The 141,923-nt window shown below is 46.2% G+C and overlaps 5 protein-coding genes across 5 annotated transcripts; 3 read left to right on the plus strand and 2 right to left on the minus strand.

Annotated features, from left to right (window-relative positions):
* The first annotated feature begins 2,695 nt into the window (after positions 1 to 2,695).
* Positions 2,696 to 13,447, plus strand: SLC20A1 (solute carrier family 20 member 1). The gene is made up of 11 exons (XM_048512837.1): positions 2,696 to 2,836; positions 3,953 to 4,559; positions 4,680 to 4,820; positions 4,964 to 5,049; positions 5,961 to 6,057; positions 8,177 to 8,296; positions 9,227 to 9,481; positions 9,616 to 10,162; positions 10,410 to 10,595; positions 11,618 to 11,702; positions 12,888 to 13,447. The coding sequence occupies exons 2-11, from the start codon at positions 4,205 to 4,207 to the stop codon at positions 13,047 to 13,049; spliced, it is 2,034 nt and encodes a 677-aa protein (XP_048368794.1). The 5' UTR covers positions 2,696 to 2,836; positions 3,953 to 4,204; the 3' UTR covers positions 13,050 to 13,447.
* A 23,531-nt stretch (positions 13,448 to 36,978) lies between these two features.
* LOC125441689 (cytosolic purine 5'-nucleotidase-like) lies at positions 36,979 to 70,823 on the plus strand. Its single transcript, XM_048512482.1, is given in 19 exon segments — positions 36,979 to 37,345; positions 37,347 to 37,528; positions 44,229 to 44,302; positions 47,541 to 47,658; positions 48,848 to 48,943; positions 57,204 to 57,295; positions 58,592 to 58,649; positions 59,410 to 59,503; positions 61,547 to 61,600; positions 63,157 to 63,240; positions 64,072 to 64,113; positions 64,591 to 64,698; positions 66,246 to 66,312; positions 66,478 to 66,648; positions 66,830 to 66,881; positions 67,946 to 68,006; positions 68,113 to 68,289; positions 68,571 to 68,672; positions 69,228 to 70,823. Coding segments are annotated over 19 exon segments (1,800 nt in total). The 5' UTR covers positions 36,979 to 37,231; the 3' UTR covers positions 69,282 to 70,823.
* On the minus strand, positions 70,815 to 83,077 carry CKAP2L (cytoskeleton associated protein 2 like). Its single transcript, XM_048512481.1, has 9 exons — positions 82,970 to 83,077; positions 80,752 to 80,818; positions 79,882 to 79,939; positions 78,549 to 79,684; positions 76,997 to 77,204; positions 75,457 to 75,612; positions 74,275 to 74,338; positions 72,814 to 72,940; positions 70,815 to 71,241 (listed from the first exon to the last, which is right to left on the minus strand). The coding sequence occupies exons 1-9, from the start codon at positions 83,010 to 83,012 to the stop codon at positions 71,016 to 71,018; spliced, it is 2,085 nt and encodes a 694-aa protein (XP_048368438.1). The 5' UTR covers positions 83,013 to 83,077; the 3' UTR covers positions 70,815 to 71,015.
* Positions 83,078 to 85,851: 2,774 nt separating this feature from the next.
* Positions 85,852 to 93,907, minus strand: LOC125441435 (interleukin-1 beta-like). The gene is made up of 7 exons (XM_048511998.1): positions 93,802 to 93,907; positions 90,838 to 90,897; positions 90,195 to 90,246; positions 88,846 to 89,053; positions 88,224 to 88,394; positions 87,928 to 88,067; positions 85,852 to 86,528 (listed from the first exon to the last, which is right to left on the minus strand). The coding sequence occupies exons 2-7, from the start codon at positions 90,882 to 90,884 to the stop codon at positions 86,325 to 86,327; spliced, it is 822 nt and encodes a 273-aa protein (XP_048367955.1). The 5' UTR covers positions 90,885 to 90,897; positions 93,802 to 93,907; the 3' UTR covers positions 85,852 to 86,324.
* An 880-nt stretch (positions 93,908 to 94,787) lies between these two features.
* Positions 94,788 to 113,095, plus strand: LOC125442145 (interleukin-36 receptor antagonist protein-like). The gene is made up of 9 exons (XM_048513311.1): positions 94,788 to 94,820; positions 101,876 to 102,040; positions 104,676 to 104,787; positions 106,253 to 106,307; positions 108,068 to 108,116; positions 108,730 to 108,886; positions 109,536 to 109,664; positions 110,365 to 110,489; positions 111,944 to 113,095. Exons 3-9 carry the CDS (start codon positions 104,730 to 104,732, stop codon positions 112,151 to 112,153), a joined length of 783 nt encoding a protein of 260 aa, XP_048369268.1. The 5' UTR covers positions 94,788 to 94,820; positions 101,876 to 102,040; positions 104,676 to 104,729; the 3' UTR covers positions 112,154 to 113,095.
* The last annotated feature ends 28,828 nt before the right edge of the window (positions 113,096 to 141,923 follow it).

Raw genomic sequence — 141,923 nt, forward strand, 5'->3', positions numbered from 1 at the left:
AGACAAGTGGAACGTTCCCTACATCAAGTATACATGTTTCCATCAAATATGGCCCAAGGGCAAAGAGAGTAGACAACAGCACAGAATAGCAGCTGGAAATGCACTGCTAATTGCTACTGCTGGTCTTGCTGTGGCCCTTACATGTGGCCCACACTATAGTAGCAACAAGGAACCTCCTTGGCATTGTACCTGCAGGAGGGCTGCCTGGAAAGAGCCGAGAGACAGCATTGAGTAAACGCCAGTGGGTGCAATTGGTAGCAGCCAGAATATGACAAACTCGAGTGGGGAAATGCAGAAGTAGCAGCAGCTGGGTACTCTTCCAGTTCCCATGCCATGACCCCCGGTGTTGCTCAGAATTACAAGAGATATTGTGGACAACACTAATCCAATCCCTTACACAGAACTGAAATAGAGTTTAGTTTGTTGGAGGTGCTTCTAGGATCAGGCTCGATTCAGCATGAGATGTATTGTCAAAGGCTTTCACGGCCGGAATCACTGGGGTGCTGTGTGGTTTCCAGGCTGTATGGCCGTACTCTAGCAGCATTCTCTCCTGACGTTTTGCCTGCATCTGTGGCTGGCATCTTCAGAGGATCTGAAGAGGATCTTCTGAAGATGCCAGCCACAGATGCAGGCAAAACATCAGGAGAGAATAATGCTAGAACACGGCCATACAGCCCGGAAACCACACAGCACCCCAATAGCATGAGATGTCAATCAGATACAATTGTGTTCAGACACAAGAACCACAGTGTTCCACAGACTTCTATAGAAATGTGCAAAACATCACCCAAGGGGGAAAAAATTGCCTTCTCTCTCTTGGAGATGCCTGTACTTTACAGCAAGGTGCCAGGAGCAGAAACTTTGCTTGTAGGAGATAGGAAGAGGAAACATATCAGTCCCAGCTATAACGACAAATGCCAGAATGAAGGGAAATGAATGCTGCCCACACAAGGGCACTCTTGGCTTCAAAAAACAGTTGACAATATTTGCCCATACTCTAACACGCTGTCAATATTTGTTGGGTGAATTGACCAGAATCCAAACTTAAGTAACCAGTGAATCACCGTCGCATTAGCGACACAATCTCTGTTTTCCGGCAAGGAGGAAAAGATACCTGCATTCTTCTCTTTTTCCACATGGGGGCTAATAATCTTGCTTATGGAATTTTTGATAGCACAAAAGCTGGTTTTGAAGCCAGGGTGGGAAGTCTGATCACCTGAAGTTTGGCACAGAGGCCTGGAAAAATCAGGCAGGGGAAAGCTGGCAGAGTTCTGAAGCAGTAGAACAGACTACAGCTCTGTACACAATTAATATACTGTAACAATCATAAACAGATTTACTCAGAATCTTGCAGAGGACTATTCAACAGGGTCTGCTTCCAGGAAAGTGTTCTCGAGTGATCCTGAAATATCCTACAGGGTTCAAAGATCTGAAAGATGTTCCTCCCTCTTCATCTCTGTTTTTAACATCCAACCTGGTGAAGATTCCTGGAGACTTTGAGACTTTGTGCATTGCTTTGTATCATTTTGGGTAGTCTTAAAACAAACAGTGTTATTTGGCTTTTGTTTTCATACTTCACTTTGGGTCACCATAGCTACCTAAAACTTCTTCAGACAGTGGGTGGAAAATTAAAATTTCTGGTGCTCTTTACAAAATCTCCTTAAAAGCAGCAAAACAGGGAGAATGGTCGCTTCTGTTTGCTCCAAGCAATTCTACTCTGGTAAGGGGCCATTAGAGTCCAGCCTACCACGAAAGTCCTGCTCGGGTTTTCCATAGTGGTTCCTGTTGCAAGTGTGTCACAACTCAGTCATAAAAACGTTGTTTGTATGTAAACAAATTGCTGAAGTCAGTTTATGACCTGATCTACTGACTAGCTATTGGTCAGTGAAATAGCCATTGCTTACATGTTTGTGAGCACGTACATCGGAAGTCATAAAGTTAACTGTCATTTTGTTTGAGCCCATGAGAGAGATAGGACTTGTAAGACAGCAGATAGGTAGCAAGATGTAACCAAATATATAGGCCCTTTCCGCACATGCAGAATAATGGACTTTCAATCCACTTTCACAATTGTAAGTGGATTTTGCTATTCTGCACAGTAAAATCCAGCTGCAAAGTGCATTGAAAGTGGATTGAAAGTGCATTACACTGCATGTGCCATAGTGATATAGATGTGTAACCAGGAAATAAAGGATTCCTTCATTTATCTCCGCGTAACCCTCTCTTATAGCTAATAAACTTATAAAAGCAACTGAGAATCTGTCTCTTCTAATATATACGTCCTGCAATTCCCTAGTCGAGACAGCCCCTTCCGCACACACAAAATAATGCATTTTCAAACCACTTCCACAATTGTTTGCAAGTGGATTTTGCTATTCCGCACAGCTTCAAAGAGAACTGAAAGCAGTCTGAAAGTGCATTATTCTGCATGTGCGGAATGAGTCTCAGCCACAGAAACTACGACCCTTGTTGCCCTTCCTCAGTCAGAAGCGAGGCCAAACAGCCATATAGCCGCAGCATCGCGTGGACTCTTCCACCTCGATCCGGAATAGGGCGCCCGCCTTGGCTCGTTTCCCAGAAAAAGGCTGGCAAAAGCAGGGCGGCGCCACGCCCACTTCAGCTCCGGCTTGCCCATACGTCAGGAGGGGGCGCCGCTGGTGACGTCGCGTCACTCGCATAGCACGTGGTGCCTGCCGGTTATAAATAGGTGCCAGGCGCGCGCGGCCCCTCAGAGACAGGCGTTGTGGCGGAGGAGATTCGTGGTGGGCTGGGGCTTTTTTTTTTCTTCTTCTAAGCGTCGCCTTCCGTTTCCAACGCGAGCCGCCGGGCCCTATCGGTGAGTGTGGCGTGCGGGGAGCCGGGCGGTCTGGTCCCTTTTGTCCCGCGCTAGAGCGGCGGGGGCATTTGGCGGCAAGGCGGGCGACCGTTGGGAACCGCGCGCGCCCAGGGAAGGGGCGGGGCCCTCCCTCGTTTCGGCTCCTCAGTGCCGCTATTCATTCGGCATTTTCCTCCCTTCCTTCGCTCTTTCGAGCGCCTCCTGCTTGCCTGCCTGCCTGCCTCGTGGCGGCCTGAGGCATTCTCCTTGCCGGCCCGGTCACCCCAAGGGCTCGGGGGCGTCAGGAAAGGCCGTTGGTATTCGCACTGTCCCGGCGTTCCCCGCGGTGTGGTCTCCTGCTTTGCCCTGTCTGTCCCTCGTGGCGGCGGGAGGTCCTGGGCGGGCTTTTTTTTCTTCTCAGCGCCATGTGGTCTGGCGGCGCCTCCCGCCTAGATCTCGGGCCTTACTGACTTAGAAGCCGGCACGGGTTGCGAGTAGACTGGAGCATCTCGCCCAGGCGCGGAACTGGCGGAATGATCCAGCAATATATGATCCAGCCTTCTATACAGCCAGCCGTGGGGGTAGGGGAGCGGGTCATGGTTGCCCTTGGAGGGACTCTTTTTCTTAGGGCATCTGCTGTGGACAAGAGCTGCGAAACCTCGTGTGTCGCTGGCTGCACATTGAGAAAGACACGGAGCAGGCTTTATGTAGGCTTTTTCTACGCTGTGGTAGGCACCCACCAGACCCTCAGATTATTCGGTAGGGAGGGGAGCCAGGAAAATGTTTCTCGTGATGCCCGAGTGCTGAGACAAAAGTCCTTGGTCCCTCGTGCTTCTGAACTTGGATTTGTTGGTTCTGCACCAGCGGGGACAGGAAACCAGATCGGCATCTTTTAAGAGGAGAAAGCCGAAAGATTTAATTCTTTGCCTGCCCCCTTTTCTGTGGTTGCCCTTGTGAAGTCTGCCAGCATGGGAACGCCTACCTGAGTTCAGGAGACGATCGACTGTTCTAAGTTTTTTTTTAAAAAAAGAGTCGTTCTTAAAACGGCTGTTATGTAGTTCCATGCTTTGATATGTGATATTGGCAGAAGGGGACTTCCCAGGGTTTGGACTGAATTTCGGTTACTTTTGTTTCCAGGATGAAGAGCCTGTGTTTGCTCCTGAGTTCAGCAAAATGGAGTTTGGATCTGCATTTGTAACTCTACAGAACCAAAGAAACTTAAGCAAAGAGACTGCCATACATATTGTATAGCAATAACTTTCAGACTGTAAACATCCTAGACCACAGTATTTAATTTTGTAACGTTATTTATTATAGTTACTTTCATACCTCACTTTTTTGTTTACATATCAAACTAACTAATAGTTAGAGACCACCAAAATTAGCATCATGGCTACAGTGGAAACAACAACAGTTATGGAGTTTATAACAAGTGCAGTAGGAAATAAGGCCTCTGGCCCTTTGGTGGGCTTCCTTTGGATGCTGATATTGGGATTCCTCATTGCTTTTATTCTGGCATTCTCTGTGGGGGCCAATGATGTAGCAAATTCATTTGGAACAGCAGTGGGCTCTGGGGTAGTGACTCTACGGCAAGCTTGTATTCTGGCATCTATCTTTGAGACTGTGGGCTCTGTTCTTCTGGGAGCCAAAGTGAGTGAGACCATCCGGAAAGGGCTAATCGATGTTGAAATGTACAACACTACTCAAGAGCTATTGATGGCTGGCTCCATCAGTGCCATGTTTGGTGAGTAAAGGGTCACATGAGTGGCTCACTACTGTTGTTGTAAACAACATTTCTTTGTTGAGATTGTTGTAACTTCAGAGAATGATTATTGACTAAATCATTTCGATTTTACTGTTTTAGGTTCAGCTGTTTGGCAATTAGCGGCTTCATTTTTTAAACTTCCAATTTCTGGTACCCATTGTATTGTTGGGGCAACGATTGGCTTCTCACTGGTTGCCAAAGGACAAGAAGGAGTTAAATGGTCAGAACTGCTTAAAGTAGGTAAGCAAGAACTTTGTCAATCTGCTGTTTCATTGAAGCGTAGGTTCGTAAACCATAAAGTGTACAGGTTGATGGAGGAAGGAATGTGATGTTAACTCTGTAGTGTAAACAAATCTTAAATAAATGAATTTTTCTTTTTCTAGTGTTGTCTTGGTTCATATCTCCTCTTCTGTCTGGCATCATGTCTGCTGTCCTTTTCTTCCTTGTCCGTTTGTTCATTCTTAATAAGGTAAGCATTGTTTAAACCAAATATAATATATACATAGAATATGTGGGGGATGAACTACTGCTGTTATACTTAATTAACCTTGACAATTAAGAAATGCTTGCTAAATCAGAATTGATCGTAACAGGCTTCTGATAGTGGATTGCAATCTGTACTGGTTAAAAGACAAGCTGCCTACATGTTGGTTTGGATTGCGAGTGCCTGTTTTACTTTCACTAGGCATCAATGCTCATAGAAGTCTCTCTCCCTTTGAAAAGCTTGAAGGAGCAGCTCCATAATTCAGGGGAAGCAACCTTTGTAATTGGCTAAGAGTCCTCCAATGGGTTCTGACTGGTATAACCTCAATGATTGCTAGATCTTACAGGAGAAGACTGTTCTCTCATTGATCTCTATAGTAGTTGTTGATAGGGTGAAGGTGGTCCTTCAGGTACTTTGGTCCAAGATGTTGAGAGATCAGCATCTTGAATTGGCCCTATGAATAATTGCAAGCCAACGTAGCTAAAATTAAACCTGCTTTCTACAGGCTTCAATGTGGTGGGTAGAGAGTCCTATTTAGGAACCTTGTTTCCACAACTTGATTAAACGTCAGAAATTGGATAAGACTGTGTAACTGCCAGCAAAAAAAAAATGAATATGGTGCAGTGGGTTTTATATCAGACAAATAGACCATTAGTTTAATTTTTTTCCTTGAGGCTATGATGTAGCTCTATTTTGGTATGAATTCCTTCATACTTATGAGGTATGCCTCATGATGCATGGCCAAATGATATCCCAGGGTCCAGACAGAACAGCAACAAGGTTGTATACAATATAAATTACTCATAATGTTGAGAGATCAGGTATGCATTTGGTTCAGGTTATTTATTTATTTGTTGTGCTTCAGCAAAGTTCATGTTGCAAAACATTTTTTGTAGACTGATCCTGTTCCAAATGGATTGCGAGCATTGCCCGTTTTCTATGCCTGCACAATTGGAATCAACCTCTTTTCAATTATGTACAGTGGTGCACCTTGTAAGTACATACTAAAATGCTTATGCTTTACTTTTTATATTTATTTATTAAATTCTCAATCAAACACAGAATTTTACCCCTTTTGCTTTACAGGACTGAATTCTTCTAGAAGGCAGCTGGCCTGGGCCAGTTACAGAAGGCTGCAGGCTAGTGTGTGCTGAGTTCAAACCTAGATAGCTATCCCACTCAAGAGGCCTGCTTGTTCTCTAAATTACTACAGACCTTTCTTCTTAGTCTTCACAGGAACTACAGATACTTTCAGCCTAGCTGCCACTGTCAGAAATCCCCTAACCTGCCTACCTAATGACCTTACTTCTCACTACCTCTTTTCTACCTGTTGCCAAAACCTGGGGTTAACCTATCTGTTGCTGAAGTTTAAGATTCCTTGTGCTCTGCAAATCAAGTTCAGACCAATAGCAGGGCAGAAGACTTCGTGGTAGGTTTCTCACTGGCCTTCAGATGCCTTGATCTGCTTTAATTTCCAAAGAACATTACTACTTACCCCATTCCTTATAAGAAGAACTGTCAACAAGTGCTTTGAAGAGGAACTCTTTCTTCTGTGTTGAAGCCTTCTGGGAATCTCCTAATTGAAATGTTAAACTGTTGGTAAGGGTAGGAGGAAAGGCTGTCTTTTTATTTAATTTTAAGACAGTAACTTTTTGGTATAAAAAGAGTATTTTAATGATTTGTTAAGAGACCTATTGGAAGGCAAGTTAGCAGAAGTATTGCAATACAGGTTACATAGGAAAGATCTAAAGTTCACCTGTAGGTCACACATTTGTGCCCTCATCTACTGAAAGTGGGACATATAATCACCCTACCATGGTTGGCATTCTGAAAGGAACAGCTCTTCTAGAATTCAACACAACAAGGGGCCAGACCCTCTAAGCAGCCAGGAATTTAGGAGATGAGTTTTATTCCAAAAAGTGTTATATGTCAAACTAAAAAAAGACTATGGAGACAGCTGTATTGCCATAAACCGTCTGTACACATTTCACTATTAAAGAACTGAGTTGTGGGAATTTTCAGCAAAAAGAATTCTGATCCCCTGATGAAGCGATAATAGTAATGTGTGTAAAGGCTATCCATGACAATAGTGCTGTCCACAGTCGCCTTGCATCTTTTCCCTTTTTTGGTTTGCTGACACATTTGGTGTAGTGCTGGTTTTTTAAAAAATGGTATCTCAAATACCATCCTATCCTCTATTAGGAAGATGATGAACATAAATTTAGGGTGGTTCAGTAAGGATAGCCATAGTTTGATGGACCCTGACTTCGTTTCAGGTAGCCTGTTACTATTAAAAGCATATCCAGCTCTTCCCTTACCCCAAAGGTTTGACAAAAATGAGTGATTGGGTAATGCATATTAATGGACTGTAGTGGTAAATTGTACACTTGTTTTAGGGAGTGTGTCACTGGTGGGGGTTATGTAGAAACTAATTACATCCAAAGCAGCATCCACTGTCACTTTCTAGAACCTTCGACTATAATAAGTAGATGCTCATTTTTATTTTCTTCTGTACATGAAATCATTTGAGAAATCTTAGCAGTCCTCCTTGGCAGCTACTTTATTTTTGTTCTGGGAGTGGTGGTATGTGGGTGATAAGAAGCTGCCTGAAAACTTCTGCAGCAGTCTGATGCAGTTAAGCTTCTAGCTGTGCCAGTTAAAAAATCAAAAGGACAGATGTTTAGAATAATCTAGCACTGTTCATGTAAGCAGAAGTTATGTTTCCTGTCCAGTTTCTGAAGGTGATTCTCCAAAGTGGGTATTTTTGAATGTTGGTCCTATCCTCTTAGCTGTTTTTAAGCGGGTGGGATCCAAGGAGTACTTGCTACCTGCTTGTCAGTGCAGAAAGCTGTGGCAAATTTGTCCAAATGCAGTAATATATTGAGAGCTTCAGGGCATGTGAAAGTGATTTAAAGTTGTATGGGAGAAAATGTAAAAACAGGCTTTAACTACTGCTTACATTCACATTTATTTGCTTTGAATTGAAAGTAGACATGACAGTTCCTGGCATGCCATGAAAGTTTATACATTGAATCTGTTCATTTGGAAAGCTGTTGCAAATTATACTTGGAAGGGGCTTGAGGTTTTCAAGATGCATTGTTTTATTTCCTAGTGCTGGGCTTTGACAAAATTCCCCTCTGGGGCATCATCCTCATTTCATCAGGGAGTGCTGTTCTATGTGCTCTCATCGTGTGGTTCTTTGTTTGTCCGAGAATGAAGAAGAAAATTGAAAGTAAGTAATTCCAAGTTCATGAATATAAAGCAGTCTTTTGGGTATCATACTTAACTGGTGTTGGCTGACTTTTATATGTTCAAGTAATTAATAATCTAATTTCTGATTCAAGCTCCCTAGAAAGATCATAGAGGTGTACTTGTGATGGTCCAGATGTGTACCTAGTTATCTCATGCATTACGTAATTGAGAGCAAAGAGTCACTTGACTGACAAATACTGCAGCTTTAATTGCTGTGTATAATAAAATCAAAAGGAACATACATGGCCACCTTTTGTCAAATGGGAATTAAGGCGTATTTGGGAAACTTGTCATCTGCCGTCTAGTGCCTGTGCACTGCAGTGTCAGAATTAGTTGTTTGTAGAGTGCATCAGAGTTGCCATATAAACAGCCAGTATCTGCAGAGCAGCGAGTTGGATACTGCTAGTGGTTTTTAACACTGTATAGTTCTGGCACTCTTAGGCTTGTGCATTTGTAGCCCTTGCAAATTTGTTTCCTGATCTTTTGGACATGAATCATTAGAAATGACTGTGGCTCTGCAGTGCCCTTCCTGTTCTTTCCTTAAAGCTTGTCACTCTTTTTCTGGCAGTATTTCAAGGTGCTGCTTTAGAAATGCAAATCATCAACTAGAGTTCATCATTGGGTCCATGTTGTACCCTATTGCTTTTATCCCTTGTGTTACATTCATGGTGTTGATTATAACTAAATACAATGAAATATTGCCCATCCTACAGGAAACTGAGGCAAGGTCTTTTGCACCACTCTGGGCACATAGATTTCGTCTGTGCAGCAGGGGAGGTGTACAGATTCCCACTTCTCACACACAGGAAGCACAAGTTGCTCTTCGGTTATAGCACAGAAAGCTTCCTAGAGACTGCAAGAGACAAATGTTTTCTCAGTTAATGATGACCTATGGCATTTTTTTCTGCAGAAGAGATCAAAGGAAGTCCTTCTGAAAGCCCCTTAATGAAGAAGAATAGTCTGAAAGAACAGGATGAAATTAAAGCAACCATGGATAATCGAATTGATACTGAAGATAGAACCCCTGCAACTGACGTCTCTGCTTTGCCACGTAGAGTAGCTGCGGAGGAAAGGATGGTCTCGTTCAATCTGGGAGACTTAGAGGAAGTTCCAGAGCGTGAGAAGCTCCCCAGGGTGGAGATGAAGGAAACAAGCATTGATAGTGGTGAGTTGGGGAGAAGGCTGCAGCAATTTTCATCATGTCTGTCTGACTGTAGGGCATATTGTGCCTTAATTGTTCTTCTGTAAGGCACATTCTAGTACTCAGTTACCTTAATTAAAATATCTTTGTGCTTTTAGGAGCTGTGCAGCTTCCCAATGGGCACCTTGTTCAATTCAACCAAGCTGTCAGCAATCAAATAACCTCGACTGGGCATTATCACACAGTGCATAAAGATTCAGGCCTCTACAAGGAGCTGCTTCATAAGCTTCACCTGGCTAAAGTGGGTGATTGCATGGGAGACTCTGGAGACAAGCCTCTGCGACGCAACAATAGCTACACTTCTTATACAATGGCAATCTGTGGCATGCCCCTGGATTCATTCCGTCCTAAAGAAGCTGAGCCGAAAGGGGAGGAGATGGAGAAGTTAACATGGCCTGGGGCAGACTCCAAGAAGAGGATCCGAATGGACAGTTACACCAGCTACTGTAACGCTGTTGCAGATGCCCACCCAACTGACGTGGATTTGACAAAGGCAGAGATGGGTATTGGTGACAGAAAAGGGAGCAGCAGTTCTCTGGATGAGTGGTATGACCAAGACAAGCCAGAAGTGTCCCTTCTGTTCCAGTTCCTGCAGATCCTGACAGCTTGTTTTGGCTCCTTTGCACATGGAGGAAATGATGTCAGGTTAGTTGCTGGTGGGCATTGTTTTCTGTTTCAGTAACTGTATGGAATGTCAGCCTGCCTGCAAGTATAGTTCTGGTGATTTGGAGCGTAGCCTTACTAGGTCTGATATCTTCTGGCATAATTTGTACCTGTTTAATTAGCGACACCCAAAATATAACAAGTCCAAGTCTTAATAGGAAAATATTTGTCTCTCCATTTATGTTTTCATTCTATCAGCTGACTGGAATGTGTGTTTTCTCTTTGACAGCAATGCTATTGGCCCATTGGTTGCTTTATATCTTGTTTACCAAACTGGAGATGTGGCTTCGAAGGTGGCAACTCCAATTTGGCTGTTACTCTATGGAGGTGTTGGGATCTGTACTGGCTTATGGATCTGGGGGAGAAGAGTCATTCAGACCATGGGGAAGGATCTGACTCCTATAACACCATCTAGGTAAGCTAGGAAGTGTTTCATGTACAGCTACTTTACAGGAAAACATGTTGTAGAGCATGTACCGACTTCGTTACTTTTTGAGGTTGGCTTGTATTGAGATGTGTTTCAACTGACCAAAATCGGCAGAAGAGATCAGAACTGGAATGTTGGTTTGCATTGAGAATGTGTTCTGTCTTAAAATTTTTGCATTTGTTCGTATTCTGTCAGTTAACTAAATAAACAACAACTATGAATGCTGTCAAATCTAGTTTGAAGGAGTCAGTGGAACTATCTGTGCTATAGGACATGCATTTTATACCTGAATAACTTGAAGTAAAAGCTTACGTAGTCTTAGGGATATTTGCTTTTCAGTTTCTTTTTAAATCTATCCCATTGTGGGCTGGATTTTCCTTTCTCATATTCTTTGTTTTTTCTCCTCCAACCTTGTATTGATACTTTCTGAGGTTTTTCTAGCTTTGCCATAACTTGTTTCCTGGGCTCCTTACGTAGATGTTTTCAGCATTAACTTTGAATGGTGTCTGATAATTCCTGTTCTTGGAAAGCAACTTGAAAATGTGTACATAGAGTGATGGTGTGTTTATAGGGGGGAACAGTGGCTCTAGTGGAAAACTGGTCCATCCATAACCATTGCCTCTAAAATGCTTTTTAGCCTCCTTATATGTTGCCAACACCATTCAGATCTATCTAGATACTGCAGTTGGCATTAAATGATCAACTTGCAGTTTTTATAACCTGAGTGCCAAAGATAAGTTTGCTTGGCATTAAAAGATTCATCTATCCAGTATTGTATTCCCCTTATTAGTAGTAAATGGGTTATTTTCTGTAAGGTAGAACCTATGGAGAGTTTGACTTTGAAAAGCAGATTTATGTCTACAGGAAGTTTCTGGGTTCCAGTTATGTTACCTTCAGGGTACTAGACTATAAAAGTCTAAACGAGTTAATTAGGAGTCTTGGAGCGCTTTGCATGCCATACTCTGGTGTTGAATGTCAAAGGTGTCTAAACAGCTTTTTTTCCCTAACAGTGGCTTCAGCATTGAATTGGCATCTGCTTTGACTGTGGTCATTGCCTCCAACATTGGCTTGCCTATCAGCACAACTCATTGCAAAGTAAGTGAAAGCACTTGTGTGTAAAACTAATGTTTAGTTGTCAGATATCATAGTAGGTGATAGGTGAGCCTTCTTGCTCTTGTCAAATCATGGACCTGTCAAGAAGAGGCTTTATTACTGGGATGTGAGACATGTCTAATTTTCTATCTTGATGTTTTTCCAAGAGGGGCATCTAGGGGGCTATGTTGTTCATGGCCACCCATTGAGATAGTTAAGGTGGGTGGCTTCTTTAGCTGCGCAGGAATTTTGGCTGTGTTGCTACTTAGGTAGCAGAACTCTTGGTAGGGAGACCTTGAAGAGTTTTGATGCTGCAACCGCCAGTGTCTCCTTTGAACCATCCATGATATAAAAATCAGGATGTAAATATATGAATATCAAGGGAAAAGCAGAATAACTGGGTGATTAACCTTGGGAGGTGAAGGAGAGTAAACAATTAGCCCATGTCTTTACACCTAATGAGCATGGTGGGGGTTGTCTTTAGATATAAAGTGGAGTTCCCAACCCTTTTGAGCCTGAAGGCAGCTTTGGAATTCTGACAAAGCACAACCATAAAATGGCTCTTGCAACTTACCTACAGAAACAGTTGTGGCAGCTGCTAACAAAACAAGTTTTTTAAAAGTTGAGGCAACAAGATTATGAGTGTATGTTCCACAAGTTGGGGAGAAGAGGAAATAGGGCAATAGTTGGAAAGGAAGGCTAGGTAGTGACTTTTGAGAATCTGAGAAATTAGTGTTTGAGTAGAGAAGGGAAGGAGTGAGAGGAGAATGATAAACTGATTAAGTGAAGGGGGATAGCTGATAAGAATGGTGAGATTTAAATTCAAGAGGGTACACAGCTGAACTGGGGGGTGAGGGCTATAGCATAATTATTGCAGGTGATGGAGGTGTTATAGAATGCAACCGTGAGGGAAAATGTACCGTTCAAAGCATCAGGAAGCATTATCTGTGAAGATAATGAAGACCAGGCAGGTGAGATGAGCAATCAGCACTCAGAGGTAATGGAGAGGTGCTGTTGATATCTAGAATTTCTCAGTAATTGAACAGTTTAGTAGATAATCAAGGTGTCAGTTATAATGAGCAAAGTTGCCACTCTGGCCCCTGTAGATATTTTGCTATTTGAAAACACTTGTATAACATGGCTGGAGACTGGCACCTGCTAAGACTTTTGCTTTGTTGCTTGTTGTAGGTGGGATCTGTGGTTTCCGTGGGCTGGCTACGCTCCAAGAAGGCTGTGGACTGGCGTCTGTTCCGCAATATCTTTATGGCCTGGTTTGTCACAGTCCCCATTTCTGGCCTCATCAGTGCTGCCATCATGGCACTGTTCAAATATCCCATCCTAGGAGCATGAAACAGATGTGCTGAAAAACACGTAGCTTGCTGCACAAGCTCCTGTCTGCATATCCTTGCCAAATGCTGAAACAGTGTTAGAGTGACTACCAAGTGCAAGAGGGCAGGGTATCTTTTGTGCTGTACCTGCTTTACATGTGCTATCTTGTCTTGGAACAAGCTATGTCAAATAGCTGTCACAAGTCCTACTTCTCTTGGGCTATGAATTGTGTGTATACATTTCTGTATTCTTTTGTATTGAGCTTTAACTTCATTTGATTAATGTTGTCAGACGTATCATTCTCAGATTTATTCTTTGAACTGAATTTCAAATCTGTCAAGCACAATGATGAGGGAGGAGTAGCCTAGCAGAAATGTGTGTGAGGGGCCACTTTTATAAATAAAGCCTTTTTAAATAAACCTGAGGTGAGTTTTTGTGAAGCACTGATTGATGTTCCAGTTGAATCCATGCTCCTCTTATTCCTGAAAGGAGTAGAAACTGATACATGCCAACCCTAATAGGGATCAGGTGGAGACGTTTCCACAGTTTCCTGATAAAATCTTATGCAAGCAGAAACAATTTGAGTCTCAAGGTAAGGTAATTGTTCTTGGTTGGCTGCGACAGTGCCTTTTGAGCTAAATTTGATGTAGTACCACTGTCCATATTGGCTGCAGAATTCAGGTTTGATCATTCCATGTACAATCTTGCTAAAGCAAACTGCACTGAGTGATAGCTGTGTGATAGTTCTGATACTTCTATCCTTGACTAGTTGAGGGAAGGTTAGAGGAAGGATAGAATAGATAGATCAGGGGTGTCAAGCATGTGACCTGGGGGGTATGATTTGGCTCTTGATTGGGCTGATCAGGTCCAGGTCTGTAGTAATTTAGAGAATAAGCACATCTACTCCCCAGCAGGCTTGTTAAACCAGAATTGGGGGGGGGGGTGCCTCATTTGGCTTATGGATCTGATAAACCCTCTCAAGGCAGCCACCCCACTTCACTGTGGGCTCATGAGTCCATGCATGCCCCCAGCCTAGGCAGCTACACACGCCAGGTTTCCTGGCCCAAACAAGTCACATTGATATAATATCTGGCCCTTGTAACAAATGGGTTACACCCCTGAGCTAGAATGTTGGATGCTTTTTAAAGAAGCTAGTTTAATATGTGGTATAGGAGGGGTTTTTTTGAAAAAAAAACTGGCTGCTGCTGAAGCCCACATTTTAGAAGCAGTGGCATATTGCTGTGGATTTATATACATTTGAAATTGGCAATTTTGAATATTGCCTGCGGTGTGAATGGCAAAGTGTGCCTGTGTCAAATGTAGCTAGAATGGTAATATGATACCTAGGCCAAGAATTGTTTTCAGCAGCTCTGGAAGATAGCTGAAGTGTGCATGACAAACAATTCTCTGGTTGCATAAGAGCAGAGCCTATTCAAATGGCCCATTTGATAGAATGAAACAGCCGATGCAAATCTAATATTAGCAATTTCTTAGTGGATGCAGCTTTGCTGACATGAGGATGAAATGAACAGTGTTCCAACTGAGGACAACAGTGGCAGCTTGGGCACACTTGTTTTGCTTTGCAAAGCTGGGTGGCGAAAGTGAAGGGTATGGATGAGAAGAGACACGTAAATAATGGTAAAGTAGGACAACAGGCTACAGAAGTAGTAGTGGAGGACAGATAGGCTCCATGGTGCCTCATTGAGGTACTTTGTGTCTTCTGACAAAAGAGTGCCTACCTATTTACATTTCAGAAAGACATTAGCAGGGTAGGGGATTCTGGTAAATATCTGATACCAGATTTCCTAGTAGAAACTGATGTAAAAGTACTGCTTGACGTTGAAGAAGAAACACCAATAAGATCTGCAGTATGTTAAAAGACTAATACACTTTGGAAATGAGCAATACTCTCAAGTCTAAGGCAAGAACTTGTAATTAGTATGCAGGGCTTCTGTAGTTTTCCTCAAAAGCATGTAGCTCTATTTTGTTGTGCCTGTGGACAGAAGCATTCCCTGGACAAGTTCACTACAACCACCCCACCCCCAAGCCCAGATAGGAAATCTGATGCACACTTTAGAAGGATTTGTACCAGCTGTCTGTTCTAAGGACAGCTGTCTGATCCTAGTCCACAGCAACCTTGGTGCATGAGGCTGGTGACCTTGTCCCTCCAACTAGTCTGCCCAAGAGCATTTATGCAGTAGTTTCTCCTCAGCATAACTGCTTTTCAACTGAAGATGTATCTGGAAGACTAGAAAAACTTGGGCGCATAAGCCTCTGTGTCATACAGAACTTAAAGGATGCCATTTGTTAAATAGAAGCTTTTACTCCATTAGCATGTCTTTCCCTTGTTATGCAGTTGGAAGTAATTAATAATAGTGGAAATAATTTTTCTGGAAGAAAATGCCTACCAGGTTTCTTGGATGCAGGACTTTGTTACTTGCTACTTAAAACATAATACAACAACTTCCGAGATGTCTGTTACAAACGGAGGGGAAAGTGTGTGGAAACTGATAGCTGCTTTGTTTGCGTTGTATGTACCATACTTCATCATTTTGCAATGACTCTATTGTTGCAGGACCTCAGAGGTATTCCTCTGCTTTGTCACTTCCTCCTGTCAGATAATATTCTGTCTTAAGCAAAGCTGGAAAGGAGCATCTCCGTCAGTGTCTTCAATACTGACTTTGGTTCCTTCTTTGCTAAAGATGTTACATCCTGTTAGGATGTGGTCCTTTTTGACATCACTAAGAGGTTGGCTTGGATTTCCTACGCACGTTATGAAGGAGAACAACTTTAAATTCTAAGTTCAACTTTATCCAAAACAGTCTTTTCCAAACAGCTGAAACAAGTATCGGAGAAGGACAGACACATCTATCATTTATACAGCACTGGCATGTGTAAATCCTGATGATACTGTATCAGACAAATAGTTGATCACATGACCATCTGCTTCCTCCTTTAGGCATTCTTGTAATTTAAGATGAGTAACTGTGGCTTCTCTTCTGACCCTCATCACTTTCAGACACACTCACCACTATTCTGGTGTTTTAGTTCAGATTTCTGGATTTGGCACAGAAATTTTCTTGGTCCGATAGTTCTAATTCCTCTTGTTGATTTGTGTGCGTGTGTGTCTTTATTGCAAAGCAGCATGTATGACAGTACAGCTGCTGTTATTTCAATCATCATGGTTGCCAGCCTCTGATACCCTGATATGCCTTGTAAGGAACCTTTCTGGCTGTTGCCTTGACCTTGAAAACGTGTGCTTAGCCACCTAGATCATGTTTCTAGGTTACTCCTGGAAGGAAGATACATGCCACAGTGGGAATTCTATTTAACAAGATGGTGTCCTCCCAGATCACAAGTGGTGAAGTCTATGCAAGATTTTGTTCTGTTCTTTCACATGTGTGCTGTATGGTGTAAGTGTTAATCAGTTTTGACATAGACCCTGGCTGTGGGGGTCTATGCCAGGGATAGGACTTAACCTACAGTCAGAGCTCAAACAGACTGCACACTTTTCCATGAAAAGATTATAGCATGGTCAGTTGTGGTACGACAGAAGAGAAAATGTGCTTCCACAGTAGAAAAATAGTTCTGAATGACTGAGCATTATAATACATTTTTAAGTGCAGCCTTTGTCAAAAGCATTAGTTAGCCATCTTGCTGTGGCTCCACAGTTCAATAATGGATTTAGGCAGAATAACTGGAGAACGTTGGGCGGTCAATCTGACCACTAGGCATCGTTGCCTGGGCAACCCTGCTGGCTATAGAGGAAAGCACTGGCCATGTGCTGCTCTGCGACACCGCCACTAGCAGAGACCAGGTTCCAATCCTCAGCCCTGGGCCATTGACAGCAGCAAGCTGAGACCAGCCATGGGCCTGTGGCATGGGCAGAGCTGGCCAAGGTGGTTCCCAACCCAACTGAAGCCCCACTGCTAGTCCCAGAGGAGTTGGCTTCATCCTTGGTGTCGGACACAGAGACAGAGCAGCTGGACGAGCTATGAGAGGCAGTGCATCGTTGCAGGTCCCAGCTCAGGTGGCAAGGGCCACAGCTGCCTTGAGAGGGAGCAGCTCACCACCTGGCCCGTCCCCACTGGCCACAAGCACAAGACCGCCAGCATAATCTACTAGCCTGGCTAAGAAATGCCAGAGGGAGCAGAGAGTGGCCGGAGTGCAGACCATGAAGCCAGTCAAGGTGTTCTCCTAGCATTCAGCACTTCTTGGCATGTTTCCCCTTCCAGGCCACAGAATTCATTAGGAGGCTCCGGGGGTACATAGACCACCAGTGATGTGTGCAGAAGGTCCCAGGTACAGTCCTGAAGGCCTAATTAATCCTGGATAGGACTGCTAGGAAAGGCTTGAGATCTTTAGGAAGTGCCAGTTAAAGTGGGCCAGCCTGGGCCATGGATGGATCAATGGCAGTTGTGTATGCTGGCACTCCGAGGCTCCAAAAAGAATCCAGCTAGCCGGCTCGTACTGCTGAGAGGACTCAACCACTGCTATACAATCTATCTAGCTTAACCCACAAAGAGCTTGGTTTAAAGACTGAGCCCGGACCGATAAATGGAATATGAAATGGAGGTATAGTCCTATTTCTCCAAGAGCTCTAAGTATGCTAGGAGCTGATGGAGACGTTTCATATAGCTCAGATGGCTGCCTGGCAAAGAGTTTAGCTCCTCAGAAGTCCTGTTGCCTGTTAAAGAAACAGAATTTCTAGTAGGGTGGTAGGCAGTAGTTGAAACCTCATGGGCTAATTTTGTGGACGCCCCAAAGACCAGCCTCCGTCCCCATCAGTCTTCAGTGGAGCTCTATGGGCAAGCAGTTGTGTTTCTAAGCCATTCTCCTGTTTCTGCCCAGTTTCCTGCTCCCTCCACTTCATTGTTTATCCTACCCGATCCATACTGTCTTCCATGCCTTAATTCTTTTAGCTGAAAATGGTGGGAACATAAATACAACAGTCAAAATAAATCTCTCCAGAACTCCCTTAATCTTCTGTGATTTCCAGGTTTGAGCAAATATGCTGGCATGAAGCGCTCCCCCTAGGTGCCTCCTCAGCAGGGCGAGCTGGGAACTGCTAAATGCTCCCCAGAGTTTTCTATCCCCTCTGATCCCTTCTAGTAACCTTGTGAATGAGCGCTGTAATTGCATAGTGGAAATGATGCAGCCATCAAAAGCTGGCTTGTTTCGCAGTACAACCTGGTGTCTTCAGCGAGCTTAATGTGTGTGCCAACCTGCAACCTATAATTATGTCATTATTCTAATTCCTCTTCCGCCCATGTCAGGCTATTTGGAGATTTGAGCTGGTGGGCGGCATCAGGAGTTCTGAAGTGCTAAGTATTCGGCAGGCTGCCATTGCCTCGAGAATTTCCTGCCCCAGATCCAGGCAAGCCTTGTTTCCCAGCGGCTGCTCCAAACTTATCCAGACAAGTTCCTCTGGCATTTTGTCCCATGGAGCAGGATATTTCTGCTCTGTAGATAAGACCTCTTGGGAGGGATGCAAAAGGTTTTTTTCCTTCTTCAGTGGGGGAGTGCAGATGTTGGCAGTTGAGTAGGAGGACCATGAGAACTACTCCTCTGGATTATGCGGAGAGGTCAGTTCAGTCCACCATTCTCCAACAGCAGCCAACCAGAAGCTGCCTGGGGGTAATGACTTCCCTCTCTTGCTTGATCCAGCATCTAGTCGGCAAACATGTGCTGCCCCTGCACACAGAGAGCCTCGTTAGCTTTCTGCCTAATCGTTTCTCTTCCAAAAATTTGACTAAGCCTGTTCTAAAATAATCTAATTAGAGGCTATTGTCTTGTAGCAGTGAATTGCGCACGGTAGCCATGTGAAGCACTATTCTATGCCATTGATCAGGTGAACATTGATTCATAGGTTGGCTTGCAGCAATTAAAATATAACACAAAATTGCTGCGTGTGTGTAGAGGAGAAGCATTCTTAAGCAAGGCTGGGCCCCAGTCATGTTAGATGCTCTCTGCGCCTTGCTACCTTGCTGATGGTCTCAGCTATGACAGCTGATAGCTGCGGAGAAAGGGATTCTCGGCTGGAGCTGGGCTCTGCCATAATTTCCCTTTGTGACTACAACCAATCAAATTCATTAGGTGATGTTGCATTCTTGTCCCACAAGAGAAGGAGAAAATTTCCCTCTCTCCAAAAAAACTATCCATGTTTCCCCCTTTGTCATTTCTGCCACCATCCCTGAACTAAGTATTAACAAACTGGGGGGCTGGGACTGGGTAGGGCCACTTGATGTTTTGGGGGTAGGTTTTCTGGGTGGACTCAAAGAAATTTTGAAAGAGGGGTTTGTGTGTGTCTGCATGTGCAAATGCATGAGGAAAAAGGGAGCAAGCATATTTGTCTTTCAGAGCAGAATGGACTGACAGGGCTACAGCAGCAAGAGCCAGGGAAACATCAGTAATATGCCTGGTTACTGCTCCTCTTGCTCAAATTTTTGTTCCAGAACTAGCTCTTTTCTGGGTACTTCCTTAGGCAGCTGCAACTGGTGATGGCTGGAAATCTCCCTCTGGACCTGGCCAGGCAGTAGTGAGGACCTCTCATTGCTTTGTTGCAAAACTGAGACACACTTGGATTAATGCTGCGGGATGGTCAGAAAGCGTTTGTGCCTGAAGCTTGCTTGAAGAACCAGACCTGCTGCTTGTCCATACATAGTACCCCGTGAAGTGCCTATAAGCCTCCTAAGTAAGAGGAGTCTTGAGATATGGCTGGGTGCCACTCTGGAGCAGTGCAGTGAGTCAGCATTGCAGCATGTGGGTATATCGTCGGGCAGTGCCAGGTTCCATTTGGCTGTCACTTTCTATATAGCCTGCCTGGGGCTTCTCTGGCCGGCTTTTTCTGAGTCACTCCAAGGTCGTTGGCAGCTGCTTCACTCGCATGGATGTCACAGACTCATTTTCTTTTATATGCCAGAGCAATCCACTTAATAACTAACTCCCCACACTTGCATGCCAGATCGATACGGTACCCTTAAGCATCTGACTATAAATATACAGGACATCTCCCCGGTCTGTTCTGAACAGGAGTGTTTATTCTCAAGGTGAGTTTAAATACAGTGGGAGCCCAGGCAATCTGATTTTTCTGCTTGTATTATGGTGCAGAGGGGAAGGTGTCTGTACACATTAACAGGGCAAACAGCATTTCCAGAGGCAGTCTGCAATAATACTTGGGGCGGATGGACAGGGTCCCTTAATAAAAATCTAGCGTCACTGTGGTTTCTTCACTTATGTAGTGGCACGAGGGGGCTCGTGATGACTTGAGGTTCCCCATCCTAGTTACGAAGCTTGTTATGATTTGCTTTGAGGGAGTGTGAGAAAGAATTGGGTATCACCTTGTGGCTGAAGCAGTGATAGATCAGTCCTCTCTCCCTGCTGTCTGAGGCAGGCAGGCCTGGCAGGGCTCTCCGGTGTCCTGAGAAATCCTTTCATCTCGCTCTGAATGAGCACAGGTTGTCCGAGGGAGCAGGGGGTTGAAGCTGCAGTATTACAGGCAGGTTCTTTCAGGACTGCAGCCTTAAACAGCCAGAGAAAACTGGTCTTCTTGCCTTCTCTCCTGATCTGTAGGCTTAGTTTTTTTTGAATACCTTTTGACAGAGTTAGTTTTCAAGCTGGTTTGTAAATATAAACAATACAATGAAAACCTGTTGAAAACAAAACTTAGCATTGTTCAATTGGCAACTAGCAACATGAACAAATGCAGCATGGCAAAAAACAACACCCACACCCACGCCATGCTCTGTGTCTAGAATTGCTTTTCTTTATCTGTCCATTTGGGTGTGTGCGTGTGAGAGAAAGTAACTGACTCCTGGACAAGCTTTCAATGAAGGATTGAAAGAACTCCTTGAACTGCAGTTAGGACATAATTGGCAAAAATACCTTCTCTTTCCTAGTAAGAGGAGAAATGACCCCGTTCCCATCTGTGCCTCTGTAACAGGGTGAAAGGGCAAAATCAGCTCAAGTGATTTACCCCTCATTACAGACGTTTTTTTAAAAAAATTCAGGAGATTCAGGAGTCTGAGAAGAGGATAGTAAACAGAATAAGCTGTGGACCTATCCTTGAGAGAAGACTGCAGTCGCAAATGTCACTCTAAACCTTAGCTGAGGGTGTTGTTGATGATACATTCGTAGTTTAAGGAAACAGAACTCAGACAATTCTTGAGGAAAGGTCCACTGGCTGTTGTGGGCTTTCTGGGCTGTGTGGCTGTGGTCTGGTCATTTCTGGAGCACAAACGACCAGACCATGGCTACACAGCCTGGAAAACCCACAACAGCCAGTGGGCCTTTCCTCGAGAATTTTCTGAGTTCTGTTTCCTTAAACTACAGATGTGTCATCAACACAGCACTTTGATACCAGCAATTGTTTTGTGGGCTGAAGCTGTTTATTTTGGTATCTTTTTACTGAAGTATTGCTTACGATAAGAATTAACAATTCAGTTTTTATACCGCTAAGCCATGTTGCAGTTTATATATTGTGAATTGGTGCATTTCTGCACCTCCACTTATCTATGATTGTTGCTTGTCCTCGAGGAGGAGCTGTGCTAGAGCAGGTAATAGTTCTGCTGGCATGCTTTGCTGGGGGTCAGCTATTTGGGTAGGCAGCAAAGACCAGGAAGGCCTGAGAGCGGAAGAAAATGAATCTCACCCAACTTGCCTAGCTTAAGTGAGATGACTGAATGCCAAGAACAAGTTTAGGGACCTGATCTATGTGTCCTCTGGACTCAGCCCCTTCAGGCTGGATTTTAATCAGAAAATCAATAATCTGTGTGATTGGTTTATTTTGCATAACGCCCTAGCTTTCTACTTCATTTCTGTGCATTCTAGAATTTATAGGGTAAGGGGGTTTGTGTGTGTGTGTGTGTGTGTGTGTGTGTGTGTGTGTGTGTGTGTGTGTGTGTGTGTGTGTGTTTGTTTTAAGGCCAGGGGCACCACTGCAACATGGCTTAGTGGTATAAAAACTGTATTGTTAACTCTTACCATAAGCAATACTTAAGTAAGAGATACCAAAATAAACAGCTTCAGCCCACAAAATAATTGCTGTTATCAAAGAGCTGAGTTGATGACACATCCGTAGTTTAAGGAAACAGAACTCAGAAAATTCTCGAGGAAAGGCCCACTGGCTGTTGTGGGTTTTCCAGGCTGTGTAGCCATGGTCTGGTAGTTTGTGCTCCAGAAATGACCAGACCACAGCCACGCAGCCCAGAAAACCCACAACAGCGAGTTGATTCCAGTTGTTAAAGCCTTTGGCAATACATTGACCAGCACACTAGTTGCTGCTCTGGTTTCAGAGAAAGAGCTTGTGAAACCAGCCCTCAGCTAAGGTTTAGACATTTGTGACTGCCGTGGGCAGGTGAGAAACGAATAGATAGCATGAGAAAGAATGCTTTATTAAACGTTGTGCCTCCCTCCCCCAATTAGTTTTTTCTTATAAAATTAAAATTACACTCATAGGAGTCTAAGTTTGTTCCAGATGGTAGCCTACGACTGTGAAGTCTCAAAGCAGGAACATCTTTATGCCTTCTTTGGGGGGAACATTTCATGCCCCCCAGGCAGAATGCATAGTTGAGTGGAAACAACGAAGTCAGCCGAAATACACACTTCTGCAGGGTTGTTAATGTTTTCCCTTTTAATATCACATTTCACAGTGTTTGATATATGCAAAAAAATCTATAAACCAGGAAAACAAGTTTTTGAGGTTCAGCTGTGCAAAGAAAAAGTCTCCAAATATACATCCAAGTTTTGATGATTCCAAGAAGATCGGCACGCATGGAAAGCACAACCTTGCAAGCGAGGTCCATCTGTTTCAATAATTAGTGCAAGACTCACAGGTTACTGGATGGAGCTCAAAGTAAATTAACAGCCAAAACAAGCCAGGATTTCATAACTGGTGACTGCATGTTGAATTTGGCATTCTCCTGTCTGGACAAGCGATGTCATTTGTCAGCCTGATCAGATTAAATACACCTGGATTATAGAAAAATTGTTACAGCCCAAACCAGTGAACACCTCCTCAGTATCAGTAAGGAGACGACCACCAGCTCTGCTCACCTCTGCAGGTTACGTCAAGGGTGAACGTATTGAAACAATTCCATTGTGAGGGACTTTGTTCATCTACCACAGTATAGGAAACAGATAACACGTGGAAATTGCCTATTAGTAGCAAGTTTGTAGACAATGATAAATATCCTTTTTATCATTAAATTTTATCATTCATTTTAATCATCAAATCAAGTATATAATTATCCTTCCCTCCCACTTTACCATTTTCTTTCAATATTACTACTGTTATTTTTAGACATTTTTTTTTAGCGTGCAAAGTGCTTCCTGTCTGATTAACATGAGATTCTAGAGTATTTCCATGAAGCTCCAGGAATGTTATCTCCCCTTTACTGGGAAATTGAGGCCTGGGTGTGGGTCATGAGGTTTCCTGAAGCTGTGACCTGACAAGCACGTGCCGGGGCTGCATGTTGTGTTCCCAGCTTGCAGTCTTGTTTTGGAGGATTGGAAAAGACCACATGCTCCTTGTAGCAGGCGATAGGAAAGCTCTCCGATCTATGGAGTCCATGGCCCATTTTTGCAGCATGAGGTTTGCCAGTTCTTAGTTGAATGGCAAATATTTCTTCTATGTGCCACTGTGAAAAAGGAGGTGGGATTCAGCCAGTTCGCACCACTTCAGCAGAACCGGTTGTTAAAATGGTGCTTGTAAACAACCAGTTGTTAAATTATTTGAATCCCACCACTGCTCGAAGCACAATTCTTTACCTTCCCCGTCTATTTGCCAGCCATTTGCTTTCCTTAAGTATGCTCAGCAATCTTGCTCAGCAGTTCACTGCTTGCTTGGGATCAGTGAGGGTTGGGGGGTGGTTTAGCAAAGAATGTGAATGTGCAGGGGGGGAAAAACCTTTTTACACCTACCTCAGCCCTTCTTTCGTGGGAAAAGAAGAGCAGGTGCCCCTCCCCTCTGCCACCTCTGAGCAGCTGTAGGTGGCCTGGTTCAGGGCGTCTGCGAAAGATGAAAGGCAGAAACAAGATCTGTTGATGTAACACTTATCAGAGGAGAGCAGGCAGGACGCTCTCATGGGACTTCTCACACTAGCCAGGCGACACCTCCTTTGCTGCTGCTATCTTTCTTACCAAGTGCTCTGGAGCTGAAGGGATTACTTAGGGCTGAGAGCAGGGAGTGGGGAAGGTCTTCCAGGGGTCCATCATTTCTGCAGCGTGTTTATTAAACATCTTGTTTTAAGGATTTAACCAGATACAGATGCAGAATGTAAAGCTTTACCTCTGCTTTCCCCAAGAGCTCCAGATTTACTTTCCAGGGGGATACTTCTGCCAAATTGCTAAGATTCCCTCCCACGCAGATATCCCATTGAGATCCACTCACTGGACCCTTCTGATAACATCTCTAGAGACTGAGTCACAGGGACGGAGGAGGGGAGGCAGTTTCTGAGAACCTTGCTCTTTCCCTGGAGTTTGTTTATTTGTAGCATTTCCTATCTTGCTTTGCTCCCCAATGGGAGTCCAGAGTAACTTACAAAAATTCTCTTTGAATTAAAATAAAACACAGTATGAATAAATAAGCAGGGGAAAAAACCCAAAATACACAAAAATGACAGGCTTGTCTGGTATACACTGAGCTAGTCTGTTGAGGCCCCAGGTTGACCCATGAAGGACTCTTTGGCTCTTGTGCATCAATTTTTGTCCACCGGTTCTATTCCTGGCCCAGGATGTGGCCAGTCAGATGTGGCTTCTGTGATTGGTTCATGGTGCAGTTGGCCTTTGTAGGCGATAGCCAATGGGTGGGACTTGAGGCTGCATGATAAGTGTCGTGCTCTGTGCCATCTGGATCTGGGTGATCTATGCAGAAGGGATAACTGGGTTGCAACAAGGCATCTTGGACAAAGCCCTTCTGTTTCTAGTTTTGTGGCGGAGCCTTTGGCGCATCAGCATCTTCTCCAGCAAACGGGAATGACTGGTTGTTGTGGGTTTTCTGGACTGTGTGGCCGTGGTCTGGTAGGCCTTGTTCCTAATGTTTCGCCTGCAGTAGGAACAAGACCTACCAGACCACGGCCACACAGCCCAGAAAACCCACAATGACCAGTTGAATCCGGCCATGAAAGCCTTCAACAATGAAATGAGGATGAGTTTAGGAAAGAGGGGAAGGTGGGTGGGTGCTATGGTGTCTCAGGGTGCTTATGAAATACGGATTATAGAGATGGTTTGAATGGAAGCCACGGGGAGTAAGAAAGGCACAGACATCAGTGGGCTTGGAAGGAGAGGGCTCTGTTTAGGATTGCACAAGCAGTCTCCTGCACTACTTGACATGGTGATTTGGGAGCATATAGGAGTTTGCTTCCAGAAGCTCAGCTACTAAAGCAGACTTCAGCAAGTAAAGCTGCAGGAAACTTGTGTAACTAAGAGGCCATGGGACAATATTGCATAAGGCGGCACCAAGAGGATTTGCTGCGTGCGCAGTGCCACCTCTGGCTAACGGCTTGCATGTGGGCCTCTGCCCAGGGGCCAAACGGCCTTTGTGACCCTGCTGCTACTACTGTGCCTGTTGCCTCATCAGATATGATGGTTGGTTGCTCTGTGCTGCAATGTGGGCGCTTGGCTGCGTTCCTGCTGCCGCTTGGTTAGGGCAACCTCTGGAGAGTCAAGGCCTTCATGAAGGGAGAGCATGGCTGGAGAACTGCCAGGGTGTTGCAAGACAGCTGCTGGTTATACAGCTGCTGATGAAAAAGAACCATGTAGAAGGGATAACTGGGTTGCAATAAGGCCTCTTGGCCCAAGCCCTTCTGTTCCTCGTTTTGTGGAAGGGCCCTTGCGCAAGGACGTGGGAGGGAGGGAGGGTGCAGGGGGACTGCATGAGTCACCACTGGGTGTTTTAGTGCAAAAAGAATGGGGCATGTGCTCCTTTTTAAAACAAATGTGACGTTTTAAGATGTTGGTTTCTTATTTCTTCATGTCGTCGTATCTTAATTAGGAACCTTATATTTTAACCAAGAATACAATTGGCAAGCTAAAGAAGTCCCCAGGTCAAGTCTCCTTTGGGTATGAGCTCAGTGGGTGGTATTAGTCACACCCCTCTTTCTCAGGGCCAGTTTACAAGTTACTAAGTCCTCGTGTCTCCGTGTGGCTGCTGCGAGGACTCCCATCCAGAAGTGCCCAGGGACTTTCCTGCTGGAAATATAGTTCCCAGACATGTGTGTCCAACTTGGGTCAGGACCAAAGTATGTGTCTTAAGTGCACTCAGCCCCATTTTCTAACTTGAAATTGCTCTGAATTTGAATTTTGCAGTGTAGTTAGCACTATGTACAGGTTTCCTCAATGGCAAATGGTGGTTTCCAGGGGTTATTTTGCTTTGGAAAAACAGTGCTAGAAGGGGAGGTAGCCCCACTGGTGGGGTTCAGCAGGTTCGCACCAGCAGGACCAGTTGTTAAAATGGTGTTGGTAAACAGCCAATTGTTAAATTATTTGAATCCCACCACTGGCCGCAGCCCCCTTGTCTGCACACAGCAGTCCCGATCTTAATCAGGCCCAGACACACCTGAAAATTAAGTTCCCAGAACACATCTGTTGAAAGACTTTGTGAGGGTCATATAGCCACATGAATAGATTGCAAGTGAAGCCTCAACCGCGCTGTATCTGCAAAACTGCCTTGCCGGATTGTTGTTAAGAATTGCCAACAAAATGTCTGTGAAGGGCTTTGAATGTGCTAAAGTGATATGTAAGCGGTTCCCTTCACTCTATTGCTAGGGTGCAAAAGTAAAAAGGGTCAAGTCCTACATTTTAGTTTCCATTATGCAGCCCGACTCCTTTGCGAGTGAGACATGGGACTGAAACAGGCATGATGCAGATAATTCAGTTTTTTAACATTCTTAAGAACTGCGTGGGGGAGGGAGGGGTCTTAACTTTTGATCAGTACAAGCGAAAGGACCTCTCCTTACCTCCCCAAAGCTGCCATTAGCTCAGCAGGGGAGAAATACAAGTATGACAAGACCACGTTATCTGTTTGTTTTCACATAGCTAGATAATGTACTTGCAGTGTACTTTAACAATTGTTTGCAAGTGGATTTTCCTGTTAGGAAAATTCACTTGCGGGTGATTGATACTGTGCACGATCCCTCTTACGCGAAAGCAGCTCCTCTGTGGACCAATAGTGATTTGTGTGATTTAGATCAAGAAAACTGTGTGTAGAACATGTTACATTTATGTCATATCCAGCCCTCGTAACAAATGAGCGTGATGCCCCAGGGCTATGTATCCCTCCCCCACAAAAAAAGAAGTCGTTCTGCTCCACTCAACCGTGCCTTTGGAGTCCAAATCTGAGACAGAGGAGTCTTGCAGTCTTTCGTGTGTGAGAGAGGCCGCTGTTGGTCTCAGTTGCTTGTTTTGACCTGGTTAAAGTATTCTCTGACTGAGGAGTCTCTCATGAAGTATATTTTTTGGTGTCATGAGGGATATTTCATGGCTTGCAGTTTGCACTGGGATTTGTCCTAATTCTTCAGTCTTACTTTTGGATTTCATTTGGAAAGTTTCGTTGATCTTTTGATATTGTTCTGTTTTCCGTATTCTGGTTACATAAACCAATTAAGCTTTTAATTTCTGTCAGCCCCCCTTGTAACTGTCAATTAGCATCCAGCCTGGATAAAATTGCCCTGCAGGGCTTTGCGAGAGAGGAGATCGGTATCATCCGGCCGTGCCTAATGAGGCCACCCTAATGGGCTCCAGCAAGGGTGTAATCCAGAGCCTGGGAAGCAAATGAGGCCCTTTGAAGGACTGAGGTGGGGGCTGTCAGCTCCCCCAATATCTTTGCCTGCCCAGGATTCAGAAGCAAGCATCAAAGACGAGAGAGATCTTGATATGCACCATCAATGGCCGAAAGAAACATGACAAAAGCATGTCTGGACTATCTGAAAGGCAATTGTTTGGCCTCATCCTCGGGGGATGTCAAGGAGCAAAAAAGTTTGCCATTGCAGCAGAGCAGAATTGGGTAGGTAAGAACGGTAACCTCATGCGTCACATCGCTCAGGGTCAAAGGCAATTGGCCTCTTTCCCGGAAGGGTCCTCAGCCAACGGAACTAGACATGCCTCCAGCTTCTTTCCTTGGAGGAGGACATTGCCTTGAAACCCCTTCCAAGTTTTCTTCTGGGCCGGTGCCAGATATTTTGGGGGACCCTGTGCAAGAGCAGCAGCCTCCAGACCATGCTGTTCATTCACTCCACCCTGCTTGGAGCAGTGGCAGAAAGTAGGATAGGGATAAAGTGAATGCTGAAGCGAATGAGTAGAGCCCCAATGGCTGTGGATGGAACGGCTGATTGCCTGCAAGGATGTCTTGTTTGCCTGCAAGGTGTCCGTATGGGAGAGGAGCAACCAAGAACTAGGAGTTTAGTTGGAGGTGGGAAAAAATGGGCAGGTGGTTCTTTCTCTGAGAGTCCAGACAGCAGGACTAGTGGGTGTGCTGTCTTCTCCCAGGTGTGACCTTCCTTTCACTAGGCACTACTGGCATAAATTGTGAGGCCCCAGTGCTCTCTGTTCCAGAGGAATGCTGCAGAAGCATCCCACTGCTAAAGGAATCACATAGTGTTGAGTTCAGGCTTGGTTAGGAGAGCCTCTCGTGTCCTTGGGGAAGGAGGGGTGTGAGTCAGTTCCTAGCAATAGTACATTAACTCAAATGATCCTTCGTCCACCTCCCACCGGCCTCCCAAATCCTTTTCTGTGCAAGTTTCAGAATTCTTGAGTCACATGAATGATTTGGATGATTTTTTTCTAAAAAAAATATCCCAGAAAGACCGAGCAGGTTGTGGAGAGCTAATGAAGTGCTGAATAAGTTTCAGTGCCTAAATATAAAGAATGAGCCAGAAACAGTATAGACAAATGAAGAAACATTATTCTGTCTGGCTCAAAAGGACAGCAATAAAACCATCAGCTTTAGTAGAAATTATTAAAAGCACTATATCCAATAGCCCAGATATTAACAATGGAAACAATAATGCAATACATGAGCAACACTAACAGAAAAAGGACCCAAAAATATGCAGTTTCCATTGCTTATGCAAATTCCCAAATTTTCCATTGTTGATATTTCCATCCAATTTCAATTGTTGATATTTGGGCTATTGGATATAGAGCTTTTAATCATTTCTATTTAAAAATTATGGTTTTATTGTTGTTCTTTTGAGCCAGACAGAGTAATTTTTCCTCATATAAGCCTCAGTGCCCCCAGACACATTTCGATATGCAGCTTTTCACTCTGATAAATTCCAGAGGGCTGGCTTTGTTGGCTTATTACTGCCAGAACAGTAAAGAATCGTATGGCATATTGATGACAAATTGGACAGAAGCCATGGTGAGCCTGAGGCCAATTTGTTAGATATACAAATCACAATCTTCCATTGGCAGATAGGTGCGCCCATACATGGGGGCAGGGCATTTTTGTGGCGGTACTCGCCTGAACTGAGTACTGGCAACTTTTTCAGGGCTCCTAAATCTTGTGCAGAGGATTGGTGGAAATCTATGCAAACTCATATATCAGTACAGGTGTAAAGTACTATTTTATTCCTCCCCGCAAAAGAAACTCACTGCATGGAGCCCCAGAAAAATGTCAAAGCCAAAAGATCATGAAATTTTACAGTGCTGAAGGTGATTGACAGCTGGCTAATAGTCACCTGATCTGAGGCAGGATGGATTAAACCAAAACGGGTCACTGGCCTGACAAGTTGTTCCAAACGACTCTCAATAAAAATCGTGTGCCGTTCAGTTGCAATTGATTTGTGGTGACTCCAGGACCATAGGATTTTCAAGGCAAGAGTTGGGCAGAGCTGTTTTGTGATGACCTTCTTCTGCGTTGCAGCCCCAATCTTCCTTGTTGATCTCCTGTCCAAGTACTAGCTGTGCTTGACCCTGCTTAGCTTTCCAGGTTCTGACCAGATTGAACTAGTCAGGACTACTCGTTGGAATCAAGTCTCAAGGGAGGGGAGAATTGCAGATGTTTTCCAGTATCCTTTTAGACAGATCCCCTTATGAAGGGCAGAGAGCTCCCTCTGCTGGACAATCTCTTCAATGACCTCATTCTGCAGGTAACAAAATCCATGACATACCTTTTATTAGGTATTCTAGTTAAGTATTTATTAGGTATCCTGGCCTTATTCTGCAGATGCCTGATACTAGGGTTGCTATGTGCAAGAGGAGAATTTCTCCTGTAGTCTTTTGCATGTGCAGTTGGCAAGTCATGATAGATCAAGTGGGACCACTCAACCCTTTTTCAAAGAGCCTCTTTGTCCCGTAGCACCAAGGGCATAAACTGGGGGGGGGGGGGGCAGGCAGGGCCCCTGTGGGATTTCCAAACAGGATCAATGCCCCCCCTCCCAGTATCAAAGCTGATCAGACTCATGTTCAGTCAGTCCTGTTTGTCTTAGTAGCAACTTAACGCAATCCTAAGAGAGACAGGGATGGCTTTGTTTGTTTGATTTTGTAAAGATAAGAGGAGAAGGGGACCTGCAGTGTCTGTGATAAAACCATAGAGAGAAAAAGAGCATGGAAGTGGGAAGGGAAAGATCAATCCATTTAGCAATCAGGAGTCTCAGTGGTTGGACTAAAGGCATTTCCTGCACCCTGGAACACAAACTCTGGTACAGGTGCAGCTAGATTCGAATCCAGTAGCTCCTTATAGACTAGCAAGGTGTTGAGGTATAAGCTTTTAAGAGTCAAACCTCCTTTCCTTGGTATCTTGACAAAGGGAGCTTTCTCCTCTTGCAGAGTTCTCTTGCTTTGACTGAGATTCAGACTATTATGAGTGAAAAAGTTATATTTTTAAATGTATTGTTGAAGGCTCTCATGGTTGCAATCAACTGATCGTTGTGGGTTTTCCAGACTACATTTTTAAGACTACATGATTAATTGTTGAGGGCATATTATTTTTGGAATATAAATAATTTCATATAGGAATAATTCAATATGGACTACTAACCTGGCCGAGGTTCAACCTCTTCCCCCTCCCCCAGGAAACTTAGAGGCCTGTACCCCTGCTCAGTACTACCCATTTCTGCAATTAGCTGCATCAGAGCAAGTCCTTCTGGGCACTGCAGTAGATGGGAGGCATCAGGTATTTCTGCTCCAGGCTCAGATTTCCTAACCAAAGGCCCAGAATCTGACACTGGGGCAGGTTTCTTTGATAGTCCATGGGTCAACCAGGTTTTGTAATCATGCTTTCAGACTGTTCTCATAGCTTCCACAACTGCCCAGGGGAAACAAGCAACTAAAGAGAGCCAGCGTGGTGTAGCAGTTAAGAGCAGGTGCACTCTAATCTGGAGAACCGTGTTTGATTCCCCGCTCTGCCACTTGAGCTGTGGAGGCTTATTCAGGGAACCAGATTAGCTGGTGCACTCCCACACCTGCCAGCTGGGTGACCTTAAGCTAGTCACAGTTCTTGGAAGCTCTCTCAGCCCCACTCACCTCACAGGGTGTTTGTTGTGGGGGTGGGGGAAGGGAAAGGAGATTGTAAGCCCCTTTGAGTCTCCTTGCAGGAGAGAAAGGAGGGATATAAATCCAAACTACTCCTCCTCCTCCTCCTCCTCCCCCTCCTCTTCTTCTTCTTCTTCTTCTTCCTCCTCCTCCTCCTCCTCCTCCTCCTCCTCCTCCTCCTCCTCCTCCTCCTCCCACCTTTGCTCTATCCATCTCCCCAGCAGCTCTGCTGATGTTTGACACAATTCCGCCTTCAACATTTCTCCTCTGTCTCCCTATCTGGGTAAAGAGGGTGAGCTCTCCACCTGCTGGCCAGCCTCAGCCCTGCACATTGATCCTAATGGGTCCCACATTTCGCTTTTTTCTCGGCCAATGAAGGACCAACCTGCGTTATGGAGTCTCAGCGATATGGAGTGAGTTATGGTGGCAATGTGAGGGAAGGACACCTGAGCAGGACAGGTATGACTATAAAAGGTGGGAGTATTAGAGAGATGATGCTGGGGATTGGTGGGGCTGGGGAGAGTTGCTGCTACATTCGTTTGACAGTCCAGGAACATTTGGAAGCTGCTTCCTGAGCATATGCTGATCTTTAGGTCCTTGGGAGAAAATACAGAGGGGTAGAAATGAAGCAAAACAAAACAAAGCATTGAGCCCAAAGGCGCTTCTGGAATTTTGGGAACAGGCAAAATAGCTGCCATTCGGTGCTGGGGTTGCTGACAAAATTTGGAAAGCTGCTAGCCAACGACGGAGGCAGCTATTTCCAAAGGGATATTCCCTTCAGACACCAAGGTGACACCTCCTGGGTTCTTATGAATCCCCTCCTGCTTCAGTCAGGTAAAATAAAACCAGGATTGAGGCGCTGAAAGGGCATCTCCACATTCAGAGGAGAACTCTGAACACCAGTGCCAGGAGCAGGCAGCATCCGGGGAAGGCTTCGGCCTCTATGTCCTATTTGGTGACCCTCCAGGGCAACTGGTTGACCATTATGTGATGCATAATTCTGGGCCAGATTTATTACTGGAGAATCCTAACAATCCTTCTGAAATCTCATGGTGGGAAAGCACATGCTTGGCGTGCAGGAAGTGTCCCATTCAATCCTCAGCATCTCCAGTGGAAAGGATAAGGGTAGTAGGTGAAGAGAAGATCTCTGCTTGAGGCCCTGGAGAGCTGCATTAATCTGGATAGACAATATTGTCTTCAATGGACCAGTGGTCTCATTCCGCATCAGGCAACTTCCTGTGTTCATGTGATCATGTTCTCTCAGGTTAAGCTTGATGCTGAGGAAGGCAGGGACAGGAACAACTACAGAGCTCCTGAGTTGGGCTCCAACAGGTGTCTTCTGGATCTCCATCTTTCCTGGGCCTCTCTGAAGCCACTAAGGGGATGTGACCACTGAACACAGCCTGGCATTTGCTGGCACCATGGCCAGTTCCCTCAGCAACCTGGCCCAGAAATGTTTTATGCAACAAAACGTTAGAACTCCCAGAACCACGGAGTGGGTTAGGAGAAGGAGATAGGGAGGGGGCAGGAAAGAAAGGAAGGGACAGCAGAGTTGCCAACTCTAGGCTCAGAAATACCTGAGATCTGAGGATGGATCCTGGGAGGGTGGACTTTGGGGAGGGGAAGGACCGCAGCAAGGCACAATGCCATACCACCTTCCTTCCAAAGCAGCCATTTTCTCCAGGAGAAATGGAATGTTTTAAATAAATAATGCATTAAAATAACACACAATCTATGTCGTCTGGAGATCAGCTGGAATTCTGGGGGCTCTCCAGCTCCCACCTGGGATTTGGCAACTTTAGGTGTGAGTGAGTTTTAAATCTCTAGCCATTTCTGCGCCCCTTTCATGCTGTGCTGGCCCTTTGTCAGCACCTGACCTCAGCCCTGTTCAACTCCTGGAAAGGATCTGGTTGAACATTTCCTACACTCTTGCTTCACTCGGAGCCAGTCCACTTGCTTAGCTTCTGATCCTGCTTGACGTCTGGTCATGCCAAGGCAGGGCTGATGGTGTTAAATGGGGCAGCCCTTCCCCCAGGAGTCATCCACACGAGCCTTTCCAATCCCCCCCACTCCCCAAGAGCTGTGTGTCCCACCTCCACGCTCTTTCACCCCCCCAATTCTTCACTTTCTAGCTGGTGCTGACTCATTATTTGCTGTCCAAACAGCAGTGATAAGAGCCCTGTCTGTGCGAGGTCAGTCAGGTGGGCAGAGGGCCAAGGGAACATTGGCCCTTGGAAAACCTGCTGAGTTTGTAGAGGCTGCCTGCATCTCAAAGAAGGGAAAGGCCAGCTACACTACAGCTACATTAAGGAGAATGGCATTAAGTAGTTGTTGAACATTTCTCTCTAACTGCCCAGCTCCTTGAGATGCAATTAAATTTTAAATGTGAATAAGGATGTCAATAACGACGACCATAAAGTTTGCATCATGCAGAACTCAGAAACTCTGTTAAGAGCATGGCTTCAGTCCCTTGTGTGCTGCTGGGGTTACCAACCTCCACCCGGGCCTTGGAATTATAACTGATCTCTAGACTAAAGAGATAGCTTTCCTGGAGGAAATGACAAGCTTTGGAGGTGGACTCTGTGGTATACCACCGAATTAGGAGAAAATGGAAATCCTGGAGTGTTATCATATGCTGGCTGAGCTCCCTCCTCAAACTCTATTCCTCCCAGTCAGTGCCCCCAAATGTCCAGGAATTTCTCGACCAGAATTGGCAATCCTGTGCAGGTAGGGCTGGATTATCCCAACCATATCTACAGATACAGCCACTGTAAGGTTTGCACTGTTGGCTACTAAATTTATAACATCACCTACATCAGTGATGGCGAACCTTTTCGAGACCGAGTGCCCAAATTTCAACCCAAAACCCACTTATTAATCACAAAGCGCCAACACGGCAATTTAACCTGAATACTGAGGTTTTAGTTTAGAAAAAACAGTTGGCTCCAAGGCGCGCGTTACTCGGGAGTAAGCTTGGTGGTAGTAGGTGGCTTTGTCACAGTGGCTCTGAGCCTAGAGTTGAAGCAACCGTGCAACGCTTCCAATGGGTGAATCACGACCTCAGAAGGGTTTAGAAGCAAGCCCCACTGCCAGCAACTGAGCTTACTCCCTGGTAAAGGATTGTGCTTTAGTTCTTCCCATGAAAATCAGTGGGGTTTAACAGCACTTAACAGGGTTACCTACACGGCGTGCCCAATGGCCCAGGCCAGCCTAGATGTGTGTGTGTGTGGGGGGGGTGATTTTCCGGCCCCCCACATGACGAACTCTGTGCACACGTGCCCACAGAGAGGGCTCTGAGTGCCACCTCCGGCACCTGTGCCATAGATTCGCCACCACTGACCTACATCATAGCTGAAAAAAGAGAAGCATATCTGGAAACCTGAAAGAGATGAAATCTAACATCATCATAGGCTAGCTGTTGCTTTTAAATAAATAGAATCTGCCTTAAAGCCACTGCACTGGGCTGCCATTTTCACTGGACCAATCGCCAAAATTCTTTCCTGGATAACCTCACCCATCAAGGTATATATGCACTACTTCGGAGTGTGGTGGAGTCTCCTTTTTTCAAGGTTTTTAAAGAGTGGCTGGATGGCCATCTCTCAGGAGTGCTATGATTGTGTGTTTCTGCCTTGCAAGGACTTGATGGCCCTTGGAGTCTCTTCCAATTCTATGATTCTGCCCTCACTTATCTTAACCTCACTTGCCACGTGATTTCCTGCTTTCCCAGCATGGAGAGATGGTTTGGAAGCCCCTGACAATCTATTTAGGTTTTCATCTTTCCCCAAACCAGGCAACTTCACCGCTTGCCCCTCTTTCCATCCCCTTTATGCACATTAAAGAGCACAGTTCCCTCTCAGTTCCGTTCTGGTGCAGCCGGAGTGTCTGACTCCACTCCTCCCCTTAGCCTCCTGGTTATTCAACCAGCTACCAATCCGTAAGAGGATTGGTTCTCTCCTCTGATCCTGTGACTGCTAAGTTTTTCTTAGGAATGTTGGGTGAGGATCTTTGTTGAAAGCGTTTTGGAAGTCTGAAGGGAACGACCCATTTGTTGACATTTCTCCAAGAATTCTGAAAGAGCAAGATTTTGCCACAGCCGCGCGGTTTTATCCTAAGCAGAGTTCTGTCTCCTATTATTGTAGTTTTAAGAATGCTTTGCACTGGTTTATTTACCTGCCCCTTCCTTACTAAAAGATTCTAGTCAGGAGGCCTGTTTTCGTGACAAACTGCAGATTGCTAGGGCTGCTGGGCTCTGGGACTGTGCAGGCTGTATGAGGCAAAAGTCAGAGAAAGAGATGAATGCTGGGAACTGGAGTTAACTAACACTGGAACACAGCTGTGCGAAGAGTGTGCCCCTCTGGGAATCTGAGGCAGGATGTTGTCTGTTCTCAGAAGGCTGCTTCCTTCACAACATACCCTACATTTTTGTACAGGAATGGATAGACCTCCCAAGGCGAGTCTGTCTTGGCCAAAGGGAACCAAACTTTGTAGCGTTCCTTGCATGTTGCTCAGGAAGGCAGGGACACATGAGAATATTTTCACGAGCGTAGAACAACAATTTCACACAGGACTTTTAGAGGACTCGAGTATATATAGTCTGAACTGAATGACTTGCAAATGTGTAATGCACCAGCCCTTTAACTACATTTATTTCAGTTTAAAAAACAACTTTCTCCCAGTTGGGAACCTGAAGCAATTTACAATATCATTCTCTACTTCATTCCTCACAACAACCCTGCGAGGAAGGCCAGGTTGTGAGAGATTGGCATGGGGCTCCCAGATCTTAGTGACACTCCAACCAAGCTGTCTGTCATCTGTCTTCTGAACATAGTTCTTCAGACATTTTCAGGAGCTAAAGAAGAAATCTTCCTGCAGTCAAGACCAAGGGAGCCTCTGATCTCTGGCAAGCAACACTTTGCTGCTCAACAGCCTGAAGCAGATGTGGATTCCGCACAGCATGTTTATAAGGAGTTGCAATCGTTATAAATGAACTCGTTTCTCTTCTTGATAATTGGAAAACGAATTCATTGATGACGATTGCAACTCGTTATAAGCATGCCGTGCGGAAAGCACAAGAGCCAATTGGCCATGCTGGAAGGGGTTGATGGTCCATGAACATCTGGAGAGCCACAGGTTGCAGATCCCTGCACAAGGGAGTTGATGCATGCATGGGTGTCAAACTCGCGGCCCTCCAGATGTTACGGACTACAGTTCCCATCATCCCCTGCCTGCACGATGCTGGCAGGGGATAATGGGAACTGTAGTCCATAACATCTGGAGGGCCGAGAGTTTGACACCTGTGCAGGGGGTTTTCTTCCCCAGCCTCTTTGCTGTTGGTCTCGGGGGAAATGAACGAGGTGGGGTGCGACCACCAGCCGCTGGCGTCCACCCCGGAGTCCTCCTCCCGCGCGACAGTCGGGCTTCGAGCGCCACCCCCGCCCCAAATCCCCGGGTCGGCGAGGCTCCGCCCGCTCCGCCCCCGCGCGCCTGCTCCAAGCTGCCGCGTCTCCCCCGAGCCGGGTCAGGCCGAGCGAGGAGGCAGCAGAGCCAGGCTGGGCAGGCGGGCAGGCAGGCGGGGGCGGCTGGAGCTGCCCTTGCAGCGAGGAGGCCGGCAGGAGGAGCGAAGCCCCGGGCCCTGCAAGGGACTCCTCTGGAGTCTGCACTGGAGGAGGAGGAGGAGGCGGCGGCGGCGGCGGCGGGCGGGGGCAGCCCTGCAAGTTGGCTGCAGCTCCGCAATGGGCCGGGCCGCCGGAGGAGGCGGAGGAGGCGGGAAGCCTACCGAGGGGCTGGGGGCAGGGGAGGGGACCGTCGGCTGGGCAGGGCTGATAGCCTATCGCTCGCGCAGCCAGCCCGGGCCGCCTCTTCTTCGCAGCCAGCCCCGGCCGCCCTCCACTCCGCAGCGCCAGCCGCGAGATGGGCAGCATCGCCAAGGAGCCCGTGCCCGCCACCATGGAGCCCGGCGCGCCGCAGGAGCCCAAGGACGGGGGGCACGCCGAGCACCGGGCAGCGGTCAAGCGGGACTACCATCACCGGTAAGGGCCAGGGGGGCACGGGGCAGAAGCCAGCTGCCGGACGCTGGGCCGCCGCCGCCGCCGCCGTAGGTCTTGGGAGTCTCTCAGGCCACCCCTGGACGGCGAAGTTAGGACGCCACCTCTGGGGCGCTGGGAGGAGAACCGTCTCATTGCTATTCAGCTCGCATCCAGCGGTTCAGGTGGAGGGGGGTCCTGAAGGCCTGGGGTTAGCGCAGGAAGGGCACCTGCAACCCTCACTCCTGGCCAAGCCTGCCCATCCAGTCGCACTTTACCCCACGGCCCCAGCCATAGGATGGGAAGCACCAAAGACCCAACCGTTCTCCCCCCCACATCCTTCCTGCAGCTGGGATCTCTGGACAGAGGTTATCTCCTGGCACTGGCAGAGGGAGAAGCCTCCAGCAAACAAGGCTGTTTAGAGGGGGGGGGGGGAGCAGGCAGTTGAAGGAGGGGAAAGTTGAAGGGATGCAGATGAGCAGCTGGAGCTAGCAACTGAATGGACCCTTGGACCCTTGACCTCCCTCCCCAAGGCTGCTGCTGCTGCTGCTTATGAGTGCCCGGCAATGGAGAGGCTGGACTTAGCTAAGTGCTCCTAGCAGGGTGCTGGTGGGCTGACTCTGATCTTGAAATATGGGTGCAGAGAAGAGCCAACAGGCTACAACTCTGTAGCTGTCCCAAAGTGCTCACACTGGCCTATTGGTCAGCCCCAGCCGGCTGGCCCTCCAACTCACAGCAGCAGCCCCGGCCCCTGTGGGATGCGTCTGTGTTGGGCTCATCACCTGAGAACTCCTTCCCTGGATGCCATCCTCATCTCCTGGTGTTGCAATGTCACCAGCAACCAAGACGCTGCGGGCCTGCTGCTGCTCCTCCCTCCTTGAATGCTGCTGGGGTGCAGGAGGTCTCTTGCTTGGTCCCAGCAGGGAGCCGTGTTCATTTCTTCTGCTTGAAGGCCCATTTCCATATCAAAAGCCGGTTTTCTGCTCTAATAACTGGCCTTGGCTCTTTCATGTTGGCGTCTCCTTTGCTGGCTTCAATGGAAAGCGCCTCTTCTGTTCCTTCGCTGCCTCTTAAGGGTTGCAGTTTGCCTTGGGACAGTCTCGGGCGCTGAGGCTGAGGCCCGTGTATAGACTCAAGAGAAGGGCACAAAGAAAGTGGCTGGGAGTTTCTGAGAAAACCACCTGGTAACAGTGTGTAGCTGGTTGAGAATAGCCCACTGGGGATCATGAGCCATCAGTCATGACTAGCCAAGTATTCCAGGGTAGCCAGAAAACAGAAGGGGAGTTTGCAAAGCCCAGGTCAAAGGGCAGAGTCAGCCTCTACAGGCCCCCTTCCCTCAGTGTTCTGTTTTGCTGCTTTATTTCTCTGCTTTTCCTGCAAGCCAACCTGGGTATTCAGAGCTGGTGCCGAGTGGGCTACCTAGAACTGTCTGATCAAGGTCTGCCTAGACCAGTGGTAGCGAACCTGTGGCATGCATGCCAAAGGTGGCACTCAGAGCCCTCTTTGTGGGCATGCGCACTGTCGTCCCAGTTTGGGCACTCGGCAGTGGCATAGCGCCAAGGGGGCAAGGAGTGCACAATGCACTGGGTGCATGCCCCTGTGGCAAGAATGTTCCGGGGCGTTCTGGGGGCACTCCGGGGCAGGACGGGAGCGGACGGTGGCATGGCAGGGGCACAGGGAGCATGCGTGTCCCGGACGCAGCTTCCCCTTGCTCCGCCCCTGGCATTCGGTCTCTAAAAGGTTCGCCATCACTGGCCTAGACAATGGCTAGTAAAATGTCTGGCATATCCCATGGCTAGCATACTCACAGTTCAGCAGTCTTTTCTGGTATATTCGATGAATGTGGAGTTGGTTCCTCTTTTCAGGTTGGAACTGCACCTGAGAACTGCAAATCAGACAGTAGGAACTGGGGACCCACTTCATCTCATTCACACCCTGAGAGGATTGGCTTCATATCTGAGTGGGGAACCCCAGGAGAACCTCGTAGCTTAGCAGATGCTGCTTTCCTCAGATACCACTTGAACCCTGTTGAATGGCCTGCTTGGGGCTTTTCACATTTATCTGGCTGGCTGCATCCTTGGATGCTTGATATATTCACGATAATCGGTCAGAAGAACACATTTGCCCATTCATCCTTGCAGATTTCACTTCTTAATGCTGCATTGGTATGTTGCATTGCACAGGATTGCGGCACAATGTGATCCGTATAGAGCCGTGGTGGCGAACCTTTGGCACTCCAGATGTTATGGACTACAATTCCCATCAATTGGCCATGCTGGCAGGGGCTGATGGGAATTGTAGTCCATAACATCTGGAGTGCCAAAGGTTCGCCACCACTGGTATAGAGACACCTCTCCATGGCTGTGGGTTTTTGCTGTGTCCTCCTCCAGCCAGCTTTTAAGTTCAGCACTTTTTGTCAAATGTTATATAATTTGCAGAGTTCTTTTGCGAGCCTCTGGTACCACTCACAGAGGGCCACAACTGCCCACCCATGCTTTTAAGGAATCATCCATAAACAATAAGATTTTGCTTGACCAACGCCTACCTTTCCCAAAGACTTTCTAGAATCACAGCTGCTGAGATCTGGATTATCTGCCAATTCTGGCCAAAAGCTCCTCTGGAAACCCTGAGAATTACAACCTTTCCAAATGTGCCTGGGCTCAAGGAGAATTGCGGAGAGGCCAGAGAGTTGCATCTACTTTGCTGGATATTAATGTCATATTTTGTGTGCTGCTCGGCCAAGATGGCATAGGAGTATGGGGCTGGCACTGAAGAGTTTGGCTTGGCGAGGTCATTGGGTAGCTCAGTTCCTCAGTTTTCAAACAACTGACATTTTTTTCCCTGTCTAATAATTTTTATCCTGCCCTTTCTCCTCAAGAAAGCTCAGGGCAGCATTTGCGGTTCTCGTTTCTTCCATTGTATCCTCACAGCCATTCTGTGAAGCAGGTTAGGCTGAGAAATTATAACTTTTTTTTCTCCCCTGCATTATCATTCTTTTGGCTACTTGAGTGGCAACATGTTAGAGCAGGGACTGTCTTGTTGGCCATGGAGCTCTGCACAGTCTAGGGAACCAGTGAACTGGAAAGGTCCAGTTGATGCTGATCCAACAGGATAATCTCTTTCAGGGAATTTCTGCAGAAGTTGGAACACGAATACATGGAAAGCAAATTCCAGAGTTTTGGAGGCTGAGCAGAATATGGATCCACTGACAAGAACAAAACTATTTGTACTCGCCTGATGTAAAAGAACAACTTGTCTGGCTTCCAGCCAAGGGCCTCCTCCCCTGAGCTCAGCCAACCAGGTGGCTTCTGGAAAAACCCCATTCCTGCCCCCTGTTCTCATTGGATGGGAGGGAGGGGATTCCTGAGTGCAGAAAGCCACTGCCCTGCAGAGAGACCAATCAGAGGCTTTGTAAGGGGAGGTGGGTGGCGTTTCATTAGCGGAGTTTGTGAAGGTGGCTGTGAGGCAGTTGTCAAATGCTGATAGCAGAGATAACAAAATCTTTGCCCCATCCAGAAAATTGCAGGGGATGATGAAATAACCTGGTGTGTTGTCTGAGATCAGCATTTCCACACCTTTAGTCATCTCTGTGAGCCCCTTCCACTTCCCAGGTTTCCTTTGAGGTAGTAACCAGTGTGTCTTGACCAGGAGAGTTTTGGGACACAGCTGGATCTCAGGACCAGCAAGGGGACATCTGGCAGCCTTTGGCTGGGGCTGCACAGTAGAAGGGAGCTGGGTACAATCCATCTAGGAACCTGCAGGGCCTCTAAAACAGCAACTGGAAGCTCTGACAAGCAAATGAGATGGCAAGATTTTCTTTAAAAAATAAAATAAAATCCAGACCTCGTGCTCACCACGAAAAACTCAAAAGAGCCTGAATGGCTTTTGTCTGAGGAGGAAGAAAAGCAGATGGTGCCGTATCTGAGACAGACTTTTAAAAACTGTTCTGGTACTCAGAGACCAAAATGGCAGATGACATCCAAAGCACAGCTGAGCAAAAAGCAATTTCAGATATGCTTACGCCACGCTGAATGCAGAGGACTGCACGAGATGATCTTGGGTATACTGGTGTGTCCCTGACAATGTCATATCAATGGAGCAATGCAATGTGAGCAGTTATTAGAAAAAAGGGGATGGGGAAAATGATTTGTTTGCTACAAGGAGATCATTCTTCCCTCCTCTGTTTTATACTTACAACAAACCTGTGAGGTAGGTAAGGCTTATCGTGAGTGAAGCAAGCTTCACAGCAGAATAGGGACTTGAAGCTAGCTAGAGTTGACCTTAGCCGTAGTATTACACAGCTTTATTAAACAAGGGTCTGTTGGGCAGAATTTGAAGTTTGATGCAAGCTTTGAAGTAGTCAGTGGGAAGGAACTGATTCTGTAATGAAGTAATCGAAGGCCTTCTTTGAGCCACACACATACACAAAGAAGAAGAAGAAGAAGAGTTGGATTTATATCCCCCCTTTCTCTTCTGTAGGAGACTCAAAGGGGCTTACAAACTCCTTTCCCTTCCCCCCTCACAACAAACACCCTGTGAGGTGGGTGGGGCTGAGAGAGCTCCAAAGAACTGTGACTAGCCCAAGGTCACCCAGCTGTCGTGTGTTGGAGTGTACAGGCTAATCTGAATTCCCCAGATAAGCCTCCACAGCTCAGGTGGCAGAGCGGAGAATCAAATCCAGTTCCTCCAGATTAGAGTACATCTGCTCTTAACCACTACGCCACTGACACAATCCCCCCCTACTATCCTCTTCTCATTCACCTCTTGAAGGGTCAACAACTTGATGTTTCTAGATAGGAAGTTGAGAACCGGCATGATAAACGTCAAGGATCCAAACCAAAGCCATGTCATTGTTTTAATTAAGGCCAGCCAAATGACACAAGAGTGCATCCATCAGGCCAAAATCTTAAGGCCATTCATCTGCAAACTGTGTAGAGTCAAGATTCCTTTAGAAAGACAGGAAGCTTTTGGAGGCAGATTCACTCAGGGGTTGGTTTTCTGGCTATATCCAGTGTGAGGTTTCTTTAGAGAAGAGGAATATGGCAGGAAGCAGAAGAGAACTGAACTAAGACATTGTAAAGCCACCTTATCATAGCATGAGCATGCCAGGAGATGGACTGCATGTTCTCCGTCTCTAATCTGAGGTTCTGAAGGAACATGTACACTCGATGGCTGCCCCACAATAGTGCTGGATTCATCTCGGCTTTTCTGTAGATGGAACTTCTTCTGCCCATGGAGGTCAACTTCCACATTTACTCCTCCCTGTTGCTCCAAATGACCCCAAGAAGGTGGTTCCTGGGAAACAAGGGGGCCCTAGGACTGACATTGGTGGGTGTGTACATGGACCTTTAAGGAGGCTGAGAAAGTCATCTGTAGATTCCATCTGTAGAAATGCTCACTCAAGCCGTAGGATGCTTTGATTGCTTCTGCGTAGTGAACTGCCCCTCTGCGATGACAGTTTGGGAAGACGGGGTTCTTCACCAATGCAGACCCTCCTCTCTCCTCCCTCTGTCTGGGGCCAGAGTTGCTAGGTTAGCAGGGAGGCTTCACAAAATGTTCTCTAGCAATGACAGGCAGTAGTTTGGATCCGGAGTACTCCCTGAGCAGGGAAAACTGTCCGAGTTTGCCAGATATGTGCAGTTCCTGTGGTTCTTGTGACTGAAAGAGGCCTGCAGGGGTTCCCAAACTGCTTCCAGATGTGTTGTGCTTGGCCTCTGGCCTCTGAATGTGTGTATGTGGCACTACTTTGGGGGGAGCTTGCTTTGCATGCTTTTGGCTCCCCTTGACAAGGTCTCCTGGTTCCTCTTGAACTCCAGGGCAGCATTCCTACAGACCCCACAGGGGAACAGGTGTGGAATCACTGGAACGAAAGACCCATTGCCTCAATTTCTTTGCAGAGGAGACCGTGAGGGACGGAGGGGTGGAGGAGAAGAGAGGAGGGGATAGAATATGGTTTGTGTCTTTCTGCAAGCGTAGGTTGGGCAATTGCAGGCTCCCAATCGTGATTCGTGGTATCGTAAAACATAATTAGAAAATACTTCAGATACTTGTGGCAGAATTGTCTGTGGTAACCCGGCATGCTCCAGCATGCTAGAGCCAGCGGGTGTTGGAAGAAGAGCGGAGTTCGTCTGCTGTTATGGTTTGTGTGTGGGTGGCAGAGTATCAGTGGCTGGTTGGCGTATCAGGACTGACTTTTTAAGCTCAGTCTTCCGGATCTTCTCCTCCAAGAACTTGTTGGCAGATGTTGCATTCACTCGGTTGAGGGAACTGGGCGACAGAAGTGCTTCATTTCGTAGTTCATAAATCCCTGGTAATGGGAAACCTGTTGACATAGCCTGCCCTGGAGCAATGATAATATTACACAGCCTCTCTGTTCACCCCTCCTCTGTCCAGCATCCGGCAAGCCAAGTCCCTCTAAACATCTGAAAGACACTGATGCTCCAGCTTGGAGCACCAGAAGCATTGTGTGTGTGTGTATGTGTGTGTGTGTGTGTGTGTATGTGTGTGTGAGGAAGAAAATGAGGCACAGAAAAGAGGCAAGGGAGAAGGTCCTCCTTCGGAAAGATCATGAAACTGGGGCTGCACTGATGCCAAAGGAGAGTGGCGTCACTGGTGTTGAGCCCCTAATGAGGGAGGCGAGTGGCTGTAGGACAGGACCAGAGTGCCCCTTTCGCACGCTTACCTCATCGTGTCCTCTGCTTTTCAGGATCTTTGTGAACCGAAGCCTGGCATTGGAGAAGATCAAGTGCTTCGGCTTTGATATGGACTATACACTAGCAAGTAAGTAAATGGCAGAAACCTCAACGTCTCCGACAGCAGCATGAAGGGAAAGGGGGGATTTTCTACGGCAGGCTGACCTCTGTTCCTTGTTGGAGAGCAGTTTTATCACATGGGCAGTTCCCCTTCAGAGACCGTTGGACCCTTGCTCTGATTCTGTAATTAAACTTGAAGCAACCAGACGTCGATCTTGCGACATAATGTGGCCCATCTGATCTGTGTGAGGCAAATTTGAGAACCAACTAGACCGAGAGTCAAGGAAATCCAGCGTCTGTTTCCCATAGTAGTGACCAGTTTCTAAAAGGCCCACAGATAGGGCACCGAAGCCAAAGTGACTCTTTTTTCATGTTCCTCAGAAACTGGTGTTCAGAGATAGGTTGCTTCTGAATGTGGGAGTTCCATTTAGCTCTCATCACTGTCAGCCATGAATTTGCCTGATCTCTTTCTAAAACCATCTGAGGTTGTGGCTGTCGCCATATTCTGTGGGAGTAAATTCCACAGACAGGTTTGAGGGAGCCAGTCATGCTTCATTCCATAATCTTCCTGCTGCCACCAGAAAGGCCCCGTAATTTTCTCCCACACACAACCTGTGTTAGTGAGGACCCAAAAAGCAGGGCTGACCTCTTCAGGCGATGCTGGAGAAGATTTTCTTTCAGACATTCTGGGATATTCACAGGGAAGGCAATGATAATTAGGATGCATTGGGTTTTCTAGTTCCTCCCTGCCTTCTCTCTCTCTCTCTCTCTCTCTCTCTCTCTCTCTCTCTCTCACACACACACACACACACACACACACACACACACACACGCACGCACGCACGCACGTGACAGCAGGCATCTCCCCCCATCCCCCAAAAGACAGCAGACAATCTCCCCCGCAGGGAAGTTGCACGGGCATGAAAGGAAAACAGCAGGTAGGCAAAATGGCGGATCGGACTGGCGCAAACAGAAAACCATGCGAAAACCACAGTACAAAGCAAACAGCTGTGCCGCAACCAGTAAGTGAACAAAAGGCCACAGTCTGCTATGTTCATTGAATAAAATGGTTAGTCGTATTTATTAATAAAAGTGTTGATAATTAGGTTGACTTAGAAGATGGATTCTTCTTGGATAGGTACTGTTACTGAGTTGTCAAGCGCTTAAAATTTTTTTCCCCCTCCTTTATATTTCTTTATTGTTTATATTTATCTCGCACTCTCAGGGCGACTCACAACAAACATATAATACAATAATGAAAACTGTTAAAACAACAGTCAATTCTGTTACATTTAAACCATTAATTACTATATGCTTAGTTTTGCCCTAACGTAGATGGCTCAGGCTAGCTTGATCTTGTTAGAATTCGGAAGCTAAGCAGGGTCAGCCTTGGTTAGTACTTGGATGGGAGACCACCAAGGAAGTCCAGGATTGCCACGCGGAGGCAGACAATGGCAACATGCTCATCTCATGCCTGCAAGATCCTATGGGGTGGCCATAAGTCTGCTGTGATTTGATAGCACTTCCTGCTCCTGGAGGCCTAGTTTTGTATTTGGTATTATTTGATTAGCAATACTTGTTTACAGAGGTGTAGCTTCATAAAATGGCACCTGCAGCTTACCCTCGGTTCTGCACCTCCCTTCCCAGCTGCTTCCCCATGTCCACTGCTTGCTTGTTGGTTTATATGTACAAATTCCTTTGTGAGAAACCCTGTCTTAATTGTTAAGATTTTTGTGGCTGTGGTTTCTTTTCTGAGAAACAAATATGCTTTTAATTTTTTTAAGAGGTCAAAAAGCAACACTTTTGAGCTGGGAACAAATGGCAATGAATGCAGTTGCATCAGAATTGTACTTAGGCAAGAGGTACACAACAGTATTCTGGATTACACTCATTTGAAGAAGCCTTTATTGCCATAAACCTATTACTAAAATACAATCCATAAAATACAATTCTGGATTTGTTGATGTTTCTAAGAACTTTTCAAACACATCCCCCCAGCAATCTAGTTCTGAAGGTTATCAGAGCACCCCTAACTATGGCCAGGTCAATATTTAACAGACTGTTAGATTCTGTTGGTCTCCTCATAATCCTTCATGGTGCGGAAAGCTAACAGTGATTAACTTTATTGTCAGTGGACTTCAAAGGTAAAGTTTCCCCTTCAGTCGTATCCAACCCTGGGGTACCACTGCAAGCAGTGATTTTATAGGCAAGCCATTTTTGTGGGGTAGTTTGCCATTGCTTTGCCCGGCTATTCTTTACCCCCTAGCTATGTGCTAGGTACTCATTTACCGACCAAGAATGGATGGATGGCTGAGTTGACCATGAGCCAGCTGCCAGGATATCTGACCCTCAGGGGACTCGAACTCCTGACCGTGTGAGTGAGAGTGAGAGAGCGTTGTCAGTGGACTTAGAAAGCTATAACTGTGCTTAGAATGTCACAGTTGTCGTTCACTTATATTACAGCTATGATGATTTAAAAAGGAGTGAAATGCACTGAATTCAGTGTAATGGGCTAGAATTTCCTGGGAGCTCTGAATTTGAATCTTCATTCAGCCATGAAGCTCACTAGATGTATTTGAACCAGTCATTTTCTTAGACCAGCCTACCTTATAGGGTTGGTGTGAGGACAGAATGTGTGAGAGAGCCACATATACTTCCCTGAGCTCTTCAGAAGAAGGTGAGAGTCTAAATGAAGCAACAGAGCATGTAAACAGAGTTTTAAAAATAAAGAAGTAACAGATATAGAAACTATTACTAGGAATGACATGTGGCATAAAACATTTGTCCTTATTAAAGCAGCGAGAAAGGGTTAGATAAGTGGAGGCTGGGTCTGTTGTGATGGAACCTTCCTGTTCAAGAGCAGTATATCCCTGAGCACTACATACTGACGACAATGAAATGTTAAGACTTCCTCTTTATGCTTTACTTTTGATTACATTTTCTCCCAGAGGCATCTGGACTTCATATGCAAAATGTGACTGTCAATGTTTTAATTTTGCCTAAAAGGTTTGATTTGTATTCTTCTTCTGAATTTTGTGTTTGAATTTTGGGGGGCTGTTTCATAGTGACAAAAAAGAGATTAATCTCATGTGAGGGATGAACAGTCTCATGGGAACCCCAAGAAGGCAATACTGCAATATTTGACAGCCAGCACAAGACTAGCTGCACTTCCTCTGTGCCTGGACAGCAGTGTTCACATGACTGAGAGAAACTGGATGCCCCTGAATAGAAGGCCCATCTAATGGCCTCGTTCTTTGCCTTTACAGTGTACAAGTCCCCAGACTATGAAGAACTGGCTTTTCAACTCCTGCTGGAGCAATTGGTTTCCATTGGATACCCCCATGAGATCCTAGAGTACAAATACGATCCCACTTTCCCTACCAGGTAAGGGAGATCCAGAGGCGAAACTAGGGAAAATGTAGTCCAGTTCAAAATCTGAGTTTTCCAGCCTCCCCCTTGTCCCCCCACCCCCGTATGGGTGGCCACCCTTCCCCACCACGACCAAACAACATTTTTTTTGCACCAGGTCATCTCAAAGTCACCATCACAGGGGAAGGAGGAGGGGGTGATCTTCCGCCCCCTACGTGACTAAATGGCCACAGCCCGGGGACATTTGACCCCACATGTTCCCCTGGGCCAGGGGTCTGCAACCTGTGGCTCCGGAGCCGCATGCGGCTCTTTCAGCCTTATACTGCAGCTCCACCTGGCCTGGAGGTTGGAGGGTAGCGTAGGCATGTCCCTCCATCCCACCAGAGCAGCGCTGGAAGGAAAGGTGAGTGGAGGGGCCGAACCGGAGGCGGCTCCGTGTGTGAGGGCGCCGCTTTTTGTGTCCCCTCCACTCACCTCTCCTTCCAGTGCTGCTCTGGAGGGCTGGAGGGACAAGCCCACGCTGCCCTCTGACCCCTAGAGGTCAGAGGGTAGCATGGGCGTGTCCCTCCAGAGCAGCCGCCATCCCCCCTCTATTATCCCCACAGCTGCCATCCCCCTGTGCCCCACGGAGCAGGCGGCTGCCTGCTCAGTCGGGCAGAGTGGGTTGGAATGGCTGCCTCTCCAGCTCGGTAGACCTTCAGGGCCATGGAAAACAGGTCTGAATGGCTCTTTGGGTGGTAAAGGTTGCCGACCCCTGCCCTGGACAGTACCCTGAGACCCAAATGAGACAGCAGTAACATTTCCAGGGCTGTCTATCAAAAAAGCATCCACAGGTAGTCCGGGACATTTCAATGTCCCAGGAACAAGCCAAGTTGAGCATTCCCTACGGCTCTGTGAGCCAACACTGCAGGGGCCACTCAGCTCAGACTCAGTCAGCCACGCCAGTGATGGGTGTTGGCTGACCCATTCCTCCAGTGACAGTGTGGGAGGAGGCAATGGGTGAGCTGACACCTATCATGCATGCTGTTGAAGATCTTCCTGCACTGCTGGTGGAGCTTGGCTGTGCTTCTTCCCGGCTGCTACGCTCCTCCAGTGATCCGCCAGTAACTTGCCCATTGGGTTAAATGGCCCTTCCATTTCCACAGACATCCATGGCCTGCCGCCTGAAGAGACTGCTTGCTGACCCTTCTCTTTCCTTCCTCAGGGGCCTGGTATTTGATGCCTTGTATGGGAATTTGCTGAAGGTGGATTCCCATGGAAACCTCTTAGTGTGTGCACATGGCTTCCGCTTCCTCAAAGGGTGAGTGCTCCTTGTAACTGCAAGCAGAATGTTTTTATTCATTCCCCTACCATTCTCCAAGCATGTGCTTTTGAGGTTCCCACAGAATAAGGGTAAAGTTTCCCCTGCAGTCGTGTCCGACCCTGGGGTACCACTGCGAGCAGTGATTTTATAGGCAAGCCGTTTTTGTGGGGTAGTTTGCCATTGCTTTGCCCGGCTATTCTTTACCCCCTAGCTATGAGCTAGGTACTCATTTACCGACCAAGAAATGGATGGATGGCTGAGTTGACCATGAGCCAGCTGCCAGAATATCTGACCCTCAGGGGGCTCGAACTCCTGACCGTGTGAGTGGCAATGCAAGCACTTAACCACTACACCACGTGGCTCCTTCCCACGGAATGCTGAAGATCAATAGTAGAAGCTGTTTCTTTGTGCAGTTGTTTCTCTGGCTAAGCCAGCCTGGCATTGCTGCTTCTTATACATCCCTGAGATCTCTGCTATTGGGAGCTATCAGAAGTCATTGGGGAGTAGGGGTTACCACCTGGGTAGGCCCTGAAGAGCTAGAATTAAAACTGATCCACAGGCAACAAAAATCAGTTCTCAAGAAAATGGCTTCTTTGGAAGGTGGACTCTATGGTATTATACCCAGCTGAGGTCCCTCCCCCTCCTCAAATCCTGCCCTCCCAAGCTCCACCCCAACATCTCCAGATACTTCCTAATACAGAGTTGGCACACATGCTGTGGAGGCATATCTGTTGTGGCTGCTAGCTGGACAGTCTGTTGCTGAACTGTTGCATCTTTGGGGCAACTGCTCTTGGGCCCAGAGAAAGGACATCTTAAGGGAACAGTGGCAGGTGGTGGGAGATTGACCACTCCCATTTGGGTCTTGCCTGTCTTTCCTTGGGCTTGTCATAATTCCCTCTGAACTCTCTCAGCCCCACCTACCTCACAAGGTGTCTGTTGTGGGGAGAGAAAAGGGAAGGAGTTTTGTAAGCTGCTTTGAGATTCCTCATGATTGAAAAAAGCGGGGTATAAATCCAAACTCTTCTTCTGCTCTTCTTCAGTGTTATTCTGCTCTTCCTCTGAGGAGCTGAGGGTAGCATACTCTCTTCCATTCTGTCTTTACAACGACTCTACGCAGTAGGTCTGTCTGAGAGAGAGCAATTGGGCCAAAGTCATCCAGCGAGAACTGCAGCTGCTCAGGGAATCGAGTCAAGAACTCCCAGGGCTTTGTTTAACACTCTAACCCAGTGGTGGCGAACCTATGGCACTCCAGATATTCATGGACTACAATTCCCATCAGCCCCTGCCAGGCTGATGGGAATTGTAGTCCATGAACATCTGGAGTGCCATAGATTCGCCACCATGGCTCTAACCACTACCTAAGAACATAAGAACATAAGAACTAGCCTGCTGGATCAGACCAGAGTCCATCTAGTCCAGCATTCTGCTACTTGCAGTGGCCCACCAGGTGCCTTTGGGAGCTCACATGCAGGAGGTGAAAGCAATGGCCTGCTGCTGCTGCTGCTGCTCCTGAGCACCTGGTCTGCTAAGGCATTTGCAATCTGAGATCAAGGAGGATCAAGACAGGCAGCTATACTTGAATTCTCATAAATCTGTCCAAGCCCCTTTTAAAGCTATCCAGGTTAGTGGCCATCACCTCCTGTAGCATATTCCAAACACCAATCACACTATGGAAGAAGTGTTTCCTTTAGTCCTAATTCTTCCCCCCAGCATTTTCAATGAATGCCCCCTGGTTCTAGGTAGGTATTAGGAGAAAGAGAGAAAAATTTCTCTCACAACATTTTCTACCATATGCATATAATTTTATAGACTTCAATCATATCCCCCCTCAGAATGCCTCCTCTCTCCAAACTAAAGAGTCCTAAACGCTGCAGTTCTCCTCACAAGGAAGGTGCTCTGTCCTTCACTCATCCCTGTTCTCTCTGCACTTTTTCTATCTCTTCGATATCCTTTTTGAGATGTGGCGACCAGAACTGAACACAGTACTCCAAGTGCTGCTCTAATTCACTGTTTTATATATAAGGGCAAGACGCAGAAATTTTATTATCAACTCCTTTCCTAATTATCCCTGTATAGAGTTTGCCTCTTGCCGCTATGCATTGAGTTGACATTCCCATGGAACCTATCAACTAAGACTTAAACTCTCCTGGTCTGTGTGACTGATAGCACTGACCCTTTGTGTAGCTTGTATGTGAAGTTTGGATTTTTTTGCCCCTATGTGCATCACTTTACAATGTGCTACATTAAACTGTATTTGCCATTTCTTAGCCCACCTACCCACTTTATCATGGTCCTAGAGCTCTCAATCCTTTGTGGTTCTCACCACCCTACACATAATTTGGTATCATCTGCAAATCCTTACTACCCACACTACCCACTCACCCTACTTCCAGGTCACATGAATAAGTTAAAGAGCACTGGTCCCAAAACGGATCCTTGGGGATACCCACACTCCCTACATCTCTCCATTGTGAGAACTTCCCATTTATACCCACCCTTTGTTTCAACCTCAACCATGCTTTAATCCATAGGGAGGGACTTCCCTTGCCCTCTCACTGCTGAGTTTTCTCAACAGTCTCTCTGTGAGGGAACTTTGTCGTGCCTTTTGGAAATCCTAAAGTAGACAATGTCCACTGGTTCCCTATCCACATGCCTGTTTAAGCACCCTCAAAGTAACAGGTAAGACAGGACTTGTTTCTACAGCCATGCTGGACTCTTCCTCAGCAGGTTCTGTTTTTCATGTTTAATAATTTTATCTTTTAATGATAGATTCATTACCAATTTACCAGGAACAGATGTCAAACTGATCTGGTCTGTAATTTCCTGGGCCCCCCTAGACCCTTTCTTAAAGATTGGTGTGACATTGGCCATCCTCCAGTCTCTCAGGATGGTTTCTGCTGGCAGGGATAAGCTGTATTAATGTGAGAACATACCATGTAATTTCATGCTTGAGCTCTGTCTCTTGGATGAATGCAATCTGGTCCAGGGGATTTGGTACTAGTTTATCAATGGCTGTTAGAACTCTCTTCCTTGTTTCACCACTCACTTTCATGGTTCCCTCTGATTCGCCAAGAAGCTTGGTTGCAGGAATTTTCCTCACCTCCTCTATAGGGTGAAGCATAGATGCAAAGAATTCATTCAGCTTCTCTGCAATCTCCCTGTCATCTTTTAGTAAATCTTTTGTTCCTTCATATCATCTAATGGCCCTACCGCTTCCCTAGCTGACTTCCTGCTTTTGATGTACTTAAAGAACTGTTTGTTGCTAGTCCTGATGTTCGAAGCCATGCGTTCCTCATAATCCTTTTTTTTGCCTCCTTTACAGCTAACTTCTGCTTCTCTTTTGCCACCATCGCCTCCTCTCTGGTATTCTTCATCAGTTAAGTTGGACTTCCATTTTCTAAAAGACATCTTTTTTTCCTAATAATTTCCCTCAACCTCCTTTATTAACCATGGTGGTTTTCTTTTGGACCAGCGCTGTCTTTCCCAACTACATATGGAACACATTCCAGCTGAGTTTTTAAGACGGTGTTTTTAAATAACCCTCCAAGCACCTTTTGGATGGCTCTCTTGATTTTCCCTTTCAGCTTTCTGCCCAAGACTATCCCCCCCCCTCATCTTGAGAGAAATTTCCCTTTCAGGCATGCATCGTAACCACATTAGTAGTTGTCACTCTTGTTCTGCATGCAGAGATACCAATTGGACAGCATTGTGGTCAGCTGTTCCCTATCGCCTCAACAACACTGACTTCCCGCATCCAGGTCAGTCCCGGGTCCCACATGGAATTAGATCTAGGATCACATCTCCCCTGGTTGGGTCTACAACCATCTGCTCTAAGTTACAGTCATTTAGCATATCCAGGGAACCGCCCTCTCCTTACTCATGACCTGAACATGCATTTTTCCAGTTTATATGGGGATAGTTCCATTGCATTTATTTTTGCTTTTGTTGGCCTCTCTAATTTTTTTTTTTTTTTCCATCCTCAGAATCCTCTTGTGCACTTCAATGGGACGATCATATATTCCTAATGTTAAACCATGCTTCACCCCTGGAAACATATTCACAGTACTGTAGAGGAACCAGCTCCTCCTGTCTATTTTCCATGTACTCATGCTCTCTTTGATGTAGAGGGCCACCCCACCCCCAATACGCCCTGTCCTAGCCTTCCTGGGATAACAGCATCCCACTGGTTCTCCTCATTCCACCATGTCTCTGTGATGCAGAGCCAAACCTTTACAGCAACCTTTACAGCAAACCTTTACCTCCTCATGAGCCAAACCTTTACAGCAACGCTACTGATAGTTTAGCTTCATTGATTTGAAATATTTCCTTTGAACAAAAGCCCAGTACAGGAGTTATGTCTGTTTTGGTATTGGTAGTGGTGGTCGTGTGACTTGCTTTGTGTCAGGAAGTTGCTGCCTCCTGACCTGAGAGATGGAACCACCAGTTCCCTCTGTCAAATGACTCCTGCTTTAGAAGAAGAAGAAGAAGAGTTTGGATTTATATCCCCCTTTTCTCTCCTGCAGGAGACTCAAAGGGGCTTACAATCTCCTTGCCCTTCCCCCCTCACAACAAACACCCTGTGAGGTAGGTGGGGCTGAGAGAGCTCCGAGAAGCTGTGACTAGCCCAAGGTCACCCAGCTGGCGTGTGTGGGAGTGTACAGGCTAATCTGAATTCCCCAGAGAAGCCTCCACAGCTCAGGCGGCAGAGCTGGGAATCAAACCCGGCTCCTCCAGATTAGATACACGAGCTCTTAACCTCCTACGCCTCCTAGCAGCATTTGTAAAGGATGCCCCTCTCCAAGCACCAAGTAGAACAGGCTGAACATCTGCAGCCCCTGCCTGGGCTGAGGCTTCGTTTTCCCACAGGGCACTTTCGCACATGCAGAATAATGCACTTTCAATCCTCTTTCAATGCGCTTCGCAGCTGGATTTTACTGTGCAAAATCCACTTGCAAGCAATTGGTGAAAGTGGCTGGAAAGTGCATTATTCTGCATGTGCGAAAGTGCCCACAGAGGTGACGGTGGCTCTGAGGATGGCTGTTTTAGTGGCAGGCTGAGAATAGCTTGAGCAGGAGGTGTGGGCTGGGGGTGGGAGAGTGGGGGATAGTTCCCAGCTGCTGTCATGATGCTAAATCCTGCTAAGAGGGCTTTAGCCTGCTGCTGATCAGATTGTTTCTGCTATAAGAAATGTCATCTTTACTGTCCGAAAGCCGAGCATTCCTTCTGCCATCGCTTGGCACAGAGCCGCTGCTGGCCTCTCTGGAGTTCATCTTGTCCTTCCGGCTTAAGGTTTGTGGCTAGCGGGAGACTCAGGGAAGATTCAGTGGAGGATTTTTGCAGTTAAAACAGTTGGATGGGGGAGGAGAGATGCCATTCCTAAAACAGGTCACCCAGAGCCTTCTCTGTTCAGTATAAGAAAGGTTTCCTACTTTTGTGTCTGTCAGCTGCCTCCTCTCCCGGGGTCTGCTGGGAGGACCATTTAGGCAGCCATGTGTTTTAGGATCTGGGTTTTAATGAGCTATTATGCCTCTGGGATTTATTAATTAAATAATAAATATAGCTGAAGATGGGAGGTAGATAAAAGGTAGGTTGGTGAATGGCTGAGAAAGAGAGAATGTTGCAAGGAAGAGGGGAAGGGGGAAATAATGTGGGGAAGGGGGTACAGTGGAAAGTAATGTGCCCCCCACTGACCTCGGAGGGCTCCCTATCATGCAAGTGGACCTGGCTAGCACTGCATACCTGGGACATAGTTGTCCTAGTAGAGGCTGCCAATGTGGTGGGGAAGTTGAAGGCAAAGGGGCAGATAAAGGTAAGTTGGCTGTTGGGTGGGAAGTAGATAAGGAAGTAAGAAGAGAAGTTGGGTGCTGTGTGGTTTCCGGGCTGTATGGCCGTGTTCTAGCAGCATTCTCTCCTGACGTTTTGCCTGCATCTGTGGCTGGCATCTTCAGAGGATCTGAAGATGCCAGCCACAGATCCTCTGAAGATGCCAGCCACAGATGCCAGCCACAGATGCAGGCGAAACGTCAGGAGAGAATGCTGCTAGAATTCTGACCATACAGCCGAGTCACACACAGCACCCAAGTGATTCCGGCCGTGAAAGCCTTCGACAATAAGAAGAGAGGGTTTGGGGGGGAATGAACTGCCTCCCTCAAGTCTTTGCTGGTTCCTGCTGGTGAAGTTCTACTTGCTGCACGGTTGCTCTTCTCAGCAAACAATTGTTTAAATAAACAGTTAAACCACTCACAAAACATATACAGAAGTCATAAATAATTTTTTTTTTTAATTCCCTTTAGACTTTAAGTAATTTTCAGTTAGTTTGGGTTCTGTGTGGTTTCCGGGCTGTATGGCCGTGTTCTAGCAGCAGCATGCTCTCCTGACGTTTCACCTGCATCTGTGGCTGGCATCTTCAGAGGATCTGATGTTGGGAAAGCAAGTGGAGTATATATACCTGTTGGAGTGTCCAGGGTGGGTGAAAAAACATTGTCTGTGAGTAACAAAGAAGACAACCAGGTCAATAGTTGAGGGCATCTGAATAGAAGTATGAGTAACAATGAAGTCTATAGCATGGGAGTAACAATTGAGATAGCAAGGTCACTGGTGGGAGCATCTGAATAGAAGTATCCTGGCCTTTGTTTCTTTTGTCTATAGCCATCCTATGTTTGTGTGGAGCTGGTTAGACACTGTCTTGACTCTAATATTTTTCAACACTGGCAGCCAATTCTCAGTTACTTAAATGGATAAGGATGGGGTTTTGGATATTGGCTGGGTTTTTCAACAGTTGCTAAATTTCAATGATTTTATGTCTGTAGCATTTTTATCTTGCTTTATTTGGCAAGCCACCTTGAGCAGAGGTGGTGTTATAATTGGTTTTTTAAATAAATAGATAGACAAAGGGTGACTCCAACTGGGCAGGGCTTGAGAGTGTGTGAGTCTTGGTCCGGAGCCTGATACACCTCAGCTCAGCTCTCAGGCAAGGGCATACCTTAAACCTGGGAGGGTCGGAGGAGGAATGGAATTCAGAAGTTGGGCACATACCTTCCATGCCAGCCCCGCTGTGCCTCATGTTCATGGTCCAGTCTGCTCTTCTGTGCCTTTTCCACCCTGTGGGATGCCCCAGCAGTTTCTCCTCCAACGGTTATTTTTAGCAGTTGCAGCCCGTGTTGTGTTTCTTTATACAAGGGACAGAGCTATTGTTACCGGCTCCTGTGTGCTGCCCAAGGGGCTGAGTGATTGGGCAGCTGCAGGCACAGCTGAGAAGCTGGCTTTGTAGCTGAGCCGCAGGGCCACCAGGGGACAGGAAAACATTCAGGAGATTTAGGGAAATATGGGCACACTCTCCCCCTTGATTGCTCCCAGCCCCGAGGGGACATTCCAGCCAAGGGCATAGGGAAAGTCATCCCTTTTTCTGGGCTCATGTAGCAGGCTCAGCCTGGAGACTTGGCTTGCCTGCACTGACTCTTCTGGACAAGAAAGAAATGGGTGTCATTGCAGATGTAGCATGGGAAAGGCGGTGTGGTGGCAGAGGTCAAGGGCTTTCTTGGCAGGGAAGAGCAAACAAGAGGGGCTTTGCATAAGCTTGCCAACCTCTAGGTGGGTCCTGGAGTTCTCCCGGAATTACAAATGACCTCCATTTCCCCTGGAGAAAATTGTTATTTTGGCTCTCTGGGCCATTATACCCGGCCCTCCCCATGCTCTGCCCCCAAATATCCGAGAATCCCCCAAGGTGACTGGATAGTGCTGGAATGCTGGAGAGATAAAGTTGCAAAGGAAGGTTGCCATCTCTGGGTTGGGGAATACCTGGAGATTTTGGGGTGGGGTAGAGTTTGGGGAGAGGAGAGGAGGAACCTAAGTAGGATATAATTGATTCCGTCCTCCAAAGTGGCTATTTTCTCCAGGTGATCTCATCTCTGTTCCCTGAGATATCTCCAGCTACCACCTGGAGGTTGGCAGCCCTACTGTTAAGTTAGGACTGCCTGGTGGGGCCCAAGATTGTTTTTGTGGCTTTGAATAGCCATCCTTCCAAGCCCATGGCAGGCTCTCCACAGGCTGACCAAGGAGGTGCTGGGTTTGTTCTGTGTATGTTGGTAGCCTAAGAGGGGCAGGGGCAGGGAAACAGGTCTGGGGCTTGTCACAGACGGGTTGGAAGTGAATGAGGAGACAAGAGCAGCCGTTTGGGCTGGAAGGTGGCATCTCAGCCAGAGACCTTCTCCCTTGCTCTTCATTCCACTCTAATGTGTTTCACTTTGTCCCCTTCCAGGGCTGAAATCTGGAATTTTTATCCAAACAAGTTCATACAGAGGGATGACATGAAGCGCTTTCATATCCTAAACACTTTATTTAACCTGACAGGTATGTGCAAAAGGGACCTGTGGGGTAGGGAGCATTTCTTGGTGTGAGCAAAGTCTAAGCAGCCTGGACACTCCCGGGCACCCCAAATGTGGGTTCCTGTGAGCATCTCTGAGCAAGTGTGTCCTCAGCTACAGAAACCTTCCCTGCACTTGGTACGGTGCTTCTTCCCATGGAGCTCCTTGCAGAAAAGAAACTCCAGTCAGAGCACAAAACATAAACTGGCAAAGATCCAGATGCTCACAGGGAACCTCGTTGCTGTTCCTTAGGGGCAAACAGCTAGTTCAAAACAGGAGACTGCTACAGTCAGAAAAGCATTAGCTGAAAGAAAGGAAGTTTTTTGGGGAGGAATGCCTTACATTTTTTAATACCCTCTTTACCTGAGCATGCTAACAAAATCAAATAACTCAAATAGTTACAGACAACACAAGTAACAATGCTAGCATAATACCTGAAAGAAGTCACAATCTGATGCAAGAATAGCTGTTTGCTTGGGTTCCTCTGTCTGCTGTTGATAGAGGCTGTTCTCCAAAGCTGGCCCTGCTCAATGGAACCCTTCTGCCCCCAGCATCGTTTCAGTCCTCCATGTCTGCTTGTCAGCACTAATTGCAGGTTGCTTTTTGTATGTGGTTACAACTCAGTGAACAAGCTGGACCCCCTGTTGCTGTCTTCCCTTCCTTCACCCTACCCCCGCCACCCTGAAATGTAATTTAATCTGAGAAACCTGTTTCCAATATTAGGCCTCAGTGTTAGAGCATAGGAAAGAAGAGCAATGGAGCGGTTGCTCAGGAGCATGGGCAGAGTGCATTGTTTCATTACCACCCACCCCACCATCTCTGAGATTCCGCCTAGATCAGGGGTAGGGAACCCGCGGCTCTCCAGATGTTCAGGAACCAATTGGCCATGCTGACAGAGGCTGATGGGAATTGTAGTTCCTGAACATCTGGAGAGCCGCAGGTTCCCTACCCCTGGCCTAGATGGAACAAGAGCATTTTTGACTGTTAAATAGCAGCTTTGGGAAGGGCATTCAGACTGAGGTGGAATTTGCAAAGGAGGGAGACCGATCTTTTCCCATGTGCCCTTTTACTTATCTCAAACAATGCCCCCCTCCTGGCTACCACTGCCCTGGGACAAATATCCAGGCAATTCCTCTAATCTAATTGGTCCTGAGTGGAAGGAAAGGGGATTCCAAACCACAGGTGGCAAGCTAGATCACTTCCTTGCTTTTTAATTCATGACTTCAGGGGTGTATTCTTTGGGTTTGCTCTCAATGACCTCTCCTTCCTTGTCTCTCTACAGAGACCTACCTCTTCGCCTGCCTGGTGGATTTCTTTACCAGCTGCTCCCGATATGTGAAGTGAGTATTCTGAGTTTTGCTGTGAATTGGGCAGAGAACCTCACTTGGGAAAGAAAATCCATTATGTTTTCAAAATTTGATTGTTCTGGTCACGGGAGAGGAAGAACACGAGGGCTCAGCCTCCAGTCACTGGAAATTTGATTCAGCCAGAGTCTGGAATTTCACGAGGTTCATGCATTTTCAGGAGTCCTTTCACAACCTGAGGGTCTGGAAACTTGCTTATTTTTAAATGAAAACTTGGATTCTACAGAAGCTGGATTTGGTAGCTGTTACCATTTCCTTCGCCACACAAATCTTCTAAAACATTTCCAGTCTCTCCCTTCACAACAACCATGCCTGCACTCACCCCCTCAAAACGAATCCTTGCTGTCATCATGTGATCTCCCCCTTTTTTTGTTCTGTGTTGAATCGATGCTTGAACGCTTCAGAACCTCATGCTGCATTCTATACTCCTCACACACTCAATGCATTGATGACTAGCCCCCCCAAATAAAAGAACAAACAAATGCTGCAAATAAACAGGTGACGGGAACTGAGTTATCTTAGTTTCAACCAGAAAATCGTTTTAAAAGGGGGTTCGTTTAAAACGTTTTGAGGCTGGAAATAAAATGTTTTGGGGTAAAAACAATGCAGAATTCCATTGAGGAAATGTTTTATTTCCTGCCTCAAAACACTTTAAAAGGTTTGTGCCTTCTGTGCTTTTCCTGCTCTCCTGTGGAATCTCAATGAGGGTGCTGATCTGTTCCTGGTTTTATTCTAGCTGCGACACAGGCTACAAACATGGCAACCTCTTCATGTCATTCCGGAGCATGTTCCAAGATGTGCGCGAAGCCATGGACTACGTCCATCTCTCAGTGAGTGGGTGCATGCTGGGGAGGTAGTCAGGGATGTCTGGTATGGAGTTATGATGAACTGCTGTCTACTTTGGGTCACGTAATCATATTTCCATGTCCTAATGTTGAGTACTGATAATAAAATTGCCAGTGATGCTTTTATATGCGATGCAGCCCACAATGGGAACACACTTGTTCTGGTTGTCCCCAAAGAGATTTCCAAGCACTGCAGAGAGCAACTCAAATAATCAGGAGGTCAGATCCCTTTTCCTGTGAGGCTTTTTTGAGGTATTTCAGTCTACACCAAAAAAGACCAAGCAGGACTGGAAAAGGGGGCATTTATTCATGTGCTGAATTTATTTAAAATCTTTCACCCTAATCCTTCCCGCTAACTAAGACGTGCCCGAAGTGGCTAACAAAACCAGCTGAAAGGAGTAAAATGGCACAGGATACAGCGGTTAATAAAATACTGATGAAAAAACTGAAAAACAAAGCTGAAAGAACTTCCTAAAGCCATTTTCTCCTCCCTATTCAAAAGCCAAGTTAGACAAAACTAGTTTCAGTTGCTGTTTGAAAGAAAGGGAGGTGAGGGCCAGGCACTTATAGCCCTCTTTTTCTCCGCAATGTTAGCTCCTCAAAGCTAAGAACATCATCCTCCCCCCTTCCCTTTTTTTCTAACAACAACCCTGTATGTTAGGATAAACGGGTCGCCCAGTGAACTTCCTTGGCAGAGTGGGGATTTGAACCGGTGCTTTCCAAATCCTAGTCCAGTGATGGCGAACCTTTTCGAGACCGAGTGCCCAAATTGCAACCCGAAACCCACTTATTTATCGCAAAGTGCCAACACGGCAATTTAACCTGAATACTGAGGTTTTAGTTTAGAAAAAACGGTTGGTTCCAAGGCGTCCGTTACTCGGGAGTAAGCTTGGTGGTAGTTGGTGACTTTGCTTTGAAGCAACTGTGCAACTCTTCCAATGGGTGAATCATGACCCTAGGAGGGTTTACTCAGAAGCAAGCCCCATTGCCAGCAACTGAGCTTACTCCCAGGTAAAGGATCACGCTTTAGTTCTTCACATGAAAATCAGTGGGGTTTAACATCGCTTAACAGGGTTACCTACACTGCTTCCCCAAAATTAGGTTTAAGGTTTAATACTAATAATCGAGCCCATTGGCCCAGGCCAGCCTAGATGTGTGTGGGGGGGGCACTCTGTGTGTGCCCACAGAGAGGGCTCTGAGTGCCACCTCTGGCAACCATGCCATAGGTTCGCCACCACTGTCCTAGTCCAACGCACTAACCACTACGCTTAGGGAGGGTAGTCCAAAATTTGATGCTGGTGCAAATGCTGCATATGAAATGACAGAAGGAATCTTTTCTCAGTACTAGGAATGGACCACTCAGTGCAATGAGTTTGGAAAAAGATGTGGAGATGGCCCCCAACTCAGATGTCTTTTCCAAAGGACAGATGTGTTTCAGGGGAACACAAGACCTATCAGTGGCCATAACCCACTGCTGCTGAACATTTCTTCAAGTTTGGTAGCAATCTGCTTCTGTCTACAACCTGAAGCTTTTAGCAGGCTACTGAGGACTAGAAAGTCCTTCACTAGATGGATCCAGGGTCTGATCCAGCGGGACAACTCTCACCTTATGTTCATGGGCCTTCCTTGCTTATCTTTGTGTGTCTGCCTTGAAACAGAGCATGTTACTATCCTGTTGCATGCCTGGTGCAGTGTTTGATGGTGTCCTAGGGGGAAGTGTCCTGGAAGTAGCTAGCCTCTGGTTGTGGCAAGAAAGTTCCCTGATTTTGGAGAGAACCAGTGATTGTCCTATGCGTGGTATAGTGGTTAAGAGCAGCGGACTTTAATCTGGAGAATCAGGTTCGATTCCGTCTCCTCTGCTTGTAGCCTGCTGGATGACCTTGGGCTAGGCACCGTTCTCTCAGCATGCTCTCAGTCCTACCAGCCTCACAAGGTGCCTTTGTAGGGAGGGAAAGCGAAGGCTGCTTAGAGACTTCCTAAAGTTAAAGAAGAGTGGGGTATAAAAAACCTTTCTTCTTGTTCCCACAGGGCTGCCTCAAGGAAAAGACACTGGAGAACCTGGAGAAGTATGTGGTGAAAGATGTAAGTCTTACTTGGGCCACAAGTTGAGGAACTGCATCGATGCAGGACACTTCCCCAGTCTATCCCAGCTGCCTGAATAGGAGACATGTGACTCTTTTCCCTTCCTGCCTGTGCCTCTGAGGGTGACATTCTCTCCTCAGTGTATTGTTATTGTGTTGGCCTTGAACAACGTTGCCCCAGGGAGTTGTGAGGAATGCTCTGAGCCTTCTGCTTAAAGATAAAGGCTGGACAGGCTTGATTGTACCCCTTCTTTTTCATCTGCGCAAGTTAAGCCAATATACCCCTTGGTTTGATTTAGAGCAGTGGTCTTTAATGTATAGATCGGGAACCACAGATCCCTTCCTACTGGGACATAATCCCTATAGGACTGCCTTTTTAAAGGACCTACTGCATTGAGAGCAAGGGTACCATCCCATGCTTCTTGCTTCCCTCTGGCCCTTTCCGCACAGGCCAACAAACACGAGTTAAGGGTGGGATAAAACCCGAGTTGGGGGGAATTTTGCATGGATCCTGCTCCTAAAGTGAGTCTGCTCTGTGTTTTTCCCCCAACTCGGGTTTTTCAAGAATCGCGTTATTTGCGATTATTTTGTTTTAATGCGCCTCGCAGCACGTGATCCAACAAGAGTGCAGTCCCCGGCTCCCATCTTCGGAGCCATGCAGGGACAAAGGGCCATTTCATGGCACTGGGGGTCAGTTGTGCCTTCTACCAAAGCCATGCTTTGGAGGAAGGCAAGGACCTCCCCCCGCCCCCCCAAAAACCTACACCTCCGTGCGAAGGCACGTGCCCCATTCCAATGGCTGGGGCAGCCAACCATGTGAACGGGCCAGGGCGAGGACAGATTCGTGTAACCTGCCTTTCACGCGTGTTTATTGGCACGTGTGGAAAGGGCCCCAGTGTGCATGCTAGAAAGAACAGCAAGACAGCAATGTGAGGTCATGCTGTGGTGGACTGCTTCACGGCTGCTGCTCTTGGGCTGTTGCTCGGAATGGGACACCTTCTAGTGCTTGGCTTGTTCAGATGCGAAGGATACCTCATTCTTTTCACATAGAAATTTCACCCTCTGTGCTCTCTTGTGCATAAACCCAGGACCAATGAATGTGGGACCCATGCAAGCATATAACAGGTGTGAGGAAGTCGAGGTGAGGGCAAAGTTGTGACCTCACTGCAGAAACGGCCAAGACTGTGGGCAGCAGACCACAGAGCTGGGGACAGGAAACACAAGCCACTGGCCTAAATGCCCCAGGGTGCAAAATTGAGCTTGTTCTCCTTGTGGTTATGTCTGCACTGTTCCCACAAGCTGCACCATGGCTGTCTGTGCAATTCCATGTGTTTCGATAGGTTTTGCCCGAGAAAATGGGAAAAGCAACTGCAGGGCTTCCAGGTCCTGTGCTTGGCATCCGAAGCCACTGCATGTCTTGTGAAGCCTCCCAAAACGTGAGACTAGCTGAATAGGATGAGACTAGTTCTGGTGTCCCTCACGCTCTGGCTGTTGTTGGTAGAAGAGTGTTAAGCACCCTCGGCTCCTTGTTCTCATCCTCCTTGTTCTTTCATGTAGCCTCGTGTTCCCCTCCTGCTGAGCCGCATGAAGGAAGTGGGGAAGGTGTTCCTTGCCACCAACAGTGACTACAACTACACAGACGTAAGTTGGCTGCATGCCTGCATCCCAGGAAGGTGATATGTGTGTGTATCTGACTGCTCCTCCTCTTCACTTGTGGGTTAGATCTCTTTGGGAGATCCTTTCCCAGATGGTCACCATCGGGCATTCTTTCCTTGTCTGTGCTCCACTCTCCTTCAAGGGCACCTCATATGGGAACAGCCCTCTTCTCTTCCCATTAAGACAATGCACAACACCCCTCTGCGCACAGTTTCCTGAGAGTGCAGCACATCCACTCTTCCTGTTTTGGATCTTTCTCAGTGGCTATATTAATATTATAGGAGACATGTAGCAGCCTCACTGGCTGGCAGGAGTGGGGTAGAGGTGCATGATGATGACATCACATCTTGCCTTGGCTGTGCTGGACAGGATAAGACTGAGAGGCCCAAGGGACTTGGGACAGGGGCAGCTGGGTAAATAGAAGAGAAGAAGAAGAGCTTTGGATTTATACCCCACCTTTCTCTCCTGTAAGGAGACTCAAGGTGGCTTACAAACTCCTTTCCCTTCCACTCCCCACAACACACCTTGTGGGGTAGGTTGGGCTGAGAGAGTTCCAAAGAACTGTGACTAGCCCAAGGTCAACCAGCAGGAATGTAGGAGTGCGGAAACACATCTGGTTCACCAGATAAGCCTCTGCCACTCATATGGAGGAGTGGGGAATCAAACCAAATTAGAATCCGCCTGCTCTTTGCCACTACACCATGCTGGCTAGAATCATAGAGTGGGGACGTTACTTCCATCATCTTGCACATGAGCTCCACAAGTTCATAAGGAGATTGCAAATGCTCACGCCACACTGGGCTTCTCTCTTTGCAGGCAATAATGACATATCTGTTTGACTTCAGTGAAGATGATACGGTGAGTCATGGTTTTACCCCGGAAGAAGCTCAGGGGAGAGGCATTTGCCATGCAGGCGGTTTTTTTGGTGTGGGTATAATGTGAGACTTGCTGGGCAGATCAACCCTTTGTAAAGGACCAGGCATCCCTTGAGGACTGTGGCAGGGCAGCTGTGGGATCAAAGCGATGCTGGTTTGGAGCTCCAGGCAAGGAGGTGTTTCCTGGTAATAGCAGACTGGGCTAGCTGCACAACCAGGGTGGGAGCCATCTGCTGGCAGCGCCCTCCTGTCTTATTCCTGGAGATGAAGACACGAGCCCTGCTCGGATGACTGACGGGGCTGCAGTGGCACTTTTGGGACAGTTCTTGAGGGTGGAAGTCCAGAGTCCCAGCTCATGGGATCACCGAGTGGTGCCAGGAAGGGTGGTTCTAATGGGAAAAAAAATCTCCATTTTAAGCACACCTTGTAAAATCCTTCTCTGGCTTCCCTCACCTTGCAGGAGGAACCTCAGCCCCGTCCTTGGCGTTCTTACTTTGATCTGATTGTCGTCGACACGCGTAAACCGCTCTTCTTTGCTGAGGGGACCGTCCTGCGACAGGTCAACACGGTAAATGCCGCTTAGGCCCTGCACGTGCAGGGATGGCGAAGGAGGAGGGGCAGATGAAGTACAATCCTACTTTGGAATGGGTGACTCTAACTCCTAGCCAACTCCTAGCCAATAACATCTCGGGTGGTCAGGTTGGCCAAGGTCTCTGGATACACTGGGGAAACCTTTCTGGGTGGGCAGAACAAGTGGGTAGAGGAGATTCCTTCGGTTGGCCGTTGCAATGCTGTCTTTTAGTAAGAGCCAGTTTAACTGCAGTCTGTCTGCTCCCCTATTGCCATTTTGAGTTTTGCCTGTTCTCAGTGTTCGCTGATTATCTATATATATTTGTGGTTGAAGGGTACTGTGATGGGTCCAGAGAGAGGCAGCTAACACAAGCCCCTTGTGGTGTCTGGATCTCTGATGGTGGATATCCTTGGCTCACTTTTTTGGCCTTGTATCCAACCATGGAGCTGTCTTCCAAGGGCTTTGGGCGTGTCTGTCTTTGGAAGAGAGGTTGCTAACTTCCACTGATTCTTCTCTTTGCAAAAAAATTCAGGGGAGGCTGTAATGGGAGGAGGGAGTGAGAAAGTCTTGTTCCGTGAGGCATGCTCAAGCGGCATTGGATGCAAACTATTGTTCTTCCATTGCAAGCCAGCAGCAGCTAAACCCCTGAACTTTCACTCTTGAGGCTTTGTTCTTTCAGAGAGTAGATGCTAGACAAGGCTTCAAAAGCAGGAAAGGGAACTGATGGCCGCCCTTTGGGAAGCTATCTCATTTCACTTATTTGTTTAATTCAAAACTTATTTATTTAATTCACATTCCCAACTTTCCATTTTTCAGTCTTCAAGGTAGCTTACTTCTTCCAGATAAGCTGTTCATCTAAGAATCAAAGTAAGCACCCAGTATAAGAGAGAGGCTGCAACAAAGAACATTGGGGAAATCCAGGGAAAAAGCACAGTGAATAGTCATGGCCACAGGAAATAATGACCTACAAACTGATAGTGTCGGAGCTGGAAGGAGGCAAACTGGAAAGGGCAGTTTGCCAGTCTGGAGTGTGTGATGCTGCCAGATAATATTGCAGAATGGCCTCCATGCCAGCAGGAGGCTCACTTCCTCCCCATGCAAATCTCTATCATGAAATGCTGGAGGGAGAGCCCTGGATTCCCCTTACTTTAAGAGCAGAGGCGTACCTAAACAAAATGGCGCCTGGGGCAAGAACTGAAATGGCATTCCCTAGGTCTCCCCAAATTTGCTCTCTCCCCCAAAATTGTGCCCCTACCTCCTTGCGCCCGGCCTCTCCTGTGGCACAGCGCCTGACGGGCCCGAAGCCAGACGAGCGTGGCCCCGGCACAGAGGGAGCCGCTGGGAGCCACCCCGCAGGAGAGGCCAGGCGCAAGGACCCAGCTGGTGCCCGGCACTCCCCCCCCAATGACTAGAGGGCATGCACGTAGGGACATGTCCTCGTGGGCGGTACGCCTGTGTGCCAGAACCAACAGCTGCTTTGGAGTCCCATTCCACTTCCTTAGCCAGTTCTTTACCCAGAATTCACTACTTCTTTTTTTGTGCAGGACACAGGGAAGCTGCGGATTGGCACCTACACAGGTCCCCTTCAACACTGTGCTGTTTACTCTGGAGGTAAAGTCACCCCTTCTGATACCTGACACTTATTTGGACAATGTGCCTGTCCTTCATGTTACCGAGATCTGTCACCCCCTTTCAACGAGCCAACCGTAGGCTTGATGGGAAGAGTGGAGGTGGAACCTTGGTTAAGAGTCCCTAACCTCGGTCTTCCCACCCTAGGCTCCTCAGACATGGTGTGTGATCTCTTGGGAGTGAAGGGCAAGGACATCCTCTACATCGGTGACCACATATTTGGAGACATCCTCAAGTCCAAGAAGAGGCAGGGCTGGCGCACCTTTCTGGTAGTGCCCGAACTGGCCAAGGAGCTGCAAGTGTGGACAGAGAAAAGTGGTAAGGATTAGAAACGTTCTGGTGGATGGAGATGGGCAGTCTCTTACCAGGGATAAAATGAAGCCAGGTCACAAGGGGATGAAGGTGGCCAGGGCTCTCTACCTCACTTAGAGTGAAATGGGCATCCCCTTCCCTGGCTCAGCTGCTGTCGAGGACTTAGCCTTCTTTCTTCTGTTCACAGAACTCTTTGAGGAACTGCGGAGTCTGGATGTGTTCCTGGCTGAGCTTTACCAGTAAGTGAGATGTTGTATGGCACAGGTGTCAAACGTGCGCCCCTCGAGATGTTATGGACTACAGTTCCCATCATCATGCTGGCAGGGGGTGATGGGAACTGTAGTCCATAACATCTGGAGGAGCGCACGTTTGACACCTATGTTGTATGGAGTGGAGGCATCAGGGATGATTTTGCACTAAGTGGGCTAGAGGCTGGTCTTGCAGAAGTGGCACCTTGTTACTTACAGCACCTGTTTTCTTGCAAAATATATCCCCCACAATGCCTATGTACTGAAACAGCCAGCCCCCTTTTTCAGGGAGTAATCAAAACAATTTTGAGCATATTGATGGGAGTTACAGTGAAAGGTTATAAACATGTGTTTTCTGTTTACTTCAGCAGAAACCATTTATTTGCAGCGTTTCTGCTTTCAGGTGGTTAGAATAAAAATCACGTCCCCTTTTTTCTTCTTTTTCCTGGGAGGATTTCCAGTCTAGATATTAGGATCCACTGGAAGACAGTCTGGGACTATGGCTTTCCCCCCTTCAGAAGCAGCAGTGGCATAGGAGGTTAAGAGCTTGTGTATCTAATCTGGAGGAACTGGGTTTGATTCCCAGCTCTGCCGCCTGCGCTGTGGAGGCTTATCTGGGGAATTCAGATTAGCCTGTGCATTCCCACACACGCCAGCTGGGTGACCTTGGGCTAGTCACAACTTCTCGGAGCTCTCTCAGCCCCACCTACCTCACAGGGTGTTTGTTGTGAGGGGGGAAGGGCAAGGAGATTGTCAGCCCCTTTGAGTCTCCTACAGGAGCGAAAGGGGGGATATAAATTCAAACTCTTCCTCTACTACTTCTTCCTCCTAAACTTGGCTTCCCCATGGAAAATGCCTGTTCCATGAGGCATGTGGAAAGAGCAGCACGTGACCGTCTGTCACCTTCATAGACTTGCTGGAGGGAGAAAGCGATACCTTCCAAGTGGCCACTTCCCTCATCGGGGCACAAGGGTGGAAGCCTGGTGGGACCATGGGCAGGGGATATGAGCTTCCGAGAGTACTCAGCACCCACAGATGGTCTTGTTTCCTCCCAGGCACTTGGACAGTGGAAGCAGCGAGCGCCCAGACATCAGCTCCATCAAGAAGCGCATTCAGGTAGGGCGCTGCTCTAGAAACAGAGCTTGCTCAGGGCTCAAATCTGCCAACCCTCGGGTGGGACACCCTTTGGAGGCTGACCTACTTATCGCACCTCCTTTTGCAGAAAGTCACTCACGAGATGGACATGTGCTACGGGAAGATGGGCAGCCTGTTCCGCTGTGGCTCCCGCCAGACTCTGTTTGCCAACCAGCTGATGCGCTACGCTGACCTCTACGCCGCCTCCTTCATTAACTTCCTGTATTACCCTTTCAGCTATCTCTTCCGGGCACCACCCACACTGGTACATTGGGGCAGATTAACGGCAGGGTGGCGGTGGTTGGATTCTGGATAGATTAGTGGGGAGCTTCATCTAGGTTGTTCCAACTGGGGAAAAAAGAAGGACCACAGTAGTCTGTTGGAAGATCTAGCTTCTCCCATGAAGGACGCTGCTACTTCCTTCTCTCCAGTTAGGGATAGAAGGAACGATCTATTTCTGGCAGGCTTTTGAGGGCCACCTCTGCAAGGATGGAGAGGTGGAACAATCCTACCAGTGATGTTTCCACTGACATCTTTCCCCACCAGATGCCCCATGAATCAACTGTGGAGCACGTGCGTGTGGAGTTCAGTGAGACAGGCTTGCCCCCAGGGCATCGGATGCACCCTCTTGGCTTCTACAAGCAACAGGTGAGTAGTAGACGGCATCCAGAGTCTTGTGTCCTTCGCCCCATCCATAGTTTGCCACCTTGTTTCCTTTCATCACAAACACTTCCATCCGGTTAGACTGGGCTCTGGGCCTTGTGGGAGGCCATCCAGTGATATCAGAAGGACTGTTCCTCCCCATGTCCCCAGGCATCAAGTTCAGTCTTATGGTTGCCACTCGCAAGTTGGCATCTGCTGGACCCCTTCCTCCCACGTTGCAGTACGGGCTTCCTGAAGAGAAGGGGGGTTCTCTTCTGGAATAGAGACTCCATAGAGTATCAATGAGGTGTGAATGTGCTGTTTTCTGGGAGAAGCAAAAACAGCTCGTGGGTCCCAGGAAATATAGAATGCAGTGGCTGTTTTCCTGTATACTCAGGTATGGGCTTGGTGGAGAACTGAGTCACTGGTAGGTAGAGTATTGCTTTGATGTATAAACAAGTGCCCGCCCCCCTACTCCCCAATAGAAAGCCCGCTTCTTGCATTCACCAGTCCCGTAGGCAGGAAGGGCGCAGAATTCTCTGTGCTTCCTGTCTTCTACAGAAGCTCCAAAACATTTTCCAGGACGCCAACCACGACGAGGACTACGACGACTGAATCCCTCCAATCTATGCCGAAGGCAATCCAGATGCGACAGATGAGTCTTGCTCAGCTGAAGCTGATGACAGGATGGGAAGGGGGAGAAAGAGGGGCTTCTAAAACAGAAATAGATGATGGTATTCCCCAAGCCAACGCTAGAAAGACCTAACCTACGAAGCGACTGATTCTGAAAGGGAGGCCAAGGCTGCACACTGGTCCTTGTGCAATAGCCCAGTGAGTTGCAAGAAGCCGCTGTAGGAGGCTGACTGCATCCCTGCCCCATTGGACACTTCATCCAACAAGAGCTCTGCCCTCAAGAATCAAGACCGTCAGCCCCTCCCAGCTGATTCTGTCTGAAAATGCTGCCTCTTATTTCCACATTATCAGAGCCTCTGCACGGCTGTCTCAGATTGGTTCAACAACCAAAAGCAACGTGGGCCTGTTCTCCCTACCTGTGAGGCATGAAGACCTGACCTTTTGAGGAGGGCAGCGCATGAGGCCTCCCGTCTCCTGCCTGCTCTCACTGTGCACACCTTTGTTGTGCGTTGGAGAAGCAAAGAAGAAAGCCAGTCTGCTTCCTGAGTGGACACCCTCGCTCTGGGGAGAAACCTCTCCCTCTGGCACCTGCAGAAGACGCCCCGCACCTCCAAGCCCTTCCAGGCAGACTGAGGCTTCACCCCCTGGGAATTGTGACAGGATGTGATTGGGACTGAAACAACTAGCCCTGGAGCTGCAGGAACATCCCAGGCACAGCCAACTGGGTCTGTGGTGGTCCAGTCACCCTCACAGAGCACAGCCAGTGGCTCTATTGACATGTTTTGGGCATCAGTGTTCAAGCCAGCTCTGCTGTTGAGCTCAGCAGGAATTTCACATTCTGTTTGTCATGCAGGAACAGTAGCCACCTCTCTGTCTCCAGGCATCTGCCCACTTCCTTACATTAGTCCACAGGAAGACCACAAAAGAGAAGCAGAAAACAATTTCTAGACCAGGAGGATGAGGAACACCCACCTTTGTTTGCTAGGGAGGGCACAGTCATCAGAAACAGTCTGAAAAGAGCACAGCTCAAGGCCAAGAGAGTCCCTTGAGTGAAGCCGGATTTTCCTGCAGCCTTATCCCCTACCATTCAGATGCCCTCATGTAACAAGCCAGTCTGGCCCTAATGTTAGATGAATCTGGATTTGAGAAGGTTTAAACGAACAGCAGTTTGAGCTGTGTCCCGGGAGCCCTGTCCGGAGGGAGCTGAGAGAAAAGTACAGATTGTACACACTCTTAAATGATGGGGGTAGCAGAGAAACCCATCCCACTGCAGAATGCAAGAGGCCCTTCTCCTTTTTGTGCTCACAGAGGAGCACAAGACAGTGTCGGCACAAGGCACGAAAGACTCAGCAGCGCCTTCACTGGAGACTGACAGGCTTTGCTTTCGTTCCTCTGCGAATCTGGTTCCTAGAAAGAAATCTTGCTGTGGAACAAGGGCGCTATTCCCTCCCCCCGAACTCCCCAGTGCCAGATGTGCACAGTTTTATTCCAACAAAAATAAAGATACCTATATTGTGAAAGTTATAATTATTTTATGAGGGTTTGTTTATGTTTCCAATGTATTTGCACAGCTGTAAGAGGAAAGAGGGACAGTCAACACCATGTGCCGGGTTTTTAGAAACACAGAACCGAGGGCCTGGGAAGGAGGTTAGGGGAAATTTTGACTTCGTTGTTCTGTTGCGTAAGTATGGAGGCACGTTTAGGGCTGGGGTACAGTCATGACTTCAAGAACTCCATTTCCATGTCCTCTGGCAAAGCTTCATTTTTACGGAACACAAAGAAGCTTCCATGACCCGTGGCTGTAAGTTCATTGAGGGAAGACACTACTGTGTCGTGGTCCTTCAGCATCTGTGGGTAGCAAGCAGTAGCACCTTCAATCCGCAGGGAACGCCGCACCGGAGTCAAGAGCTTTGTCTCTGGCCCTCTCCAGTGCTCTTTTGTTCTGAAACAAACAGAAGGTTAACCTAGGCTGATTACGAGCGAGGCATCTGTTGCACGAAGGGGGCAAATGTGCATTGCCGCAAGATTCCTTGTACAGACGTATTTCTTCAAGCCCCGCTTTCTCTTTCTGTTCTTCCTGCGGCAAGCGAGACCACTTCTAGCAAGAATTTGATTTTGGTTTACAGATAGAGTTGCCGGTGAGCACAGCTTTGCCCTGGACCTCCGCCCACAGCCAGCCTGCCTAGTCTCACCCCATCGCACTCCCTCGTGCTGATTTGCATGCTCCCCCCTCCGTTTTTCTAAATCCTTGTATCAACACATTGATAGGAACAACCCAACACAAGCAGGGTCTCTTTCTGGCTCCACCCCACCTCCCAAGCTTCGCTTCTTCCTTGTCAGATGATTCTTTCAGACAAGCTTCTGTTTTAATGACAAGCCTCTCTCTGGCTTTTGCAAAGGAACAACACAAGTAGGGTCTCTTTTTGTCTTCACCTCACCTCCCTGATGATTGGGAGGGATTTTTGCAATTTTATTTCAAACAAGACTATATTTTAAAACTATTTTCCTGGCTGCAGCAGCCAGAGAGAGAGAAAGAGAGAGAGAGAGTAGAGGGGAAGGGAGGAGGATCTCTAGCACATGGTCACCTTTTTCAGCAGCAGCTCCAGGAAATGGCTTTCCCTTTTTTGGGAAAAATGGCTTTCCCAGGAAATGGCTTTCCCTTTTTGGGGGGGTTATGGAGGGAAAGGGGATAAAATATCAATATACTTGCTATCACAGGTATATTGATGTAAATGCAATTGAAAAGGCTTTACACAAAATCTTGCAATTTTGGATGTGATGAGATCTGTGCCTTTAAGAGGAGTTGATGGACGGAGTTAAGAGAATCAAGAAAAGCTGCAGAAACCCATTGAGAGCTAGCTTTGGGGCAGGCAGAGAATGGCTCTTTGCATGTAAACAGAAAAACACAAGGATACCCCTCTGCAAGCCTACTGCCTGCTGAAGGGCCCCTAGGGAAGCCATAATCGACTGCTCTTTAACAATTGTTTCACTCTCCCACCAAATAGTTACTGCTTGCTTCCCAAAGTGAACCTCTTGTGGGCCATAGGGACCAGCAACAAAGTACTTCGGAGTTCAGGGTTGTGTACCACAAAATCTTTGCCACCCCCTCCCTTCACTTTTGCAGATTGGGGGGGCATTATTGAAATGGAGCACATTTGCATTGCGTTCATTCCACTTCTGGCTGGTCACACAGCGTTTTGGTAAGCTTGGGACCAGGGAAAGACGGGCCCTGGCAGTAGAAGAAACATTTGCAGGCGCCAACTGAAGCCGGGGCCTGCGAGTGACCCACTTTTCTGCTCATGAAGTTATTTGTCCCTGCTTAAAGCCACTCGGCAGCTGTCACCACTCAGGAATGGTGTCAACAAGAAAGCTGGCGCAATTCCAGTCAAGCCACAGTTCCTCTGCTAGTTACCAGAAGAACTTGGCCTGTGGGGAAAGGACAGCTGGCCTTCCGAGCTCAAGAACATTAGATCAGAAGAGGAGGGAGGGGGCAGAGAGAGGCCGGGACCATTACCTGTGCAGTGGGACCACTTGTAGCTTGATGCCCGAGGCTGGCTTGCAAGCCTGGCATTGCAAAGTTCTCTGGGGGCTCATTTCAACCTGGTCCATGTCAGGGAGAAGACTGGCTTGAGTGGGGATCACTGCAGGGATACAAAAGATGAAAGCAGCAAGGGAGATATTGCTGGTGTTGAAAGACTCTGCTGTTTGGGCAGAGATGAACCTAAGGCATGGTCAGTTTTTGCCTAAAGTAGTCAAAACATTCCTAAGCTGAAAGAGAAATTGCAGCGATGGTATTTAGAAACAGGGTCCACACTAATGTCTGTATATCCCTGCAAATTACAGCTCACCTTGAGAGCTTCCATTGTGGGGCAAACTTATTCTGGATGTTTGATGGGAACCAACCTTGCCCCCAAGAGATGCTTGCTGATTCAAAGCTCTGACTTGAAAGTTGCCCCTTGCTTGCCCCAGTTGGAGCACTGAACCTGTGGTTTGACATATTGTTGTCACCTCTGCTGTTGCCTACAGTCAACCAGGATGCATTCCCACAAAGAAATACATGAAGAAGAGGAGTTTGGATTCATATCCCCCCTTTCTCTCCTATAGGAGACTCAAAGGAATTTACAATCTCCTTTCCCTTCCCCCTCACAACAAGCACCCTGTGAGGTGGGTGGGGCTGAGAGAGCTCAAAAGAACTGTGACTAGGCCAAGGTCACCCAGCTGGCGTGTGTGGGAGTGCACAGGCTAATCTGAATTCCCCAGATAAGCCTCCGCAGCTCAGGCGGCAGAGCGGGGAATCAAACCTGGTTCCTCCAGATTAGAATGCACCTGCTCTTAACCACCACGTCACTGCTGCTCACAGTATATGAAGTATAGCAGCAAGCTCCTGATGGAGGAGAGGAGACTGAGCCTGGGTGATGGCACTTCTTTTAGAGTAAATGGCACTCATTGTAGTGGGAGAAGGGGAAGCAGAGGCATCTTCCTGGAGATGATTGGCTGACAGGCTCCCACTTCCTGGTCAATATGGGAGCAAAAAGCATCCCCCCCCACTTTCCTTCTAAATCCTAAAGCTGTAACAGTCCCATCAAGAGGCCCACACTTGCATTCAGAGATGTAACAGCCGATATTACTAAGAGCCATCTGCCAAGCTCCAGTCTCCTTTTCCAAATGCGCAACATGGACTTCTTACAGTGGTGGGTCCTGGGAGGGGACTCTGAAGGAGAGAAGAGATTGCCCTTTTCTCCTGTATCCTTGCTTGGGTGGCAGGTATAGGCTCCCAGGTGAAACCCTAGTTGCCACTGAGCCCAAAACCTGGGGCAGAATGTGGGCGGCCAGTTGACTTAATCTAACAGTTATCCCCTTCCAGAGTGAAAAGCAGGTCTCCCAAGTGGCGATGCACACGATTCTGGCCTTAGTTGTTCATAAGAGCTTTTTCACGAAGTGCAGGAACCACTTCCGCCTCTTCCATATTTCTTACCCTGGCCTGTTGTGTCTGGATTCTTCAAAAGCTCAGCAACAACCTCCTTCAATTTGTGCAGTGGCTACAAAACGAAAAGCAGCTATTGAACAATCACAGTGCAATTGGCACACAACATCTCACATGCAAGGCAGGGGTCCTTCAGAGCACTGAACGTTCTTCATATAGAGGGCGGGAGTATCTCCAAAGGGCCCCTGGCTCAGTAGGGAAGGTCTCTAGGCCAAACAGGAATGAAGCTGGGGATTAAATCCTCTGCATTCCTGGCTGCTTTGCAAGAGAGGTCATCATGCATATCCATATTGCTCAGTTGATCCAGGCATGTTTATGATCTATGCAAATAGGCTCTGTTTTGACAATTTTAAGCAAAATTGCTCAACTGACTGGACACTTATTTCCAAAGAAACGGGGAAGAAACCAAAGGAAGCATCCAGTTTGTTATGAGCTACATTCCGAGCCCTTGAAAACCACGCTTTAAACAATCCAATTCTTTCCAACAGCTTCTCATAGTATGTGTAGCTATTCACCCACCCACCCAGTGAGCCATTTTCCAAACACTTCTAATAAACAGCCAGGACTAGAAATAGAATTTCCACAGCTCGGTTTCTATCAAGGATCGGGGAGGGGCACTGCATGCTGCAGGCCAATATCAACCCCCCTCCATGTTCCATCCCCTGCTTGGTCATAGAAAATCCTTGCTTGCCCATGCCTCTCTTGAAGCCTTTACCAGAAGAGCTCTGTTCACTCTCCAGCTTCCTATGCCATCCTAAGATCAGTGGAATGGGGGCTTGCTGACACAGGGCCCTACCACCAGTTGTGTTTCAGGGTCTCGCTCAAGCCACCAACCCCCCTGTACTCAAGAAGTCAGATTTCCCCACACAAGCCTCCTCCTTTGCAAGGATCTTTGATTTAGAAACGTGGCCTGCATTAGCTCTTTTTGGCGTTGCACCACCCGATTCTCATTACTGGCAGCTAGACCCACCCCCTCCTTCCCCACCCCATTCAGCTTGCACAATATACCTATGAGGCCTAGAAAAGGTCCTTTTCTAAACAGAGAAAACAGATCTTGCAAGCTGTTCCGGTTAATCCAAACAAAGCTTTCACTCGGGATGGAGAGCTAGCTGTTGCACCCTGGGCATAATAAGCCTAAAACAAGTTGCTGGTGGCTAATGGAAAGCTACTCACGGCAGCCCCGGCACGGACCGCTGCTTCGTACAGCCCGACTATGTCAGCCGCGCTGTGTCTGGCCAGCAGTTTTGCTTTGCAGATCCAGAACTGGGCAAACTTCTCTGCCTCTGGGATCTGGGAAAGCATGGCTAGGATCTCCTCTGAAGCAAATCCCTGCAAGAGAACAGAGACGATTCAGATCAGCACAGTTCAGAAGAGGGAGGCCGACAGGAGCAGCGAAACACCCTGGCTGTGAATACAAACTTTGGCCTGCCCTTGGTCATCGGTCATTGAATATCGAATCAGTGTGCCAACAAAACAATGGATATATGATGGAACAACAAGCAATATGTAGCACACTAGAGCTGTTTGATTGGCTTAACAAATGTATTTTTAACTTGTAAGAAAAAGTAGGAAAGAATAGACAACATGGAAGACTATGCCAATATCCTCGAAGATTGCATGAATTGTTTTATTTATTGCTTGTTGTTCTGTCACATATCCATCGGTCATTGAAGACATTGTGGCTGATGTTATACTTGTAGGGCGGCAGTTCTCTAATGGTGGGGAAAAGCCCAGTTTAGAGCAGGTCTGAACAAGTTTGCACACAGCCCTGTGTTTGTATTTAGAACTGGTGAACTGTTTTGAGAGGAGCACCGTGGCACAGAGTGGTAAGATGCAGTACTGCAGTCAAAGCTCTGCTCACGAACTGAATTGGATCCCAAAAGAAATTGGTTTCGGACAGCCTTCCAGCCTTCTGAGGGGGGTAAAATGAGTACCTGTTTCCTGGCGGTAAAGTGTAGATGACTGGGGAAGGCAATGAAAAACCACCTGTAAACAAATTATGCCTAGAAAACATTGTGATATGAGTTGGCAATGACCTGGTGCTTGCACAGAGGACTACCTTAACTTTTAAAAACTGTTTTTAACCATACCTGTAAATGCACCAGGTGGTCATTTATATCCAGAACTGAAGCTTGCATAATGCACCTACAGCATCTGGGAAATACCCCTTTACAAAACAGGACTTGCAAATTGGTCCAGAAGCAAGGATGGCTTGCCCAGCTGCAATTCAAATGGCAGAAGAGCAATGTGTTCATGGACCTCCGTTAACTTTCGAGGGTTTTTGCAAAAACTGCAACCTTTTCCTTTTCTTTGCAGAGGTATACTGAAGCTACTTGCTGTATATTCTGGGTATCTGCAGGCAACCCTTGTGAGAGGTGAGGCCACAGGATAGCATGACGGAGTTTTCAAGTTACAAAACTGTCAGGCTGACAGGATGCAGCCCCAGAAATACTATAAGCTTTTGACAGTACCAAAGAAACAGGAGCAATACAATATTGTGTTCTCCTGACCCGATCATCCACTTCACATCTTTCTCTGCCTACAGTTGAAGTCCTACTTGCTATGGAAGACAGGTGAGAGTTGGAAGAGTTCAGGCCAAGCAAAGACATAGTTGGGCCGCCTTCGCTGCTTTGTCACTTGTAGACAAGTAAGTAACATCCCCACCTGACATCCATGCAGCTTCCAATATGCCAGAGGAAGATCTAAAGCCCACCTCATCAGCAAGCCTCAGGCACTTTGTCAGTGTACTTGAGATCTTCTCTCTCAAGCTGTTCTCCAATCGCTCCTCCTCTTCCCCCAGGCCACTCCAGAAGGACTGGTTCAGGGTCTCCCTTTTCTTCCGTGGCTTTGCAGCAGGCAGTTTCATTGATGGCCGCTTGTAGGATTTCCCTTGAGATTTTAGCCACTGTTCTAGCAGCTTCCTAGTGAAATGCAAGCAGACTTTATTAGGCTACTCAGTTAATTAAGTTTATTAGACTTTATTAGGCTACTAAGCAGTGGCGTAGTGGTTAAGAGCAGGTGCACTCTAGAGAACCGGGGTTGATTCCCCGCTCTGCCACTTGAGCTGTGGAGGCTTATCTGGGGAGCTAGGTTACCCTGTGCACTCCAACACACACCAGCCTGGTGACCTTGGGCAAGTCACAGCTCTTCGAGCTCTCTCAGTCCCACCTACCATACAGGGTGTTTGTTGTTGGGGGCAGGCGGGAGGGAGGGAGGGGGTAGGGAAAGGAGATTGTAAATCCCTTTGAGTCTTCTTACAGGAGAGAAAAGGGGGGCTATAAGTCCAAACTCTTCTTCTGCATACTTAAGAGCTATTGGAGCGGGGTGGTTGCTGTGAGAAAAAAATGAGGGTGTGTGCATCAAACTGCTGTTAGGTGACTTCATGGTCATTAATGCTACTGATGAGGATTCCAAACATTTGAATGGCAAGGAAAGTCATGGCCACAGCTGCCCACCTGGAGGGCATTTCCGGTCTCAGCACATTTTCTCAGCTCATCATTCATCAGTGGTGTAACTGCCAGAGGGACATGGGGGGGGCAATTGACCCTGGGCACCACCCATTAGATCACCGGGTGTGTGTGTGTGTGTGCCCAGATCTTCGATCTCTGAAGATGCCAGCCACAGACGCAGGCAAAAAGTCAGGAAAGAATGTTACTGGAACACGGCCACACAACCCGGAAAACCCACAACACCCTAGTGGTTCCGGCCGTGAAAGCCTTCGACAAGATAATAAAATTGGTAATTTGATTGTGATTTCATTCAGCAAGTAACTTTAATAAGAAGAGAAGTGATGTGGAGCTTGCTTTTACAAATAGGAAACTGAAAAGGAGAAGGCTGTCTGGCAGCACAATATAACAAATAGGGGTAGAGGGGATCTCTTTTGCGTGTCATAATGCACAGCAGAGGCACTCATGTTTCTGCCTTGCCATGTACAGCTCATGTGCATCCCACAAGAGAGACGCTATAAATCCTTTTTATCAAACAAGAATATGGAGGCACAAATAGCTATTCCTTCATCTATTTTGCTGTCATCTAATCTGATGAATGTGAACCTTCCTCAAACAAAACTCAGAGATCCATGTCTAACAGGGCCACCTTCAGGACAAGGGTCTGATGCAGGTGCATTGTGTGATCGACCTCCCAAGAAAAAGCAGATGCAGACATATGTTCTCATCAGTTACCTACCACAGTCTAACATCAGATGATCTCTAGTAAAGCCCCAGGACTAGAGTGGTGAATGCAAACACGTTTGGGGGCAAACTTGCCTGCGATCCTGTGTACATGGGGTTTTGGGCTCTTGACCCATTCCCATCCCCAGCTGCCTTGACTTGCTTTCCCCACATCTTGGAGCGTCAGTGGTTTTACTTGCTCTGCAATCCGAAGAGATGGCAGGCCTGGGTTTCAAGTTGGGAGTCCTGGGTGTTGGCTGGAGCTTCTTACTGTTCTGGTTCCTTCTTGCTGGGCTTCCACACTTGCTGGTCTCCTCCCATGCAGCCAAAGAGAGAGTCCGTTTTCCTCTTAATTCTGTTGCTGAGGGGTTTGCTTTGGCATGAGAACTGCTTGGACGCCTTCTCACATGCTGAGTCTTCTCACATGCTGGCGGCTTCTCACATGCCCACTGGTCCTTTGATTGTCCCCTCTGAAGAGTATGTGGGGTTCTACATGTCCTCGACTGTGCCGCATTCTCTGTTCTTTGCTCAGACATACATTGCTTTGTTGCTCTGGGATTTAGATCCTGGCTTTTAATTTCTGCCCTCCAAGGAGTAGATGACTGGCTAACCTTCAATAAAGTCTGTACCCCTGACACTCCAAGGACTCGTTTCTGAAGATCAGCCCCTTTGAGATTAGCTGAAGGCCTTCTGGGGTTACTCTGTACCTTTGACTTAACAACCTGATAAGAACGTGCTTGCTTTTTCCCAGGCACGCTGCCTCGTGAATCAAAGCCCACAACTGGCTTGCTGTTCACTGTTTGGGACCCAGATAGGAGGTCAGGGCTCAGAGGAGCGTTGGCCTCCAAGTTCTCTTTATTCGCTTTTTCTTGCAAATTCTCCACAGGGTTGTCCGGGTGCATGAAACTTTTTGCAGTCTGCAAGTGTGGTTGAGTCTGTGGTTTGGTGACTGGCTCCAACTTTTTAGATTTTCTTGCTTGGCATAAACTATGCCTGGAGGAGGCTGTTGTGATACTCCGTTTCCCAAAGAGATTTTCAGCAGAGGCCTTTGAGGGAAGGGGACAGAGTGGATCCTTTCTTAGCAGCTGTGAAGGTACATTCTGGGACTTCTGAGAGACAGAAGCACCAGACGATCTGCTCTGCCGAACCCGGCCAGCAAGGACTGAATATTTTGCCTCCCTCTTCTGTTCACTTTCTGTTTTCTTTAGGATTTCTTTTTTACATCTGGCAGTCTGAAAACAGAAAAGGTGTATATGCCAGGAGTTTAAAAAACCCTCAAAAATAGACAGGAATGCTTAGACAACACATGCAACTAAGAAGTCTGTTTTTAAAAGCCACCCCCTCCCCCCATTTCACTCTTAATGTCCCATGAGCATTTGATGTGGAGGAATCCCAAACTCCAAGTACTAGAATATTCTTATCTACTTACAGGATCTGATTTGGAAGGAACCAGGTTCTGCTGATTATTCCTGTCCTTTAAGTATGGTCTGTTCAACACGTGGAAAAAGATGTTTTGAAAAGTCATTTTATGAAAATTTATTTCAAACATATCATACACATGACTCAGGCTGCAAATGTACACATTCTCATTTGGGTGTAGGTCTCTACTAAACCTGGGGAGAACTTACTCTCTTTTTTTCATTTTCTCAACATACACAGGAACAAAAAAAAAGATATAAACACTTTCACACCACAACCACATCAATACAAAACAAGAACATGAAATACAAAAAATTAAAATAACAAAATAGTGACTTCCTGCTATCTACTGAGTGCTAATCTATTCCAGGTTCATTCATCTATATCAGTTACATATTTTATCATTTCTAGTATTCTATTTCAGTCTGCTGATTTATATTAAATCTCAAATCCTGCAATTATTTCTCTTCTACCATGTTTTTTCAATATGTAATCTGTAAAAGGTTTCCAGTTTTCTACAAACTCCTCTGAATTACTGTCCTTTAATAAGGTTGTATTCATGCATACAACTGGGCAACCTAGGAGTCACCTGGGCCATGCAACTAACCAGGTCAGAATTTTTGAGGAAGAGCTGAAATTGGTGTCTCGGCCTCAGTAGGTAAGAGGAGCTCCCAGCCACTGCTGCAATCTGGACATCCAGGAGTAGGACAAGTCACTGCAAACTTGTGTCTTCACAGGGAATGCAATCCCATTCACTACAGGCATGTACTATTTTCAGGATTTGTTAACATACCAGCTCACAGCTGCCTTATCCAGGGCAGGGGAGTAGGGAGACAAACCTATAGTTGCCAGCTTCCATTTGCACATTTCACTCACTCACTTGGAACTGGGTCGCTTTAGCTTTCCTTTGGCTGCTAAATATTCTTGCAGTTTCCTCCACCTCTCCTCTGCAAGAAATTCAAAGAGCATTAAGGTCACTAGCAAGTCACACAAACAGCTGACATGGAGAGGCAATTCTGGAACCTGTTTTGTGGGAACCTGGCCAGCGAACAGAGAGTCACCGAGATCTCCAGCATCTTATGCCAGATTTGGTCACAAAGCCAATACTCTCACAAGCTCGCTGCAAGACCAATAAAACTGATGGCAAGGATGCAGGCACTCCGTGTGTTCTAACTCACTTCATCAGGCTCATGAAACAGGCATCGGCAGCACAACTACCGTCACACTGCCTCCATTATGGATATTGCTCATCAAGTTTGCTTCAAATCCCATTGCAAAACTCTTTAAACAAGATGACTTGCTGAATTCTATTATTGTGGTTGGATGCTAACATTCAGTGCTTACTTTTCTTTTCAGTCCATAAATACATCAATTATAACTCAGCATGCCAAATTTGGCACACTTATCACATTTAAAAGGATAAATTCTTTGTCTTCTATCATAAGGTTTGCAGACATGCCCAATACTTTAGGAAGTGTTGCAAACCGCTCTACTCTGTGCTATTGCTGCACACATATCTTTAATTTTTGGGTGGGGAAATGGGGGGAAGAACCAGAAGCTGAAGGGGAAAACAAATTCTGTAGCAAACAAAAGGATTATTCTGTGTATTATTTGGACAGGAACTCTCTCAATGAGTCACAATAGATAAAATAATGTATTATTAATAATAATAAGGTATTAAATACACTATGGCATACTAATTGTTGCTAAAACCATTTAAATTTAGACAAAAACATTCTTGAAAATTTATTTTTCAGTGTAAAAACTTTAAAAAATCCTCCCAAGCTCATATTATACATTTCGATTGCAAAAACCCCCTTGCTTAAAATAATATTCATTCTAAAAAATAAAATGTTTAATCCAAGATTTTTTTCTTTGTGCTTCCTCCCCTATTTAAGAAGCCTTTAGGAAAAACTCAGTTTCCTTCCATCCCCCCCCCCCCCGCCCCCCTGTCACATCTAGAAACAAGAAGTTGACAAGGCAGAAGAGTTCATTGGTAGGGCTTTACATGCGACCATTTAAACTGGGTTGCTACAGTACTGGGCAGTGATGTGTCGTGGGTACCTGGAACGTCAGGGGCCTGAATGGGTGTTTGGTGTACTAAGCACAGCTGGCTGGCACGGGTAACCGCCAGCTTAAAGGAAAGGCTGTGCAAGTGGGGTGTCCTCCCTCGCGGGGAGCGCCTCCTAAGCTGTTATCCATCTCTCCTATTCCTTCCCGGGCGCTGTCTTGTTCCTGGAGACTCCCAGTGTCCGGGGAGGGAGTTGGCAGGCACCTAAACCACAGGGGGAGGCCGTGGTGAAGCTGCCACTCTCCCCTCGACCGTTCCTGGTAGGCGCCGCGGCAGCTGGACGAGCTGGCCCGGGCCGGGGCTGCGTGGTGGGTGTGCCCGTCCAGCCAGGCGTCCTCCCTGCCTCGTCCCGGCTCCTCGGGGCGCTGGCTGCCCCAGCCCCAGGTCGGACAGCAAGCATCCTATTTAACTCAGATATCAGGCCACCACTGGATAGGGTACTTTACCCAAGCAGCAGCCTTTGCAGGCTCCCTGTGCCCTTGGGGTCGCCCATGCCATCAAAGCGCCACACTGACAGCTCGCGTTTCCGGTCAGCATCATGTAGGAACAGCTTCACAGCCAGAGGGCCCCCCTCTCTCTTTGAAACAGTGATTCCTGTGTTATCTCTGAAACGTCATGTCGTTAAATTGCAACCATGATTGAATCTCTCTGCGATCCCTATTAATCTGCATGTTTATTATGCCGATATTAGTCTGCACTACTGCTTATTATGCCAACAAAACGTTTTGATTTTTGATTTGAGGCGGCCCCTCGCTCACTCCACCCTCTGCTGATCTGCCCTCCTTGGGCTGCCACCGCTGCTAGAGCTCCGTGACAGACAGTAGTCTACCTGTAAGTTCTTTCTCCCTGGCTGCGGTGGGGGCCGAGTGGGGAACGGGGTGTCAGTGGCCAGCTACCTCCAGACGCATCCAGATGGGAACTGGCGGGCAGCACTCTGCAAACGCTCGAAAGACCTCTCTCCTCCTTGGCACTGGTGTCAAGAGCCATTATCAGAGGTGTTTTGTGAGCAGAGGTGGCTTCTGCTTACCTTGAGCAGCGGCCGCAGCCCCCTTCCGCGGAGGCGGCTTCATGGCAACGTCAAGATCGGTGGAAGATCAGGCGACCTCCGCCTGCCCGGTTTGCTCTGTTCAAACGGACCAATGGGACGAGAGGGATCAAGCTACGCCTCTTGACTAAGGATTGGCTGGTAGGAAAGAGGGCATGCGTGGCCACGAACTGCTGGCGGAAGTACGGAGCGAAGTCGAGGTCGCTGCCAGCCCCTCAGCTCCAGTGGACTAATTAGCATTTGCGGATAGTTCTGCAGCAATATTAATTCTCCCCTCCACCTCCCAGGAACGCGAGATTTGTGTGAGCGTGTGCTATTAATGTTTAAATTAGTTACATCAAACCGTGGAGAAAAAGTAAGAAAACATGCCGACTCAGGAGCAACACTTTGCTGGTGCTTCGCACTCTCTGGCCAGATTGTTGTTGCCTGACGTTTAAGTTAAATATGACCAGAAATGGCTTCTGGATTTATTATTATTATTATTTTGGTTGATTTCACAGCTTCCAGTTGTTTAGCTGGTTGTTGGCCTCTCATTACAATTTGAACCTCACCCAGACGCCTAGGAAGTTGTAATGTATCAGCGTAGTATTTGTGCAATTCCCAGCAGGGCTGCCTTCTGAATCTGACAGATGTTAATTTTGTCAGATGTTAATTTGAAGATGTTTCAAGCGCTGCCCTAGTGTTTTTGGAATGGTTCTCAGGGTGCCAATGACCACTGGGACGACCTCAGCTAGTTTGTGCCACAGACACTGACGGTTAGTTTTCAAATTTTGATATTTAGTGACCTCATGTTCTTTTTCAATGACCCTGCACCTGCTGTCACTGGGTACTGCTGTGTCAATGATGGTCACTTTCTTGTCCCTGATCACTGTGATGTCCGGTGTATTATGTGCCAACATTGTCTGTTTGGATCTGAAAGTCCCACAGGATCTTGACCTAATTTTCCGTGACTTTCTCTGGACAATGTTCCCTCCAGTTTTTAGCAGTTCTAATGTTGTAATCTTGCACAAATTCAAGTGAATTATCTTGGCCACTGAGTTGTGCCTCTATTTGTACTCAGTCTGGGTGATCTTTTTGCAGCAGCTGAGAACATGATTTACAGTTTTGTCAGCTTCTTTGCACAATCTGCATTTTGCATCTTCCAGTAATTTTTTTATTCTGACCTTGGTAAAATTTGTTCTAATGGCTTGCTCTTGAGTGGCTAAAATCAGGGGTTCAGTGTCCTTTTTCAGAGTTTCAGTTGTTAACCACAGCCAGGTGTTTTCATTGTCCACTATGTCCTTGATCTTCTCCAGAAATTGGCATTATTATTATTATTATTATTATTATTATTATTATTATTATTATTATTATTATTATTATTATTATTATTAACACTTTTACTGCATCAATCTCCCAAAGGACTCAAGGCAGCTTACAAGTAAAAACATATAAAACACAATATATTTTGTGGCCTGGAGACAGCTGTTGGACTTGCGAAGCAGTTGGAAAGCAGCAAGCTTCAGAGAAAGGATTGAGGAAAGCGGTATTTGTGTACCGTCTGAGGATTTTTTTTTATAAGAATCTTATCACTGCTTCTGCCAGAGGCCTTCCATTATTGAGCCTTCCACCAATAAGGTGTTGATAATCTCTACAGTCCATTGGGACCAAGATGCTTCTGTCTGATTTTACTAGCCAGGCTGAATATGAGTTAAGTGAACAGGTTATACTGTGTGTCTTAAATGTCCCAACTATTCTGTTCACATCCTTAGGTTGCACTAAATGAAAAGTATCCATGGAAACCTGACACATGGAGGTATCAGGAACATTCAGTACCTCTGTAATTAATAAAGAGTTTGTCAGATACAATTAGTTTTACCCAGCAAATCAGTCATAGTGATCTGCTATTTCCTGTGGAGGCCAGTATATATTGCACCTCTTGCCACTTGAAACAGCATTAAAGGATGACACAATATGGATGCAATGGTGGCGGAAAAGTATGTTTTCTTTCAAGGTCTGGTGTCACTGTCATACTGGTGCCCACATCTCCCTCAAGACTTTCTATAGTCAAACTGAAAGCAGAAGGCAAGGATGTGGCATAGTTGCAGGGCACAGACCTTGCATGCAGAACATCCTGGTTCAGTTCTGGCATCCCCAGTTAAAGGACCTAATGAGGAGATGGAGAAAAAAAATATCTGCCCAAGAAACTGGAGAACTGCTGCCACCCAGAGGAGGTCTGACTTGGTAAAAGACAACTTCATGTGTTCACTGCTTTTCAGGCTGGGCATCACACTACAAAATTTCCAGGATAGTTTGCCCCTTGCCACCTTCTAAGTGAACTGCTGGGTAAGGGTTCTGAGTTGTGAGAATCTTCAAGAAGGATAAGTAAGGAGCTTTCAGAGTGAGATCTGCCCCCTGCCCCCTCCAATTCACAAGAATTTGTTCAGGGAGGAATAAGAGGTACCTTGGAAATAGCAACAAGTGTGTTTGTAGTCACTGGTTAGCACTAAAATGTACAGTTAAATGATGAAAGTTTTTGGGAATGATTGCATTACTGAGAAAGGAATGGCAAAGGAACAGCAATCGCCTTAGGAGCTCCTGAATGGCTAAATAAAAGAGTGTTTGTGTTCTTCTCCTGTTGTTCCAGACAAGACAAGTCTGTGTTAGTACAACTGTCTGGATGCCTGTTGAATGACCATCTGGCACATGATCTAGGTTTGGTTGCCCTTGCAGTTTTGTTTTTTAAAAAACTTCTATACCGCCTCTTCTGAAAGGTGGGCTGCTTGTGAGCTCTCTTCATTTTCATCCGGCCCATGCTGTGATTTGTCCCATGGATACCAAGCAAACAGCAAATAGGAAATGAGGACCACCAGAACAGACTGAATAATTTATTAAAACTTAGCTGAGACAGAGCAGCAAAACTGATAAATTATTAATAAATACTTTCATTAAATATAAACCCTCATTTATAACCTTGTGTTTGGTAATTAACATAAAAAATAGTAACTATTAAATATTTACAGGCAAAACGGCTTGCAGTGCAGTGGTAAAATATTGCATTTCTTCCTCCTCCCCACGCTTTTCAAGAATGAAACCTGGACATCATTTTCAACAGATCCCAATTGGCTGGCACTTACAATACTGAGATTCTGATGAAGAGTTCTCTCATGATTAAGTGCTTTCCCCTTGATTAGGGGTGTCAAACTCATTTGTTAAGAGGGCTGGATAAAATATAAATGTGACTTGTCGCCTGGGAAAGTGTTGTCAGGATCTGCCAAATGTGCAGGTTCTGAAAATGCCCATAGATTACAAGATGTGTACATAGTACATACAAGAACTTGGTTTAAGCCATCATCTTTTAGTTTGTGAGAGTATAATCGACGATTGCAACTTGCCCAATCTGGTCAGTCATGCCAACAGCCTCATTGGACTGGGCGGAGGTGCAAATGAACCAACCGGGGAACGCTGCTGATTCAAACCTTGTGGTGTCCCCGATATCAATCCTGTTGAAGATGAAGCGGCCCAGTTTGGATTTGTCAATGTGCCGAAGGATGTCTGCTTCCTGTAGATGGAGAAAAGCAAAGCCTTTAATGAGACAGGAAAAATTGGCTCTCACTTCTAAAGTGGCAGGTGTAGGTTGGGTGGGCGTGGCCCTACAACCCCACCCCCAGCAAATCCCAACCGTTTGATAACCAAACCACAGTGACTCTTCATGACCCTGTAGCCATCCACCTTGTTTCCAGCTTTGTATTCTGCAGAATTATGGAACAGGAGTGCAGCTCATAATACCTTCACTTGGTTCTACTAATTTTTTTTATTCCAGTGTTGCTTAATCAGTCACATAATTTACTTCTCCTGGGTGGTCTTGCCATCCCTTTTTATCACGAGCACCACCAGTGGTGGGATTCAAATAATTTAACAACCGGCTCCAGTGGTGGGATTCAAATAATTTAACAACTGGTTGTTTACAAGCACCATTTTAACCGAAGTGATGCGAACTTGCTGAATCCCACCACTGAGCACCATCCTTTCCTCAGCATCAGAATTCCATTGCCACACAGATTTCTAGATCCTCAGTTCAAGACCAAGTCGACCATGTTGCTGACTGCTGCTAATTCCCTTTTGCTTCCCACAATTCCCCAGTGATGTCTAGTGGAAGCCATTGGTACAGAGTACCGTGCACAGGATTCCCCTGTGACAGTTCAATGGATGCTGCATGCAGTGGAAAAAGGAAATGTCTCGTGCCTGCTTCCAACAAGCCGTTCCTGGGAGGTGTGAGGAAAAGATTTTGATTATCAGCAGATAATTTTCTAATTAGGCCTATGGACAATACAGAAAGTACAAAGCAGTACATACTAAGGTCAAACTTGGATTGCAGGAGGTGGTGTCTGCAAGTGGACCCTGATATTCTTATTCTGAATAGCTGAGACGGCTGTGCAAGTTCTCTTGCCACAGCATTGCTCAGATGTACTTTCTGATCTCCAGGATTGAGCAGATGGGATATCGATGGTGTCTGCTCAGGAAGGAACAGCACTCAGTAACTATCTCCTTATCATGATGCCACCTCTCCGTCACTGCAACATTAAAAAAAAACTTTCTGAACTTTTAATTGATGGGGAAGGAGTAAAAACAAGGGCCTGAATCTGTGGTTCAGTGTTCAATGCATCTGTCATTGGTGTTCTGAATGAGGAAGGAATCTGGATATCTCTCCTGGAGGATATAACTCTTCTGTACGCAACTTGAAATACCAGGTAGGAAGTGTAAGAGAACAGAGCAACAGGAGTGCAAAAATGGGGATGACAGAAAAACATCCCATATTCTGGAAGCAGGTCAGTGGGAGTTGCTACCCCACTTCCATTGAGGAGATCCAGTTTTGTATGCTGGTCACCAAAACATGGGTTGACTTGGCAGGTTTCTTTACGACCTTGTATCAAAACGGCAAAGGATAAGCAATTACCCACCTCCAACTGTAGCTCTGGCTGCCCTTCTGCACCTTCTTTTGGCATACACGATAAACACAGATTGCTCCCTTTGATTCCCAGTGCAATAGGATTATTCTTTACAGTGCCTTTCGGACGATATATAGCCATTTTTAGCTTCACTGCAAACAATAGGAAAATGATTTCAGTGCACCAATCAAGAGGATGCTTCTGTTTAGTCTAAAGTTGAGCAGGAAAATAATGTTTCTGATGTATTAGGAGTGACCTTAAATTTGACTTTTTGACGGTAGGCCATAAGAGCAGTATTTGGCTCTTACCTGCGTGATTTACGTTAGCGCCTTGGAGGTGCACGGCCACCAGCTGTGCAGGCTCATTGAGGACAAATGACTTCTGCTTAATATCTTGGATATCATAGGAGATGGCTCGGGTGTAGCGGTAAATGGAATCTGTTGCATAAGTGAACTCACACTTGTCAAAATGCACAGGTTCTGGAAAAAGAATAGATGAAGCAGGTTTAGATTCATTGTTACATTTTCCACTTAGCCCAAAGGCTACAGCTGGCTTGAACTACAACTGGAGAGGAGAAATGGAGGATGAGCAGTGTAACTGACCCAGAGGTGTAGCTCCAAGGGGACTGGGGGGTGCGTGACACACCGAGCGTGCACCCCTGTGGGTGTGGCAGGGGTGTTCCGGGGCGTGGCGGGGGCAGAGGACGCACCAGTGCACCAGGCACTTTCCCCCCTTGCTACGCCTCTGAGCTGACCCTGCTTAGTCCATAATGGGGCTAAAACACCTTGCCATCCTCCCCATGCAAGTGGAGATACGGTTATGGATTTATCTTGGCAACAGAAAGCAAGCTAGCTGCCTGAACTTCCGCTCCTCCTTCCCTTCCCTAATTTCCACATGTGCTACTTGATAACTCAGTACTTGATACTTTACCTAAAACAGTGCTTAGGACATTCAGCAAATCTTCATCTGTGAAAGCCTTGGGTTTCGCCTTCATCTTCTCAATAGCAACCACGATCACCACAGCTTTCCGGAAGCCCTTGGTTGGGACCCTCTTGGTTATCTTTACCTGGATGTCCATCTCACAGGCACAGTGAACTTGGGAGCAGTGAACACACCGTCTCAGGGTTTGGGAGGCATTCTGCAAGCAAAACAGAAACAGCTGAATCCTTCTGATAAGCTTCTGTCTCCTTGAACGTTAAAAAAAATTGCTTAGTAATGACACCCCCTGCATACCAGTCCAGCTCAGAGGCAAGAAAATGGTTCTAAGATCCAGGGAGGGAAAGTCCAGATAGGTTTTGCAGCTGGACTGAAAAATTTTCTAATTGCAAGATGAGATCCCCCAAGCATGGACCGAGCTGTTCAGCAGGGAGCAAATTAATCTTGCAAACGCTTCCTTGGAAAAATAAGCACACAGTGGTGGGTCAGATTAAAATTAGTCGAACAGAAGCAAGTTGTGGGAGGCAAAAAAAAATGGCCACTTTTTTGCTGCCACATCATAATTTGGTTTAAACAGAGGACAGAAATGTGTTGGATTCCCTTCCCCCAGATCTCAACAATCGTGCATCAGAGTCCTGAAATGTCATACTGGGGGAAAAAATATCCTTTCCTATCAGAAAATCACAGGCCATTTCCGCATGGAGGCGGAAACGGCTAGGTCGGCGCATTTTGCGCCGACCTGACGACGCTGAGACCGTCCGCATGGACAGTCCTGGAAACAGCCGGGCAGCCGGCGCTGTGGAGCGCTGGCGCCCGGCCGACCCAGCATGTCCTCGGGCCTCCGGCACTTCGCCGAGGCCTGGGGACACGCCCCCTGGCCCTGCGCGCCTGCTCCAGTGGCGCAGGGCAGGGGGGCGTGTCCCCAGGCCTCGGCGACGCGCCAGAGGCCCGGGGACAAGGTAAGTGCCGGGAACAAGGCGGGGGTGGAGGCGTCGTGAAGCTGCTGCCGTTCGCTCGGCAGCGGCTTCACAGCGGCGTTTCCCCGAAAAGAGCGCTTCCAAGCGCTCTGGGGAAACGCCGGCTTTGCGACGGGCGGGTGGCGCGAGGGCGGCGCGTCTGCGATGCAGCTGTGCCCCCTGTGCGAATGGCTGCCTGGAGACGGCGTTTTTGCAGTCTCCAGGCCACCATTAAATGCCCGTGCGGAAACGGCCACAGACTTTTTTTGGTAATGAATGAGGGTTTATGGTGCTGAACATTAAGGAAATACTGACTACTTAGAGTTCATACTTTATTTCTCAGAAGAGGCTATGATCTGAGCAAAAAATAATCAAGAAATTATTTACCTTAGTCAAGCAAGGCTGGACTTCTTCATAGAACGGCATCTCCTCATTCATGCTGTTACCAACAAAGAAGAGGGAACAAGTCAAGTAACTCCTGGGAAGAGTAAATGTTGTAATATAACTAGAATAACTACCGGCCTTTAATGTACAGCATAAGAATGTGTGTTATGTTTTGCTCTCATTTGCACAGGAAAGTGCTCATGGGATTGTTACTGAACTGGGAATCAAAATCCTTTATTTGCCTTTCTTAAGCTAGAAGCATCAAAGAAACACCATACAAAACAAGGCTGATACTTTGTGGTAGATGGGGAAGTCCAGAGAAGGTTAGATATCTGCTGCTGGAATCCTTGTTTTTAATTCCTTGGATTAGGCCATCCCTAACTTTCTCTGGATTGTCTAATACAGTATTGCTCTTTGTAAATATGAATGCTCAGAGTTCCTACACCCTAATAATATTCACATATTTCGTTAGCAAAAGGGAGATTTACAAAGCTAGTGATAGTTTAAAGTAACCAACATTCTCAGTCAGCTTCAACCGATACAGCAACTGACTGATAGGACAGGTACTAGTGTGGCTAGTTTCATATAACAATGGAGAAAAGCCCTGAACAGTGGACTTGGATTCGAGGCGTGACCCTGTAGTTACCTGCAGAACTTCATTATCTGCTCCTGACATTCTGGGACTCTGGCCATTGTTGATCCTTGGCTAGAAAGAAATGGAAGGGAATTCAGGCAGCTGTTTATTTATAAAATGTGTACCTCACCATTTTACCAAGAAAAAGCATTCATGGTGGCTTACAATGAAGTCAGTAGTTCAAGCAAATAAATGCTGTCCAAACAGTTAATGCTAAACTGACAAAAAGCAAAAACAACAAAAATTAGGACTTCACAAAATGCTTACAGTTAAGAATGCAAACTGACACCAAACAAAAAACAACCCACAGCATTAAAAATCTGAAGCCAAAATAAATCATAAAATAAAACCTGGTATAGAATAACCCTGCTTTGGTGGGAGGTTTTTGTGATGTTTGAAGGATTTCTGAAACAGAATAGTTTTTTAAAATCTCTGGGAAGCCATTAGCGAAGGTACCACACTGGTCTCCAGTGGGAGTTCCACAGCATAGGGGCCATGGCAGAAAAGGCCCTGTCTCAAATATCAACCAGTCATATAATCATAGAGTTGGAAGCGACCACAAGGGCCATCAAGTCCAACCTCTTCCATGCAGGAACACACAATCAAAGCACTCTCGACATATGTTCATCCAGTCTGTTAAAAAACTTCCAAAGAAGGAGACTTCACCACTCTCTGAGGCAGTGAATTCCACTGCCGAACAGCCCTGTCAGTCAGAAAATTCTTCCTAATGTTTAGGTGGAATCTCTTTTCCTTCACCTTGAATCTATTACCCCTGATCCTATTCTCTGGAGCAGCAGAAAACAAGCTTGCTCCCTCTTCAACATGACATCCTTTCAAATATTTAAACATAGCTATCATGTCCTCACTTAACCTTCGCTTCTCCAGACTAAGGCTGATTCTGCATGGGCCAAAAACAGCAGTGTGAAAACAGTGTGAAAATGGTGTAAAGGGGTTTAAAACAGTGTAAAAGGGTTTATACTGTTTTCACACCGTTTTCACACCGCTGTTTTTGGCCCATGCAGAATCAGCCTAAATATTCCCAGCTCCCTAAGTTTCTCTTTGTAGGGCATGGATTCCAGACCTTTTATCATTTTGGTTACTCTCTTCTGGACACGTTTCAGCTTGTCAATATCCTTAAATTGTGGTGCCCAGAACTGGGCCTCTAGGTGGGGTCTGACCAATGCAGAATACAGCGGTACAATTACTTCCCTCTGTCTAGACCAGGGGTCTGCAACCTGTGACTCTCCAGATGTTAATGGACTACAATTCCCATCAGCCCCTGCCAGCATGGCCAATTGTAGTCCATGAACATCTGGAGAGCCGCAAGTTGCAGACCTCTGGTCTAGACAGTATTCTCTCATTGATGCATCCCAGAATTGCATTGGCTTTCTTGGCTGCCATATCACACTGCTGACATGTTCAGTTTGTGGCCTAAAGGTCTGAGACAGTCATGTAGAATAGGAACATAGAGAAGGCCATATCTTGATGATCTCAAGCTAGTCCGTATGGTTTATATTGCTGTTCCAACGTGGAGAGAAAAACCAACTTTGTACAAAGCGAATGAAGGTTTGGCAAAACAAACTGCCAACAATACGACTGCATGCTAATGATGTGGACCTTCCTGTGTTAGAAAGGTGGTCTCAGTCTCACTGAAGTCAATGAATTGATAGCGAGCCTACGTAATTCAAAGTACAGAACCAACATGTAATCTGAAAGCAACTAGAGATTTCACTTTACAGAGCATGTTTTGTAGTCCTTGAAGGAAAGTAAAACAAACCAACCATTAGGCATTTGAGATTATCTGGAGAGATATCTCTGCAACAGCCTTTGGTAAGTGAAGGTGCAAAGGTTCCCCAGAGTCCCATTCTGAGTGCTCATCCTTCTGCCTTCCCACCCTTTTCTAATTTTCTCAGTCCTTCCTTTTTTCCAGACTTTGACAGATTGAAGAAAGATTGAGAGTGTGTGATAAATCTAAACATATAACCCAAGCGAAGCATGCAATCCAAGCGCATAAATATTTGAAAAAGGCTTAACTTGCATATTATATTCCAGCAGCAGAGCTATAGTTCTCAAGGTCTTCTAAGAGGAAGGAATGACATTGAAACCAATTTCAGCTGATACCATGGATCTGCCCTGGGAACTATAGGGTTATATTCAGATCTCAGTCCCAGCTGACATTTCTAAAAGCTCCTAAAATCCCCAGCCTGGAGACAGAAGTCTAGAATTCTTTTTTAGTTTCTTTTTTGCCATCAAGTCACAGTTGATTTATGGCAATCCTGTAGGGTTTTCAAGGCAAGAGACATTCAGAGGTGGTTTGCTGTTGCCTGCCTCTCTGTTGTGATTCTTGGTGGTCTCCCATACAAATATTGACTAGGGCTGACTTGGCTTAGCTTTTGGGATTTGACAGTCTCAGCCTAACCTGAGCTATTCTACTCAATAGATAATTTTCACACAAAATTTAGTTGGTTTTGTGTGTCTATGATTGAGCAAATAACTTGTAATAAACAAATATAAGGTTTGGTGGGTTTTCCGGGCTGTGTGGTCGTGGTCTGGTGGATCTTGTTCCTAACGTTTCGCCTGCATCTGGGGCTGGCATCTTCAGAGGTGTATCACAGAGGGAAGTCTGTTACACACCAGACCATGGCCACACAGCCCGGAAAACCCACCACAACCAGTTGAATCCGGCTGTGAAAGCCTTCAACAAAATACAAGGTTTATTTTTGGCCACTTGATATATATAAACTTCATGGTTTGCAGCACATTTTTATTCTGAAAGTCAGGCACTGATTTGTAATTCCTAGGACAACTTTTTCTAAACTTTTTCCATTTTTCCTCAAATGGTGCATGGCTTCTAAGTCCTCCTGAACCAGATATTTAAGGCACATCTTCATTGCAATAATCTATAGTTTCATAATCCCACCATATATTTAGTTTTGAAAGCAAGATATATCTCCCCTCCCAATGCAGATACTTTACCTGGAGAAAGGGTCACACTAGTTCTCCCCAGAAATGCAGATCCCTGACTTCTTCTGTCTCTTTTGCTGAGGGAGTGAAGGTTGTGCTGCCACTTTCTCTGTCTTATGTACTGAACTACTGCGAAAACAACACGTGTGTTTGGAACTTCCCCTTTGTTGCTCACTTCCGAGATCTTTCTTTTTTTGAGTTTTGCAAGCAATTAAAATTCCTCTCCCACCCCGGAAAAAACAAAGATGTGGTTGTGTTGTGGAAGTAACCAACAATAGGCATATTGTAAAAACAATGAAAGTTGGCTGTTGTAATTCTGAGCTGAAAGGAACGTATTGTGTATGAAAAACACCAATTTGGAACAATTTGGAAGAATACCCAATAAATTCTAGTCTGTGATCCTCCACAAGGGTTTGCCTGTTTAAATGGAGGGTGACAGTCTAACTAATGGGGTTAGCAGCATTGGTGGCACAATTCAGGCAGAAAAAACGTGTGCACCTTTCCCCTTCCTATTAGTTACTTGTTCTGTACCCACCTAGAGTTTGGATTTATATCCCCCTTTCTCTCACGTAGGAGACTCAAAGGGGCTTACAATCTCCTTGCCCTTCCCCCCTCACAACAAACACCCTGTGAGGTGGGTGGGGCTGAGAGAGCTCTGAAAAGCTGTGACTAGCCCCAGGTCACCCAGCTGGCATGTGTGGGGGTGTACAGGCTAATCTGAATTCCCCAGATAAGCCTCCACAACTCAAGCGGCACAGCGGGGAATCAAACCCAGTTCCTCCAGATCAGAATGCACCTGCTCTTAGCCACTGCTCTTATCTACTATGCCACTGCTGCTCCTACCTACCCATTCCAGTATAATGCAATAGCAGTAACCATGCACAGAGAAGGCAGCTTTCAAAATACATCTTCCACTTCAGCCCCACTGAGTCATATGCTGATGTGTAACTGAGTGCCCTTTTGTGAAAGTGGACATGGAAATTTACTGGCTGTATTAAACAAAACACAGGCATGATCTGATTTGCAGCATGGTGAGTTGGGGGGGGGGGGAATGTGTGTGTAACTGAAAAATCTGACCTGAAAGAACTGTAGGCTCACTGTGAGGTGGACCACAAATGCATAAATGGCCAACATCTTATTTGTTTTTCGGTGTGTGTGTGTGTGTTTTTAAAAATGAAGCTAATAGGAATCCCCAGAGCAATCTCTGAGTTATTTTATGAGGGGTTTGCTTTAATTATGTTTTATATTTTAGGGTTTTCTTTTAAAATATGTAGCTATGTGCTTTGTTCTGCAAAGGAAAAAAAGTTGCTGTTAATATTTTGCAAAAATCTTTGGGGGGGCAATGCCTTTAGTCCATATCGTGCAGCGGTGGTTTTCTCATGCTGGTAAATCTTTGGCCTCCCTTGAAACATATTCAGGAGGTTCTGTTGCTGGATATGGACTGCCTACCACTGTGCCAGCACATACAAAACAATGTCTACGTGACATACAATAACCAATCTAAGTTAAGTCATCAGACAGAATGCTGCCAGTCTCTGGGTTTTGCCCTCTACATGGGAGAGATGCCAGTGATGATTCAAAAATGAGAACTGGGTATTTCCCCTCACAATTTTGCTGACTTCAATCTGAGCTAATTTCAAGGCTGCCTTCTGTACAGGAACCCTTGAGCAAATCTGGAAGCCAGGAATCACGAACTCCCTGGGCACGCAGTTGCACATACGTGCTCATACACTTGTCTATTGGCTGTGATCATGACCTCAAGAGAACTTCCTGTGCTGTGACATCACCTTCTTCCTGTTCCTTGGATTATCTATTCAGCTTTGCTTTACATAAGAATTTGACTTGATAAACCTTTTATTCAACATCAATGAGAAGTTGTGAAATTGTGAGAAGTCCCCTCTTTCCTGCCAAGGCAGCAGTGGATTAGGGCCAGTGGCTCCGGTGGGTTTTAGATTTGTTGCATGGTGATATTTTGGGAAAATCCCATCAGTCTTAAATCTGGCTTAAAGCATACATAGAAAGTCAGCAGTACCTGATATAGATGAAGAGAGGCCATAGGCTGTTCCTGTTGTGAGGCCCCTCCCAATTCCCCACCCTCACAACTAGAGGAAGATGGAAAAATGTTATAAACAAAAACTGAGTAAAGTCAAGGATGATGATGGGTGTTTAAAATCCCGCAATTCACAGGATCAATACAGAAATAAACACTAGTGTAGAGTTATTGGTTTAAGACAGCATTATTCTGAATTGGAGTGTTAGGAAAATGACTGAAGGATTGTTTAGAGACTACAGCATGTTATGACAACATGTATAAGAAAGGCCTATGATAATGTGAAAAAATATTATACACCTTGGCTGGAAGCCCCCTAGATTTTGAGGCCCTAGGGGGCCTGCCAAGCCTTTAGGTAAATCTAGCACTGAAGGTCAGCTAGGAAGAGATGTGAGGGACATCTCCTACTGGGAGTTGAAGCAGCTCTAATCAAAATGATGACATACCCCTCTAACTGAGCAGTGGCATCCTACCGGTATCACCACCACCTCTATACCACAGTAACAATAATTTAAAAATGTAATTTTTAAACGTCTGGACTAAGAATCTTAAACAGCCAGTACATTCATAAAGGTATTTGTGTGTGTATTGTGAATTTATGTGAGTGTGGGAGAAGCAAAACATTATTCAAGCAGTTCATCAAGTGCTAGAGATAATAGTCTGAAGGCTATAGATAGAACTGAGTGAATAGTTAAAGAACTCAAGAGTGGGAGAGTGAAAACTTTAAGCAGCCGGGGGAATGAATCATGGCCTTAGATGTCTCTACACAATTGCACAGAGCATGGGAAATAAACAAGATGAACTTGAACTCTTAACACTGCAAAGCAATTATGATACAATAGGCATCACTGAAACCTGGGGGGATGAATGGTATAACCAATTTCAGAGAACTACACCAATTAGGTAAGGAGGAAGAGTAGCATTATATACCAGATTTTACCTGTGAGCAGATCCATGACTTAAGCAGCAGTGGCGTAGGAGGTTAAGAGCTTGTGTATCTAATCTGGAGGAACCTGGTTTGATTCCCAGCTCTGCCGCCTGAGCTGTGGAGGCTTATCTGGGGAATTCAGATTAGCCTGTACACTCCCACACACGCCAGCTGGGTGACCTTGGGCTAGTCACAGCTCTTCTGAGCTCTCTCAGCCCCACCTACCTCACAGGGTGTTTGTTGTGAGGGGGGAAGGGCAAGGCGATTGTAAGCCCCTTTGAGTCTCCTGCAGGAGAGAAAGGGGGGATATAAATCCAAACTCTTCTACTTCTTCTTAAATTCTGGAACCAGGTTGAGAGCATCTGAGTAAAAATGAAGGGAGAGAGAAACATTGTGGGGGTCTATTACAGACCCCCAAGCCAGACTGAAGAGTTAGATGATACCTTCTTGGAACAGATGACCAAATTTTCAGAAAGGAGAGAAGTAGTAGTAATGGGAGATTTCAATTATCCTGATATTTGTTGGGAGTCAAACTCTGCCAAGGCTATAGGGTCCAACAAATTCATTACTTGCCTTGCAGACATTTCATGGTCCAGAAAGTGAAAGAGGTAACAAGGGGATGAACAATTTTAGACCTGCTCCTAACAATTATGACCTGGTTAATGGGGTGGAAGTGGTAGGATCCTTAAGTGGGGGTGACCATGTTTTCCTGAGTTTGTTATACAGTGGAAAGGGGATGCCAAGCGCAGTCAGACATTCATTCTAGACTTTAAGAAAGCTGATTTCAGTAAACAGGAAACTACTGGGTGTGATCCCAAGGATAGTAAAAGAGAAGGGAGTGCATGATGGATGGGAGTTTCTTAACAGTGAGACCTTGAAGGCACAAATTCAGTTTTAATGAAGAGGAAAAATGGAAGGTGTCTAAGGAAATGAGGATGGATGTCGAAAGAACTTTCAATTGAGCTGAGATTTAAAAGGGACATGTACAAGAAATGGAAACAAGGGGAAATCATCAAAGAGGAATTCAAAGAAATAGCCAGGAAGTGTAGAGAGCAAGTCAGAAAAGCTAAAGCTCAGAATGAGCTCAGGCTTGCCAGGGAGGTTAAAAACAATAAAACAGGATTTTTGGTTATGTCCATAGCCAAAAGAAGAAAAAGGATATGATAGGGTCACTGCATGAAGAGGATGGCAAACTACGAATGGAACAACACCTTCTTTGCCTCTTTTCCTACAAGGAAAACAGTTCTCAACCTGGGGGAAATGAAACAGAAGATAAAGCAGAAGAAATTCAACACAGAATAAATAAAGAGGTAGCACAGGAATACCTGGTTACCTGAGGAACTACAGGTAATCAAGCTATTAAAAGAACTGGCAGAAGTTATCTCAGTACTACTTGCTATAATCTTTGAGAACTTCTGGGGAACAGTAGAAGTCCGAGCAGACTGAAGGAGGGCTAATGATGTCCCCATCTTTAAAAAGGGGGGGGGGGCAATTACCACCCAGTCAGCCTGACATCAATACTAGGAAAGATTCTAGAGCAAATCTTTAATCAGACAGTCTGCAAGCACTTAGAAGGGTATACTGTGATTACTACAAGCCAACATGGGTTTCTCAACAACAAGTAATGCCAGGCTAATCTAATCACTTTTTTTTTATAGAGCGACAAGCTTGGTAGAAGAAGGGAATACTGTGGACAAAGCATACCTTGATTTTAGTAAGACCTTCGACAAGGTGCCCCATGATATTCTTGCAATCAAGCTAGTAAAATGTGGACTAGACAATGCTACTGTTAGATGAATTTGTAATTGGTTGATTGACCAAAGGGTGCTCATGGTTCATCTTCATCCTGGAGAGAAGAGACTAGTGGAGTGCCATAGGGTTCTGTCCTGGGCCCAGTGCTATTCAATATTTTTATCAGTGACTTGGATGATGAAATAGAGGGCATGCAGATGACACCAAATGAGGAGGGGTAACTAATACCCCACAGGGTCAGAATTCAAAATGAGCTGGACAGATTAGAGCAGGGGTCCCCAAACTTTTTAAACAGGGGGCCAGTTCACTGTCCCTCAGACTGTTGGAGGGCCGGACTAAAAAATATGAACAAATTCCCTATGCACAAATGATTTATGTAAAATGTTTGATTTCTGCCCTGCTTCAGCCTTTCTGTCATGGTCTATTTTTAGAGACAGTGACCAAAAGAGTATGTCCAAGTACAGGGTGGGCTCCAAATATATTGTTGGGAGGCTGTGGAATACCTTCCCCTGTAAAAAAAAAAGCAGAACTTTCCCAATGAATCATTCCATCTAACTTGGGATCAAGGTATTATCTTCCACAGGGTTCTTTCCTCTAGCAGCCAATGGCGATTACGCCAGCCTGGCTGATGCCAATGTCAGGAGTCTTGGGATTGGAACAGAGAAAGCCTAGAAGGAGCAACACATGGAGTAGCCCCTGAGAGGGAAGGTAATTTGAGCAGAGGCGTTGCCATGTAAAGGTTTCAACTCCTGGGTCAAGAAAATTCATGGAGATTTGGGGGGGGTGCCATCATGTAACTGCAATCAACAGCCGTTGGGGCCGGTTCCTCCTCTCCCTCAAGCCCCCACTGCACATGAATGGAGCCATGCAGCCGCATCATGCCTATGGCCGAGGGCAGGATAGAAATGCCTTCAGGGGGCCACATTTGGCCCCCGGGCCGTAGTTTGGGGACCCCTGGATTAGAGAGATGGGATTTGAACCAGAGTGTCCCAAACCCTACCTAATCAATCAATCAATCAATCAATCAATCAATCAATCAATCAATCAATCAATCAATCAATCAATCAATCAATCATGGTCATAGACCAGCATAAGGCAGGTAAGATACAATTAAAAGGATAAAACATATTAAAACTATAAATATAGATCTAAAAGAATTTACTGGCAGAAGAAAATTGGGAACATAAAGGAAATATGATAAGAACATAAAGGGGATGAAATAAGAATGAAAATATTAAAAGGGAACAATAAAATTGACAGATAAAATACTGTAACTATTAGATTGCATGTGGTACACTGTAGTAAGGTAACCTTAGAATTCATTAACCCTGTTTTATAGCCCAGACCTCCAAGTGCTGCTAACCTGGCAACACTGTATGTTATATCAGGACTGATATCTGTAAGCAGCAAAGAAATTTGCAATGGTCCTATGTGACCTGGAAATCTACCTGGCAGTGGTGAAACAAAACTAGTGCAAATATTTTTATAGTACAGACACTGGAGAAAAACATGTTTTATTCTAGCCATTACACTACACTGACACTTCTCATAATCCATCACATTCCGTCTTATCTGCCTTGCCTGGAGCCACTGAGGGAGCAGCTGAGCTGCCGCAGTATCAGGTGTGTGCTTGCTTTCCCCTCCTTTCTTCTGACCCCACCTCAGTGCCCCTTATTACTTTTGTGTCTTACCATATGAGCGTCTTGATGACCCTCCACTATGTTAGCCTAGGTCTGGGGTCTGCAACCTGCGGCTCTCCAGATGTTCATGGACTACAATTCCCATCAGCCCCTGCCAGCATGGCCAATTGGCCATGCTGGCAGGGGCTGATGGGATTTGTAGTTCATGAACATCTGGAGAGCCGCAGGTTGCAAACCCCTGGCCTAGGTCCTGCCATGCTTTTTTGCTACTGGGGGTTTCCTGCTTGAATGGGTGGGAGTCTGGGAGAACGTTCTCAAGCCGCTGGTTTGTTATCCACTTTTGGAATGTGTGTGTGTGTGACCTCCCTTTTTCCCCCACCTCCTTCTCCTCCCCTCTGGGAACTGTGCATGTGTGTGTGTGTTATTTCCTCGGGAGTGGGGGTGGATCTGGCGTAGCTCTGCTGGGAAAATATAATCTTTTACTTGTGAAGGTCTAGCCAGTTCAGACAATAGAGCCATTTGCCATTCCTATGCTTGTTATCAATAAAACAAGGATTCTGCTTCAAAGTACTGATTCTTGCCATTGAGCAAGTCTGAGGCTGTGACGATGAGAGGCCGACTGGCCCATTAAAAGAGTCCTACAGCAAGCCAGTTCAATGGCAACAACTGCGATGGTTATAGCTACATTCGTCATCTCGCCTACCTTCTGGTATATAGGAGAAACCTACTCACACTGTAGTTGTGGGCTGGATCTGAGTCAAATGGTCCTATTGCATTGCTTAGGCTCAATTTAGTGTTCTCCTGGCTCCCAACATCTTTCTATAGCAGCATCCCAATAGGAACTTTCTTAGTAAGTTAAAGTCCCATCTGTCCTGCACTACAACAAACCCCTGGTATCACAGTTGTGGTCCATTTTCTCGGGAAATTCCATTGATAAGTCAACATTTCTGAGAGCAACCTGGAGGGGTGGTGACATGGGAAAGCTTTACTGAGCACAATTGGATCAGGGCTGTTGTGTTTTAATAGTATAGTATAGTCGGAGTGAAAGAAGGGGAGAAAAGATATAGTCAGACATCCTGGGAATATTATGGCATTTGTAGTAGAGGTCAGAATTGTTTTAGACGACAACGTCAAGTTTCATTTACTTCACACTGGGCAGAGCCACACACCATATTTTTGCTGTCAAATTGCAGGTGATTTATGGTTTTTCAAGTCAAGAGACATTCAAAGGTGGTTTCCCCTTATCTGACACTTTATGGACCCACTCATGTCAGTGTGGCATGATTGGTATCTTGTAGCTCTCCAGCCAGCACAACTGAAGCATAGGATTGTGTTGTAATTTGCGGAAAGCAGTCGGTTTCCCCTTCCAATAACATTACACAATCAGCAGGTCTTGTGAAAAGGTTCAGTGTACATCTAGAGCATCTTAGCACATGCGGAAGTATTTTTTTAAAGTGCATTGGACATGGCAGGCTTGGTTCATTCACATCTGTCAACAGCTGGTGAAAATTAAATTCTCACTTTGACTTTCCTTTTCATGTTGTGAGTTTGCTCTCAGGTCTTCTGGGGGCAAATGTAGACTTGGAAGAAAATCTCTCTTTGATCGGGGCTGGACAAAATATCTTGAGGAACTTTCCAGGAAGGTCTGTTTCATGTATGTATGTAAAAATGAACTTCCTTTTCTCTCACACGCTCTTACTTGGTGCTTATTTTCAGGTTTCCGACAAACAGCTGCTGCTTCCTCTAATGGAGTTTTTATCTTTACGAGTGGGAAGTTGAACTTTGTCTCATCTCGGACCTCTTCCGCTCAGGCACAGCCAGATGAAAGTGGGCACGCAGCTCTTCCGCACACGGACCTCACTCTGTTCTTAGCTAAGTCAGGTCAGTGGCTCCGGGCAAGGCCCAAGTTTAGGCCAAGAGGTGTGGTAACTTACACATGGTGTGTGGGCCCCTGGGATGGGTGCTGTTTTTATCCTCCATTTCTTTCTAGGAGTCCAAAGGAGTATGCATGGTTCTCCTCCTTCCTCCATTTTATCCTAACTACAACTTAGTGAGGTTGGTTAGACTGAGACAGAGAGAGATTGGCCTAAGCTTTAGGGCATGCAGTGAGCTTGAGTGGGGATAGGGTATTCTGCATGTGAGTTTGAATGAGGAGATTACTACGAAGTGTGATTTTTTTTTTTGCTAGCAGTATTCGTTGCCAGTTATTCATCTAGAGATTTCTGTTCCATACAAATTAGTGTTGTTTGGTGCTTTTAAAGGATTACTTGTCTGCATATAGCTAGGAGCTATACAACTAGGGATTTACAAGATGCTTAATGTAGTGCTGCGTTCTCCTTAAACAATATACCTCCACCTGCCAGAAGGCAAGTGAGAAAGGAAGGAACCATAGTAGAGCATCTGCTGTGCATGCCCAAGGTCCTAGGTCCAATCCCTGACTTTTCCAGGTAAAAGGATCAGATAAGAGGTGATGTGAAAGAATCTCAACCTCAGAGAGCAGCTACCCCAGTGATGGTGAACCTTTTCGAGATCGAGTGCCCAAATTGCAACCCAAACCCCACTCATTTATCACAAAGTGCCAACACGGCAATTTGACCTGAATACTGAGGTTTTAGTTTAGAAAAAATGGTTGGCTCCAAGGTGTGCGTTACTCGAGAGTAAGCTTGGTGGTAGTCGGTGGCTTTGCTTTGAAGCAACCGTGCAACTCTTCCAATGGGTGAATCACAACCCTAGGAGGGTTTACTCAAAAGCAAGCCCCATTGCCAGCAACCGAACTTACTTCCAGGTAAAGAATCGCGCTTTAGTTCTTCGCATGAAAATCAGTGGGGTTTAACAGCACTTAACAGGGTTACTTACACTGCTTCCCCAAAACTAGGTCTTAGGTTTAATGCTAATAATTGAGCCCAGGCCAGCCTAGATGTGTGTGGGGACTCTGTTTGCGTGTGCCCACAGAGAGGGCTCCGAGTGCCACCTCTGGCACCTGTGCCATAGGTTTGCCACCACTGAGCTACCCAGTCAAAAGAGACCTCACTGACCTTGCTTAACCAATGGTTTGATTCAATATAAGGCAGTTTCATAAGTTCTGGTAAAGGTCTACTTACCTATTCCACCTTCACAAAAATCCTGTTTTCCTCCCTGTTCCTTTATTTTAATCTTCCGGTAATTAATTACTTCTGGAGATTTCTCTTCTTACCCTCATGAAATAAGTCATTCTTTGTCGCCCATTGGGAGTGGCTCAGGTACTTTCCAAAACACTTTTATAGCGAGCCCCAAATAATTGCTGGTAGTTTTTCAATTTTATTGTCACAGTTTGCTAAAGCAAGGAAAAGCAAATGCAGCCATTGCCACAACAGTTTATAATGAACCATTTATTCAGAAGCGCTTGGAGAGAGAGAGAGAGGCAGCAGAGAATTTGAAATAATGAATCCAACAGGAGTGAGCATATTGTTTAACAGGCTGTAGCCCGGGGAAGCCTCAGTAGTTCTTTTGCTGTCCAGCCGAGAAAGCAGCCTTTTCCACACAAATTATTTACAGTGTATCTTGCCACCCAGTGCTATGGTTTTTTAAAAAATTCTCCATGTTTTTTCCTCGGTTTGGTTCCAGAAACCTTTCCCCTCCATTTTTCTCTACTGGTTTCCCAAACACTTGGCCACCGCACAGCTACTGCATCCCCTGAACCATCCCAAATCAGACCAGAACATATACAACACACTCCTTCATAGTTTGTTATATTTAGGAAGGGATTAGCAAAAGGGAAAGTGGGTGGAATTGGGGAAGGAAAAGAGCGCGTTTCAGTCTGGGACAGAAGAGATCCACAGAGAGATTCCTTTGTAATTTCAAGACAGTCACTGAGCAAACTGGAGGGGAGAAAGCCCTTGGTCAAGCTGGCTCGGAAGCAGCCAGGAACATCCGTCTCACGTAATGTCTGCTTGTGTCAGTTTTCTTTCTGTGCAAGCACCTGGCTCAGAAGGAATTCATAAGACAGAAACTTGGTCTTTTAATTATTTATCCTATAGTTGCACATACACAGTAGCTCTAAGCTGAACGACAACTCATGCAATATTTTGGCCAAGGTGAGGTGGGACTTAACTCTGCTTACTTTGCTGTTGTTACCATATTTCTGTGAGGCTTGAGTAGGGAAGAAACCCACTGGATTGTGCCTTTGGAGTCAGATCTGTCCCACTTTGTCACTATCAACAGCATCCAAAAACTACTACCTGGTAGCTGCTTCCACTTGCTTCATGTGTCTAGGCATTTTCTTGCTTGGATGGAATGTCCTGCATCCACAAGGAAATGACACCATGTTTTTAGCAGTCATCTTTAGCATTTATTGGCCTTTTTAACCCTTGCATCCTGAAGCAAAAGCAGCTGCTTGGCATACATAACTTTGCAGAACCCAACTGGTTGTTAGGCCCTAAGCAAAGAGAAAGGGGAGTATGAATGTTAATTACAGGTGTTGTTATCATTCAATCTGGAGCTAGAAATAGTTTTGATCGGTGCTACTCCTTTGTGACAGTCTCCAGGGATTGAAGCAACATTCAGAAGGCCTTCTGCTCTCTCTCCCGCTAAGATGTTGCTCGTGATCTTTGTCTTCGAGTCTCTTTCTTGCCGGAGTGCGACTGCCCGTGGTGGGTATGAGAAGGTACCACGTAATGAACTTTTGGTGGTGGGGAAGCTGGTGGTGCACTCTGCTGTTCCTCAGTGGAACTGCCAAGAGGAGCAGGCTAGGGGTCAGAATTGTGGGCCCACTGGTCATCCCAGAACCCATAGAGCTGATCAGGCCATATGCTTTGCTTTTGTACAGTATATGGGTTGAGCTTGGGGAGTTTTTGTGGGGAAGTATGACGTGTCCCAAGAAAAACCTTTGGGTATTGGTGCCCTTACTACTTGCCACGTGGCTGATATGCAGTCAGTTCTCAAGCTTTGCCTTGGGCTGAGGTTTTTGCACAGCCTCCCCCACACTCAGGGTTTTCTGACCCTTCTGATTTTGGTTTCCCTCCTCCAAAGTGTCTTTCTGTGGCCCAGTCCACCATTTTCCCTGCCAACCTGATTTGCCCTGTGCATGATGGGAGATTGCCTGCCTTTAAAGGGTTTTTTTTTGGCCTGCCTGATTTTTCAATAGTTGTTGACCAGGCAGGAAAAAAACAACAGTGGGTCTGGATTTTAGTGTTGAGTGATTGGGGTGGTGGTGGAATGTGTCTGGCAGTGACAGGGTGATCTCAGTATGATCAGCCTTGCATCCAGTGTGCAAAGCTCCCTGCTTTCCCCTGCTGTCCCTTCAGTGTGTTTTCCAGTGAAACCTTGTTGTCAGGAGGCTCAGGTATTCTTTCGCGCCGAGCCAGGCCTTGTTGACTTCACTGGGTTCACTGCACTGTCAATAGACTGCAGTGAATTTTTTTTAAAAAAAGTAATTGAGCAGCACGAACCTCCCAGCTTTGCTGATTTCCACAAAATGGTGCATGGGAGGGAGGTGGGTAGTGGTATAGGGGTTGGGGCTGGGGAGGGAGGGAGGGAGGGAGGGAGGGGGTGGGGGTTGAAGTGGGGAAAAACCAGGGAAACATTTATGCTCGCTGATCAAATTTGCTTTCCCTTTGAAAGAAAAGTAATGTTTTAAGAGGTTTTGGAAGATGCAGGGATTCTTGGTTCTGAACAGGGAGCCAGTTCTGGACAGGAGAAAATGAATGAGCAAATGAAAATCTGATCTGATGGGCGAGTTGGCAAAAAGTGAAGGAAACCACATGTGTATAAATGGCCTTTGTTTAGGGTTCGTGGTGGCTCTTGTCAGCCTTACTTTTCTGTAGGGGCTCAGCAGCATGTGGTGGGAAATTGATTGCAAAGGGCTCCTTACCAGACTCCCTGGTGAATGGAAAAGCTGGACAGTGATAGATGGGAAGGTGTTCCCAAAACGGTTTCAGAGGAACTCATAGCTTGGTTACTCTGAGCCAATGGTATCTGCTTTCCCACCAGCTACGTGAGTACTATTGTGGAATATGAGCACTATTGTGGAATGCATGTTGGGAAAAATGTCTGGTTATTGTGCCATCCTTATTGTCATCAGCCTAACAGGCCTCTTTGTCTTTTATCCATGCTCAGGTGTATATTTTCCACATGTTCCAAATATGGACAATGTTCACGAAGCAGTCTCCAGGTAATGCTGTTAATAGGAAGCTGAGCATTTCTGAGGTGGGATATAGGGGGGCCGGTGAAGACAGTGGTTCTATCTCATTGCGGATTTTTATGAATCCGGAAATCTGGACTTCTATTCTGGTTTTGACCAAGAGGTGGGGAATGAAATCCCAGGGCCTTCAGATGCTAACAGCAGCAAAAGTTTTTGTTTGGAGGCTTTTGGGGCTGGAGGCTAACAGAGCACAATCCAGATATTTTTGTTCAGCAGAGAACGAGCTACTGACTGATGGTGGGTTTATTTCCACCCTGCCCCTGAGGTGCATGATCAGTTGCAATACAACCATATTTTACTGATGAAAGATGGAGAGGAAAAATATGCGAGCTGAATTTTCCCATGCAAGAGAACATCCTCCGTCTTCTCCTCAAGGATGAGAGGCAGGCATCCCAGCCCTTGTCTCTTTTAATTTAACTCCACGGAAGCATCAAGCTATACAACTTTGATGTCATCTTCCGTTTCCTGTTTTGCATATTAACATACAGTGCCTTCTTCGGGGCTTTCTTAGTCATCCATCCACCAGCACAAAAATTCTGCCCACAGGCTTGATTGTTAGTCACAGATAATATACGGTTGTTTCATTTCGTTGGTCAGAATGAAGATTCTCCTGTCTTCTTAATGTCTCCCCCCACCCAAAACCTCACCTTGCCCTGTCAGCTAACCTCTTATTGAATGTTCTTCTGTTGCCTTTGATTCCACCCAGGGGTTGCCTTGCCTCGTTGGTCTTTACAGGTTTAAATCCTATTCGAGTTGGTACTAAATGCAAAACTGAATTAATTTGTACGTATGAAATGAAAAGGGTGGGGAGGATAGACTGCTGTAAGTGTTAAACCCTAAACTTTGCACAATAATTTGGAAAAATCTCTGCCCCAGGAAATAGACTACTTGGGAGATTAGAAAACAAGTGCCACAGATCCAACCTGGTACCTCCAGGTAGGGTTTGGAGATTTCCTGAGATTACAGCTGATCTCCAGAGTCCAGTTCCTCTGGAGGGTAAACTCTATGGCTTTATATCATGCTGATGTCCCTCCCAAATACAAACCTCACCCTTCTCAGGCTCCATCCCCAAATCTCCAGAGGCAACCTTACCTGTATCCTCAAAGGGATGTTGGTTACAGTGAGATAAAATGATGCATAGCAGGCCCGGGGTGTGAGGTAGTACTGCATAAGGTGTTGGTCTTCCACTTGTCTGTGATCCTTTGCTTTCATCAGTGTGAATGGGCATTTAAAGCAGTCCAGGGGCAAGCCATTTAGCCCCTACCCCAGCAGTGGTTCATTAAATTTTGGGGACTGGTTTTTTTAAAAAAAGTTAACTCTCAAGTTCTCAGATAATAGCTTTAAATCTAGGGATAACACAGGTTGCCTCTGGAGGAGGCACAGATCCTGGGGAGATGCGCTAGGTAACAGTCCGAAGAGCTGAGCTTTTGCAGAACTGCTTCTCTTTGTCCTGGGATGGGTGTGTGTGTCTTCCTAGCCCGCATTTACCTTCTCTTCCTTCCATTGTGTGGTGGAACTGAAAACTCCACAAGTTTTAGAAGCAAGGGGGGGTAGATGGAAAAGAAATACGTGCATGCTAATACCTTTTTCTCCACACAATGTAGTCTGATTGCAGAATGTTGCCTTTGGGGTGAAAAGCACACTTAACCTGTTTGGGCGGTTTAACAAGCAAGTGGTAGAACTGAGCTCTAAGAATTCTGATGATCTTGTGCTCCCCCCCCCCCTTCCAGTGTGCCTGAAGATGTGATCGATGAGACAGGATCAGCCTTCACTGAAAAGGTACAGTCCTGCTGATTCCTACCTTCTAATCTGCAAAGTACATTAAAATAATAACCTTGCTTGTGGCCTCATAACAACCCTTCAAGATAGGAGTCTTACACCTGTTAAACATATGGAAAACTGAAGCTGAAAGAGTGTGGCTAGCTTTAAGTTAAATTGTAACTGGCATTTGAATTATCAGTCATTTCTCTGTGCCCCAATTAGCAGAGGCGTAGCTCCAGGGGGACAGCAGGAGGGGGGGGGGTGCACAACGCACCAGGTGCACGTCCCTGTGGGAATGTGGCGAGGGTGTTCCGGGGGCATTCTGGGCCTTCTGGGGCAGGACGGGGGCGGAGGACGCACCAGTGCACTGGGCTCTTTTCCTGCTTGCTACACCTCTGCTGATTAGTTGCCCTTAAAGGTGCATAAAGCCTGCCACATGGCGCTTCTTTGGCCCTCTTTGACTACACATACTAAATGTGGGATGAGATTTGTCTCTGTGCAGCTTTTCAGCCACAAGTCAATGCTGAGTGAGGGAACCCCTCTTAAGGCTGACTTCTGCCCTAGGCTGACTTCTGTCCTAGGCTCACCTGACCTGGGGTATGTCTACATGGGAACTATCTGTGATCTATAGATGAAGAGCATCACCAAGCAAATGGGCACGAATTGTTCGATATGCTCTGTGGATATGCAGCAATTTCAGCTTCCAGAAGGGAAGAAGAACCTGAGCTTTTCCCCTTGGGATGTCAACCCCGACCTGGTGGAGTTGTTCTCTGCCTTCTTCCAGCCAGGTAAGACCCAGGATAAGAAAACCCATTTGCCTAACAGAAAATATACAGCTTAACATTACATTACATGTTGCTTAATAATCTGTAAAGTTCCTGCAGCCCAAACACTGGTGGTTGCCTTTATTGAGAAGTGGCACACACAAAATTTTACAATAAGTAATAAATATACACAGGAGAACCCTGCACAATTGTTTAAAGCAGTGGCATTAATTTGACCATTGTTTGCACTTAGATTATAGGAAGCTGTCCTCTCTATCATTTCCCTCTCTTTAAATCATCTCTGAGTTGCCCTTTAGCACCATAAAAAGCTTTCCTTTCATATACTGGTTATTCTAGTACTGCTCTAATATACCTGTTCTTAAATATTTCATTTTCTCTGGTAAAGAACCATACTAGGTTCTATACTGAGATGCTCTATGGCTCTAGGTCTATAGGTTGCAGACCCACATTACTGTTTGAGCCTGCCTGCCACTGGTTGGGAGCTCAGAAATGTGAGCTGCTGAGCATACAACGGAATGAGGGATGGCTCTGGGAAACCACAAAGGTGAGCAGAGAACAGAGGGCAAGGAGATGGAGAAACCATGGAAAACAAGATGGCTTGGTGTACAAATTCACTCTGTCTGCATCTAACCATTTCTCCCATCTCTTCCAGATAGACTACCGCTAAGCATGGTTGTGAGCAGGCCTGGCCTCTTCACTCTGCGTGATATTCACCAAAAAGTGGTCCGTAAAGTACATGGCCTTCTAGTGGCCTCTCCACAAACCAAGAAGGAATTTTCAGGTGGGTTTCACCTTCTGTGGTGGCATGTCCTCCCTTCTCTCCCCCTGAAAGCTTATTTTGTTTCTTAAGAGACGTAGCTTCTCTCAGGAACTACTAGGGGAAAACAAGTGACACTCCCTCTCAGCAGGTGCTTTTTCTAAGCATGAACTTTATAAGATGTGCTGACTCAGGTTCTCCTGACATATTTAATCTCACTGGCTATTGTGAGTTTTCCGGCCGGTGTGGGCGTGATCTGGTTGGTTTTGCTCCTAATGTTTCACCCACATCTTTGGCTGGCATCTTCAGATGCATGTAAGACGTGTTTCTCTCCATGGCACATTTAATCTCACTGCTGGTGAAAAGAAAGCATAGGCTTCCATCATGACTCTGCTGTATTTGATTTTCAGAGGTTCAAAGGTTAATAGTGGGTAGAGGATGCTGAACCCAGCACCTAAGACAACCTAGCCCTGTTGGTTATGGTTGGGGAGATGCCTGCTTGGGCCCTCAAGAGATTTTTGGGGCTGCTGTTTCAAGCCAAGGAGATTCCAGACTGAAAATAGAAAGGCCAAAAGGAATTGAGGCACATGCTTCCATCAATACAAACAAGAAATGATGGTTTCTGTTTCATAAAACAAAAAATGCATTTGTGTTTTTTAGCATTGGTGAATCTGTGCCCATGATTTTATGCCATCAGCCTGCTCTTATTTCTCTCTCTTTTCAGCCAAAATTAGTGTGGTACCCAATCCAAACATGGATCCTAGCAAGTTTCCAATTATCATGGGCATTGACAACGGCACACGCTGCATTTCTAGTGGGATGGCATCCCGGCCAGTGCTGAAGCTAGAAGTGAGTGGCCCTCTTTTTGGGAGGAAGGAATTGTAGAAAGCATGAACAGTGACGAGTGGGGGCAAAGGGAGTGGAATCTGCACGCGTTCCTTAGTATTAATGAAATTGGTACAGCTTGCCGAAATCAGCCAATAAACCAAGCCAGGTTTCCATTGGTCAAAGGAAATTGTTGGCATGCTGCCCCTGGCATGATGCCAAAGTGTCTGAACTCTGGTTCTGTGTAGCAAAGATGTCCCCATGAAATCCTTGGCAGCCTCACTGGCATCCACCACTATTAGTTTAAGGCTGTTTTGTTGACCAGTCCTTTCATTACATTCTCAAAGAACACAGTAGGCCTGGCAAGTCTGCCCTCTGTGATGCTCTGGTTTTGTAACAACATCAACATCTTCAGATTGGCTAAGCTCAGCTAGTGCTTTTGCATCCTTGTCAAAAGTGGTTGATGGCTACATCCTTGTGGACATAATTTTGAGTTTTTTTTCTACTGCTGCTGCAAACGCAGAGGGATTCACATTGGCAACAGAACATCTTTATTTTTCTCTGCACTATCCTTTTTCCAGCCTCTATGGCCGCTATTGCCCCCACTCCTCCAAACATGCCACTGGTGATCTTAAACAATGGATAATTGACATAAAGAAAATAATGTATGCTACAGTGTTAAGTTGTACCAATATGTGACTTAGCAGTTTTTAGCAATAAAAGTGATGGGGCGAGGGGGGGCGGGGAGGTTTAGGCAAAGAAAACAGTGCTACTGTGGGCAAGATGTGCAAAAATGTGTATCTTCCTGTCAACACAGCTTGCAAAGTTATGTCCTGACTACAGTCTTTCTCAAGTCAGGTTTGGGAAAGATTGCAGCAAAACATGTGCGGGTGCTCTGAATATCTCACCTGCTCCAGTTTAGATGAGACACCAGGCCGCAGTTCTTGGTTGGAAGCAGCCTGTGAGATTGAACTCACAGTCATTCCCATCTTTAGTGGTGAGCAACTGACTTTTTGAAGTCACTCCATGACTGAGGTAGGGTTTGAAGTCAGCTGAGTGGCCCATGGAGTTCCTTTGGCCAACCCTGAAGACTCACAACATCTCCCATAAACTCCTTCCCAGTGGCTCCCAACCTGGGGTACGTGTATTTGGGGTACACAAAAATTACATAATGGGTTTGCCAATATGGGAGTACAATTTTAGGGAAATGGGTTGCCAGGGGGTACGTGAGTGAAAAAAAGGTTGGGAACCACTATGTTGGAGAAAGGAAGTGTGCTATCAATGAAGTCAGACCTAGTCCCCAAACATGATGTGGTACATCTGTGCATGGAGAAGGCATTTCTCCAGGATGTGCTGCCCAACCATTGCTTTGATATTCTGCAAAGAGGACAAGACCTTTGCAAGCTTTTTTCTCTTGCTGAGACCAGGCACAGGAAACCCGCGTGATCAATCTCCTTTTCCTCCCTGACCGCTTCCAGAACCGGAGAATCCTGGACTTGTACCGTAACAGTAATGAAGCCAAGCGTTTCACTTTCACCACCTCTTTCAAGGACAACACACAACGCTTCGAGTCAGTTGCTTTCCCAGGCTGGTACCTGAGCACATGTCGCCACAGCAACAGGCCTCTGCAGTTAACCAACCGTCTTGGGGCAGAAAAAATCACTGATTTCTACTTCAGGAAGGTTTAATCAGCCTGTACTGGCTCTGGGTGTCCATCTTAGTCTCTCTGATTGAGCCTCTTGGTGCAAATGAATTCAGGAGTAGTGCTTGGATATTTTCTGACCATTTCCTGCCTCTTAGGAAAAAGATGGCTTTGTATCTTGGTGGCATTCAGCAGTTTCCACCTCCTTCAAATTCAAGACAGAAAATTTTGTATGTGAGGATGAAGCACATATGCCTTCTGCAGCAAACTGCTGCCCAAATGCCCAAGAGACTGTGCAGTTTGTGGAGGGAAGTTTCAGAGGGTAGCTGTGTCAGTCTGCAGTTGAATAGCCAACAATTTCATACCTGCTTCCATGACTATTAGAAATGAACAACCCCCAAATGAACACCTGCAAGCACAAGAGTCTTCTGGAATAATCCTTGAAGGGAGCAAAAGAATATTTGAGCTGCATCTTATTTAATTGGGTTGCTTTTGTTTATGAAGACTTGATTGGAGCTGAGTTTGATCCCTGGGCCTTTATAGAAAAAATGGATGGGAGGAGGGGGGATTGCTCAACCTTTTCTCATCTCATGTCTGGGAGGAGGGTTAATTGTGATTCCCAGTGCTAAAATTATGCTCCTTTCTGGTTCCTCTTCAAGATTTGGTCATCAGTACTGGGTGATCCGACAATGGTCAAAGCACTTCCGGATGAAGTTATGTCAACATTTTGAAGACTTTCTGCAATTTCTCCATTTAGTGATTTCTCAGTAGTGGGATTTAGTCATAATGGAATCACAAAACAGACTGACTTCCTCTTTTCCTCCCAGAGTAGGGGAAACAAAGTCGAGAAATGGCATCTAAGGGGAGGGGTCATGGCTCAGCTACAAAGAAAAAGTGTTGCATGCAAAAGGTTCCAACTGAAGTCTCTGGCATCTTTAGTTAGCAGTTACCAGGGGGCATACATTGAAAATGCTGGAGGGAAGCATTAGGACTAATAAAAGGAAACATTTCTTCACACAGCATGTGATTGGTGTTTGGAATATGCTGCCACAGGAGGTGGTGATGGCCACTAACCTGGATAACTTTAAAAGGGGCTTGGACAGATTTATGGAGGAGAAGTCGATCTCTGGCTACCAATCTTGATCTGCCTTGATCTGAGACTGGAAATGCCTTAGCAGACCAGGTGCTCGGGAGCAGCAGCAGCAGAAGGCCATTGCTTTCCCATCCTGCATGTGAGCTCCCAAAGGCACCTGGTGGGCCACTGCGAGTAGCAGACTGGTGGACTAGATGGACTCTGGTCTGATCCAGCAGGCTCTTTCTTATGTTCAGTTGCTGGGAAATGCTGTTGCCTCAAGTGCCACCATCAGTCAAAGCAGACAATAAACATGATGTGCTTACTTTCTGAAATGCTATAAGGCAACCTCATATATGTCTTAGACTGATGAAAAAACAGCAAACCAGATATTGTAGCATGATACAGCTGGAAGCAAGGCTACCAACAATTAGCACCTCCGCAAACCTCCCTGTGTCTCCTGTGAAATTCTTAGTGCACGCTTTAACACTTTGTTAGTGCTGTATCTGATTAAAGCAACCTAAATACTCGGGGCAGTGATCATCTAAAACTTTTGCTGAAGGTATTAAGTATTCCCCCCCCCCCACACACACAATTTTCTGATTGCCGACAAGCTGTGCAGAGCACTTCCTGTTCAAATTTATGGTGGTTCTATCCACACAGACAAGCTGAGCATGCCTAGTTCTCAAATGGATGTTTCTGTTATAGATTTGTACACAAAGACTCTTTAATGTGTTATGAAAAAATTATCACATGAAAGAATCTCCTCCTTCAGATCAGCAATTCTTGCTGAAGGCCTGACCGTGCTTTTACAACTGTCCTTGAATCTTGGAAAATATGAAGTCAGGGCCTAACCACCCCCATCAGTAATGGCAGGCACCATGAAACAATTCTAGTAGCCTACTCAGAAGTAAGGCCAAATATATTTAATGGGGGTCAATTCTAGGGAAGTTAAAACTGAAGTCTAACTTGTTATCATTTGGGTACTTTTTCATTCAGGGTCCTTGATTTGCTTATAAAATATGATCTGGTAAGGGTTTGATTTGTGTGAGGCTGTGATCTGAAAAGTAACATACTTTCACATACCCGAACAGTCACTTAAAGAGGCAGAGTCCCTGACAATAACAGTAATAAGTGGCTTGTGTGAATAGTGTAACATCAAATAATGCTTTAAAGGCAGATTGGTGCTTTAAAGGTGGAGTCATTCAAGTCCCCTCATCTGCCGCTGCATTGCTTCTGCAAGTGGAGAGCATGTTTTGCGTGTATGACTTTTCTGATAGATTGTCTGAATGGGCTGTTATATAATTTACCTTGAGCTGCAGTGAAGTATCTTTAGCCTTCAGAATCAGAGTCATTTGTCATTAATCTTCATACTTCACATGGTATTCTGTCCTGTCTCTAAAGGAAAGGTGCTCAAACTTTTTTAAAATCCCCATCATTCAAGGAGATAAACCTGGAGGCAGCAGAAGCCAAAGTAAAGACCAGCAAACTCCTAACTCCTTCCTGTCCATCAATGTGTACTGGAAAAAGAAATCCACAGCAAGGTGCTGTTTGGGAAGAGATGTATGGATGTTGGCATATTCCAAATCTGGATCCCTCAACCTGTTAGACTCTGAACTGGTAATTTTGCAGCATGCACAAGGCTATTGTGTGCAGTTTCTGTGTGTGCCTGGAACAAAATTACTCTGAACCTTTGTATCTATTCAAACTAATATACTTAATTTATTGTAAGAGCTCCATTTCTGGATAGGATCAAATAAATGTCATTTCTTAATCTATTCTAAGTAGGATGGAAGGAGATATAGGACTTGACTCCTGCCCTCATGGTTGCAAGGTGGAGAAGAGATGTGCAGGTGAGTGGAGGTGTGAGAAGGAGGAAGGAAGGAACTTTTCCTGAGAGCAGCAATTGATAGAGTCATAGAAGAAAGATATTCAGTGCCTTGGCCCCTCCAGTTCTCTGATTCTGTAATCAAGGAAGGAAGGAAGAAAAAATGAAAGAAATTTCCCATATTTGAGACTGAAAAGGAGTGAAGTCCATACATTTCTGCAATAATTAGGAGGGAAAGATCCACAGGTGCTGAGGAAATCTTATTCATCTTCTGAAGCTAACTTAACGACTTGTGACCATTTCTGGAGAAAAATGTCCTGCCTCTTTAACAGTCAGGCAGCCCAGTCCTGTGTGTGTGTGTGTGTGTGTCCCATTGGTGCTGGTGTGGGCTCCTATAGCAGAGGGGTGCTGGACCAGTGGCTGCAGTGGTGCTGGGATACTGCAATACCATGGAGGCATGCAGTCTATTAAATGGAACCACACAGTCTATTAAATGGACAGGACATTTTTTCTTCAGATGGTTAGCAACCCTTCTGATGACTGCTTTGCTCTTCATGAGAGATACTGCAAAGTTCATATAAAGTAGGAAATGTTTTACTAATTGTAATTATTAGTATTGTGCCTGGTAAATATAAAATCAACATATTTATATTAGAATATTCACTACCATGCAACTATTCTGTTAAAATAATGACACATCTTTTCATTATTATTTCATTATCTGATTGTCTGAAGTCTTTGGACTGCCACATATTTCACAAAACGCACAAAGCTTATTTTTCAAGCTGTCCCTTTGAAGCAATATTTTTCCTATTGTGAAAATGTGCCCATTTGTTATCACTGGGGAATACTTTTTGCAAAAGTCAGTTAAGAATAACAAGCCTTTGTTTATAAAGTATTAATGAAAGCTGCTTAAAAATATTAATTAGTGCATTTTGCAAGAAAACAAAATCTTTGTACTTATTTTCTATCTCACATGATCTTTTTTTTTTGCTAACTATTGATCATAAAAATCACTGTGCCTCATAGTAGGCTGGTGCCATGCCAATAACAAGAGCTCTTGCAACTTTTTTCTTCTAAAAAGCAGGCATGCAGGCCCCCAAATTCAGATTGGCACCATGACAGTGTCCTCCTCAGCACTGTGGTCCTAGATCTGAAATCCCCTCCTGGAGTTGCTGCTTGACCTCTTGACCTGTAACTCTGCCTTCACAGCAATCCCACATTTCAGGTCTGGAAAATGGCATGCGGCGTAGTGGTTAGAGAGTCAGAATAGGCTTTGGAAGACAATCTCCATGCTATCGTGAAAGCTTGGCCTTGTCATGTACTCTCAGTCTAGCTTAGACCATATACTCAGCCTAATTCACTGTTGTGAGTAGGGCTGTCAACCTCCAGGTGGCAGCTGGAGTTCTCCCACTGTTACAGCTGATCTCCAGGTGATACAGATTAGTTCACCTGGAGAAATGGCTACTTTGGAAGGTAGGTTCTATGGTAGGGATGGCCAACCTATGGTGCTCTAGATGTTCATGGACTACAATTCCCACCAGCACCTGCCAGCATGGCCAAAAAGACAATGGGCTGATGGGAATTGCAGTCCATGAACATCTGGAGTACCATAGGTTGGCCACCCCGTTCTGTGGCATTATACTCTACTGAAGTCCCTCCCTCCCCAAACCTCTCCCTCCTCAGGTTCTACCCCCAAATCTCTGGGAATTTCCCAACCAGGAGCTGGCAACCCAAATTGTGAGGTTAAAAGGGAGAACAGGAGAATAATGTAAACTGCTTTAAGTCCTCATTGGGGAGGAAGGTGGGGTAATTGGTGAAAAATAAATACATAAATAAATGACGAGGAAGCCTTAGCCCCTCCCCCTCCACTAGTGAAGCATTCCCGACCCAAATCAGGGCTTTGAGTGCTTCCATTTTTAAAGGGAGGGGGAGGAATCCACTTGGCAGCTCATTCACAGAATCCCCAGCTTTGACCTGAAGGGTCTCAGTTAAAAGTGGGAAGGAGGGGAAAGAAAGGCCTGTTCAAGTCCCTGAGGATTAAAAGAAACCTGAAAGGGGGAAGCTGAGGGGTGGCACTGGATTTCCAAACTATTTCTCCTGCCTCTAGCTGGTCCATTTCTGTTACAAAACCATCTCAGTCCATGTCACCACAGTCCTTCACGATGTAGTAATTCAAGAGGTAGATGAAGGCAGTAAAGACCCAGGTTCCACTTCCCCTTCAGCCATGGAACTGACAAGGGGCCTTGGGCCAGTCACCCTCTCTATGCCTAAGTTACCTGACTGGGTATTGTGAGGACAAAACATTTGTGTATTTAATGCACTGATATATCACTTTTCCATCATGGCATCCAAAGCAATTTACAACCTACAAATACGAAACAGTAGAAAGCACCTCGGGCTGCTGGGTTGTTTTAGGAGCAACTGATGCAATCTCTTGGGTTTCTCCCTTCCTTTCCCCTCAGGGCACACTCTTGCTTTCCTCTCAGCTCACAATAAAGGCCTTTCAGTAGGCCCACAGGGGAAAAGCAGGAGAAAATCTCGAATGATTATGAGGAAGGAGAAGATTAAGAAGGTAATAAAGAAAGAAAGCGGCCCTGACACAAAATACTACAAACACGAACTGGTCATTTCAAAGTAGATCTTCTCAGAAAGCATTCTCTTTTGATAACAAATGGACACACCTTCAGCTTCAGGGAACGAATCAATCTTTTGAGGGCAGGCATGGAAGTGAATGGGCATTCCCCCCTGTGAATTATGTAGCTATCTTCTTTCACCAACATGGTGGTGGTGGTGAGGAGGATGTTCCAAAACTTTTCTTTCCATGCCAATACCTGGAGCTGATTGTATACCCCACATTCAAATCTGGTTGAATATGTTAATTTCCAAAAGAAAGTCTGGGCCAGTAGTTCTCCTGCCACCCCCACTTCTGAAGCCAGACTAAACTTCCTTTCCAGTCTTTGGTCCCAAATAATCCCAACACACATCTGAGTTATGCCCAAAGTTGCCCTGAGCCAGAACTCAGAAGCTGGCTGCTCACAAACTACTTCTTGAGCGTCAGTACAAACTATTACTCTGGGATATTTCTCTCAATTTCTTTCCCTTTGTGCTAGATGCTATTAGATTGGTTATAAGTTATGTTGTTATTGCTCTAGTACAGAGCTGGTGTGTCTACTCAGTCTTCCAGTTCAGTCAGTCAGCCTAGGCATTCTCAGAAAGTCCTGAGTGGTGGTAGTTGCTTACTAGGGCATTTTCCAGGAAACCCTTGATTTAAGGTGTTTCACAGCAAGGAAAGGCACCATTTCCCTCTTACAGCGTTTTTTTTTTATTATTATGGATGCCACCTGGGGTTCTTATCATTCTTTAGGAGCAGGTAAAGAAAAGGAACACCAGTATTGCCTGGCTCAGTGGTGAAACGTCTGCTTTGCATCCAGAAAATCCCAGTGGCAGTCTTGGACATCTCTAGTTAAACAAAGGCATCAGATAGTATGTGAGAGACTTCCATGTGAGATCCTAGAGCAGGGGTGTCAAACTTATTTGTTCTGAGGGCCATAAATGTGACTTGGGTGGGCCAGACCAAGGAGGTGGAAGTAGCTGCCTTGGCTGGTGAGCCCACTGAGTACCCAGAATGGCACTGAGGGAGGCGGTCAGCACTATGTGTAAGTGTGTGACTCAACAGGACGCAGTTTCATGAGTTCCTGCATGTAGAGTTCAGGTACTTGCTCATCCCAGGATTCAGGGGTGCTGTGATCTTCACATGTACAATATCAATTATTTGGTTAAAGGGCAGTTGAGAAGGGTGATGGGCTTAAGACTGTCAAAACTGAGCATTTCCCCAAAATAAAAGGCAAATGTGTGGAACTTTGCAACCTAAAGTTTAGCCTCTGGGTGGCACTATTTCTAAATGCATCGAAGGCTGTGTCTGGCGCTCCCTGGTTTTATTTTTACTTAAAGACAATGAAGAATTTTTCTGCCATTCTGGCTGGTGTCCTCCGAGGGCCAGACTGGAAGAGATGTGGTGAGATGTGTGAAAGGGACTCCTGAGTAGTTTTTAATCAGTAAATAGCTGCAGTAGAAGCGTGGATTTAGGATGGGGGCTACAGGGCATCGCAGGGGAATTAACACTTCCCCCCTGCTCCTAGTTTGTTAATCTGAGATTAATCTCAAACAGCCATTTGACTGTCAAGGAGAAATATCCAGCTGATCAGTATGATTCTTCAATTGGACAAATAGGAGAACAGCATTTAAGGTTGGGATAGAGGTGGAGGAAAGGGTTATTCCCTTTTTTAAAACCTGTGTAAGATTCGAATCCCAGAGCTGCTACTTCTCAATAAAATTCACTGATGAGATCCCTTCATGAAGCATTTCAACATTACTTAGTTTCTTTCACTGACCTATTTGTCAGAAGTTTAGCTGTATTTTTTATCTTGCTCATATAAATTATTTATTACAAAGCATCTAATACATAAGAGATCACTTTACTACAAAAGGTTTATACTAATTAATATTCAGATTTTCACAAAATTAATAAGAGGGACTCATGTTTTTTTAAATGTCTCTTCCTGCTGGGTCTAACTAGCTAGGCTTTTTACTTCTGCTAGCCTTTTATGTTGGCAATATAACACTTCAAAGCTGGGGGTTTGTGATCTTGCCACTTGTCGTGATTGAGATTTTAGCTGCTGTGAAATCACGTTGCTCACTTTGTAGGAATTTGTCCAAATAACCCAGGAACATTACTAAACTTTTTGAATGCATCATGTACTGAATAATCAGACTAATTATACAAGTGGGAAGTGGGGACCCACAAGAAACTTGCAGGAGTAGCAATCAGAGGCGTAGCAAGAGGGGGGAAGGGAAATGCCTGGAGCACCAGTCCGTCCTCCGCCCCCGTCCTGCCCTGGAACGTCCGTCTCACCTTGGAACGCCCCCGGAACGCCCTCGTCACGCCCCCCAGGGGAGCGTGCCCAGTGCATTGTGCACCCCCGTCTCCTTGGAGTTACGCCTCTGGTAGCAAATCTTTCCCCTACATTTGCTTCTTTTTCTTTCCCCCTATTTTTCTCAGTCTCTCTCTCTTTCTCCCCTTCCCTTCTCTTTCTTTCTGCCCTCCCTGTCTCTCTCCCTTATGCCTCCTGTTACTTTTTCTCTCTCTTCCCTCCCATCAGTATTTTTCTCTTTCTGCCTCCCCAACCCTGCGTGTGTAAAGGGCTGTCAAGTCACTGATGACTTATGGTGCCTCATGACATAGGGTTTTCGAGGCAATAGTCATTTGGAGGTAGTTTGCCATTGCTTGCCTTTGTGTGAGCTGAGAAAATTCTGAAATAGCTGTGACTGGCCCAAGATCCCACTGCAAGCTTCATGTGGATGAGTGGGGGATCGAACCTGGTTCTCCAGATTAGAGTCCGCCACTGTTAACCACTACACCATGCTGGCTCCCCCACCCTATCACTTGCTCTTTTTTTCTGCCTTAGTGGCAGTCACTGTTCTGGCCGCCTGGCATCCCCACAGCAACAGTGGCACCAACTCTCCCAACAGCCAGTTCACCTAGCGGTTTCTTCCCCAACAGTAACCATGGCAACAGTAACTGTCCTGCCTGCCCAGAAACTCTCACCACCCCACATGAACATCAAGGGCAGCAGCAACTCTCCTGGCCACCCACCCATTTGGCAGCTTCCCCAAGCTTCCCCTCTCCACAAACATCAACAATGGCAGGGACTTCCTTGGCCACCCACCTGCAGAACAGCGTCTCCAGCTCCCCCTCCCCACACCCACCAACAGTGGCAGGGACTCTTATAGCTGCCTACCCAGCAGCTGCCCTCCTCATACCAATAGCGCTGATGAGTCCCCCAGCAGCTTCTCTCCCCAGAAACCTCCCTTCCTGTCTGCAGTGTTGTGGCCTCGGTGCAGGCACACATAGACCTCAGGTTTGGGCAGGGATTCCTCCCAAGCGTATTGTTGTTATGTTTTCAGATCTTTCTGAAAACCTGGGCAGCTCCTCCAAGTTTGCAGAAACATGTTTTCTGTCAGTAGGAGCCCAATACTAGGATTTAGATATCCGCAGATTGGCCCACACTTAGTTGTTAGATATACAGATGCATAATACCTTTCTCTAGAACATCAATATCCTTGAATAGGTCCTCTGCACATGAAAAAAATCTGCATCCGACTGACAATGCCATCTGTTGTTATTATTTCTGTCGATTCTACTGAGGAGGATAGAGAAGCGGAACTTTAAGCCTATTCCTGGATGAACAAGCAAAATCCCGAATGGCAACTTTTATTGATACCAAAGTCTTCAACTTCAATAATCTCGCAAGACTGCCTGAATGCAGAGGAAGGTTTTCTAGCTTTTGGTTAGTCAGTGTGCCCCACCAGGAATAAGAAACACTGCGTACGAAGGTATTCCTTTGTGCTGTGGCCCGAGACGCTACCAACATTTCAAAAGCATTCCCCTTTGTTGCAGAAGGCCAAATTGGATGCCGATTTCATTCCCCAAAGGGATGAGTTTTATGAGAAGACCTGCTTTTAGCAATGATTCCTGACCAATTGACATTTGCGGAAAGGTCTGTTCACGAAGCGAATGAACACTGTGAGTTTGCTGATGGAGGAAGAGACTGGAATTTGACATTCCAGATGAGGGGCTGTTTGAGAGAGTGCTGCTGACGGGGAGAGCTCAACTCCATAAAAGGCAATCAGAGTTGATAAGGAGCAGGGGAAACACTTGGGAAGGGTGACCTCTACTCTGCCAAAGACCAAAAGGAGCAAAAGCAGTCACTTTGGAAAGGACAACTTCATTGCAATTGCAACAGGAGGGGGGGAAAGGCCAGAAAAGGCAAGCCAGTCTTTTGAAGAGCCCACTGCAGCCACAAGAGAGGGGTGTGTGTGTGTGTGCATTAAGTGCCATAAAGTCTTTTCCAGCTTAAGGAAACCAGCATGGTGTAGTGGTCAAGAGCAGTGGATTCTAATGAAATCTCATCAGATCTTAGAAGCCTGATCTCGTCAGGTCTCAGAAGTGAAGACAGGTCAGTCCTGGCTAGTATTTGGATAGAAACCTCCAAGGAACACCTGAGTTGTGATACAGAGGCGGGCAATGGCAAACCACTTGCTTTGTAAACCTTACAGGGGGTCATCATAAATTAGCTGTGACTAGAAAGCAGCAGCAACAAACAAAGCAAAAACAAAATATAGGCTAAGTTCCCACCTGAAATCAAGTCCCTGGAGGGAAATGGCAGCTTCAGAAGATGCTCTGGGATCCCATAGTGATCACAATCCTGCTAAACTCCCTCCCCTCTCCAAAGTTCAGCTTCCTTGGGCACTGACGCCTCCATAAATGTCTCAAGCAGGTATTGACACTCCTATAGGAACCCCATTCACGAAGATCCCAGCATCTCATATTATTGAGCCCCTTTGTTTCCTGATATACCAGCAACAAAGAGAAGCTCTGCAGAGACGTCTCTGCAATTAGATAGATAAACTTGAGCAGTCAGCACAGAGAGGGAAAAGTGTATCAGAATACCACAGAGCGCATCTCTTATTTACCAACTGCATTTATATTCTACCTGTCTCTTCCATCAAAGAATTCAAGGCAATGTTCTCGGGGTATGTGGGAAGCAGCGAAGAATAACCAGGCAGCCTCCTGCCCATGAACAGATGCAGATCTGCTCAGCTTGGGTACCACTGCTGTACTGGATGACCTTGAAGCATGCCCTGGGATCTACATGCAAAATAATGTTATTTACAAAGGAGGAAAATTTGGAAATTCAGCGCAACCCTGAGAGTCTCGTATGCAGCCAACTGCTTAGCAGTTGCCAAATAGTTCTGTTTCTCAGGCTGTCAGATGGGTTCTTGTTCCAAGCGGATGCACACTCTCAAATGTTAGTACCTGCTTATTCACATTTGTCAGGGCAAGCTTCCAGAAGGATTCACTCCTGTTTGACAACGCCGATACATCTTCATCAAAACAAGCCTGTCCTTACTCCTTCCTGTGCTTTCTTGCCAGCACCTTGCTAAATGAATCTCTCCCTTGTATTTCAGATGTGGGAAATGCCACTAGAGTATAGCGTTTAGCATCTTGGTCCAGGGTGGGAAATGGTTCCAGATCTCTATTCATCACTGAAGCTCCTTGACTTTATTTTAGTCTTATGTATTTATTTACTAGTTATAATGTATTTTATTTACTTACCGGTATGTTGTTATCTGCCCTGAGCCCTTCAGGGATAGGGCGGGGTACAAATTAAATTGATGATGATGATGATTGCTGTGGAAATATGCCAGTTTAGTTGCCTATTTGGTTGGGGAAGGTCCATGGCTCAGTGGTCGAACATGTGCTTGCCTTGACATGCAGCAAGACCCACATTCAATGTTCAGCATCTCCAACTAAAAGGATTAGTTAGTGGATGGTGTGAAAGGCCTCTGTCTGAGACCCTGGAGAGCAGCTTTGATAGACCGATCATCTCACTCAACATAAGACAACTGTGTTCAAGGCATTTGCATGTGTTTTGCTGCTACTGAGCCCAGGCACAGAGCCCAGAAAGAGGTTAGGGGACTGCCATTATTATGTCCTCTCAGTGGCTGGTGTAACACCGTGCATATTAAACTTACCTGGTGGTAGGAAGAAGTGGTTGCATATAAGTGGGACAGAGATCAGTATTCCATAATTCCTTTGACCCTAGATTCAAATCCAGTAGCACCAACAAGATTTTTGGGGTATAAGCTCCCTTCAAGAGATTAGCCAAGGGGAGCGTTGACCCTCAAAAGCTTATACCATGGAAATCTTGCTGGTCTCTAGGGCGCTTTTGCACATGCAGAATAATTCACTTTCCATCCACTTTCAATGCACTTTGCAGCTGGATTTTACTGTGCGGAAGAGCAGAATCCACTTGCAAACAGTTGTGAAAGTGGATATGTGCATATTCTGCATGTGCAAAAGTGCTCTGAGGTCCTGCAGATCATCACAGCTACCCTCTGAAACTATCACATTTGGCCCTGAAATTAGTACAAAGAAGCAGGTATGGAGAAGGGGGAGAATGGCAGCCCTTCTCGACTTCAAGGTCACAAGCATTTGGAGACGGAAACGTTTCACACAGCCTTCACCATCATTGTCAGTTTTCTAGAAATGCGGTTTGCTTGAGAATGGGGAAACATCTTCCTGCAACAGAAGAGGAAAGGCATTGTGACAACAGTTGAGTTACAACTGCGTAAGTCTTGTACTGGACAGTGTTGCCAAAGGCCTTATTTCACCTCACCTCTGGCATGGGAAAAAAGCTACAACTCCCCCTCTTCTCTACCCTGCTTTCAAGGGCATTGAAAGGACATTTTGCGGCTTTTAATGATAAATCCAAATGGCATTTTCCATACTCCAGATATTTCAGCCATCCTATCAAACGACAGACATTTTCCCATCCTTCAATGGAATCTTCCATGCAGAGAGTTTGTAGCCCAAACTGGGGTGCAATGTACATAGCTGCTTCCTTGGAAGCTTCTGTTTTAATGTTGACTCTGATGACCATCCTGAAAATCATTGACAGGGGCTACAGTAAGGTGGACCAGGTCTTCCATTATTTGCAGTTGCTATAATTGACAGGGTTCCCACAAAAATGAGAAGGATGCATTGAAGAAAAAAGTATGCATGGAAGAAACTTTGGCAGCTCCAGAAGACCCCTCCAATGTCTAGCAGCTGTGCCAAGATGCAGGGTAGGCTGTAGAGACCCTTGCTGCTTTACACATGATCTTTTGTACACAAGCTCCAGTACTCAGAAGCAAAGTACCTTTGGAGTGTTAAGTCAGAAAGAGTATGTGGCTAGAGACTGAGTGCCATTTTCCTTTCTAAATAGTTCACACAGGTTTTTAGATGTTGTTGTTCATAGTTTCCAGTTTTGCCAGCAGTTATTGTACCAAAGTGTCTTCTGAAGCCTTCATTTTACAGTAATGGCCAGCTAAATTCAGTGTAATCCTATCCAGAATTATAGCCGAGCCTTCTGGATCTTTGAAGTTAATGGATTTACAACTTACAATTTAGGATTGCATTGACAGTGTCTGAGAAAATTTCCTACCCATGGAGAGGGTAATGGCTGGGCTCTGTGTGTGTGTGTGTGTGTGTCTATCAATTTATCAATCTACCCATGCCACCCACCCGCCCATCTATCATATATTTATTAGCCACTTTTCCAACTGTAAACACTCTCAAAGAAACTTGTAAAATGGAAGAATGTAGATTTCTCTGCCTCTAAAGTAGAACTGTGATTTTGCCCAGCTAAGGAATTTGAGACTTTCTGGAATCCCAGGTTTTGAGAACTCTGAACTGACACATATTTTTTAATGCTTTATTAGAAACATCCACTGAATTCAGATTATTTGCATCAAAAATCTGACATCATGCCTTTTTAATAAGCTTACACAACGTTGTAATTGGCTTATTAGCAACTATGTTGGCCTAGCTGGTTAAGGACAAAAGCCAAAGAATAGAGCTGGAGGCACATGCTCCACCTTGGCTTTTGGTTCCAGCACCGACATCTGGCTACCTGGGACTTCACTTACACAACATGGCACGCATACATGACTGTAATCCTGATCAGCCCTAACTGTGGAAAGGAAGCCACTTCCACCCTGCACAAAAATTGCCATTGTGTACATTATTGCTCAGCCTGCCCTGGAAAGGTTTTAATGCCACACAGAAGACAGAGTGCACAACTGGGGATCAGGCCATGAGTTGAACCGGCAGGTGTTTGAGCATCCCTACAGAGTAACTCAAGTTCTCCTTGGAGCAAATCATTCAGGCGACTCCATCACTCCTCCTCTGACATTCCCTTCATGCAAAAAGCACCACAGTGCTTTGAATCAGGCAGTTTGCTTCAAGCAGTTCCCTGCAAGCTCCAAGAGGGAGGGACTGAGCTGCATGTTTGACGGAGCAGGCACAGTGAGTCTCTTTAGCTGTCCTGCCTCTTATTCAGGATTGGATCGCCGTAGCTACCTGGATCCTCCAGCATCCAGCCATGCCAATTATATATGATGGCAAATAGCCTGCTGACCATGGCTGATTGCTTTTGGGTAGACCAGTCTCTTCATGCAAGTCTCTGCCATATAATTACTGCTGAGTGATGGATGCATCACCATTGTTATTGTCAACAGTTTCCCCTCACTAATGGATTTTTATTTCCCCTTTTGGAAGAAAATGCATGTGCTGGAAGCCAAGGATGCGAAATTGGAAAGAAAGTGATGTTTCATAACATGATAAAGGCAGCAGGTGGGCGAATTGCTCCATATGAGCTGTAGGCTGGTGGGTCTGGGAGCTCCCTAGACATTCCAAGACGCCCCCCGCCTCTTGCACTATGCCACTGCTGCAGGGAAAGCGAGAAGCACAGGTGGGGCAAGAGGAAAGGCCCCAGGTCAAGAAATCTTGCCCCAACGTGCTTACTTTCTTGGTGTGCCACAAGGGGCAAGATTTTTTTGCCCTGACATGCTCCAGCTGTCAGCGTGCTTCTGCTGTCCTGTGGGTAATCAGCCTTTGTCCTCTTTATTTGGCCATGCCTGTATGGGAAAAAAAATCTCACTTAGCCAATACACACCTGTGAGGAGAAGGATCTTCCTGGAACCTTCCTGGAACAACTATAGCTGGGGTCTGGATGGGGCTAGGTCCACTATATTCCTGTTTATGGCAGGAGATCTCTTACCATTGTATCTTCTCAGCTGGGAGGTGGGACAAAACTTGCCAGTGATATGAGAGGAAGAAGAACAGTTTGAATGTATATCCCGCCTTTCTCAACTGTAAAGAGTGGCTTACAAACTCCTTCCCTTCCTCTCCCCACAATAGACCCCTTGTGAGGTAGTTGGGGCAGAGAGAGGTCTGAGAGAATTGTGACTAGCCCAAGCTCACCCAGCAGGCTTCATGTTCATGAGTTGGGAAACAAATCCAATTAACCAGATAAGAGTCTTCCGCTTATGCATAAGTATGGGGATTCAAACACAGTTCTCCAGATCAGAGTCCACTGCTCTTAATCACTACACCATGCTGGATGATTGTCATCCCCAAAGAAATAGAACAACTTCTGGTGTGACCTGGAAGTGATATCATTGCTCTAAGGGCAATTCTCTAGCATTGGTTTCAAACACTATGGCCGTTTCCGCACAGGCCAAAGAAGCTGATAAAAGGATGGTAAAAACAGCATATTGGGCGAAGAGTTTTCACAACCATTTCTGCAGAAACGACGCTGCAGTGATACAGCAACGCTCCAGCAGGCCCACAATGGTTTATTCGGAAGTAGCTCACTGAGTGTGTCTTTTCAACAACGGCACTCCGCAGTTGGCGTTGGGCGAAGCGCCAGCCAGAAATCAGTGTCACAGAGCCACACTGGCTGTTTGCAAAGCACAGCCATGCGAAGCGCCAGGGTTCAGCTGATGCGCTACCTGTCTACGTAGCGCCCACTCATGTGAACACTCCGTTGCTGCAGCATGGCCAATAACACTGACGGCACAACGCTGTAATTGGCTGTGCAGAAACGGCCTATGATTTAACCATGGTCTTATGTCATTAAAGGTTTTTGAAATTGAAATTGATTTAACCATGGGGCTGGGGGGTGAGTGCTATGAACCATGGCACAAATGCATCACTTCAGGGTTGCGTTGTGTCATTGCATCGCAGATGATGATCATGTTCCTCCATAGGTTTCCACTCCCCCTGTCTCCTGCAGAGGTTTTCAGGGTCTGAGACATGGGAACGAGTGAACAGATACTGTGCGGCCTGAAATCTGCAAACTCCTCCCTTCTGCAGAGCAATCCTCTCCAAATATCTAGCAGGACAAATTATTATGCAGTATTCTTTGGTATGTATACTTGTTCCCATCTGTAATTGCAGCCATTAGCCAACAGTTGGGTACTAAAAAAACCCCAGGTCTTTGCCATGCTATAAATCTTACTTTAAGTACTTTCAATTGTCTGAAAAGGCAATCAAAAGCACAGCCCTCCATATGTCTTGGACATGGCCTGCAGATTGCAAAGGCAGTCACGAGTAGCTGGGCTTGAAATGGTTCCAGTATGTTTTTGAGAGAGCCCCAAGTGCCTCTTGGCCTGGACAGGCACCCTGCAGGTGGGCAATGCCTCTGCTGGCAAACCCAGCCAGGTTCATTCTCCTAATGGCTGCGTCTCAGATCCAGACAGCAAGGGGAGGGAATTCAACAGAGCCTCGTGTTCAGAGAGAGCTCTGGTGTCACTTTCAACAATCACATCACACGTTCGTGTTTAAGCCAGGAATTTTGCTGTCACTCACTTTAGGCCCAGGAGAGAAAAATACCAGGGGAGCAATACTAAACAGGCCTATTCTGAGCCAGCTCTAGGGTTGCCAGATGATGGCTGGCACTTGGTGGAAGAAGAGGATGTGGTGGGACAGAACTGGCAGTACAGGGAAAAACTGGAAGTGATGTCACAGCCTTCTAGAACTCACCAGAAACCCTATGTTTTCCCTCCTGAACTGATGTCATGCTATTGTGCAATGTTTGAAATTAAATTTTCTCCCAGGAAGCAGGGGATCTAGCAGCGGAGTCCAATTTATCTTATGGGGATTACTCACAAGGAAGTGTTCTTGGAACTACAGCCTTAGTTACAAAAAACAACAACAGGAATATCATGAACTGACCTGAAATCTGTGCAATCTTAAGAACATAAGAACATAAGAACGAGCCTGCTGGATCAGACCAGTGTCCATCTAGTCCAGCACTCTGCTACTCGCAGTGGCCCACCAGGTGCCTTTGGGAGTTCACATGCAGGAGGTGAAAGCAATAGCCTTCTGCTGCTGCTGTTCCCGAGCATCTGGTCTGCTAAGGCATTTGCAACCTCAGATCAAGAAGGATCAAGATTGGTAGTCAGAGATCGAATTCTCCTCCATAAATCTGTCCAAGCCCCTTTGAAAGCTATCCAGGTTAGTGGCCATCACCACCTCCTGTGGCAGCATATTCCAAACACCAATCATACGTTGCGTGAAGAAGTGTTTCCTTTTATTAGTCCTAATTCTTCCCCCCAGCATTTTCAATGTATGCCCCCTGGTTCTAGTATTGTGAGAGAATCGTACTTAATGCAAAGGCTTTGTCACTGGCCAGCCTCTAAAATGCATATATTCTGGTAGCACAAAACCAAAGGGATACTCTTAGTGGTAGGTCATAGGGTGGTTTTTTTTTGCATGGGGGGAACCAAAGGCAAAGTGGGTACCCACAAACCAGTGGTACTTACTTCGTGGCTGACAAAAAGCTGCATTCACAATTGCCACCAACCAAAAGAGCCACACTTCCATCCCTGGTGTGAGGGCTGCACCTCAAGAGATTCACAACTTATCTGTTCCTCCAATAGCAGCTGTTTCAAGGTAGAAGCCACCTGCCAGTCACAAGCCCTATGGGGCAAGGGCCTTGCCCACTTTACTGGAACATGGAACAGGTGCCATTGGGAAGCAGCGCTCAGAAGAGCCATAGGTGGCATTTCAGAAAGTCACCTGTGACTCCCAAGCTACTAAGTGAGCATCATTACTGCAAACAGAGGGAAAAATGTTTATGTAGAAAGGCCCAAAGCAAATACAAAGCCAGATATACAGCTTAGAAAGTCTTGGAATTTGATTGATAGAGGGAGAGTATAGAGAGGCAGAGGCTCCTGACCTGCTCAAAGTTCAGACTTCATGGAAAATGACAAAGAAACAAAGAGAAGGATGCTTCCCCCCATATAGGTGAAAGGGAACCATAAGGACTAGAGAGTTTATTAGAGAGTTGCCACCCTCTGGAGAAAGATCTGCAGAATTCACATTCTATTCAAGACTGGCCAGATTTATAGCTTAACAGCAGGTCCTATTCAAAGCCTCTGTCTTGGGATGTCTGTTCTGCTACAGACCCCCATTCCTTGCCTTAGAATGCATTACAGGAACCCACCCTGCCAGCAGACTTAGTGCTACATAGAATTACGTACGCAATTCATGACTAACCAAAGTTTTGCGTGCTCATCGAGACACTGCATTAAGTGAAAGCTTACTCAGAACTGTTTTTATTTTACTCTGACAGCTGATTTCTACTCACTCATTCCTTGGGATCCAGTTAAGTGATCCTTTCAATTTGTTTTGAATGGTAACGTTCTTGGCAGCATACAATTTATCTGGTCCGTATCTCCCGGTAAGGACAAAAATGACAGGCAGGCTCTGCAAACTCTGATTTAGCTAAAGATGGGAAACGTCGTGGATTCAAGGCAAGTTGTGGGGAAGGGAAGGTGATTGTGACTCCCTAAAAGTAGGGAACAGCAGGGTGTAAAACCAGATGCTGCTGCTGCTGACCTTCTCCTTCACTGAAGGTGACTCTGGCCTTGAATGGGCTGTTTAAAAGGCTTTTGGCAAAGCTCGGGGAGCTGTATTGTTGCTTCTGAAGTTTCTGCTGTGTTTTATTGCTTACGTTTAATTTTGGCCCTTTAGCTTCCTTATATTCTTTGATGCTTTACTGAGTTGTTAAGGTTTTTATAATTACACTATTACTTGGTTGACTCTTCAGTGGCAGAGAATGTAGTTTATAGATTTTAAATAACAAGTGCACCATCAGAGAGCAAAACAGACTCATGCATCATCTTTGTTAGTTACAAAATATACTTAGTGTCAAGCCTAACACAGCTATATCCTCACCCCTCCCCCAGCAATAAAGCCAATATGCATGGGTCTCAGGTCTGCCAAGCCCCAGTTGGGACTAGAAGTCCCCATCCTGAGCTCCTATTGCATACCACTGCTTTAAGGTGCATCAGAGTGGGTGGTTTAAAACATCCTGAGCATCATGTCATCACTTCAGGCAAAATTCAGACACAACAATGGTATCAGACACAACAATGGTAGGGCTAGGAACTGCCCAAAAATCTATGATAAAACCATAAAGCTTTTAGTGATTCCTTCAGCTACTGTAGTCACTTCTGGTTTTCCCTGGAAGTGACATAATCACACGTATGCTGGTGGCCCCCCTATCATGTCCCCACCACAAACCCTCCTGCCCAAACTCCGTTTTATCCTCATAACAACTCAGTGAAGGGTAGGCTGGGATGAAAAGGTTACCTAGTCAGCTTTGTGGCTAAGTGGGGATTTGAGATTTCCCCAGTCCCACTCTGACATGTGTTGTAGCTGTTGTGTCATTATTAATTGTGGATTAACCAAACAGAAATCAATAGGTACATAGCTAATAAATTATCATCCACTGAATGAATGCTCAAGGCCAAGTATATGAGACATCTTTTGACACCATAGAAAACTGGGTTTTTTGTCAACCCACCTTGATTTAGGAGGGCCAGATGGTCAGCTACGATGCCAACACTGCATACCAAAAGGAGTCAAGTTTGGTGTCCCCTTTCCCTAGTTAAAGGGATCTTAGACAGCAGGGTTTAAAGGCCTTGCTCCAAAGTGCGGCTGCCAGTAGGAGCTAGCCTGCTAGATTAATGACCTGACTCAGAGGGAGACCTGTTCATACATAATTTGGTTACATTTCAAGCTGGGAAAATATCAGGGATGAAATATCATAAGGAAGGATGGAGAGCAGATGCCCCCAAGGGGGTGATTGCGATTAGTTGGGAGTGTCTGGTGGGGCAGGCTGCCTGCCTGACAGATGTGGAACCTGCTCGATACCCATATCTCCGTCTGGCAGGCTGAAAGTTTAACCTTTGGCTCAGAGCTCAACTGAACCTTGCTATCTAGGTCAGCATATATTATCATCTCTCCGCTACACGCTTCCGATATTTCTATATTCCCCTAATCTGCGCAGAGTTAAAAGCAATTTGTTTCTTTTCAGGCTGTTTTGCAGCCCAGGTAATTTAGTAGAAAAATGCCATGCTAATGGGATTCTGAGTCCAATGATCGTTCATTTTGAAAGCGAGAGCGTGCGAGCTGCTGGAATGCCAATGCCAGAGTTTGCTCTGCAATCCAAACAGAATAGAGGGGATGTAGGAGAGGCATTGCTCACATCAAAGGAGGGGAGGGAATGGTGTGTGGCTGGGGCAGAAAGGCAAGGGCAAGAACGCTGGGAGAGGAGCTCACCCAGAGCAGAGACTGCCATTGGCAAGACCCATCCAACGGCACCGTGTCCAAATTGCAAGCCCTCTCCAATTGTTCTGGCCTTTCTGCTGGGTAGTAATGGTGTATATGTAGGGTTGTCAACCTCCAGCTGGTGGCTGGAGATCTCCTGCTATTACAACTGATTTCCAAGTGACAGAGATCCGTTCACTGGGAGAAAATGGCTACTTTGGAAGGTGGACTCAAAGGCATTATGCTGCATTGAAGTGCCTCCCCTCCCTAAAACCCACCATCCCCGGCTCCCCTCTGAAAATCTCCAGGTATTTACCAACCTGAAGCTGGCAATGCTATGTGGAAGCAGGCTGGAGAGAGCCAGCATGGTACAGTAGCTACAGTGTACTGAGTATGCTTCTGCATTAGAAGAAGAGAAGAGTTTGGATTTATATCCCACCTTTCTTGCCTGTAGGGAGACTCAAGGTTGCTTACAAGCTCCTTTCCCTTCCTCTCCCCACAACAAACACCCTGTGAGGTAGGTGGGGCTGAGAGAGTTCCAAAGAACTGTGACTAGCCCAAGGTCACCCAGCTGGAGTGTAGGAGTGTGGAAACACATCTGGTTCACCAGATAAGCCTCTGCCGCTCGGGTGGAGGAGTGGAGAATCAAACCCGGTTCTTCAGATTAGAAACTACCTGCTCTTAACCACTATACCACGCTGGCTCTCCAGCAAAGTGATAAGACTAGCAATATAAAATTAGAGACTGCGCAAACAAGTATCAGATATGGTATCCAAGTGATGTAGAAAACAGAATTACATAGAAGAAAGAGCAGGATAGTGTGTACAACAAACAGGGAATACACAACCATACACAACACCATAGACTACAGTCCTGTTTTTTCCTGAACTGTTCTATTATCCTATTACCTTCATGAAAATGCCCTCCTGCACAATTCTATTTTACATAGTTTGCAGAATGACTGGAGACAGGACTGATCTTGTTAGACAAATGGTTTGACTCAGGATAAAGCAGGCTCACACGCCCTGCTATGAGGTTCCCAGCTGACTGGTGTTAGAGGCAAGGTTTATTCCCTTGGTGCACTCGGGCTGCCGAGGAACTGCAGAAACTTGAAGAGAAGACGGAGGTTCAGAGACTACTAAACCCTGCTGGATCTGTGATTGCCCTCCCCCCAATGTACTTTTAAGCTTTAAAAGCAGAATCTCCTTTGAACCTCTGGTGACGGGTAGGGGGAGGTTTAATTCTGCCCCCAAGTGGCTAATGATTCATGGTGGGGGGAAAGGCCAGGTATGCTGCTGAGGTTCAGAGTCATTCGTATTGTGGCTGATTTTGACAAGCAACTCTATGCCACAGCAGGACTGAACAGCAGTGCTGCGATGAAAAACGGAGCAAGCTCTCTCCCCTCTCCAGATTCCCTCAGAAGCAGAAGCAGATCTAGAGAACAGGCAAATAAAGGGGAAAAGAAGACTGAAAATGTCAGTGGACTGAAATGGAATCGATCCCCCCCCCCCTTCCAACTCACTCCTCTGGGCCTCTACAATTCTGTTCTACAAAGATTCTGTGTTCTGTCATTGCTGTTCGGAAAAGATTGGGCCTTTCCCCACTCCCTTCCATCCCCTCTATGCGGCGTGCTGCTCTCAGCGCGCGGCATCCCAAGCGCGCACCCAGGCGTCCCCACGACCCCACGCTCTGTGCGGGGTCGTCAAAAGGCGCCGTTCGGAAGAGCGCCTGGGATGCCGCGCGCTAAGGGGGCGCGATAGCGGCAGCGTCGGGGCGGCTGCGCTGTGGCTGCCCCTGCCGTGGGGAGGGAGGAGGAACCCCGCGCTACTCTCCTCAAGTAGCGCGGGGCTTACAGTAAGTGGGGAAAGGCCCATTGATGTGTATTTACCCTGGTTGTTCCACTAAACATTTCACAAGTAGTTTATTAAAACACTCATATCCTACCTTTCCTCTTTTCAACGTAATTATTGCAATATCTGAAAAAGAATCTATTACATTTTTACCCTTCCCTTTCCCCAGTGAGTTCACACATGTCTCCCCTTTGGCATTTATCTTTACAACAACCCTATAAGGTAGATCAGGGCTCAGAGAGAAAGATCAATTGATTCAAGGTCCTCCTGTTAGTTTGAGTCTCTGCAAGAAAGGTAGGCTATGACAGGAAATGAATCAATAAGTAAGCAAGCAAGCAAATATTAATGGTCAAGCACTCTAGCTAGCCATTATGTCAAGCTACTTCTCAAGTAAATAACAGTACATTCTTTCAAAGAGAGAGAGAAAGTCTCTAGGTTGCTTTTAAACATTTGTGTACAATACATATAGAAAATGAAAATGGCCATAAGCAAAGGAATTAATTTGAATTGGCATCAGATCAATACTCCCAACATATTTCTGAGAATACTGGTAGAGCCCTAATGATAGGAACCTCTACCATGTCCACTACAATTGTCTCTTTTCTGGAGTGAAATGTCCCCAAAGACTTTTGAATTCCCCCACAGAGATGATATTCTCACCCTCTGATCATTTGGGGTGTGCTTTTTTTAGCACTTTCCTAGCTTGCTCTTATCCCTTCAGAGATGGCATAACCGGAACTGTACACGGTATTACAAATGTGTCCCTCTACATAATAACACAGTAATACCAGGTCTTCCATTTGCAAACCCTTGCTTAAGAATTTGGAATCTGACTTTTACTGATTACCACCCCCCCCCCCCACATCATGGTAAAATTTGCCATGTATACAAAATTTCATATCTATTGACCAGCGATTCTCTCTCAGTCCTTACGGCCCAAGCCTGGCTAGTCGAAGAGGAGTGATAGAATCCCAGCACCAGAGAATTGGAGGTGCATGTTCCAGCGTCTTGTGGTAGATTTGAATGACACATCTTTGGGGGTAGGGCCGATACATACTTCCTAGGCCTCTGGGTGAGACTCGAATTGTAATGAAGGCCAACAACCAGCTAAAGATCTGGCAGCTGTGAAATCTACCATAATAAATTCATATCCCCTACAAAATATTTATTATACTAGCCCCCTTTCTGGATGCCTCTTTCCCTTAAGAATTAATTAATTCAAGTCATTCCTACCCCTCCTGTGAGGACTCAAAGGAAAGTAACAAAATACAATTTAAATGAACTAAAAACAAAGAAACAAGACAATACTGGAAATGTTTTACTGGATTCACTGACCTGGCTCATTTCAGGCCTTAGGTTGGGAGCCTGGGAGCTAAGGGCAAATCACTATTTGGTCCCTTCCGCACATGCAGAATAATGAACTTTCAATCCACTTTCAATCCACTTTGCAGTTGGATTTTACTGTGCGGAATAGCAAAATCCACTTTCAAACAACTGTGAAAGTGGATTAAAAGTGCATTATTCTGCATGTGCCGAAGGGGGCTTGTCTTGTGCCCTCTGAATCATACCAGAGGGCACCAAATGCTCATGGCTCCGGCTCCACCCAGACTAAACACCTGCATTCGAGGAGGAATAACAGCTCAGCCAAGATCTCATTCAGCTGGCAAAGAGATGTTCACTTCCCATGCCCAGGACAAATATCTGTAGCTGAACGAACAACATGTGTCCTTCATCATGTTTTATGACAATCTTTGCCCCAAGATCCTTGTGTTCTTATGTTATGAGAGCCAGCATGGTGTAGTGGTGAAGGTGTTGGGATAGGACCCGGTACAACCATATTCCAATCCTTACTTACATTTTGGAAGCTCCGTGGGTGACTTTGGGCCAGTCACACAATCAGTCCTGGCTCAGAATAGGGGTTGGATGAGAGACCTCTGAGGAATACCTGGCTGACAACGAGGCAGACGAACACCCTATGGGGTTGGCTTATGTCAGCTAGGACTCAACGACAAAAAAAAGAGAGTTGGCTTGGTTTCCAGATGGCTTGGACTTTTGTCTGTGGCAGAAATGATTGTCCTACCTCCAAGTCATCTCAGGACTGTAACCAGCCGATTGATGGTCCCACAGGAAGTGGAATGCAAAGGATGTATGTGCTTAGGTTTTCATATGCGTATGGCATATTTCTGTGGGTGGGGGCAGAGGAGAGTTATAGTCTGTTTAGTGGCACTTAGAAAGAGTGACGTTTATTGGGTGTGAAATGTGTTCATTTGTCAGATAACGCAAGCTGTTTAGTAGTAACTGTCGGGTACCCAGCAGTGCTGCTGGTGTCATTAGAGGCCTCGGAGGATTAATTAGGCTGCCTCGACTAACTGCAGGAACATCGATCATGCATGTGGTTATGGCAAGACCCTCTCTCCAGCTGGCTTGCTGAAGCTAAAGGGACAGGAGCACAGGTGGCTGTTTGTGGACCCCTGCTGGGACTCAGTAGAGCAACTTTTCATGTTCTTCCTAGTTGCAGAAGAAAGAGCTCCTCAAATCTCCCGGAACTCCAGTTCTTTCCACATCCCTGCTTGGTGGATGTCTTGCTTTGGCGAGCCCTTCAAATGGCTTAAATCTTTTCCTGATCTTTGGAGGTGGGCCATGGGGCTCTTATCAGGCCTGGAGGAAGGTGACTCCTGCTAACTGCTGTCCATAGGGGCTGAACAGTGCATGTGCAGTCAGTCCCTCCATAGAGGAAATTAAACCACCTGGGGCAGTTTTGAGTTAGGAAAACAGTGTGTATACATGGGGGCGGGGGGTGGGGGAGATGAAGCTTCTTCCATGCCAGGGTCCAGATCCAGTCTGATGTTTGGGAAATTATTTTCCAGCAATCTGAGTGAGGGAGTGAGAATCAGTCCAGATAAACCCATAAACTGACTCATTTTTTTTTAAAAAAGTAAGGTTCCTGAGCATGAAAGGAGAGACGTGGGATATTAAATTTAATAAATAAATAAATAAAATAGTTTGGCCCTAACAGATCATCCTGAGACAGACTGGCATGGGGAAAAGAGAACCCTGACTAATTGTTTTCTTGATGAGATTTTAATGGTGATTAGCATGTTGGGGTGGGGGGGGCGAGTAATGAAAGAGAACATAGCCCTCAGCTGGGCGACTGTTGCCTTCACCAATTAAAAGCCGTTGGAGAGGTTGCATTCTATTTATGTTTAGTCCAAAAAGTGCCTCCCAGAGTTCATATCTGAGAGCCGTTTGTTGGATATGTCAGAGTTTGAAGCCAATTCCTGCTCATCAGGTGGATTTCCACCAACAAGCTCTCCAGATCTGGCCACAAACATCTTTCATAATAAATCATGGGCAGCTTTGCCTTGGCTTCCCTTGCAACCCCCCCTTCTCTCCTTCACCTGTGCAATGTTTTTGCAAGAGATAGTTAATGTGCCTCTAATCCTCTAATTCCCCAAGCTGTATAAAAGCTGCTTAACAGACCCATAAATCCAGGAAGATAAAGTGCATTTTTATTAGTTGTGTTGGCATCAAAGAATACAAAAAGGGGGGAGAATCTAATATAAGCCTGGCAATAAGGCATTTGCCTAATAGCCTGTCTTATCACAAGGAGGGGGAACTCTCAGCAGATGGCAAATATGCAATGCAGGCACTGCTAGGGTCGACAACGGGGATGACAGGACTTGTGTGGATGAATTGTTTGTTTGTGCGCGTCTGTCGAGCAAATCCAGGTTTCCAGAGGTCAGGTGGAGCAACAAAACACCATAAGAATTTCAGTTGCTGCTGACCATGTCTTGCTAGCTGATCGTTTGGTCCTGTAATAAGTGCACTCTTGGTGGTGATTAGTTTTGTACAATGCAAATTACTTTCCCTTGTGGTTGCACTTCTCTTGCATAGATATCACATTTCCTCATCTTTCTAAATCAAGTATTTTATCACTTGGGACACAAGAGTCTTCCACCAATTACAAATTCCATCAGGGTAGCCCCCACTACCTGCTTGGTTGCTGGTTTGAATATTATTGCCCTGAGTGTCTGTGTCAATGCCTCCCGTAGGATAATATCTATGGCCCTGTTCTCATGTTATAGTGAATGCAGGTTCAACTTGCTTATTTATGTGTACTCATTAGTAAGAAACAGTCAGTGCATTTCATATTAGAAATAAAACTGGACAAGTAACTGGATAAATAAAGGGTTTCCATCATATGTTCAGTTGCACATGTTTTCTACCTAAACATTAGGAAGAACTTCCTGGAGGCATGGGCTGTTCGACAGTGAATTAACTGTCTCAGATTGTGGTGCAATGAACAAATTGCATGTGTAGTCATTCTACCTTGAGAACAGATAAGTGACTATACATATACATATAACTTGTGAACAGCTCCTACTGGTTGCCAGGAGGGATCTGGCAACCAGTAGGAGATCTTGAAAGGCAGGTAGAGTGGGTGGCAGTCTGCATCCCTGAACTATGTTGTCACATCCAGTGTGATGCAGAAGCACTGGCATTGCGCCGAAGGGACGCTCTAGCAATTGCCCCCAAACTTCACTGTTTACATGGAATTTCAGGACGAGTGACAGAACATCCCACACATGCGATGCCAGAGCTTCCACATTGCATCAGGAAGTGATGTCATTATGCGGAGACACAGATCCCTTCCCCTCTTTCTGCCAGACAGACATAGCTCCCCCGTTTCAGCCAGCCTGCTTCCACTTGCTGAACATCTGGGTATTGGCGGGCAGCAGCAAGAATCCCTGAGAAATTGCCTGCCATTAGCTGGCACCTAGGAACTATATGAACAAGGCTTGTGACATCGGTAGTAATGAGAAACACAGTTGCTCTCCTACTTCTGCAATTTGTGCTCCGCATTTTAAAAACTGCCTAAAATATCCCTGCACTTGGAGGATGGGCAGCCAGGCATACCTTATTGTTCCGGCAGTACTGGATCTGTCATCTAAAAGAAGTACTCCCCAAAACTATTTAAGTGTAGAGAGACACAAAAAGCCGCATCCATTCATGGCTATTTATGGAATGTCCCTTCCTTTTTTTGCTAGTTGTGACCTAAGGCATTGTTGAGTGCTCCCCCAGCCCATGTTTTTAGCCTACTTGCCTCTTTACCCATAATTTGTAGAACTGGGAACAGTTCAAAAATAGCTGTACTGATTACGGTCCTGTGAAGCAAGACAACCACATTCCACAAGGGGGCTGGTGAGTTGTCATATCTCACAGTGCCCAGTATCGATCAGGAAAAGCTCAAGTACAAATAAAGGCTGCCTGCTCGATAAGACAAAGATCATGCCTCTCCATCCATCTACAGCGTGCAAACTGATGACCTGTGCAACTTTGATTTGCCTCAGGCCATACGGAATGGTAAGATGCTCATATGGTCATACGAATGTCCAATCAGGTCCTGCTCCCTGGTTGGAAACAGAGAATGGAATTTTCAGCTATCAGTTTGATCGTGTGTCAGTCTGTTTGTCAGTGTCCAACAGGATGACCCACTGTAGTTCTTCATAATATTTCTCCTAGACCTTGCAGTACAGCACAACTGGATTTTGCACATGCACATTTTCATTCGCTGGCCGATCTACCAGCCCTTCCACCCTTGCTGAGCTGCTACCGCTCCTCTCGGGAGGCAATTTGAATAGACAATCAGATCACTCACAGATCCTATAAATCAGTTACAAATGATGCTGTCTTTCAATAAAATCCTACCCTTTGGTGTTTGCCGAAGCATTCATCAGTGACACTAATGGTCACTGATCACTTTGAATTGGCAGCATCCTTGTACATGCAGGTTTTGTGAAAACCTGATACAAACCAGTTTGGTGGGCACTTGCTGCTACTTGGCATCAACTGAACAGACTGGGTAATTCATTTGCATGTCACTGACACCTTTGACATTTGAATATAATAGGTTTAACTGGCAAAAGTTTGCAGAATCCCTAGCTTTAACCCTTCAACCTTCCCTCATCTCTGATAATGAAAAATGAGTTTTTAGCTTTATGTATTGTTGAAGGCTTTCAGGGCTGGACTCAACTGGTTGTTGTGGCCTTTCTGGGCTGTGTGGCCGTGGTCTGGTAGATCTACCGGACCACCGCCACACAGCCCAGAAAGCCCACAACAACCATTTTAGCTTTATATTTCTTTTAGCATTTTAAATGAAAAAAGATGTGTTTTTAAAGGGGACTTTTTTTCCCTTTTAAAATGTTCATAGCCGAGCAAGGGAGCCTGTTTTAATTGCTGAAACAAAGCAGAGGTTGAAGGATTAAACTTTCCCCTTGACACAAACCCAGGAGTCCAGGCCAAGGTCAGAATGGAAGAGACCATGCCAGCACACGCAGCTAGAGCAGCAGACCCTCTGCTGCCACTCAGCCTCCTGTTTCCCAGCCTCTTTTAACAGGACACTGCCCAAGCAGCTGGAGGTAGCTTGCACCTACAAACACTCCTGTTTGCTGTTGAGGCTGGGGCGTTACAGGGCTGCCAAGGACACATTCGCAAGATTGCTACATAGACCTTCTCCTGTTCATGTGAATTTGGGGATGTGGAAGGGGGGGGCACACAGCCCAGAAAGCCCACAACAACCAGTTGAGTCCAGCCGTGAAAGCCCCCCAGGAGGCTGAGAAGTTTCTGAGCTCAACCCTGGTTGTGGCTCAAGGTCGGAGCCTGCAATCTTGGCACTGATTTCTGGTTCTGGCCCGTGGTCTGACCCCACAGGGGCTGTCTCCTCCTGCAGCTCAATTGCTGTTGGCTGGGGGTGGATCACTGTGCCACCCTCTTGCTCTTCATCCAAATAGTCTCCCAATCCCTGGGTTCAGCTGAGCCTGGCTGGGCCATGACTGCTTGCAGGGATCCATGCCAGAGAAGAAATTTGCACCGAGTCTTTACAGACTAACACTGGCTCCTGTTCTTCAGGTGCCATGCACAGTTCAAAGTCACAAGTGTGTTGAGTCCATTGATTTCTGGGAACCGGGGGCAGTGCCGTGCGACTGGACGTGGCATGTTCTTATGCTTACTTGCTGGCACGTATGTTTATTTGAGGAGATGGGAGAAACAGCAATGGTGTTCAAGCCCTTTCCTGCTCCGGTTGTCACAGCAATGCTTTCTTTAGTTTCTCCTTTGTTGTCTCTTGGGAAGAAGCCCCCAAAGGACTCCGCTGTAGCCTTGAGTGGTTAAGTTCCAGCTCTGATTCCTGAGCTCAGCCACAAGATGGCGGTGGTTAGCTTTCCAAGAAATCAACAGGAATGCCTGGCTAGCTGCTAATTGCTGCAAATCTCCCCCATTCTTTTAAGTGCTCCAAGGCAAGAAGAAGACCCTCAGAGGCAGCTTCCATTGGCCGACTTGCCCCCTACTCTGCTTATCTGCCACTTCCCTTCCACTCCCCCAATAACTCCTTTTCTGCTCCCCTCCAAAGGCAATCCTTCCTCTTCTTTCTTTAAATGTCCTGCATGTGAAACCCAAATCTTGCTTGTTAAGAAATTAGGCACTTTTTTGCCAAGAAAAGGCAGGAATTCTCCCCCTCTCCAGCTGTGGCACCCCGTGTCCAGCACCTTTGCTTTGCTCAGGGAAACCGCCACCTTGCCCCTCCACCTCCTTTCTGCTCCAGCTGCGGAGCCTCCGTAAGTTGATGAGTTTGGTGACAGAGGCATGACGGGCGGTGACACATAGCTGTTCTTTTGCTGAGCCAAGAACCTAATGATTAAAGTGCGAGGGATCACAAGTGTGACATTTTCCCAAGGCAGCTTCTGGTTTTCTGGGCTTGGCATCTGAAGACGCTTTCCGGAGGCTGGGAGAAGGAGGCAGATGTCATTCCCGCTGCTTGCGGACGGCGGCTTTTGCAACAGAAGGTGTTGGGGCTGTTTTGTTTGCTCTGCGGTGTTATCAGAGGAAGGGAAAGAGGGGAATGCCAAACCAATGTTTGGAGCATTTGCCAGCAGGCTCTCTGATGTGCTTTTGTCAAACAGAGAAGCTGAAAGTCTTAGTTTGAATTTGTCACTTGGCTGGTGTATTTGTATAATTTATACCATGCACTTAAAAAAACCCCCTGCAGAGCACGTTAGTCAT

Source organism: Sphaerodactylus townsendi, linkage group LG12 (genome assembly GCF_021028975.2).
Source record: "Sphaerodactylus townsendi isolate TG3544 linkage group LG12, MPM_Stown_v2.3, whole genome shotgun sequence".
Lineage (NCBI taxonomy): Eukaryota > Metazoa > Chordata > Lepidosauria > Squamata > Sphaerodactylidae > Sphaerodactylus > Sphaerodactylus townsendi.

Excerpts from the sequence above, each read along its gene's own strand:
- SLC20A1 (XM_048512837.1), top strand. The coding sequence starts at position 4,205 with ATGGCTACAGTGGAAACAACAACAGTTATGGAGTTTATAACAAGTGCA. Across the intron at positions 4,560-4,679 it reads CTCCATCAGTGCCATGTTTG|GTTCAGCTGTTTGGCAATTA; the intron begins GTGAGTAAAGGG and ends TTACTGTTTTAG. Across the intron at positions 10,163-10,409 it reads CATGGAGGAAATGATGTCAG|CAATGCTATTGGCCCATTGG; the intron begins GTTAGTTGCTGG and ends TCTCTTTGACAG.
- CKAP2L (XM_048512481.1), bottom strand. The coding sequence starts at position 83,012 with ATGAAGCCGCCTCCGCGGAAGGGGGCTGCGGCCGCTGCTCAAG. Across the intron at positions 74,339-75,456 it reads CGGTCCGTGCCGGGGCTGCC|CCACTGCACAAATTGAAGGA; the intron begins GTGAGTAGCTTT and ends TTCGTTTTGTAG. Across the intron at positions 72,941-74,274 it reads TCCAGACACAACAGGCCAGG|TGATCCCCACTCAAGCCAGT; the intron begins GTAAGAAATATG and ends GTATCCCTGCAG.
- LOC125441435 (XM_048511998.1), bottom strand. The coding sequence starts at position 90,884 with ATGGCCAGAGTCCCAGAATGTCAGGAGCAGATAATGAAGTTCTGCAG. Across the intron at positions 89,054-90,194 it reads TCCAGCCTTGCTTGACTAAG|AATGCCTCCCAAACCCTGAG; the intron begins GTAAATAATTTC and ends TTTTGCTTGCAG. Across the intron at positions 86,529-87,927 it reads AGCCAGAGCTACAGTTGGAG|GAAGCAGACATCCTTCGGCA; the intron begins GTGGGTAATTGC and ends CTCCATCTACAG.
- LOC125442145 (XM_048513311.1), top strand. The coding sequence starts at position 104,730 with ATGTTGCTCGTGATCTTTGTCTTCGAGTCTCTTTCTTGCCGGAGTGCG. Across the intron at positions 106,308-108,067 it reads GTTCACGAAGCAGTCTCCAG|TGTGCCTGAAGATGTGATCG; the intron begins GTAATGCTGTTA and ends CCCCCCTTCCAG. Across the intron at positions 109,665-110,364 it reads AACCAAGAAGGAATTTTCAG|CCAAAATTAGTGTGGTACCC; the intron begins GTGGGTTTCACC and ends CTCTCTTTTCAG.